The sequence below is a fragment of the Pristis pectinata genome, chromosome 4 (genome assembly GCF_009764475.1).
Source record: "Pristis pectinata isolate sPriPec2 chromosome 4, sPriPec2.1.pri, whole genome shotgun sequence".
Classification (NCBI taxonomy): domain Eukaryota; kingdom Metazoa; phylum Chordata; class Chondrichthyes; order Rhinopristiformes; family Pristidae; genus Pristis; species Pristis pectinata.
The window spans coordinates 54,955,755-55,099,933 of NC_067408.1; the positions used below are offsets into that span (position 1 = coordinate 54,955,755).

At 40.3% G+C, this 144,179-nt stretch overlaps 2 protein-coding genes across 8 annotated transcripts; one reads left to right on the forward strand and one right to left on the reverse strand.

The window, feature by feature from the left end:
• The first annotated feature begins 29,309 nt into the window (after positions 1–29,309).
• On the forward strand, positions 29,310–111,683 carry LOC127569455 (transcription elongation regulator 1-like). 7 transcript variants are annotated; one of them, XM_052014117.1, is made up of 22 exons: positions 29,310–29,501; positions 36,910–37,138; positions 54,009–54,161; positions 57,495–57,735; positions 62,171–62,524; positions 71,269–71,298; positions 71,876–71,938; positions 74,589–74,786; positions 80,381–80,493; positions 81,576–81,664; positions 85,130–85,290; positions 85,924–85,990; positions 86,648–86,783; positions 92,238–92,327; positions 94,111–94,229; positions 97,074–97,224; positions 102,610–102,774; positions 104,730–104,912; positions 105,693–105,872; positions 109,451–109,534; positions 109,622–109,722; positions 111,003–111,683. In XM_052014117.1, the coding sequence occupies exons 1-22, from the start codon at positions 29,353–29,355 to the stop codon at positions 111,202–111,204; spliced, it is 3,258 nt and encodes a 1,085-aa protein (XP_051870077.1). In that variant the 5' UTR covers positions 29,310–29,352; the 3' UTR covers positions 111,205–111,683. The 7 variants fall into 7 exon arrangements, with proteins under 7 accessions (XP_051870077.1, XP_051870081.1, XP_051870079.1 ...); XM_052014121.1 differs by having other exon boundaries at positions 62,282–62,524; XM_052014119.1 differs by having other exon boundaries at positions 29,310–29,468.
• A 2,946-nt stretch (positions 111,684–114,629) lies between these two features.
• Positions 114,630–115,910, reverse strand: gpr151 (G protein-coupled receptor 151). Its single transcript, XM_052014434.1, has one exon. It carries the CDS (start codon positions 115,908–115,910, stop codon positions 114,630–114,632), a length of 1,281 nt encoding a protein of 426 aa, XP_051870394.1.
• Between the last annotated feature and the right edge of the window lie 28,269 nt (positions 115,911–144,179).

The window sequence follows — 144,179 nt, forward strand, 5'->3', positions numbered from 1 at the left end:
GAGGGAGGAGGCAGAGGCTGGTCGATGATAGGTGGAGCCAGGTGAGGTGGGGGTGATGGGCAGATGGAGACAAGTGGAGGGAGGGAGGAGTTAACAGACAGAGACTGGGAAACAGATAAGAAGAAAAACCAATGGGCAGATAGAGCTAGGTGGAGAGAAGGGATACGGAGGGTCAGCCAGGGGAGAAGAAACTCAGGTCGATAAGTATGTGGGAGATGGGCAGATGGAAATGGGAAAGGGGAACAAAGGAAGAGAGAACCTGGGTGTACAAGCAGAAGTGGGAAAGGAACACCAGGCAAGAGGCTTATCTGAAACTGGAAAGTTCAATGTTCACATTGTAGGCTACCCAAGCAGAATATGAGGCGCTGTTGTTCTTGTTCGGGTTTGGCCCCACCCTAGCAGTGGAGAAAGCTGAGAACAGACAAGTTTTTGTGGGAATGTGAAGGGGAGTTGAAGTGACATGCAATTGGAACCTGGATATTGCGGACAGAGCTCCACAAAACTGCCACCTAGCCTATACTTGATCTCGCCATTGTAGAGCAGGCCACATTAAGAGCACTGAATGCAACCGATGAGGTTGAAGGAGATGCCCATGAATCTCTGCCTCACCTGGAAGGGCTGCTGATGTCCTTGGATGGTGGTGAGTAAGGTGGTGTAGGGACAGATGTTGCACCTCCTATGGTTGCAGGGGAAAGTGCTGGGGATGTGGAGAAGTGGGTGGGGAGGGAAGAGCGGACCAGGGAGTCATGGAGAGAATGGTCCCTGCAGAAAGTAGAAAGGGGAGAGAGGGGAAGATGTGACTGGTGTGGGATCCCATTGCAGCTGGTGGAAATGGTGAAGGATGATACGTAGGATGCGGAGACTTGTGGGATGCAGGGTCACAACCCGAAATGCTGGCTGTCCTTTGCATCCACAGATGTTACTTAACCCACTGAGTTCCTCCAGAAGTTGATTTATTGATCTAGGTTGCAGCATCTGCAGTCTCTTCTGTCTCTACTGTAATGTCATGGTTGTCAGACTTGAATTGTGACTGTATGTGTGAAGTGAAGGTGTGAATTTCTGAGACGGGTAAGGCAGTGAAAAGTCTCAGAGGCCATATGGTGAGAGGGCTGTCATGGTGACGGTTTTGAGGTCTGAGTGGCGTAAGTTGTGCAGTGGGGGGAGCATAAGGGATATGTATTTCAAAGTCACAGAGCACTTAATTTAATATACAGGCTGTCGCCAGGTTACGAATGCCCAATTTATGGACACCCCTACATGTGAATGAGCTCCCATAACATGATTAAATTCAAAAGTCTAATGTACATACGTACGTTTGATTCTACAAAAGGCAGAACTAGTTTCCTTTCTCTCTCTCCACTTCCAGTAATTGTTCTTTCTTATCAATCTTATGTGCTTTTGATGCCATTCATTACAATACTGTGGAATATAGTTACCGTATTGAGTGATATTTGTGTATTTTCTGACTTATGGACAAAATTGACCAATGAACATCTGTAAGAATGGAGCCTGGTTGTTACCTGGGATGGTCTGTATCTTGTAAGACCATAAAGTTCATTGTAATTCTACTTGCAGTCCAAGGAGACTTACTCATAGAGTCAAAGAGTCACAGACCAGTACAGCATGGATGCAGGCCCTTTGGCCCAGCCAGTCCATGCCAACCACGGTGCCCACCCACTCTATAGTTTCTATGGCCACACCTCATGTTACTTGAACTTGATTTTGGCTCTGGGGGCCTTCCTGAAACCTTCGTACGACTACATGACTCTGGTGCTCAAGTTCAACGATCAAAAATATTTAGGCCAGAACCTGAAAAGTGGGAGGTATACTCGAAAGATCGAAGAATTGAGGGTTATGGGGAACTGGCACAATAGAGGAGTTGACAATTAGCCATGATGATATTGAATGGTGGGGCAGGCTTGAGGGGCTTGGTGGCCTACTCCTGCTCCTATATTCTTGTGTTCTTCTTCCAGGCCTCTTTTAAGTTACATCAACACTTAGGAATCCATTTTCTGTTGTGCTGTGGCATACTGGAGAATGCCCTTCAAGAACAAAAATTCTGACATCATGTACCACAAGAATGTCTGTTGTTTGCATGATATCGAGCCGCTAATGGCCAGGACCTGCGTATTTAGTGTTTAAAGGCAGAATAGTGCACTTGAACCACCCTTTGTCATTTTCCACTCTGATAGTAAATTGGACAGAGCATCTGGCCTACACTGGCATGTATAAGCACAGATTAACTGTGCAACCCAAGTATAACACTCCTATTTTGGTGCAATCCACCATCTATTCAAATAGTTGCCAACTTTCTCCCTCTTTCTCCTTCATTTTGCTGAAGTCGTTAGCTCACGTAGTCATTGTGACATTGGCTACCATGCCTGTGTGTCTATTCTTTATGAGTGCGGCTATATCATGGAATCATACAACAAAGAAGAGGCCATTCAACTCCAGTTCACTGAAAAAGCTATCAATTAGTTCCACACTCCTTGCCTTTCCTTTTCAAGTATATATCCGCTTTTTTTTTGAAAATTCCTTAAAAATTTTCTCACACAGAGGGTGTTGCTTGTCTGGAATGAGCTGTCAGAGAAGGTGGTAGAAGCAGATACAATCACAAACCTTAAAACGCATTTGGACATCTACTAGGATTGGGAAGGCATAGATGAATATGAGGCAAATAGGATTAGTGTAGATAGGCATCACAGTCGGCATGGACGAGATGGACCAAAAGTGTCTGCTACTGTGCAGTATGAATCCATGATCCTAAATTTGCATTCACCAATCCTTAAAGGAATGCATTCCAGATTTTAATAATTTATTTTGTAAAAATTATTCTCCCATGTCTCCTTGATTTGTTTTTTGCCAATTGTCTAAAACTTGTGTCTTCTGATTACCAACCCACTGGCGAGCATAAACTGTTTCCACCTATCTGCATCAAAAGCTACACAGAATATTTGAGATCTCTATATTACCAGTTAATCCTTGTTTACTCCAACAACAATTGCACAATAGATGTCAAGTATTGCCAGCTTGTTTGATCATGGAGAAGACTGAATCTGAGTCTGACCCAGTACTTAATTGATCATCTGGACTGGACAATCTCAATGTAACTGTACAGTGTAATGAATTGACCTGTACGATTGGTTTGTAAGACAAGCTTTTCACTGTACCTCTGTACAAGTGACAGTAATAAGCCAATACCAATACAATGTTATGTTGCAGGTCAAGCTCACGAGGAAATCATTCAAGATTTCTCAACACGGTTTCATCTGGTACTACAATTCAGCAAACCACATACTGAATGTTCTTTTGTCCCAGGAATCCCTTGCTAATAGTAAAACAGAATAAGGTAGAAATTTATTCTAAACATGCATATATAATAACAATATACATTACACTCTGCTGCTGAAATCCAGTTTTATTGGTTTTTCAGAAATGGGATACAAAACACAGCCTAAATACTGTACTAAAACCTGTCCCGTACCTCTCCTTTAAAGTTTCCCCCTCTCACTTTAAATGCACGTCCGCTAGTATTTGACATTTCTACCCTGGGAAAAAGATTCTGACCATCTACCATATCTATGCCTCTCATAATCTTATAAACCTCTGTCAGATCTCCCCTCAGCCTCCAACACTCCAGAACAAACAATCCAAGTTTGTTCAACCTCTTTATATCTCATACTCTCTCTTCCAGGCAGCATCCTGGTACACCTCTTATGCACCCTTTCTAAAGCCTCCACATCCTTCCTGTAATGGGGTGGACAGAATTGCACACAATACTACAAGTGTGGCCTAACCAAAGTTTTATATAGCTGCAACATGACTTACTGAGTCTTCTACTTAGTGCCCCCACCAATGAAGACAAGCATGCCATATGCCTTCTTGACCACCCTATCTTACTTGCATGGACACTTTCAGTGAGCTATGGACTTGGACCCGAATATCCTTCTGCACATCAATACTGTTAATGATCTTACCAGTACCTGCATACTTTCCTCTTGCAGTAGACCTCCCAAAGTGTAACACCTCACACTTGCCCAGATTAAACTCTAACTGCCATTTCTCCAACCACATCTGTAACTGATCTACATTCTGCTGTATTCTTTGATAGTCCTTTACATTTTCCACAACAATGTCCACAACTCCACCAATCTTTATGTTGTCCGCAAACTTACGAACCCATCCATCTACATTTTCATCCAAGTCATTTATATACATCACAAACAACAGAGGCCCCAGCACAGATCCCTGCAGAACACCACTGGTCATGGACCTCCAGCCAGAATAACACCCTTCCAATACTAACTCTGTCTTCTATAGGCAAACCAATTCTGAATCCAAACTACCAAGTCATTGTAGATCCCATGCATCTTAACCACCTGGATCAGCCTACCATGAGGGACCTTGTCAAATGCCTTTCTAAAATCCATATAGACAACATCCACTGCCCTACCCTCGTCAATCAATCTGCATTGTGAGCATACAGAGGCTCTGCATAAGCGGTGGAAGAACACACCACCTCACAAACTACCCATTTGCCCACCCAATCAGCCACCACCTGCCTCATCTGTGGAAGAGTCTATGGTTTCCACATTGGCCTCATCATCCACCTAAGAAGTGGAAGTACGTCATCCTTGTTCCCTAAGGATTTTCTAAGAAGAATATGCACAGGTTTTCAACACCGCAGATGGGGCCCAGATCATCTGCTGTGTTACTCAGCCACTTCCTAATATCATGTGGAGTGAAGCAAATTGGCTGGGGACTGTTGCTTGTTGGAAAGATCTCCTGAGGATACTGAATAGAATCATACTCTCAGTATTTTTGGCTGAAGAATTGCTGAGGACTTGTATCCTTACCGCAACAAATGTTTATCTTTGTAATTCTCTGCAACTGTAACGTTATATTCTGCATCCAAAATTCTGTTATTGCTTTTCCCTTGTACTCCCTTGATGTACTGATATACTGATGTGATGAGTAACTGATCTGTATAAATAGTACATGTGACAATAATAAACCAATTTACCTATTTAATTTATTGGCACCATTAAACTATGGGTAACCATTGATTGTTTATTGTCATGTGTTTTCGTTTTGAAAATGTTAATTATTGATTGCATTACTTTTTAATTTCCGGTAACTGGAAAATTCAGTTTCAGCAGCTGTTCTCAATTATTATAATTTTTTCACCAGTAGATGGAGATCAAGAAACAGCAAGACATGGATGTCTGATTCTGCACCATCTAATACTGAAGAGTTATTATACCTGCAAGGAAAGCAATCAGTCATTACCTAACGGAAGTCTTAACCAGAAAGATTGAAGAGAGCATTTGGTTTTCAAACAAATGTGGGTAGAAGACTGTATGTAGGATGTGAACAAAATTTTGATATGCCAAACAACCAACCAGAGCATGAAATTGGAAAATTAACTTTCAGGGTTCCAACACAGGCAACAGTTTTCCATTTTGACATAAATCACAGTTTCTTCTTTCTGTCCTTATCAATATGCATTTGTGTGCCACCTTCAAAGTGTGAAAACACAATTATGTGAATGACTGAATATGTCAACCAATTATGGGAATCGCCAAAGAGATAAATCTTGGTATTGTTATTAATGAATATGGATATTGACATCATGAATGATGTCTTCAGAGGACAATATATAGTTGAAGAAGAGGAAGTGACCAAGAATAGAATCTTGGGCACCCTTGCATGAAAAGTATGGAGTTGGGAAGAGAAAATATTGCAAGAGATGGGACAGGTGTGGATGGAGCCAGTCAAGTGCTCCAGCACAGAAGTGCAGAATAGAGAAGGGAAGGATTCAGGAAACTTGGAGAGGAAAAGGAGACTAAAGGTAGGGAGATACTTCTTGAGAATGAAATGAATGAAAGAACAAGGAAATAATGATGATATTTTGTAAAAAGAAATGTATAGAAACCATGCCTTGAAATCATTTCTCACAATGCTGCAAAAGAAATAGGTTTAATTCAGCATAGAACAAAATTGCAACCATAACAATTTTAAGGTGGCACGCAAATGCATTCCCAGCTGGATTTTGTTAGCACTAGAAACCTGGTTCTGGATAAATAATGTCCACAATAATTCATGGGCAGGCACGGTAGTGTAGCAGTTAGTGTAACACTATTACAGCGCCAGCGACCCAGGTTTAATTCTTACCACTGTCTGTAAGGAGTTTGTACATTCTTCCCGTGACTGCGTGGGTTTCCTCCAGGTGCTCCGGTTTCCTCCTACGTTCCAAAGACGTACAGGTTAAGAAGTTATGGGCATGCTATGTTGGCATCGGAAGCGTAGTGACACTTGCGGGCTGCCCCCAGAACACTCTACACAAAAAGATGCATTTCACTGTGTGTTTCGATGTGACTAATAAAGATATTTGATCTGATCTGATCTGACATTCAATTTACCTCTACAGTGATATTTTCCACCCAACCAGCCTGAAAGAAAATTACAGTTCTTCTGTACTCACAGAATATCCTTTCTCTTGAAATAAAGCCTCACTACTTATAACACACACTTATGTTACAACTTCAACAACTTTTCTGTACTTTAAACTGAAGTCCAATGAATATTTGTTTACACCTAACACCTCCCTTGCTGAATGACATGGAGAAGGGTGGCACAAATCAGAGACATCAGAGGCAGCAACAGAGGCTATGTGGGAAGAGGCATAAATTAACTCATCACCTAACACCGATGCACCCAGAGTTTACAGTAATCCACACTCAACTGCTTTGAGGAGAAGTGTTTATACAAGCTCGGCTTCACCAAGATTGTTTCTATTGAGATCTAAGATCTCTGTTACCTGAAATGGCTCACGCAAGTGCCTGGTCTCCTTTGCCCATTGAGGCCAAGGTCAATCCATGCCACTGCTGCTAATCTATGCCACACCCTAGTCTAATACCCACTGGGGCACAAAGGATGTCACCCAAGTTCCTACTCAAAGACACATTCAGGTAACACAAGCAACCATAAGAGAGTATGGGAATTACTACAATTGCAGGACTCCACAAAGTCTAGCCATTTATAGACTGCACTCATGTTGTACTGCTTCCAGAATCATCCCTTGCAATCTCCCATCAGGAGTATCTGGAGGGTTTCTGTGGCTGCCTTGAATATGCTTCCTGTGGGTAATGTTTTCCATCAGCCAGTCTAAGTCACTCTCTCTGAGATACTGGAAACATTATCTCTCTCCATTCCTCTCCTTTCCTATCCTATTGCATTATTGTAGCAGCTACTCTTGATGTAGCAGAACTCTTTAGAGGTTGGAACAGTACTGCTTGTATTCTGCATGTGCCCATTTAAGGGCTGGCTCCTGATATCTTAGCTGTGAGGTTAGTTGCCAGCAGCTGTGAGATATTGCAAGGGATAAAAATGACTGTGCTGAAACTGACACAGTGAATTGTTAAATAGAGAAATGCTACAGTATTGTTTTGGAGGCCTTACTATAGAAGGTTGTAATTTTTACGAAACTTTCAAAAAAACATTGCTGGCTTAACATGCAATGCAGTTTAACTTCAGGTAAAAGTCAGTGATAAATTTCTGGCTGATTAACTCTGTGCTCAGGTCTAATTGCTCAGCACTGACCTCCTCTGGTAGTTTGCTGGTATGTTCACTATTCATCCTTAAAGACTGACAGAGATGGTTAAAACAATTTATTTACTTTCAAAGATGGAGGCCATTCAGCCCATCAGCATCATGCCAGCTCCAAACAGTCCTATTTCCCCTTCTCTGCAGCCCTGCAACTTATTCTCTCTCACATGCCCACCAACTCCCCTTTTTAATTCTTTTGCCACTTAGTCATACCCAGGGGCAACTATTGGCCAAATAACCTACCAACATGTCTTTACAATGCAGAACAAAATCAGAGCACCCAGGAGGAAACCCACACAGACACAGAACTCAATGTAGGCAGCACCCAAATCAGGATCTGAACCAAGGTCCCTGGAGCTGTGCTGCAACAGCACTAACTGCTGCACCACCATACCTAGCTGATGCAGTTAAGTATTAGAAGCATGCTAGCCAAAGATCAGAACTTTTGTGACCAAATCCATTCAGCTTCATTAATTTAAGAGTGAAGAGATTTCCATCTTCCATTAGGGACTGCTCATGATGGATTACAATTGGAAGCCCTGACTTCAGCTGCCTGTATCCTGAACTATTGAATATGTTTCCAAAACCTCCCTGGCTCTCCCTCTTCTCTGCCTTTAAGATGTTTCATAAAACCTTTATCTCTGCCTGATCACTTGTTTACACATATTAATATCTCCTTGTGTGGTTTACTGTCAAAAGTTTTTTGATAATACTTCTGTGAAATATCTTGGGACATTTTACGTTATACAAATACATTGCTATACAAATACATTGTCTTTATTGCAGCTGACTGTGTGAGGACTGAAAGGCACATATACAAACTCATTACTCCGTTGTGCAGTTATATTGTAATGTTCCTGTCATGACCCACGTGACGGACATTGACAATTGGTGGTCGAGTATGGATTTGGGGATTTTTGAAATGGTGGGGTAGTGGGGCTGAAATCCTAAAGAAATTAAGTATGCAATAGTGCCTCCTAGTTATGGTTACTAAGACAAAGGAACTACAATGTGTCAAAGCCAAAGGCATTTTCAGCTGGAATCAGAGATTCCGGTAACACTGAAAATGCATGCCATCGTTAACTCGAATCAGCCAGTAATTATTTTCTAAACAACAGAGCAAAATCATTTTAATTTCTCACAAGGGAAATAATGGAATTGGCTGAGGTACCCAGTTCCTAATTAGTGAGTTAGATAACCTCACCTCCAGTTAGCAGAATTAATTAAAAGAGGACTTTTTGATAGAACTACTAGTCCTCTATATTTTTGCTCTCATTCAGTCTGGAAGCGATTGATATCTAAATAGCAACTGCCAATGATGACTTGATTAAAAACAGGACCTCACTGTGAGGGAAAATGCAAGACTAAGTCTGTCCCCCAACATTCCATGGGGCAGCATCTTCCAGACTCACTAATGCTGGGCAAGAAATTAGGTGTGAACAACAGTGAATCAGACTAGCCTTGCAAACAGATTTGTTTGTCTGACAATCCCTTTTTTTTAGAGATACAAGAGATTGCAGATGCTGGAATCTGGAGCAAAAAACAAACTGCCGGAGGAACTCAGTGGGTCGAGCAGCATCTGCTGGGGGGAAAGGAACGGTTGATGTTTTGGGTCAAGGCCCTGCATCAGGACTGGACTCCCTTCTTTTATTTCCTCATGGTCCTTACAACTGAAAGGGGAAGCACAATAGAGCTGCTGCCTCACATCTCCAGTGACCCAAGATGAATCCTGATTTCTGGCACTGCCTGAGTGGAGTTTGCACATTCTACTTGTGATCCCGTGGGTTTTACCCTGAATACTCTGATTTCCTTCCACATCACAAAGACGTGCTGGTTGGCAGGATAATGGTGTAAGGTGTCCCTCATGTGTAGGTGGGTGGGAATGAATCAAGGGGGAAATGATTTGAACGTGGGGAGAATAAAATGGGATGAGTCTAAATGGATGCTTTTTAGGTTAATGTTTCAGGTCGAAGACCCTTTGTTGGAACTGATCTGTTTTTCTTTCCACAGATGCAGTCTAACATGCTGAGTATTTCCAGCATTTTCTGCTTTGGAGGACCACTCCAATTGTACTTTCACATTTTGTCTTCCATCTGAGGATAATAATTTACGGTTTAATTCCACTAGTGTCAGTGGCCAAGCTTCATGCATAAACTGATGGAACAATTGCCAACAAGATAGTCTACCAAAGAGGGCATCCTGTCTCATACAAAGCCCACATGGTCACACATTCCAAAAAAGATCTCATCTGGCAATTAAGAGGGGAAGCCTGGTTGACTTTACTTCTCTTTGTACTGTAGCTTTCAGGCCAACTTATAGATTTCCCACTGTAATTCTGGGTGAGATCATTTAACTCAGGAAAAATGGCAGATCCGAGTTTGGGAATTTGGCAGTCTGTAAGGTTCAGTATTATATTAGTGCACTTTCTAATTTTAGCACCATGGCAGCCAGTACAGCTAAACTTCAGTATTCATGACAATAAAATATTTACATGGTAATCACAAGAGTGATATCCTTCAGAGTATTGCTTTGCTCTTTGGTGTAACCATTGACTAATAAAAAAATACAATTTTTATGACATTGCTTCAATCCTGTCAACAGAATTAGTTATTCTGAATTGAGGTGTTAGGTTCAAGAACTTTACTGTATGGCACAGGAATGTCATGTTGTGGCTAATGAAGCCAATTATCAACTGATTTGTTTTTACTGGCAATTGAAGAACCCATATTAGCTACATCACAAGGAGAGTTCACTGCCATTCTTTGTACAGTGTTCCAGGAATGTATTTTTAAGTATGGCATCGGTGGCAAAGCATTGTTACTTTTACTGAAGCATCGACTTTGGACAGTAACTCAAACTACTATTGTGTGCCCTAAACATGTAAGATTTGTGACTCAAATAGTTACTAACTGAGCCATGCTGAGACATACCTTCAATGAAAAGCAAATGTTTTGTTTAATCCAAAAGCCATGCTGGATCTTGAGTGATATTGCTTTCTTCAGGTTTGGATGGAATATATCATCTTGTTATCCACTGAGTAAATTAATATCTTGTCATCTTTATGTATTTCAAAACCGATGGTATATCTCTGGGCATGACTGTGTCTCTGCATTTTGTATTGCAGGTCAGGTTGCATCTGTGGAAAGAGAAACAGAATTAACATTATCAGAACTGATTCTGATGAAGGGTCTTCAGTTTGAAATATTAACTTTCCACATATGCAGCCTGACCTACTGAGTATTACCAGCATTTTCTGTTTTTATTTTAGATTGCCAGCATCTGCAGTTTTTTCTTATTTTCACTTGTGTTGAACAGTGATAGCTTTAAACATTTATGCTATGAAGTTGGACATTGCAGCACCTTGTTTGACTCCTGTGGGTACCAATTCAACTGGAATATTGTACAAAATGTGCACTTTGCTTATTTTTAACCTGCGTATGCCACCTGCTACATGTTTGAGTAAATCTTTTGTATTCCAAAACACTTCAGATCCATGGATTGCTGTGGAGGACCTGCTATCCATTACAGGGAGTGGGAGGGTCTCCATATTCATAGTCATTTGTATGCTCCACAACCCAGCTCTAGTTAGGCCACAACAGTTGTCAGCAGCTGTGCATCACATTGTGGAGGAGAAGAAGGATGAAGAGGAATAGAGGAAACAATAAAGGAAACAAAGGGAAGCCCCCTTCTTGACAGCCCATCAGAGAACAACTAATCAGACTGCGTTTTCAAGAAAGGGAAACCTTTTTGCTCATTCTACTACACTTTCTATTTTATTTTCCTGTGTTACTGAACCTTTCCGTGTCTTTTTGACTGCAATGACATACAACAGCACCAGATCAATATTCCATAGCATATTTATACATCATACCAATAACTAAAACCACAGAAACATCAACTAGTCACTTTTGTATGTTTTCTTGTCGTCCTGTCCTGTGAATGCTGTGGCCTTTACTGGTGGCCTTTTGCAGTGTTCCCCAATGGCTAGTGATATGGCTGATGGAAGGCTGCTGACTTTCAGTGGAAGAGACTGCAAATGGCTTTGCATGTTGACCTCAAGTAGCACTGTTCGTCAAACCTAGATTTAGGACTCTCATGAGCAGCAGCTAGTGGATAGGCAATGTTCACTGGCAGAATGGTAGGAGTGGTACCAGACATTGTCTCTCCCACGATGGCTCTTCAGCAAATCTTATCACATGTTGGCATTCAGATTGGAGGACTGGTACAATGAGCCATATTGGCAGAATTCTGAGCTTCCACTCCAGCAGTATGATTTTGCATATCTTTTGCCTGTACTGCAGTAGAAGCCACTACATTGGCCATTAGATGCTGCATTATGATCGGTGGAGCTGGCTGTTGCTCCCATGATGGAACAGATAATCCCCAGGCTCCCTGTAAAGCGGAAAGCATGGCACTTTTTCATTTCATTGGACCTTTTGCCAGGTACCAAATATTTTGTTGTGTATACTCATATTCTGCAGTTTGTTTCATCAAAGACCTTTTGTAAGTCCTCCGCAGCAGAACTCACATACATTCCTACTCTTAGGGAGATGGCACTGAGATTATTTTGCCTCCTGCCTTTCCAGAGATCATTTGTGCCCATGTCTCAGCTCATGCAGATCCTGCAACTAATCTAACTTCAGCAGTAAGTGTTCAGTATCTGTACTGACAGCTGTGAGTGACAAGAGTCATTGATCTTAAATGTCACCTTTGTTTCTTTCTCCAGGAATTGCAACCTGATCTGCTGAGTACTTAGAACTAAGAATGTTCTTCCTGCACCACTGCAAGACCAGACTTGGCCATCAGGAGACGATGCAGCCACGTCCTTGCCAACTTTTGCCATCACCTCTCTCAAAGCCCAGCTGCACTTCACTGCTGTCAATGAGCTGGAAAACACCTTGGTGCAGATCAGCATTGTAAAGCTAAGACTAAGTTACAGTATCTGTCAACCTTAATATTATGACGTTCAGGGTACAAACACCAGTTACCAAGGAATACAGAAACTGGTTTGAATAGATCATTTGATGTCATGTGGCACAAGCTACTCTTTCCAAAATGTACACACCATCTCATGCCTTATGATGTTATGCCAAATTTGCATATTAGAGACTTACATTTAGTTAAAGGTATACTTAGCTTTATTCAAACTCTTAATTGCAAAGACAATATACAAGTACTGACAGCTTGCACAATATAATACCTATCAATATACAAGGTGATCAGTCTTGTTTAGATGTGTGGCCTCTCGTTGCTGCAAACTCAGTATCTTTCCTTGCAAGTGTTGGACCTCGAGTTTCTCTGTGATCCCAAGTTCTTATGCTGTTCTAGGGTTCAGAAAGAAGTTAAATCCCATTTCCAGGACCCACCTCCCTCCTAAACTCTTTCAATAAGATGGTAACACATTGATAGTCCAGATCAGGTCTGACCCATTTTGTCCAACTTCACCCCATTGTAGATGGCTCATTGGCTGCTATCGTATGACCTCCATTTTCCATTTCACTAACAGTGTAGCATCCTAGATATTGGAATTGAGCTGAAGTGGTACAGAGAGGCATCTAATTGATTGCTTTTTACAGTTCACATGAGAACCTTACTTTCCATATAGGTTTCCTGACCAGGCCCTATCACTTAGCTATTTCTTTGTCTTAACATCAGCCTCTAGTTATCTGTTAGTACCATACTAAGAGCTCTTCTGCCTACCATTGAAACCCTAGATGCCATTTGAAATGACTTACAATGGACCTGTTGTTCCTTATCTCACTACAACCAGCAGGCCAGTGTCTTGAGGCTTCCAATTTATTAGGCCTGTGCGATCTTGGGTCTTAGTAAAGTGAGCTAACTTTACAATGTATTACAGTTGCGTAGTGAGCTGAGAAAACCTTACATTGGGATATCGTCCTTTATCTCATGCTGGTTTGGTTCCATCCTGTAGGAATATTATTTCAGTCTTGATTGCTACCAATGGTTTCTTAAAACAATTCCTGATTCAGAATCCTGTAATCAATCCCAGATATTCACTCCTCTGATTGTCATTATCAATCGCTGTGCTTATACTTTAACATTATCAGAGAACGTCACAGACTATTAACTATCCTTCTATGTGGTAATCATCAAATGTCTGTTCAAGCCATACACACTGTCTATTCTTATGTTCTGTGATGGCTTTCTACCACAGATATTAGTTCATTCTTACCTGAGGTGGATTTCTTATTCTCTCTGCAGTCATGATGAGACTATTTGAATACTTGTTCGCAGTTGGTGATCTCTCTCCCAGGTTCATTTTTTGGGTTCTTTGATGGCTGAGGAGTTGGATCCATGAAGCTAGAGAAATATTTTTAAACATTACACATGGTTTGGAGGCAGGTTAAGGTCACGATTGCTATGAGGCTTTTGATTTGCCTTCTTTTTCTGGCATTTATCTGCACTAGAATGAGACAACTTTCCCAAAAGTTGGTTGCTTCTTCTCTGATGCATTGTTGCCAGAGAGCTTTGTTCTGAGCTATTCTCTCCCATTACAATTCACGCTGATCTTTCTGCCTGTGGCCTCCTTCACTGTTACAGCAAGGCCCAATGCAAGCTCAAGGAACAACACCTCTGTTTCCATCTGGACATGTTGCAGTTTCAGGACACAATATCAAATTCTCCAACTTTAGGTAACTCTTTCTGAACTGGCCATCTCTGTCTGCCATAATTTTGGCTCAGTTTTCCCATTTTTTAATAATCTGGCCTGCTGGGCATGTGCTACAACCTTACCATTAGCAACACATTGTACCAAGCTTAATCTGATCTTAACTGATCCTTAACTGACATGTTAAGTCATCTTATATATTAAGTCATCTGGTCTCACCCTATCAGAGATATTCCCACCCCAACCTCACCTTCACTGTTATCTAAAACTAACCTGTTTTCTCTCCTTCCCAGTTCTGAAGAAAGGTCACAGACTTGAAACATTACTGTTTCTCTTTCTACAGATGCTGCCTGACCAGTTTCAAGATTTTCTATTTTACCTCAGATGTCCTGCATCTGCTGTTATTTGATTTTCATCTACCAATGAATAATGTTAACACTGCATGTTTGATGCTTGTCTTGTGGCTGTCCTTCCCCAATGGTGATTTGGGTATACACAATTGTTTTGGTTGGCATACTTTGGCACATTCCACTTCAACTGATGCAGAATAATCAGGGCTAAACACTGAAGATACTAGTAACCCAGGAGCTGTGCAGCCATTTCCTTATTTATGTTGAGGATTTTCTGAATAAAGTGGCACTACTAGTGTTCCATGTTTTCTGTACATCACCCAACTCTCACAGCTGTAGAGTTGGGATTACCACTGTTCTGTAAACTAAAAGTCTGGCATGTACTCTGATGTTGTGGTTATTGAACACCTAGAGAGACGGTCAGTTGAACATAAATCTGACATGCTGGATTTGTTCTGAATCTCAATGTCTATGATTGCTTTTGGGAGATCTGGCTGCCAAGTTAAGAAAAGTGTTTTTCAGTTCTCAGTCCCTCACTGTCAGTGTTGATCTTCTTTGCTGGGTCTGATGGTTGACCAGGAACAGGCTAGTGGTGAATTTCTAAAAGCAAATAAATTGAAGATGCTTGAAACCTGAAACAAATACAGAAAATGCTGGAAGTATTCAGCAGATTGGGCAGCACATGTGGTGAAAGAAATAGAACTAATTTTTCACGTCGATGATCACTTAAAGACGCTGCGAATATTTCTAGCATTTCTGTTTTTATTAGTGATAAACTTCTGTTTTTCTGGTGTTTAGGTTTAGCCCCAGGATATTGTAAGCTTCAGAAAAGTATTTAAGAGTTGTTTTAGGTCCTCCCTTAAATATATGCAACTACAGCACAATAATGTGTAGATTTTTTTCTAAACATGAGTTTTTTTATTGTTGCACCTAAAGTTTATGCCATTAACATGCAGGCTCCTCCAACTACCTTGATTTTTCTTGACAATGATTGGCCTTTACCCCAAACTTTATAGCAACCAGCACACACGACATGGATAACAAGTGCTGGCCCTCCAGGCTTCTTAGCATTGTTTCATCTGGATTGTTCACTGACCAGCATCCACAACTTATCCAGATTTATGGTGGGACAGAATAACTTACTATTCTTACACCAACCTTTCCATACTAACCAGGAAGATACTTACCAAAGTTGATTCTGTGATGATGCATTCCACCAGCACTGCCATGACCCACTGGATGTTTCCTGCGTTTGCCAATATGGCCATGGCTAATGTGTCCCCTCAACTCTCTGGTTTTTCTAAATCTGGTTGGCATCTTACCAGTGTCACTTTATTTCTAAAATGGAAATGAGAGAGATTTACTATCTTAACACTCTGTGGCAGACTGTCTTTGATGAACATTTACATGGCTGCTGGGAAAATGAAGAGGGTGTGTGCCAAAATACAACCCTGTTTATCGCCTAAGTCACCAAAGCAATAGGCTCGCAGGCAGATCCACTATACTGATGGAGACAGTCATTTGGTCATGGAGGAATTTTATAATGTTTTATAATTTTCCACAAAGCCTCATGACTGATGCAGTCCAAGGCTTTGGTCAGATCAGCGAAGGTCATGAAAGGTCCAGACCATGATCTGTACACAGTCCCTGGATCATGTCAGTGTCGGCTTGTAATGGACTGATGCCAAACTGTGACTCAGGAAGTGCTTCCTCTGCAAAAGAAGGCAGGTGACTCAGAAATATTACAGCAAGAATCCTCACACTGATGGAAAGGTGGGCACAGTCAGCTTCTTAATAGCGGGGATGATGTGGGTTTGCATGGATTTTTCTGTCCGCCACTTTTTAAGGAGCAGTAAAGGGAGCTTGTTTGTCAATGTTTCTCCCCCCATTTTCAATACTGCAGTTGGTATGCTATCAGGACCTGTTGCCTTATTGTTTCATTGCTATTTAGACTTCCTATCAGTGGATAAGCAAATTTCTAGACTGGATGCTGAGGGATAATTGGTGGGGTCATCAGTAACTGCAGATTCTCGATTGCGAAGCTTTTGAAAGTATTCTTTCTCATGTTCTTTGATGGATTTACAGTCTTTAAGAAAGGTATGGCCATCTTTAGATCTCAGCAGTTTGAGGCCACATTATTTTTCTGCTTTGTCCACCCACTGTTTGTTTTAGATTTCTCAGATCCTCCTTTGAAATTTGTTTTGAGTTCATGGGAAGCTTGTCCCACACTCTGCATCTGGTACCACTCCTCAATGATTCACCTTATTCTCAACAACTCCCAGGTACAGAATGTGTCCAGTTGACATTAACTAGGCCAGGACTTGTATTATCCTGTCCTGTCAGCACTATCTTATCTTGCTCCTTACTTGGCCACTTGGATAAAACCCAATTATTGCTCAGAAATTCTAGTGCATGAAATGAGCATGCTATGTAGTGTTGCAGCCAAGCACAAATGGCTGGTGCGTGATCCCATCCCACCTCCACTACAAATCTCAGTTGCAACTGTAAGGACTTTGCACATTTTTATATCCAAGTATGTGCAACCCAGGACTGAGAACAGATAGGAGGGCTCAGGTGATGAATGGGGGAATGAAGGCTATTTGCCTGATTGGGACCAATGGGCCAGGTTGGAGATGGTCTACATGGATCATGGTTTGGGATCAGGTGGCTATCTGGAAGGATTGGTACCTGAGACCCAGTGGTTTATAAGCAGTTAAATGGTCAAATAGGGTTGGGGGGAGATTAGGATCTCCTTCTGGTTCTTCCAGATGTTGGGGATTTCAAGAGGATTTGAGGACTTCCAAGGCTGGGAGGATTGGAGAGGCTCGAGAGTCAGAAATGACATCATTTTGTGATCAGCTGATGTGTAGATCATGTCAGAAGTTCAAGTCTGACTCACACTAAAATAAAATAGCATTATGTGACTGAACTTTCATGCATATTTGTTTTATTGGTCTACTTAAGTACAAGTCACAGCTGGTGCATGGTCTACATGAGTCCTATGATTGCGCACCTTCAGAAAGACTGAGGAATCTTTCACATACTGCATGCATGAAGGCCACATCATAGTGAAAAGACAGAATTTAGTTCTGATAAGGGAAGAATATGTTGTAGATTTTCATTATGAAGGTACAGTATCAGATTTCATTTGCTGTTTAAACTGAGTCAACATGATTGATGTGACACAAAATTTGCGGGTATTAGTTAGTTCTCACCAGATGGCAGGAAGTTCCCATCTCTATAGCCAGAACACCTATACCTACTTCCATTGGTCCTTATTCTGAAACTTTCCATTGGGAAATCTATGAACAACCATCTCTGATCTTCTGCCTGACTTTGTATTCTCCTTTTCTGTTGTGTGTGTCCATTACATGACTATTGGAAACCAGAAGTAAAATGGCAAAGAGGTGCCATTAAAAATCCACTCACTGACATGCAGAATTTCCTAGTGTATTTCCCACACAATTTTCGACCACTGCTCCTTCTTAGCAACTCTCCCAGATAATAATCAGGTCGGTGTTAACTGATTGGATGATTCTTGACTGGTCAAATAGCCTCCTGCACCCACAATCTTCAATAATTCTACAATAATTGTGTTCAAAAAATGAATGCTCACAGAATGGAAACAGGCCCTCTGGCCCAAGTCCACGCAGACCACCAGCCACCCATTGACACTGATCCTACATTAATCTCACATTCCCATCACCTACCCCAGACTCTATTCCTCACCTACACACTAGGGACAATTTACAATGGCCCATTTAACCTACCAATCCATGTCTATGGGACACTGGGGAAAACTGGAACATCTGGAGGAAACCTACGCACTGATTGGGAGAATGATCAAACTCCACACAGACAGTACCCAAGTTCAGGATTGAACCTGGGTCTCTGGCACTGAGGCAGCAACTCTACTTGATGCGGCATTGTGATAAAACTGCTCCAATGGTTATTCTGGAGAAACACACAAAGCGCTGGAGAAGCTCAGCAAGTCAGGCAGCATCGACTGAGGGAGATGGACAGTCCACATTTTGGGTTGAGACCCTTCATCTGAACAAAAGGGTCTTGACCCCAAACGTCAAATGTCTATACAAAAATATTTCCCTGATGCATTAAGGCATCCATGCCTTGGAATTGTCACAAACCAGCAACAAAAGAAACACACTGAGCATGATTCAGTGTTAAAAACTATTTTATTAATCACTACTTATGATAATACGTAAAATAAAAGTAAAAAGAAATGTTAGTATGTTAGAATTCAAAAATGTTAAACCTCGAACGTTATCCCCAAAACTAAACTCGTCGTGTGTGTGTGTGACAAAGTCCAAAACTCCCAGTTCCTGAATGGTTCTTAAAGTTCAGTTCCGCAAGCCATAAGGTGAAACATGAGCAAGGGCTTCTTCAACAACCACCGTTGTTTGAAGATAAGATGTAGATGTAGAAAAACATAGAGAGAGTACATACGAAATCCAAATGTTCCACGATGGAACCCAAACGACACTCCAGTGTTTACTCGGTAGTGACTTCCTCACCCCGAAAAGCATCCGAACCGTGGTCGTCCACACACAAATACCTGTTTCCTTCTACAGGTCAGCAACAAAGTGAACTCCACCGGATTACTTCCAACTTCCATACATGGATTTCAGTGGCAAACACAGTTATTATTTCTCATCCATCGATGGAGAAAACAAGCAGGCTGGTGTCTCTCTCCCTTCTCTCTCTCTCTCTCTCTCTCCTTCTTCTTCTTCTTCAACAACGTCATTACGTCCTTTATCTTCTATTGACGTAAGCACGCCCCACACACACATACACACACACTCTCTATCTTAAAGGGACTTTCACTGAGTCCGTAACACCTCCCACCTAAAAAAAAATTTTCCCAAGAAAATTTTAACCGCGCATACAGTTAGTAATGTTAATAATTATCATGCTACACAACTACAGACTATCAGATTAGTACAGATACATGTTTCCCATTTAACATAGAGAAAGACAATCAGCAATCACATTATCTTTGCCTTTAATGTGAGTTATCATGAGATCAAACTCTTGCAAAATTAAACTCCAGTTTAACAGCCTTCTGTTCTTGTTTTTGACTCGGCTCAGAAACACCAATGGGTTATGATCTGTATACACAGTCAATGGTTTCTGAGCGGTGCAAACATATACACTGAAATGTTGCAAGGCTAAAACAAGCGACAGTAATTCTTTCTCTATGGTGGAATAATTCTTTTGATGCTCATTAAATTTCTTTGAAAAGTAAGCTACAGGATGGTCAATATCATCAAGGTCACCCTTCTGCAACAACACAGCTCCTGCAGCTTCATCACTGGCATCTACTGCTAATGAAAATGGCTTTTCAAAGTCAGGTGTTCTGAGCACAGGATGGTAGCATAAAATGGCTTTCAGCTTCTTAAATGCTTCTTGACAAGAATCTGTCCAAACAAACTTTACTCCCTTCTTCAGAAGATTAGTTAGGGGAAGAGCAATATCAGCAAAATTTTTACAAAATTTTCGATAATATCCAACCATTCCCAAAAATCTTCTAACAGTCCTCGTACCTGTGGGAATAGGGAACTCAGATATTGCTTGAACTTTTGCCTGAACAGGAGCTTGCTTGCCTTGACCTACAACATAACCAAGATACGTCACAGTGGCATGGCCAAATTCACTTTTAGCCAAGTTAACTGTAAGGTTAGCCTTGGAAAGTCTTTCAAACAACCTTTCTAATGCAGAGATGTGATCCTCCCATGTATCATTCCCAGTCACTAAGTCATCAATGTAGGCATCTGTATGTTTTAACCCATGAATCACTGAATTAATCATTCTTTGAAATGTTGCCGGAGCATTTTTCATTCCAAATGGCAAAACATTGTATTCATACAATCCAGAAGGGGTTACAAAGGCTGAAATCTCTCGTCCTCTATCTGTTAATGGAACACACCAGTACCCTTTTAATAGGTCAATCTTTGTAAGAAATTTTGCCTTTCCCACTCTGTCTATGCAATCATCCACCCTAGGAATAGGGTAAGCATCTGACTTTGTTACAGCATTCACTTTCCTGTAATCTGTGCAAAATCTAACAGTTCCATCAGGTTTAGGTACAATAACACAGGGCGAACTCCAATTTGAAGTAGAATGTCTAATAATATCATTTTCCAACATGTACTTTAGTTCCTGATCAACAAGTTTACTTTTTTCCACATTCATTTGATATGGGTGTTGTTTGATTGGTTTTGCATCCCCAACATCAACATCATGGGTAATTATTGATGTTCTGTTTGGAACATCTAGGAACAGATTTTTAAATTTTAAAATTAATTCTCTCATCTGTTGTTTTTGTGAAACTTGTAAATGGTCCAAATTCGTTTCAAGGTTCTCCATGATATTTTGGTTTTTTAGTTTCGATGGAACAATATTTGGTCTAAATTGGCCTTCCTCAACATCAACATCAGGCATTCTAGAAACAACCTTTACATCATCCACCAAGGCCACAACTGAATCCCTCTCATAATAAGGTTTTAGCATGTTTACATGACAGAGTTGTGTTTTCTTGCGTCTATCTGGTGTTTTGATTATATATGTTAGATCAGTCACTCGAGATTCAATAACATAGGGTCCAGAAAAACGAGCTTGCAAGGGATTATTTTGGCTAGGGAAAAATACCAACACCTTTTGCCCAACTGCGAATGTCCTAGGCCGAGCACGTCTATCAAAAGATGTCTTCATTCTTATCTGGCTTGTTTTCAGATTCTCTCTCGCTAGCTGGCAGACTCTCTCCAACCGAGTTTTAAATTTTTGGACATAGTCCAACAGACTCAAGTGAACTTCCTCATTAACCCATTGCTCTCTTAACAACTCCAAAGGTCCTCTCACCCTATGTCCAAACACAAGCTCAAACGGACTAAATCCTATTGACTCCTGGATCGATTCTCTAACGGCAAACAAAAGTAAATGGATACCTTCGTCCCAATCCTTGGTGTTTTCAAAGCAATAAGTCTTCAGCATATTTTTGAGAGTAGAATGAAATCTCTCCAGAGCTCCTTGAGATTCTAAGTGATATGCAGATGATACAATCTGCTTTGCTCCCAGCTCATAGACTATTTGTTGAAAAATTTTTGACATAAAATTACTACCTTGATCAGATTGGATTTCTTTTGGCAAACCAAACAAGGTAAAAAATTTTACAAGAGCCCTTGACACCGTCTTGGCCTTAATATTTCTAAGGGGTATTGCCTCTGGAAATCTAGAAGTGGCACACATGATGGTTAACAAATACTGATTTCTAGTCTTAGACTTTGGTAATGGGCCAACACAGTCCACAATCACCTTTGAAAAGGGCTCACCAAAAGCAGGAATTGGTTTCAACAGAGCCACAGGGGGTTTTTGATTTGGTTTACCTACCATCTGACATGTGTGACAGGTTCGACAAAACATCACCACATCTTTTCTCAAACCAGGCCAATAGAATTGTTTCAAGATCTTCCCTACAGTTTTATTCACACCAAAATGACCACCCAAAGGCATACTATGGGCCAAATTTAAAATCTCATTCCTATAAACTTTTGGAACAACAACCTGATGAATAACTTCCCATTCCTCATTAACAAGAACTTGAGGAGGTCTCCATTTCCTCATTAACACTCCATTTTTGACATAATATCCAATTGGCACTTTTTCAATCTCCTCACATGAGAGTGCTTTTTCTTTCAAATCTGTCAACTCAGGGTCCTTTGTCTGTTCCACCATAAAATCCTTCCTTGACAAAGACAAATCTTTAAATTCAGGCTCACTATAAGGATGTTGATCCTCCAGTGAAGACAGAAAAGTCTCAGATAAGGCATCATAATTTTCTTCCTGTTTAGGACTGTCACAAGGAACCACATCAGACTGCATCGGACTGTCTGTCTTGGCTAATTCTCTAGCTCTAGCTCGAGTCACCGCACATGATGGGTAAACATCTGGATCATCCTCAGACTCATCAATCCTTGGTTTGGTCGTTAACCGTACCACAGGATCACTTTCTCCATTTGCAAGGTCATTTCCCAATAACAAAGAAACTCCTTCCACTGGCAAACTAGGTCTTATCCCTATCTCGACTGGTCCTTCTACGAACTTTGACTTTAAAATCACCCTGTGAAAAGGGACAGACATGGTCTCACCTGTAACGCCTCGTACTAGATTTACCTCACCAGTGTCACTTTCTTCACCAAAATTTAAAACACTGTCCAGCAAGAGAGATTGACTAGCCCCAGTATCTCTAAGAATTTTCACTGGCAAATGGGGTGACTCATCATTCAGTGAAACAAAACCCTCTGATACATAAGAACGGAATTCCTTTCTCACCTCCTCCAACTTTTCCGCTTTTCCCTCTTGCAAGGACTGGTCTTTAACAGCATCTCCTAAACCTTTTTGATTTTTAATTGCCTGAAAGCAAGCATTGGGCCCAGCTTCCTTCTTTTTCTTCAAAAGGGCACAATTAGCTATCACATGGCCAGGTTTCTTACAGTAATAACAAGTACGCTCAACAGGTTTCTCCAGCCCTGGCTTCTTTTCATCCTTCCCTTTTTGATTACCTCCCAATTTAATCTCCGGTTTACCTGGATTGTCTTTGTAACTCTTTTGAAAGGTTTTAGGTTGTTCCCATTTGGATTTATGGGTTAAAGCATAAACATCTGCCAACCTAACAGTTTCTTGTAAAATTTCCACTCCCTTTTCATTTAAATATGTAGTTACCTCCGCTGGAACACATCTTTTAAAGTCTTCCACTAATATCAATTCTTTCAATTTATCAAAATCCCTATCTACATTTTTAGCCATGTACCATCGTTCAAAACATATTCTCTTTCCACTGGCAAATTCCATATAAGTCTGATCTGCAGATTTTCTCAAGTCTCTGAATTTTTGTCTATAAGCCTCAGGGACCAATTCATAGGCCTTCAATATAGCTTGTTTTACCTTGGTATAATCAGCTGCATCCTCAACAGACAAAGCAGAATAAGCTTTTTGAGCTTTACTTTTAATCACACTCTGTACCATAAGAGCCCATCCTTTCCTCGGCCAGTTTGAACTCACAGCAACCTTTTCAAAATGTTGGAAATACTGATCAACCTGATCTTCTTCAAACGGAGGGACTAATCGAACCTCCCTGCTGGCTGAAAAACCATCTTCAGAATCAGATTCCAAACTCCTACGCTTCATTTGTAACTCATGCTGCCTCTGTTTTTCCTTCTCCTCTGCCTCAAACTTTAACCGAATTAGTTCCCGTTCCCGTTCAGCCTCTAACTTCATCTGAGTTAGCTTTTGTTCGGCCTCTAACTTTAACTGGGTTTGATCTCGTTCAGCGTCTGATCTCTTTTCCTCTTGTTCGGCCTCTAATTTCTTCTGTTCTCGTTCAGCCTCTAATCTCTTTTGTTCTCGTTCAGCCTCTATCTTTAACTGCACCTGTGCCTCAGAAATTGCTAGTTCACTGCCAGGAAACTGTTTTAACACTTCCTCTTCAAACACATTCTTTTCCACATAATGGCCAGCTATCAGTCTCTGAATATCTGCCTTTCTCATAAATCACGTTACTGCCTCAAGACGTAGCTCTGCAGCAATTTTCACCAAATCAGACTTCCTCATCCCCTGCAATCCTCCAGGAGAGGGTTTTTTCAAAAATGTATCCATTGTTGCTGGTTTCCACACACACAAGCCAATTAAAAAGAATTTATCAGACCTCCCTCAAAAATCTTTGGATTGAATCCCGAACAAATCTCGTCAATCTGGGGAACGATCCCAGACGACACTCGTTAATCTTTGGATTGGATCCCGGACGAATCTCGTTAACCTTGGGAACGATCCCGGACGAGCCCCCAATTTTGTCACAAACCAGCAACAAAAGAAACACACTGAGCATGATTCAGTGTTAAAAACTATTTTATTAATCACTACTTATGATAATACGTAAAATAAAAGTAAAAAAAAATGTTAGTATGTTAGAATTCAAAAATGTTAAACCTCGAACGTTATCCCCAAAACTAAACTCGTCGTGTGTGTGTGTGACAAAGTCCAAAACTCCCAGTTCCTGAATGGTTCTTAAAGTTCAGTTCCGCAAGCCATAAGGTGAAACATGAGCAAGGGCTTCTTCAACAACCACCGTTGTCTGAAGATAAGATGTAGATGTAGAAAAACATAGAGAGAGTACATACGAAATCCAAATGTTCCACTATGGAACCCAAACGACACTCCAGTGTTTACTCGGTAGTGACTTCCTCACCCCGAAAAGCATCCGAACCGTGGTCGTCCACACACAAATACCTGTTTCCTTCTACAGGTCAGCAACAAAGTGAACTCCACCGGATTACTTCCAACTTCCATACATGGATTTCAGTGGCAAACACAGTTATTATTTCTCATCCATCGATAGAGAAAACAAGCAGGCTGGTGTCTCTCTCCCTTCTCTCTCTCTCTCTCTCCTTCTTCTTCTTCTTCAACAACGTCATTACATCCTTTATCTTCTATTGACGTAAGCACGCCCCACACACACATACACACACACTCTCTATCTTAAAGGGACTTTCACTGAGTCCGTAACAGAATACATATATGTAGGTTTGATGGTTTGGTCTTTTCTAATACTAAGATCAATAAGAGATCTGACATGGGAAAGTGAATGTTTCTTTTAATTACTCCAATTCCTGCCATGACTGTGCCTCAACAGACAAGTCGAAAGAAGAAAAACACAAGAGTTATAAATTCACCTTGCCAGAAGGGCACTTTAGAAACCACTCTTAATAAATCAGACCCTTGTTTTGGATACCAGATCATTTGACCACTCACTAGTAACAAGACAGAAGTGCCAGAAAATTGCAGAGGTAATTATTAAGTGATTATTAATACATCTGAATCACAGAATGCAATGTTAGTCAAAACTGTACATGTTAAATGAATTTCACTCTGCTCTATTCAGCAGTTGGTTTTGTTCATGTATTATCTAAGACTTAGTATGAAGCACTCTGACCTCTGAATGAGAAGGTTGCAAATTCAAGTCCCACTCCAGTGATTTGAACATAAAAGCCAAATTGATACTACCGACATTACTAAAAGAATCCTGCATTGCTGAAGATGCCATTTTTGGATGACACATTAATCTGCTCTCTCAGGTAGGTATAAAATACCCATTGACACTGTTTTGAAGAGCAGTGTAGTTCTGGCCAATATCTATCCACCAATCAACACCATTGAAAATGGACTGTCAGACCTTTAACATATTTTTTTTTGTGGAAGCTTGTTGTCTACAAATTACAACTACAATTGCAGTATGACTGAATTTTAAAAATATTTCATTGGCTAAAGGAGCTTTAAGACATCTTGAGGTTGTGAAAGGCACAATAGAAATACAGCATCTCTTTCAATTAACAACTATTTGTAGGCTGAGCAAGTTGGAGACTCTCAGTTCCTGAATCTTGTGGATTGTTATTTCAAGCATCACCATCATCTTCTCGGACTCTGTTAAATGGGTATTCTTGATCTTTGAGGCTTGATAGTTTCTGTGGGGTTTTCAGTCAAGCTAACTTCCAGTCCTGTTTTCGTTTGTTGCTCATTTAGATGCAGCAGGAGTTACAATATTGAAAACAGGAGCAAGAACCCTTGTTGATTTTTCTGTTTGCTATTCCAGAGCATTTGTGAATTCTTGTGCTGTAATGACTATCTGGAGAAGGTAGGTACAGAGTGCACATTGCACTGGGAATCTTTTGTTCTGCGTAGGTTTCAGCAAAATTCAGGTCTTTGGCTATTATATTCATGTATAAACAAATAGCAAACGGGCTGTCAAATAGCATTTTTGGAAAATGGTGCCTCTTTCAATCAAGTTGATAATTTAATGGAACTAGAAAAAAAGTAAATCCTTAACCATGAGCTTTAATAGCAGAGGAACCAACTCCCCTGGAGGCTTCTGGTCTGAGAGACACTGCAAAACCATCATGTAAAGGTGTGCAGATGTGGTTTTGAACTCTCCTTCCAAGCTGCCACCTACAGCTCGCTGTTTGGCACAGCCCTGGAATGACAAAGTTAACTCAGAAAACCACTAAATACAAGCCTGTTGTGGTTTAGATCATGTGCTGATGATAATGTCCACACAACACTGAGCAAATACAGAGCTGGTGAAATTACTGCTACTGATGAGTACTGTTTCTAAATTCTTTTTCAACCAAGGCCACGCAGATCCAGTATTCACTGCCCATCTCTAATTGCTTTGACAAAGTCTTCACCTTGAACTACTGCACTGCAGTGATACAACCGATGACTTGCAGTGCCATTGTAGCAAGCAAACAAAATAGACTAGTTTTACATTTGGGTAATGGCAGTAGGTCTGCTTCTCCAAAGAATGTAAGTGCATTAGGTTTAGATAACATACCCATGCCAGCATTCTTCTTTAATTCTCAAACTGAAATGTGCAATTTGCCAAGGAGAGCTTTGACCTTTATGTTCTCTTGATCCTTTGTCCAAGTGCTTGGTTTCTCATTTAGTGACAGGAAGATGATACTTATGTACTCTACTTTTCTTGATTATCAAATTAAAATCTAAGGTCAAGTCCATTTTTATTTTGATGATTTGCAATAAAGATGGTAGAATTTGTTAATTCCACATATTTATGTTCATCCTGCACATAACTTGTGCATAACCTCGGAGAAAACAACATTCACCTCAAATCTGAGATGGAGAATCTTGGCACCAAAGCCTGAAAGTCAACAGAGCATATGAAATAAGAATCTCCATTCCACAAGATCGTTATGGATTGGAAGGACCATTTGGTCCACTTTGTTCATCTATAAGCAAAAGCCAAATGTGAGAACCTCATAGTCAATTAGATCAGAACATAAGAAGCCATTTTGCCTTTGGAGGTTGTCCTGCCATTTATCAAGATAACAGCTGATCTATTTCACTGCCATTTTCCTGCACAATTCCCATATCCCTTGATTTCCCTAATATCTAAAAATATATCAATATTTTTGTATAAACAGTACTGAGCCTCTACGGTTCTTTGCAGTTGAGAATTTCAAAGACTTAACATCCTCTGAATGAAGAAGTTTCTCCTGCCTTTCCCTTCTTGTGGCCTACTTCTTACTGAGAGACTGTGACCCTTGATTCTGGACTCCGGAACCAGAGGAAGCATCCACCCTATCACAGCTTATTAACCTGAGAAAAATGTTTATTCCTACTCTTGCTCTCTGCCTCAATGACAAATTCTCAATCCATGACAGTATATTACCCCCAACTTCATGTGCTCTAACCAATCCTCTACATGGGACCTTTTCGAAAGCCTTACTTAAATATATATCACATCCACTTGTCTATTTCATGACCTATTCTACTGACCACATTCTCACAGAACTCCAGTAGATTAGTCAACCTTGATTTTTCTTTCACAAATCCATGTTGTCTCACTCAGTCTTATTAATCTTTCCAAGGTGTTCTGTTACTACATTTTTCACTTATGGAGTCCAGCATTTTACAGGAATCCAGAATAATTCCAGCATTACTGTTAGGCTAAAACATTGCAGGGTTGCTTCACCCTACCATTGGCAACCTTGACTTAAGCTCCTCAGACCACAATGTCTTGAATTCCAACCCTGATGTATCTTTTTTTCTTTCCTTTAATATGCTACTTAAAACCTAAATATTTAGCAAAACTCTTAGTTACTTGCTGAAATATCTTCTTGTTTGTGTTAATATTTGTCTTATTCTGCTCCTGCAGAATATCTTAGAATATTTGACTGAAGGGTGCAATACAAATTTTACCTAATTTGTGTTCCAGATACAGCAGTGGGGTACATTAGAGAAGCTCTAGTTGACTTCACAAATTAATTTCCCAGGTTGCTTGCTGGCAGCACATCTATTATCGGAGGCTCTCAAGGTAGGAATCCTTATTAGTCTACTGCTTCTTGGTATCTATTTGCTCTTTCTCAAGCAACCTGACACATTAAAAATAAATAAGCACAGATGCTTTCTTCTATTCGCCTGATCTTGAATGCAAGAGAGCTGTGTTACACTTTTCAAAGTGAAAGACTTTAAAATAATAACAAAGGAAAGTTAATGAATTAGAACAGATCTGATGAAAGGGCTCAACCTGCAATGTTAACCTTCCTTCTCTGTGCGCATATGCTTCCCGACCTCCTAAGTATTTCCAGCTTTTATTTCGGATTTCTGGTATCTGCAGTTTTTGGAAGTTTAATAAATTTACGTTATAATCACATCAAGTGGGCCACAGCCACCAAAAGTCCTGTTGACGAGAATACATCTCAGTACTGGTGCACATAAGATATGATCAGTCCAGATGGTTGTCTCTCTTCCATGGCCTTGTCCATCACATGGGACAATGTACGACGGTTGGAAGCTTGATTCTACAGGCTGTCTTTGCTTGACTCCGTGTTAACTATAACCATCTGAAACGGGGGGAGAGTTTTCTTTTGTTTGATGATAACCTCCTCAGAAAAGACATCCCCACAGCAGCAGCGCGAATGAGGGGGGGAGGGGAAAGTGGAGCTCCTCGGAAGTTGAATAGCGTCACTTCCTGTCTCGCACTGCAACCAAACGTGATAGCCGTAATCGCTTTACTGACGTCATCAGAGTGGCAAGCAGCTGGACCGCTGAGCTGCGAGCCTGGCGTCCAAACAGCCAATGGAACGTCGGTGATGGGGCGGGACGCTTCAGTAGGGTAGGTTGCGTGGAGCGGTCGGCGGCAGCGGAAGGTTTTTTCTGCCCTACCCTCCCCCATTGCTCTCCATGATGGCCGACGTGGGGTTGTTGATGCAGGATGGCCTGTTACACCCGAGCCAGGCGCAGGCGGACGGAGCTGGCGAGCAGCCTAAACCCAACAGCGATACCTCCAACCAGGCCCGGTACGTGGATATGAATAGGCTTGGGATCCTGAGGTATAAATAACGCCATTTGCCCCAAACCTCCCCCTCCCCCTCCTTCCCCAGTGAGAGAGCGGTCTGACCGGGCCTCGGGCCGCCACCTGCACAGAAGGGTGGGGAAGTCTGTTCACCCACACCCTGGCAGGAGGCAGCAGGGACCTTTTCCCTCCGGTCTCAGTGACCATTCAAATCCTCCTAAAGGGAAATAAACCGCTGGGAGCTTTGCTAACTTTGCAAGGAGGGCATGACGAGTAACTTCGCACGAGTGGTGTCCGAGGCATAGTAACTGCCACAGTTAATTAATCACATTGCACTTACTTTGTTCAAACTCATCTTTCTTTAAAAAGTTTTAAGGCCAGTTCATCTTGTAGGGATTCTGTTATATGTCTGTTTTTGTTGTTTTAAAATGCTTTTCTGAAAGCATGGATTCTGATAGATGACCTTCTTGGAGCTTGCCAGTCACCCAATGCTGCCTTGTACAGTTGGGCTATTTGATTGGAATGCTTCAAAACTTTTTATTGTTTAGACTGATTTGTGGTTTTCCTTGTTGTTCCAGAATGGTGAGTATCCTGTGGTGGCAATTGTGTAAAGTTCATTGGATAAGGATAGAGTGGATATTCTTGTTCTTTTCTGCTGAGTTTGTAGTAGAAAGATAGGGTGTAAGTCAGATGGTGTATATTTCACATACCTCTCAGTTGTTAGGTCAAGTTACCAAAAAGTATTTACGTTAAAGAGTGTTGGTAAAAAAAATTCACAAAATATTTACGTTTAGAGTGTTGGTAAAAAAACATTTTCAAAAATTTTATTGAGCTGATGAGCACATTTTCAGTATCATTTTTGTGGGAAAAATATAATTTGACCACTCTTGGATTTTTTTTAAATTTGGAGATTGAGGTATCACTTGCTGCCTTCTTTCATGTTTGATTGAAATCTTGTTACAGAGTTGAAGTGCCACATCTCCAAAGATGAAAAGTTCATGTTACTTGAGGAGTTATAAATTAGTAAATCTATGAAAGTAATCAGCAGGGAAATTTTCTTCTTAAAAGTTTGGTATTATTTTATCTATTTTACAACTGTGGACTATTTCAAATTTTTAATATCCAAATAATTAGCAAAATATCAGTACCTGGTATGAGATAAATGACTTGGTAATTTGTTTTAGTGATGGTTTTATGGTGAAATTCAGTTAATTCCACTGCTTTGCTTCGGTGTTATGCAGTCTCTTATGTTTCTCTGACATTAACGTCTTAGTTGAAGGACCGCTGTCTGACAGTGAACAATGCCCTGAATTTTGAAGTAGCTTTGAAAGGGAAGGAGCATCCAATGAACAAAACTGCCAGTTTGACCAGTGAAGAAGGTTATTTCCGATGATTTGAGATCAGAATCAGATTTATCATCACTAACTTATGACGTGAAATTTGATGTTTTGCAGCAGCAGTATAATGCAAAGGCATAAAGTTCCTATAAATTACAGAAATAAATAGTGCCAAAAAAGTAATAATGAGGTAGTGTTCAAAAGAAATATTGAAGCAAGTAGTGTCAATGAATATTGTACTTAACGAGGATGCTTTTAAATTATAGACATTTCAATGCAGACATTTCAAAGTATGCCTTCAATAAAATAGTAATTGTGATTTGAAATTATTTTCTTCTAATGATCCAGTGAGTCTCTTTTCAGAACTGAAGTTGAGATCTTGGTCTTAAGGCTGAGTCTTAATCTGAGCTCTTCACTGAATAAAGAATTATAGAAAGCTGAATATAACTTGCCCCCAGACAACAGGACTTGGAACAAAAAAGGCCCTTCTCCATTCTCATCAGTACTTGGGGTTTCTAAAACAGCATTGAAGCTATGAGGCTGCACGAATTATATTTTTTTATCGCAGGATTGAGGCATTGCTTGCTAAGTCTATATTTATCAACCATACTATACCCTGAGCTGAGTGCTTAGCCAGGGATATTAGAACTGTTGCTGTTATCTGGGGTTACATGTAGACCAGACTAGATAAGGATGGTAGATTTCCCTCCCTTAAGAATTTGAGTGAGCTCGATGTGATTTGACAATAATCTAGTAGTTTTAAAGTCACATTGACAATCATTTTAGTTCAGATTTATTTCATACCTTGAATTTGAATCCTCCAGCTGCTGTAGTAGGCTTTGAACATATATCTCTGGATTAATAGTCTAGATTTGTGAGTGCTAGTCTTGTAGTTTAACCTCCATGCTACCATCAACTCACATCGATATTGTTGGTGTGGATGATCTATCATCAGAATGGTTCCTGTGGTTTCTGAGATGTTAATGTGCAGAATGTTGTATTTCCACAAGGGAACATCAAATTTCTCCAGAGTATTTTTCACTGATCTTTTAACTTTTGGAGTGCATTTTGTTCTCTCCAAGATATGAAATAATCAAAAGCTGATGTATTTGTTCAGTACTAAGTGAGTGCTGCACTGTTTGGAGGTGTTGGCTTTTCACAGGAGTCATTTATCTCTTTTTTTTTTGGGATCTTTTAGTTTCCAAACTGGCGGCCACATTTCCCAAATTGACACTGCTAGTAAAGGTACTGGATTAGTTGTAAAGTGCTGTTGAACATTGAGGCTGTGAATCGAAGTAATAAATGCAAATTCTTTATCCATCAATCAGGTTAATTCTCCCTTGCAGTATTGAGAGAGCATTGTCACAATTGCTGTCTTTCAGAGGAGATTTTTAAGCAAAGCCTCATCTGCTGTCAAAAATGGGTTTAAAGTATCTGAATCAGAATCAAACTTATTATCACTGACTTGCAGGACATGAAATTTGTTGTTTTGCAGCAGCAATACAGTGCAAAGGCATAAAATGACTACAAATTACAAAAACAAATAGTGCAAGACAAAAGGAATAAGGTAGTATTCATGGACCATTCAGAAATCTGATGGCAGATGGGAAGAAGCTGTTTTTGATTCATCGAGTTTGGGTCTTCAGGCTCCTGCACCTCCTCCCCAATAGTAGTAATAAGAAGAGGGTATGTCCCAGATGCTGAGGGTTCCTTAGTGATGGATGCTGCCTTTTTTGAGGCACCACCTCTTGAAGATGTCCCCAGTGGTGGGGAGGTTTGTGCCTGTGATGTTATTCTGTTGTACTTGGTCAATACTTTTACCTCCATCAGCACTACTAAAGCTGATTATCAGATCATTATCACATTGCTGTTTTGTAGAACCTTGCATGGTACCAATATAGTGATATTTGTTTCCAAAAATCTTCCACTCTACCTTCATTGTATAATTTAGCTGTCCTGCCAACCCATATAAGGTGAGTTTTAAAGTGGAATTGTTCATTTGGAAATTGCAGCAGACCACCAGTGACTGGATAAACTGCAATTGTCTCTGTCATGGCGCAGGGAGAAGAGAAGACTGAAAAGCCATTCTGTGCTGAAACCAATGTTTGAGTTGGTTTACACTTCCATGTTGGATGTGGTTGGCACACTATTTTGTCCAATTAGTTGATTTTACTTTCTGAAATTTGATTAGTTGGGGCCGAAGTGTTGTTTTACCTGCGTGAATGGGGACATCAACTGACATAGAATGCCAATAATCGTCAAAATGTACTGACATCTCCAGATGATTTGACACGAAATGTGCTTGGTTTTGAAGACTAGAAATTTCCAAAGGGCTAAATGTTGCCATCCAAGGCACCAACCTCCAGTCTCCATTAACATTCTGAGCAGTAAGAGTAATATTGCTGCAGATATATAGCTGAAATACATCTTATCTATGTTTAATATAAGGTAACATAACAAAGCTTTTGTTTCGGTCCTTTGTTTTCAGGGTTATGCAAATGTGATCACCACAGGTTTTCCATTGAGTTAATTTGGCATCCAATGGTTCCTCAGAAATAATGATTTGATTCTCTTCCTGATCCTTAGTTACCTTTTCCCTCTTTCCCAAGTGATAAATTATTTGATCTTAGCTGTTGCAGCAGCACTTTTGAACCCTATGCTTTAAGTAAAGGAATCAGATCTTCTGCTGTTCCTAATAGCTCTCCTGTGACCTCTGACAATGTTGCCTAAGGACAGAATCATGATTGGTTTTGTGATGAGTCTCAAAGCACACTTTGCTTGTTGAACATGGTGACTAACCTGGAACCAGAGGAGAATAATATGACAAAATTGGCGAAATAATCATTAAACTGAAGTTCAAAGATCTTTAAATTTGTTTTTTCTCAGTTATGCTTTGATTGAACTGATATTCCACCCTTATTCCAGGAGTTTTAATTGTTGGGTCTTTTCCCAAAAACAGCTTGTGTATTCTGTGACTGAAACAGCAGAATCAGTAGTGTAGTGGTTAAGGTACAAGATGAGGAAGCAAAGGCCTCAAGTTCAAATGGCAGACTTCATAGTTGAATTCAATGACTTGGGTCTTTTTGAAGGGAAAGGCTAATTGCACACAAAGCTACCTGACTCTCATTTAAAAACTCAGCTGGTTACAGTAATGGACTTCCAGCAAAATAACACAATACCTTTTACTTGGTCTGGCCTTCACACATACTGTGGTCTCAACTGTACAAAGTGAAATGCAGCAAATGATGGAAATGTCAAATAAAAACAGAAAAGATTGGAAATATTCAAGGTCAGGTAGCAGCTTCAGGGAGGGAGAAACAGAATTAATGTTTCTGATTGAAGAATTTTTCTCTCTTGGGTATGTGGTTGATCCTTGATGTCCTTGAAGCTAATAGAAATCGGTAGGTAGTCCAGCCTTGTTCCCATCAAAGATGTCTGAGATCAATCAAAAAAAGTTAACTCTACTTCAAGTATACTGCTCTGATTAAGAGATCAGTCATCACTTGAATTTTTGTCATTTTTCCTCTTTAGAAACTTATTGTGTCTTTTATTCTTGTTTTCCACTCATTCCTTATATCAGTGTCATTATGAAGAACACGTATCAAGTTGACAGAAATGTTTAAAATCCTAAAAACTTTATGCACGACATTTCTTTAATCCTGTATTATTTTCCTATTACTTGCAATACTTGGTACTAAGTACAAGGTTTCAAAGCCACTGAAGTAAACCACAATGGCCAAGCCTATTTTGCCAGAAAATTGTTTTCAATAGTGATATGCTACCTTGAGAAGTTTCTGCACTCAGCAGTATTGAAACTTTGTGTGAATTAGTTCCAAAGTAAAAATTGTTAAACAGTACAACTTTTGAAGTGAAATTGTTTGGTGTGCAGATGTACAGGCAGAAATCAGGAAGGTCCAGAATTGATTAGCATTCACATTGGCTTGAGTTGATCTCCAGTCCAATAGGTGTATGGGTACTGTGATGGAAAACTGGGGGAAGTCCTGATAACTGATGCTTCTGATTGCCTGTTCACTGGCTCCACTGGGAAAAGTGAAATAGTGTGTATCCATGCACGAGAATTAATCTGTGCCATGAATCTCTCCCTGATCAAATTATTTTGCTGGCAGTTAGTGCAAGAAGCTCTGTGTGAATGGCATTAATGCCATAGGGCTGATGCTGCCCTTGGAAAATTCAGCAAGTCAGTACAGTAAGTGCTTTAATACAGAACTGACAGTCCTTTCAGAAATATTGAAGTGACTTTTTTTGAAGGTTGGCTGATAATGAGTGTATTGTTCCTAACATAGCATCTTTTAACATGATGCAAGTGTAAATTTGATTGAAAGCCTGCTTGGATTAAATTGCCTCATGCATTGTGAAGTAGTAATACCTGATGTGCTTTTGAACTCTTTCCCATTTGGTTTTTCTAGTTTATGTTCTCCTGCATAATGTGGTGACCTGAGGATGACATATAGAGCAGTTGTGCTTACAAGGAAACACAACTAATTATGAGTCTTGGTCATCTCGAGGCTAAGAGTGGTTAGCCGATACATGCTTCAGAGCCCCTGAAGTATTTCTCCTTGAGCATTTAGCAGAATGTTCCATTTGTGAGTATTGATAAATACACTCCATTCCATGGTTTTAACAAGCAAATGGGTTCCAAGTTCATTCTCACATGTTGTAATGTGCACTGACAAATGGAGCTAGGTGCAAGGGCTAAAGTAGAATAACTGGTTTGAATCAACTGTGTATTCCCAGTTTCTATGTTGACAGGACAATAGCTTGGTATTGAATGAGTTAGGAGACTTGATGTTAGTTGGAGATTAGTACATTGTGAAAGTCTGTGGAAGAACATAGTTGGTATGTTAATCTCCAGATAATATGGCAGTTAATTGATTCAAATTGAAATCTTGTTTCTTGTTTTCCTAATCTGAAATCCCAAAAGTTTTTAACTTCAGATTTGGTTGAGTTTTATTTTCTTGTATTTTATGTGATGTTCAAATATCCGATGTCCCTAATTTGATTCTATTTGCTTGGTGTAAAATTTTCAGTGGTGTGTGGCAGCACCCCTCATCCCCCACCCAAGCTTACCCCTGCAGAAAAGTATAGGAAAATCAAAGTACAAAAATGTTTACAAGCAGGAGTTAATTCCAAGAAATTACTTATTTGCTATTGATGAATTCTTGGTCTTGATTTTGAAACGTGGGAAATTGGAAATCCTGGAGAAAATTGGTGCATTTGAGACAGGGATATAACTAAGTAAGCTATTGCATCTTTGTTCATTGTTTCCTTTTTACTTTGCAGACTGCAGAAAGTCTCCATGTCCCACCCCCCCCCCCCAACTTTGTTATCATACCATTTAATCTAGTGCATTCCATTTATTTGTTACTGTCATACTGAGTTTACATGGCAAACAAATGCTCATTTTTTTTTAGTGTGAATGGTTTTGTTCTACACAGTAGTGAAGATTACTTATAGGTAAAACTTGACTGTCGCTCTCCCTGTCTTGTGTTTAAAATTTCTGAGAGATTTTCAGGTAACTTGTTTTTAAGGTTCATGAATCGAATTCTGTTGTGCATAGAAAGAATATTGTTTTATTTTCTCTTTATTTAGGTCCATGTAAGGTTTCTGGAATTGATTCTGTTCATAGTATCCATCAAAGTGAAGGAACAGCAAATGTGTTTCTATGTACAGCAAGACTTCCCTAAGATTACAATGAATGTATGCGCTGAAAAGCTTTTCCACATTCAAAAATAGTGTATGTTTGCTACATGGTTCCAAGATTCCAGTTTTTGATAATTAATTTCTGCTCAGTTAGTTCTGAGGGATATCTAACTGCTGGCTTTTGTGTAAAATATCAAAGTTGTTATCCACAAACTGTCTGCTGAATAATGTGGCCATTGGATGAAAAACAGATCAGAAGCTGATAATCACTGCTGAGACATAGGAATGAATACCAGTTATTTAATGTCAAGCTAGGAGGTTGGCTTATGCATATGGAAGGAGTGCAGAAAAAGAACAAATAATGTGAAAATGTCAATAATAAATGATGGATTTAAAGATGATACTGCAGTGGTCATATATCTATTCATATTTTATCTCTTCGGATAGGATGGCACATCAGCAGGCATTACGATTTCGTGGCCCTGCTCCTCCAACAAACGCAATGCTGCGGGGACCACCACCTCTTCACGTGCGTCCACCACCTCCGCCATTTGCCATGATGAGAGGACCACCACCGCGTCCTCCGTTTGGACGACCACCATTTGATCCCAGTATGCCACCAATTCCACCACCCCCAGGAGGAATGCCACCACCTATGGCGCCACCACATATGCAGGTAGGTACAAAAGGAAGAAGCAATTACAAGCATTTTCTTTCCACTTTGTCTTGTGGCTCAGTTGTCTTTTCACTTTCTTGTATTTTACTTGGACATTTGATCTTTTAGGTCATGCTTAGAGGCATCATAGATGTTTTTATTTTAGGTCAGTCATTTGACATTTTTGGAACCAGTTATCCCAGTGAGTACATTGCAGTTAATATCTTTAGATCAAGGTAACTTCACTCCAGATTGCTGTTTGGTGATCTCTGCTGAAAGCTGATGGTTTGAATGTAAGATGTAGAAGGAGTCAGGTTGGCTGTGTCAGCAACCATGAAATATGGCTACTTCTACAATGGCTTATGCATGAAGAACTAGCCACGTGGTGAGGTACCATAAGGTAAAATAGTCACTCAAAATCTCACTTCTGCTTAAGTTAATAACTTGAAAGAAAAGAAAATGGGAATTTTTCTTTTGTGCTAGCTGGTCCCCTTAGAAAACACACATCCAGCCTGAGTCGTGAACTGCCTCAATGATCAACTAGTATCCTGTTTCCCTCATGAGCTTTATGGATGTTTTTTGGTCTTTTTGTCATTCATTGTGTATTGTGTGCATCAGGTACATTCTGCAACATGTAGTTTGAACTGCCTGCCTTTTGTAAAGTTCGATATCTGTGATAAAGGAGGAGAGAGTGAAAGTTTTCAGGATTGGATTTCAATAAAGTATTAAACCTACTTAAGTTTGTCCTAGAAGAAGTCAAGCCCAGAGGAGCAGAGTTGACGACATAGTAATGTTTTTATTCTTTTTAATTGAAGAAATACTCAGGTCCAGTTTTTGAAGTTTTGTTTTTTTTTTGGTTTATTATCAATTTTTTTTTGATTTGGGGGTTCTTTAATGTAATTAAATATCATTTCTTTTCGATCTTTCCTTTTGTATTTGTTCACTTAATAAGAGAATGGGAGGGTCTAGATTACTTTTTTTTTACTCCTTGTGATTTTTTTATATATAAATAAGCTGTTATGATTGCTATCCTGATCTCTCTGTATAATTACTAATGTTATATTTTATTTTATACTTAATTTGAGAATTAATAAAAAGATTGAAAAGAAAGATGTCAAGCTGTTTGATTGTTATTGGATTTGCATTGGTCAGGCAAGTGGAGAGTATAATGTTGATAGAAGCAATTAAATACTCTAGCTAGTTATTGCCTGTCACTTGTGTTGTTTGAATATTAGTTATCACTTCTCAGCTCGTGCAAGAATGCTGTCCACTTCTTCACATGCTCCTTTAATGTCCAAGTATCCAGCAAATTATTTACTCTCCAAGCTGGTTACTTCCCCTTTTATACCCATCAACCCACTTTCTTAACTGAAGTATTGCCAAAGAAGAAAATGCCAGTGCACAAATGTGTTTGCCATCCTGCTTCAGAAATGGTTGAGTTGTACACAGCACAGTTGGTCTTTCTTTCTTGCCAAAACTCTACAAGGTTCTAAATAATTTATTTCTACTTTTTCCAATTTGTTATATTGTGAAGACTGAATATTCAATGTTGGCCTCCTCTGTATTAGGAAAACCAGATGCATGTTGGGTGTCCACTTTGTAGAACTCACGAGTTCAGTATATGTGGTTGATCCTGTGCTGCTAGTTACCTGTACTTTAATTTCCCATCCCACACCAATTAGGACCTGTAATCTGTCTTTGGCCACTGATGCAAGACCAACGCAGCTTAAAGTAAGCTTGAGAAACAGATGTCATAAATGGTCATCCATACTCTTCTAAAATCAACATTGAATGCGACAATTTTACATTGGCCATTCTGTCGTTCAGTTTTATTTTTCTCTTCTGATAATTTCAGATTTCATAGAAACATACAGCACAGAAATTTGTCCTTTGGCCTACCACGTCAATGCTGACCATCAAGCACCCATCTATACTAATACCGTTTACCAGCACTTGGTCCATAGCCTTCTGTGCCTTGCTCATTCAAATGCTTGTCCAGATACCTTTTAAATGTTGTGAGGGTCCCTACCTCTGCCACTTTCTCGGGCAGTGCATTCTCCTGGATGGGAAAAGGAATCCTCAGATCCATTCTTACCCACTTATTCCTCAACTTAAACCTCTGCCCTCTTGTTTTAGAAATCCATTATGGGGAAAGGTTTCTCACTTACCAACTTCATGTATGTTGCGTGTAATTTTGTCTACAGTTTGTATACCTTTTATCCATTTCTGTTTTAATAACTCCCCCCAAGATCTTTTTGTTATTTAGCCACCTTCATTTAGCCTGCACCCTTAAAACTTGTTGAAACTCTGCCGGTCTCCACCCTTTCAGAGACATTCCTCTTGACTCCTTTGACCCTTGCCCCCCTTTAGTGCAACTTGAATCTTAGTTAATTTTTCCTGGTTATGATGAAAGGTCATTGAACTGGAATGTTTACTGTTTCTTTCCATAGGTGCTGCTGATCTGCCAAGAGTTTTGCTTTTAAGTTTCTTTTTTTTTACATCTTCATGATGTAAGAAACCAAATAGTAACTTTTATAATTGTTATCTAAACAAATGTGCCCACCAAAGGTTGCCAGTAACTTAAGTGGAGGTGGATCAAAGGGTTTATTTAAGCCAAGACCTTTTTTGCATGCTCAGGTGAAGGAAAAAGATAATGTGGCACTATTTGATGATCAGAGACTTGTTTCTTTGCTCAGTTAACCAGGAGTAAACTGACCATTCATTCATTTACTGTCAGAATATTAGGAATATAATTTTCTCTTCTATATGAAAACAGTTTTCCTTTCATTAATTATTTTACAAGCAATGTGAGCACAGATGACATATGAACATATAGAATCCACATAATGAACACAACAAAGACTGACTTAAACATACTACTTTACATGAACACTTCCTGAGGATGTGCTGCATCTTACCATGTACCCAACCCAGGCAGAACATAAAAGAAGTAGGCCATTTAATCCTCTAGCTTCTGCTGTTATTCAGTGTGTTTCGAGCTGTTCTTCAACCTATCTCTGTATGTCCAGCATTTTCCCGTATTCCTTTGTACTATCTGTGTAATATCAATCTACCAATGGGTAGGTATGATATGAATAGTTGTCATATCAATTACCATTTGTGGAAGAGAGTTCTGAATTTTTATCTCCATCTACTTATTGAGGACTTCGTTCACTAAAGGCCTACTCTAAGTTTCAGATTATGAGCTTGAGACCAAGACTGCCCAACCAGTGAAAACAGTTGTTTTGTGCTGACTCTATTCTTTCCCCCAAAAATTTAAAACCTGTCAGTTACCTTTTGGGTTGAAATTCTAGGGAGCATAATCCTGGTTTTTGTATTTTCTATAAGTAATTTATCCCTTTTTGCCCCAGGTTTTATTCTCATAAATCTGCTATTTCCCCATGCTCCAGGGCCAGTATATCTTTTGGGTGTGATGCCCAGAGAGCTCATCAGAATATTTCAGATGTGGTCCTGACTAGAGCATTAAACATTTGTAGAATAACTTCCATTCTCTTGTTTCCCAGCTCTTCAGATATCAAGGCCAGCATTCCATTAATCTTATTAATTAGTTTGGGTATCAGTCCTTGGCGTTTAAATTGGTCTGTGTCCAAAGATTTAATGCATTTCCTTGGATTTTGAATGTTTCAGTTTTTTACCAACATACATTTTACTTTATTTCTGTCCATTTTTGGACCAAAATTTGTTAACATTTTCCTTTATTAAAATTCTATTGTCATAGTTTTCCCATTTGTTTCATGTTTGTGCTCAGTTCTGGTCGCCTCACTACAGGAAGGATGTGGAAGCCATAGAGAGGGTGCAGAGGAGATTTACAAGGATGCTGCCCGGAATGCAGAGCATGCCTTATGAAAGCAGGTTGAGGGAACTTGGCCTTTTCTCCTTGGAGAGACTGAGGATGAGGGGGGACCTGATCGAGGTGTATAGGATGATGAGAGTTATTGATAGGTAGATAGTCAGAGGCTTTTCCCAGGGCTGAATTGGTGGTCACAAGAGGACATAGGTTTAAGTGCTGGGGAGTAGATATAGAGGAGATGTCAGGGGTAAGTTTTTTACTCAGAGAGTGGTGAGTGCATGGAATGGGCTGCCAGAAACGGTGGTGGAGGCTGATACGATAGGGTCTTTCAAGAGACTGTTAGATAGGTACATGGAGCTGAGTAAAATAGAGGGCTATGGGTAAGCCTAGTAATTTCTAGGGTAGGGACATGTTCGGCACAGCTTTGTGGGCCGAAGGGCCTGAATTGTGCTGTAGTTTTTCTATGTTCTATATATTTTTGCATTACTAACATTCTCTACAATAATATCATTCTGCTATGAGTTTACATTGTTTTGTCAGGAAAATTTGAATGACTGGCTACCTTTCAGCAAAATTAGTGACAGCACTTAGTTGTAATTACTGTTTTTTCCCTCATTTCTAATATTACAAATAGCAGATGGCAACACTTGAAGGAATTGTAGTGTAAGCAGATGGTTCAAATCTTACATTGACTGCTTGATTTGTTTGTACTTTTTAAACTACCACAGTAAACAAGAAGATTTATAGGTTTAAAAGTAAGAGGTTTCAAGAGGATCTGAGGGGGACGTTTTTCACCCAGAGAGTGGTGAGTGCCTGAAATGCACTACCTGGGAGAAATATGGAAGCAGAGTTGCTGTCAGCATCCAAGAAGTGTTTCGATGAGCACTTGGCCTGAGCATCGAAGGCTACGGGCCATGTGCTGGAAGATGGGATTAATACAGATGGGTACTCACTGGTCATTGTGGACATGGTGGGCTGAATGGCTTGTTTCCATGCCGTATGACTCAATGGGGATGGCAATTAAAATGTGAATGTGTGGAAGCTGCACCAGAATGGCAAATTGCAGTATTGTTGTGTTCTGCTATGATAGTTTATTCTGAATATACTTCAAAGAAAGATTCTAGGCTCTTTCAAATAACCAGTAGTTAATGATTCAGCCAAATGTTTTAGGGTAGTAGGTTTGCCTGTTGACTATTTGGAGAAGGTGCATATTATATCAGACTTCTGTTGTGTCATAAAATCTCAATCAAGATCACACTATTGCTGCTGTGCATAAGAAGTGGGATATGTTCTCCAGGGAAGGAATTGGTCAGTTTTTTTTTCCCCTCCCTTTGTTTATAGAATCATAGAACAATACAGGCCCTTCAGCCCACAATGTTATGCTGACCTTTAAATCTCGCCTAAGACTATCTAACACCTTCCTCCCACATATCCCTCTATTTTAAATTCCTCCATATGCTTATCTAGTAACGTCTTGAATTTGACCAATGTACCTGCCTCCACCACCACCCCAGGCAGTGCATTCCATGCCCCAACCACTCTCTGGGTTTAAAAAAAACCTCCCTCTGATATCTCCCTTGAACTTCCCACCCATTACTTTAAAGCCATGCCCTCTTTGTATTGAGCATTGGTGCCCTGGGAAAGAGGTGCTCGGCTGTCTATCTATTCCTCTTAATATTTTGTATATCTCTATCATGTCTCTTCTCATCCTCCTCCTCGTCCAAAGAGGAAGCCCTAGCTCCCTTAGTCTCTCCTCATAATGCATGCTCTCTCTAAACCAGCAGCATCTTGGTAAATCTCCTCTGCACCCTTTCCAACGCTTCCACATCCTTCCTATAAATGAGGTGACCAGAACTGGACACAATACTCTAAGTGTGGTGTAACCAGAGTTTTGTAGAGCTGCATCATTACCTCGCGGCTCTTAAACTCGATCCCACGACTTATGAAAGCTAACATCCCATAAGCTTTCTTAACTAACCCTATCCACCTGTGAGGCAACTTGTCAGTGATCTGTGGATATGAACCCCCAGATCCCTCTGCTCATCCACACTACCAGGGAATACTGCCATTAACTTTGTACTCACCTTGGAGTTTGTCCTTCCAAAGTGTACCCACCTCACACTTCTCCAGATTGAAACTCCATCTGCCACTGCTCAGCTCTGCATCCTATCAAAGTCCCTCTGCAATCTTTGACAGTCCTCCACACTATCCACAACACCACCAACCTTTGTGTCATCTGCAAACTTGCCAAGCCACCCTTCTACCCCTCATCCAAGTCAATTAATAAAAATCACGAAAAGTAGAGGTCCTAGAACCGATCCTTGTGGGACACTGCTAGTCACAGCCCTCCAATCTGAATGCACTCCCTCGATCACAACCCTCTGCTTTCTACAGGCAAGCCAATTCTGAATCCACACAGCCAAGCATCCCTGGATCCCATATCCTCTGACCTTCTGAAGAAGCCTACCATGAGGAACCTTGTCAAATGCCTTTCTAAAATCCATGTCGAGCACATCCACTGCACTACCCTCGTGAGATCTGCCTGGTCACCTCCTCAAAGAACCTATCAGGCTTGTGAGACCATGATCTGCCCTTCACAAAGCTATGCTGGCTGTCCCCTGATCAGATCATGATTCTCTAAATGCTCGTTAGATCCTATCTCTTAGAATCCTTTCCAAACAGCTTGCCCACTACAGATGTAAGGCTCACTGTCTATAATTCCCTTGACTATCCCTACTACCTTTTTTGAATAAGTGGCAACATTTGCCACCCTCCAATCCTCTGGTACCATTCCTGTGGACACGAGGACTCAAGGATCCTAGCCAACGGTTCAGTAATCTCCTCCCTGCCTTTTTGGATGTGACATTTCTGGTTGTCAAGTACTGACTGAATGTAACCTTAGTTGTAAGAGCAGAAGTAAAGCCATCTGGTCACTGGAATCTACTCACCAATGGAGCAATGCTGTTCTCAACTCCACTTTCTTACTTTGTTCCCCATAACCCTTGGTTCTCCTGAAGACTAAAAATCTATCTTTGTATTTAAACTATTCAGTAATGGGGGCGGAGAAGAAAAATCAATTGGGTAAAGTGCCAAGGCACAGCCAGTTTTGATGGGACACTATCCCACCATCAGAGGATTAATGTCAAGAGGCAGTACACCGTAAAGAGAAAAACCCTTAACAGTGTTGAAGAGCGGAGAGACGTTCCATGGCTCATTGAAAGTGGCTACACAGGTAGATAGGGTGGGTAAGAAGGCTTATGGAATGCTTGCTTTCATTAATTGAGGTGTTGAGTATAGGAGTCAAGAAGTTATGATGCATCGCGATACAACTCTGGTTAGGCTGCATTTAGAGTATTGCGTGCAGTTCTGGTCACCTCATTATAGGAAGGATGTTGAGGCTTTCGAGAAGGTGCAGAGAAGGTTTATGAGGATGCTGCCTGGATTAGAGGGCATGTGCTATCAGGAGAGGCTGGACAAATTTGGGCTCTTTTCTCTGGAGCAGTGGAGGCTGAGGGGTGATCTGTTGGAAGTGTATAAAATTATGAGGAGCATGGATAAGGTGGAGAAGCAATATCTTTTTCCTATTATTGAGTGATCTAATACCATAGGGCATGAATTTAAGGTGAGGGGGGGTAGGTTCAGAAGAGACATGAGGGTTAAGTTTTTTACTGAGAGAGTGGTGGATGGCTGGAATGTGTTGCCTGATAGTGTGGTGGAGTCAAATCATTGGCAGCTTTTAAGAGGGGCTGGATGGGCACATGAATGAGAGGAAAATGGAGGATATGGGCATCCTGTAGGTAGGAGGGATTAGCCATGTCGGCACAACATTGTGGGCCGAAGGGCCTGTTCTGTGCTGTACTGTTCTACGTTCAGAGGATGCTATGAGGGGAGAAGAGTAAAATTTAAAGATTTTTTACTCAAGTGAACTGTGACAAAGTTGTGATTAACATCTAATTTATTATTTCTATTTTTAATCATGCTTCTTCATCTTTATCTCAGTATTCCTTTTTATTCCATGTGACAAAGTTTTGTCTTGCTGTCAAGCTTGTAGGATTCTCTCATCTGCTTAGAAATAGTACTTCGCTTTTTTTTGAAGCTGCCTCATTACATCTGACTGAAAAAGTTTAAATCGTATTGGGGTGTAATTTTTATTCAGCTGGAAAGAATGCAAGATGGAAATAATTTTGGTATGTAGCTAAGTAAGTTATTTTTGCTGCTTCTGCAGAAGTTGGGATCAAGCTAGAAATTTGAAAGATGTATGGGAAGCAATGGAACATGTTGAAAGAGAACTTTCCATGATATTTGACAGAAACCATTCAGACTGAAAATGAAAACTTGTGTGGCTTTGCCTGCCCCTAACTTCTGCAGTGTGTTGTTATCAATGTAGCAAAGCAAAAGTATATGACTAAAACCGATGTGTGGAATGTATGTGGAAAAGGGGCTATACACAATTTGAATTATTATTGACTGGTTTGTCCAGTTAAAATTTCTGTGCCTGGAAGTTTGGGTAAATCTGTTATAAATGTGCTCACCTATTCAGTGAATAAATCCCAAATTGGAACACACAACTCTTCATATTGACAGTTTAAGACTTGCGCAAATTAATGAGGATGTGGACTTAAATTTCAGACTCTGCCTCTGATCTTGAAGTTGTACATGCAAACTTTTCACACTGTAGTTAAATCATCACTGTGTAGTTCAATTCTGCATTTAATCTTGCAAACTTGCAAAACTTGTACTTGCACTGCATTGTTCCAGTCAATTTAATCCTTTGTATTCAAAAATCACCCCCCCACAATGCAAAAATCTACCTGTTTTAATTGCATTCAAAGTAACATCCATGAGCTTATGGTTCAATTCAAATACTGTGATGCACGAATGCTAGATTGTTGTCAGATTTGATTCCTTCATTGATATTCTAGATTTTCTTCATTTTTAAAAGGTTTCCTTAATGTTTCTGAGAATCAAATCTATAAACATGTTTATTTCTTCTCCTATGAGTACACATTTATGAGTTTTATGATCTGCAGTGCCATCTGAATTGCATCAGTCACAATCAGATTTATTATTGATTTATATGACGTGAAATTTGTTTTGCAGCAGCAGTATAGTGCAAAGATAAAAATTATTATGAATTACAAGAATAAATAGTGCAAAAGAAAAGGAATAATGAGGTAGTGTTCATGGACCATTCAGAAATCTGATGTTAAGGGGAAGCAACTTTTTCTGAATTGAGTGTAGGTCTTCAGGCTCCTGTACCATCTTCCCAGTGGTAGTAATGAGAAGAGAGCATGTCCTGGATGGTGAGGGTCATTCATGATAGATGCCACATTCTTGAATGTTGATGTGGATTCTTTTCTGGTGTTAGTTATTTGACAATGGAGACATCAGAATGAAATTCAATCTGTGATTATCAACATGATCTGATTGTCAAGGATGAGACTGGACCAAGGGTATTTACTTGAGATGTTTTCTTTTTCTCTTTGGTATGAGATGACGTACTAGATAAGATTACAGGTCACCCCCAGATTACAGCAGAGTTCCGTTACTGGGGCAGAAGATGCCTGCAGGCCCAGAGCAGCAGGCAAATCCATACCGCCAGTCTCCCAAGTGCTCGTTTATATAAAAGACTGCACATAATCGGGTGTTCATAACCTGGGGCGGATCTGTGGTTAAAACAGCACAAATTACAAATCGCAAGGAACCTTAAGGCATGAAGAGTGCAATGTTATAAATTGTCATACAGTCTTGTTCTCTGATATGTGGATGCTGACCTTTGGATGGGCTTGATGTTTTGTTTGCAGTTACCAACTTATTGGACCTTTAGGTGGAATGGAACATAAGCTTTTTCTGAAAATGGTTTTCCTTTAGACAGAGAATTGAGTTGTTTTTAAAGGCAGCAACAAGTAATTCCAGCTCTTCGTCAAACAAACTTTTGCAAAATAATTGTTTTTCCACCTGCTGTTCAGTTTTGATTGTAAATATCCCTTCCTTCCAAAAACATTATGCGAAGAAAAGTACAAGGTTTGTGGTCCACATCCAATTCTCTTCCCCCTTCCCCCAAGACAATTCCTGCTCTTGAGAAATAGTCTGCAGTGTTGCACTGTGTAGGGGTGCTATAAGATGTAGTGTATTGGGGCAGTTCCTACCACTTGCAATCCAGTAAACAGCAAATTGCATGCAAGATGGTTAATGCTCTTGCTGGAATTTCAGGAAAGCATTTGGAACATTTCCAGGATTTCTCCAAAGTAGGTGGTGTGTTTGTTGCAGCAGTGCCTCGTGGAATATGGAATTGTACAAGACTGAATGAACTGTGTGGAACTCATTTGTAGCATTATTAAATTTAACACTTGTTCGTGTGATCTGGGTGGTGGGTGGGGGGGGGGAACTGTTGCTTTTGTGTACTGAAAACACCATTTCAAGTTACACACGATGCTAACTGGTGATTGGTCCCAACTCTGCCTACAGAATGGTTTTTGGAGTCACATATATCAGAATAGTAAACACACTTGGAAGTAGTTGCTTGGATGCCAACAGTTATGGGACGCCCTGAGAGAAATAATAAATACTAAATTGACTGTCTTAATAATTTTTGTTGTATTCAGAGTGCAATTAGTCATTAAACCTTCTGAGCTCATGGAAGCTTAGCATATTTACACAACAGTGTTGGAGCATTGTTTTGCAAACCCATGTAAAACATGTTCTTGTGATCATTGAGAAGAAACTTCATGATTGAGAAGCTGAAAAAGCACCACAGTAAAATAAATCTGAAAGGTGGAATTGGTGAACAGATAGAGTGGCACAGCTAGTAGAGCTGCTGCCTTGCAGTGCTAGAAACCCGTGTTCGCCTTGGGTGCTGTCTCTATGGAATTTGCACATTCTCCTTGTGACTGTGTGGGTTTCCTCTGGATCCTCTGGTTTCTTCCCATATCCAAAAATGTGTGTATTGGTCGGCTAATTGGCCACTGTAAATTGCCTCTAGTGTGTAGGTGGGGGAGTTGGTTGGAATGTGGGGACATTACAAAAAAAATGGGATTAGCGCAGGATTAGTGTAAATGTGTGAACCTGGTGGGATGTAGGGCTTGTTTCCATGTTGTACCTCTCGAGATTTGTTTATAGATGAAATTATCAATTATCATTTTTTTGAGTAATGAAAGCAACATATGAGCAATAGTATGAAACAGTGCTACTGTGACATGATCAAAGAAGGGGTGAAGATACATTGGTGAACTGGGCAAGTTTTTTTTTGTCGCTTTGAGGATGGAGAATAAATTTTAGTGCTTCATCTGAATGGCTAATTTGGTTTGAAAAATGTGAAGGCACTCGATCTGCGTTCGAGGGGAGAAGTGCAGACAAGTCAGATGCTTGTAACTTCAGGTGGGTGTTCATTGAGAAAGGAAGGCTGCAACTAGAACAAATGTACAGTGCTGTTGAAACCAGACTTCATCGAAAGTGCTTACTAAAAACAAAAATTTTATTTGAGACTGGTCAACACCGTCTTGGCCACAAGTGCAGTGAAGCGAGTTTAACGTGTCCTATGCAAATGCAACTGGCTCAGAAAGATTTGTATACTCTGTAATTAGCAACTGGCTCAGAAAGATTTGTATACTCTTCAATTTGCAAAGTAAAAAAAAATGCTTGTTAAAAGAAATTGAAACCTCTTATTTTAGCCAGAAATTGGCATGGGCTGTGGCATTTTTAAAGAACTGTTTGACCAAAAGTTTATGGCCTGGTGTACCTGTGAAGGTTTGCCAGAAATGGTGAATAATGCCCTTTCCTGTCCTCAAAAGTGCTTTCCCAAGAGAAGCTGTTAAGATTTTTTGTCAGATCTCTACTATCTAATGTGACTTCTATAATTCAACATGTGAACCTGGCATTGATTGTATACATTAAAAGAAATGATCAATTTGGACCATTAGAGAAGCACGTTAGTGAGGTAGACAGATCATGGAAGAAGCTGACCTTTGTTTATTCAGTCCATGAAGTGACCCGAAAACCTGTTGTATTGGTCAGATCATGCAGCAAAATCTTTCCTGAGGTAAGCAGTGAAACCTGCTTGAAAAGAGGAAGAATATTCAGCAATAGGCCTGGCAGAAATTTGTTCAGCAATCAAATGGAGGTAGAAATATTGATGTGGGAACTATTCAAGAGTGTCTGGACATTGATTGTAGTGAACTTGTGTATGAGCTGCTTTTTGACTGTGTGACTGTTTGACAATGTGTACATGGGCAGGCTACCAAGTCAAGTAAGTGCAATGAGGAAGACCTAATTCTGCACTATTGCAATTCTCAGTAAGGAACTGCACTGTAAATTGAGACGTTGCTTGATTGCATAGCACATCAAGATACCATATCACCAAAGGGTAAATATTACTTGATCAATCAATACCTTTTCAATTTTTCGAGGAGGTGCTAGAGAGAATTGGCATTGTTGCAAAAGTAATTTATCTAAAATTTCTAAAGGCTTTCGGGAAGGTATCCGTAATAGATTAATAGGATGAGAGAATGCTGAATTCGGGGCCAAGTAGCAGAACAGATCGTCAGCTAGCTGCAGGACACAATCGCAAGAGTGGAAGTGAAAGTTCACTATTTACATTAGAAGGGGATGGGTCATGGTATTCAACTAAGATAATTTGGGAACATTTCCAAGTATGATGCCAGAAGTGCAAGGGTGTACATATCAGAATGGAGTGGGTATCTTTTCCTGAGAAAAGGAGGCTGTGGTGTGATCTGATAAATGTTTTAAAAATGATGGAAGGCTTTGACATATAACGTGCATACAGACAGAATGTTTCCACATGGGCAAGAATATATCTGGAGTGCATAAATTTAAGATGATCAAATGAAATCAAATGGTCAATTTCAGAATAATTTCTACCCAGATTGTTAAGGAATTACTATGACGGGGTGCTTGGTGATGCATTTAAGGGAAGGAAATAGTGTTCAGCTGATAGTTTGAGATGAGGAAAGATGGTAGAAGGCTCAAGTGGAACATAAACATTTGCATTGGCTGAATGGGCCATTTCTGTGCCTTGTATCTTATACTGTACATTGCAGAGAGACAATTGCACCACTAGTTTAAAGAGTATTGCTTTATTAAGCAAGGAAAAGCTGCAGTAATCAGCTGCTTGTAATATAGTTGGGTTTTTAGTCAAGAACTGCAAAGCTTTAAAAGTTAAGCAATTCTTGTAACTTTAAGAATAAGGCAAGTAAATCCCGGAATTTCTCATGTCCTGTGAATCTATGATCAAAAGCAAATACTTCATACAGGACACTACTTCTACCCAGTGTGCAGCTTGTGAGTTTTATAATCCTCTGTTCAGATTTGCTGATGTCATTATCCTAGTGTTGAGCCAAGAAAATTGATCTGCTGAAAATGCCACATGTGCCTCTGTCTATGATGGTTGGCTGAGCAAAAACTGCTTAAATTTATATAATGTTTAATGTGACAAAATGACATGAGGTACTTTGCAGTGGTGTTATGCAACAAGATTTGTCATTGAGCCACATTAGGTATTATTCGGATAGTTGAAGGTTATAAGCACCTTAAAGGAGTATAGTGGTGCAAGAGGTGAAGTTAAGGGAGGGAATTCTGGAGCTTCGAGTTAAGGCAGTTGATGGCACATACAGTAGCTTGTGGTAGAGTGAAAATAATGACTTTTTAATAATGAAGCAGAGTTTGAGAACATCACAATCTGAAGTGCTCTTTTTCCCAGTGCATAGATAAAGACATCCTCTTCTTTCACGAGTTGCACGTTTGAGACTTTGAGAATGAAACATTTGCTGATTTTGTGTTCTTCATTTTTCTTTCTCTTGTCACTCTCTGAACTCTGCAACCCCCCCACCCACCCCTTTCATAAAATGAAGTATACCAACAGTATTATCCAGCACAATCTGGTCATCGGCATTGTGGTACCTCAACACAATTCATCACCCTTCAGTAATTAAGTTCCTCACAGCAGAGCTATCCAGCACATGGTGGTACCTCCCCATGGTGAGCTGAGTTCCATTACCTGTAATCCTTCCTGTTCATTCCCTCCTTTGCATTATGCTTACTGTGGTTACTTGTATTTATCAAGAAGTAATAATGTATCCACCCATTATGACATAAAATAAACTTTTCAAGGTGAGAATTGAAAGGGTTGATACAAAATGTAAAAGCTGCCACTAAATGAGGAGATCAGTGAGAAAAAGGATGAAATGGGAACATTTTGATAAAGAAATAAATGTTCCTTCATCTCTGACACCAAAATGCAGAAAAATGTTAATGGAGAAAAATGTTGATGCAGTTGTCTGCAAGATCATAGACTGAGATATTACACTACGTAAATCTAAATTGGATCATCGTGACAATATTTTCTACAAATGATTTCCTCTTCGATATTTTGAGAGTGCCCGAATCTCTTGGCCAAAGCTCATTGAAGCGATAAAACATTCTTGTATGTTAACAATTGGGTGCATTTTCTGACAGCTAGCTTTACCACTCCAAACTCCATCAAGGAGTAAAATTGACAGGGTGTATAGGTTCAGCAGAAATCAGCACATCATGAAGCAGTGGAAGAATAGTGAAGTTAGTGACAGACATGACATGCCTCCAGATTAAGTATATAATGCAGATGAAATGGGCCTATTCTGGCAATGTTTGCCTGCTCTTGCAAGCGGTGGTGAATAGAGTGCTGCTGAGTTTAAGCAAAGCCAAGTTGAGGGATCGTTTCAACATGGGCTCATGCTACAGGTACTGAATTGAGACCTTGAATGATCTTCAATGTCCTTAAGCTTTCAAAGGATTGAAGTATTTGGCACTGGAATAATTAAAAACCTCAAAACAATGTATATTGAACCAAGGTATTTTTCATTATTGGTTCCATCACACATTTGTGCTTGCTATTAAAGAACATTTTAGAAAAATTGGACAAAAGCAAACAAAGATAACAAATGCACACTCCAGATGGACACTTGTGCCAATCAGAGTTAGTTTCTGCGAATATGTTTACCATCATTTTGCCTCCTAACAACATATTTGAAGCAACCAATGGACCAACATACCATTATAAACATTAAGTATTTTTACAGTAAATGTTTTCTAAGGAAGTTAAATCATGGTGGCACTATTTGAAATTCAATAATAAATGATATTTCATGAAGAGCTTGGAATAAGTTATGATCCATTGTGATTGCTGAAGTATCTTCTGAGTATAAAAATTTTGAAGACTTGAATATCAAGCACAGCAGAAATTGTTACCATGGTAAAGAATGTTCCCTTCATAAACTGAGTATGACATCTCAGTGAATGATATAGAAGGGTTGAAATAGGCGAACAAGTTTATGGTGCACATATTATAAGTGATGCAGAAATATAAACAGAAATAAATTCCAGGAGGTTGCATGAAAGTGAGAGTCTGAAGAAGAAATTTGTGCAGGGGTAAAATAATATATCTTCATTAGTCATATGTACATTGAAACACACAGTGAAGTGCATCTTTTGCGTAGTGTTCTGGGGGCAGCCCGTAAGTGTCGCCACGTTTCTGCGCCAACATGTGCCCACAACATCCTTGCCCATACGTCTTTTGGAATGTGGGAGGAAACCACAGCACCCAGAGGAAACCCATGCAGACATGGGGAGAACATACAAACTAATTACAGACAGCAGCTGGAATTGAACCCGGGTTGCCTGTGCTGTAATAGCGTTATGCTAACCACTACACTACTGTGCCTGCCCATACATACCGTGCCTGCCCAACTTCGTGGTTTTTCAGCATTTGATACAATCCTCAAATTTAAAGAAATAGGGCCTCGGTATTCAGCATTGGAAGTTGCGCACTAGCATATTCTGCACTTGACTTTTTTGCATAGAAGTTGCATAAGCAGGCTGATATCCAAGACTTGGGTGGTGGAGCTGCTACGACTTGTTGTTGAGTTAAAGATGGCAGTCTTAAAGAAGTGCAGCTAGTTCCTGAGTAAATGCAACAAGATATGGAAGAAATACAAGTTATATTTCCTCATCTGCATTCAAGATTTGATTACCTGGTATTTTGTGTTATCTGCCAGATAACAGGGCTCTTTGTCCTTTCCTTTTTGGTTTGTTATAGTAAATTCCAAATAAAATAGTGAGCTAAATCACATTCAACTAAAGAAATGGCCCAGCCCAGTAACATTTTTATTAGTGCCTGATGGTATACAGCAGTACCTTCAGCAGTTAACATGTATTGATACAGTTATTGTGTAAAGGGACATTTTTTGTCCAATATTTGAAAGCGGTTGACTTGTTTCCAAGCCATTCAATTCATATACAAAGATCGATTGTGACTTTTTAAAGTGTTTTTGATTGATAGATGTGGTGATACATTTTTTAAAATTTCCTTTCTTCCAGTAGAACTTAAATGGATTTTGAAAATACACCTTAGTAAATTAAAGGATAGTTTTTTTTTTCAGTTCCTTTTCCAAGTGTGTTAACAGTTCACTTCTGTGCTAAAAACTAAGGTAGGGATCTGGTTTCAGGTCTTTTTTTAGTTTGATTCTTGATGTTTGGAAGGAAATGTTAAGTCTGTGTGTATTACTGTTCCATTTACATTTGCTGCTGTTGGCTTTTCTGTTTGGTACCAGTATTAATCTCTTTATCGCTTAAGCATCCACCCAGTAGTGCTTGTTCTGTTATGTTCCAACTTCATGAGGGCACAGTTGTATCCACAGCCAAATGTGTTGTCCCAAAGCTTTGGCTTGGATTCTGGGATTGGTATCATTACAGAGATATTGGAGAGATAAAGGCATGTTCTGGTTTATTGGGACTGAAGGCTCCCTTAGTGATACATTAAGCAGGTAACTCCAGTGAAGGATGTTTAAAGGTTATTTGTCATATAATTGCAGGAATTTGCTCATTTTTGTCACATTTTATTCCCTGAAATTTTTGACATAAAATTTGTTTAAATAGTTGTAGATCAGATAATTCAAAGCCTGTGCTGTATCTTCAACAAACACATGGATTGAATCTTTTTTGTTGTGGTTTAGTGACAGCAGGGTTCTTTTTTGTTTTCTCAGAACTTGCCTTGGGTTCTGTTTCATGTCTTTTAATTTTTTTTTCCAGAGACCACCTTTCATACCTCCTCCTATGGCCAGCATGCCCCCACCACCAGGAATGATGTTTCCGCCAGGGATGCCCCCGGTTTCTGCTCCTACAGCTCCTGGGTTGCCAAACAATGAAGAGATTTGGGTGGAAAACAAAACCCCAGAAGGAAAGGTAAGTTTAAGGAGAATTCTCGTTTCATTACATACATAACTGAATTTGTCCTTTATGGAAGTAACAGAACGTGATAGTTGAGGTATCATTTTGAAATGATTGTCATGACCCTTTTGCATTTGTTCCCCAGAGAAAAGGAATGATAAAACATTGATATTTCATTGCAAATGCCTGTCTCCGTTGTTGCATGCTCTGTTGTGATAACTGGTATGCGAGACAGTAATGATACAACATCTATCTGCTATTTTTGCTGAGCACAAAACTAGACTGCATAATACATTCATGTTTAGAACAGGGAAAAACGTGCAAAGACTTGTTCTGATCAAATACAATCAGTTTGATAAAATGAGCTCTTGGACCTTGCTGCTTGGTTATTTTATGATTACACCTGTGGCTTTTATATGAGATTGCCATGAGCCTTTGCAGTTGGCTTGAAAATGGCATATTAAAACAATATGTTCAAAGCACTCAGCAGTTCTAGCAGCACCTGTTGAAAGCAAACCTGAGTTATTGTTTTGCGTTGAAGACCTTTTATAAGAACTGTGAAAGATAAAGCTGGTTTAGGTTGCGAGGAGGCTGGGGAGGGGTGGATAGGACAGAGGGAATGTCTCTGATAGGGCAAGTCCAGGGTTGCAGTGATGATGAGCTGTTGATGATGGTATTTCATTGAGAGCAGTTAGAACACTAAACAAATGTAGAAGTTGTTTGAGTTGTATTAAATGTCCAGCAGGTCAGGCTTTGCTAGTCAGAAAGAGACAAAAGCTAAGTCATTTTACCAAATAATGACTACTTGGCAGAGCACTGCATTAAGTCCACAGAGTTGACTCTGAGCTTCCAGTTGCTTGTCATTTTAATTCTCCATTCCATTCTTCCCATTTATATTTCTATCTTGTTAAATGGTGCGTATGAATTTTGTCAGCACATATTTGAAAGAGACTTAAAGTTTCCTTTTGGAGAGTGAACTTTAAAATCACAGTATTACATTGAGCTTGTTTTGGAAATGCGATATCTACAAATTAACTGAAACATGTAACTAAATTTTACACATGATTCCCTCTAACCCACAAAGATCAAAAACTGACATGTTCTCTTGGTTCTGAGGGAAAAGTCTTTGAAATGGTTGCAAGTCTGCCTCCTGTAGGGAATAAGGGATTCATCACTTTTCATTCTCAAACAAGAACTGAATTTTCCATTGCTGAGGTAATCATAGTAAGTATAAAACAAGAAATAATGTCTGTGATTAACTATTGTTCAATAAAATATTGCACTGCAAGAGTAGTAGTCAATGCATATGCCATGGAAGTTTTCAAAATTATGCATTTATTATCTATATATAGTTGGTTGATGTAAAAATTACATGCTGCATCTACATGCTGATATCAGAGGTTTGTCATAATTGTTTATAAAGGACATTATTTTTCTGTGTGATCTGTATGGAAGATCATTACAAATGACTGTTTCAAAAAGTTATGTCTTCATAAAAGATTCGAAGCACCTTTCAGTCAGTTCTTGAAATCCTGAGCATGAGAAGCTTTATTACAGAGAAATGGCTATCCAGATAATTTATATCTAGATAATTTGTATCCAAGTAATTGGTCAGATTACTTGATGCTGTAAATATTGATGTCGCCATGGCGACAAGTGGTATGTTTTCCAATTCATTTCCAAGTAGTGCCTTGTCAGTGATGAGGCATTCCAAGTGATGAGTGAGCCTGCATGTTATCTGGCTGGTCTGGTCAAATTTCTGGTGGCAAAATATCGTCCAAAAGCACTGTAGGTGGTGCAGCTGGTTCACAGCTCCAGTGATCCAGGTTCATTTCTGACCTTGAGTGCTGTCTGTGTGGAATTATCATGATCTTGCATGATTCCTCTTGCATCCTAGAGATGCAATGGTTGTTAGCTTAAGTGACTGGTATTCATAGGTTTATGTCAGAGAATAGGTTATAGGCAAATAAGTGGGGAAATGGTGTTGAACAGATTTCTCTGGGAGCTGGCATGGACTCAATGGGCTGAAAGGTCTCCTTTGTCAGAAGTAAAATACAATGAAACCCTGAGAAGCCAGTATGCTTGTGACTTTGGTGCCTGATTGGTAAATTTTCTGGACTGTTGGATAACCCAACACATCTTCAATCTTCATCTTAGATCACATCTTAGAATTTCATCTTCTAACTGTATTATAATAAATACTGTGTAAACAGGTAAATTTAAATAGAGTGGAAGAACCTTGGCCCTGTGAGTGGGAAAGGAGTGTGGGAACCATGGCCTCATGAGTGGGAAGGGAGTGTGGGAACCATGGCCTCATGAGTGGGAAGGGAGTGTGGGAACCATGGCCTCATGAGCAGGAAGAGAGTTCAGGAAGCAGGGCACCCAGTCAGTGGAATGGAGTGTGGGAACCAGGGCATCCATGAGTGGGAGGGGAGTGCCAGAACCAGGATACCCAATCAGGAGTTAGGAAAGCGTTACCTGGTGAGCCAGATGCCGAACCACCAGGATTTCCAAATGATTGGATAGCAGATTATCAGAATTTTAGTGAGGGTAACCTTCAGGATTTGCTAAGGGATTCTGCTGTGGTTGGATTGCTGTGGTTGGATTGTTCAGTATTATGGAAGGGTGGTTGATTTTTATTTTTGGAGATAGTCATAAATTGGCACTTAGGCTGACAAATAATAGGTATCACTTCTGCTACCAAATTGGGATATTATCCACATCCGTCTGTCTGTTGGCATTGACTGTTTTGATGTCCAGTGTTTTGTGCATCAGCTGAATACATGAATAGTCACAAATAACTCAACTGCTGGATCTTATAACAAAGGGTAAGATATTTGATTAACCAGCTGAAGGTATTTGGACGGATGATGCACCACTGAGGACTTCTTGCATTGACGTTCAAGTGGGATAACAACCACGATCATTTTCTGTGTCCAGTATGACTGCGGCTTTTCTGGATTAAATTCTTTTCAGATTTTGTTAAAGCATAGTGTACATAAAATCAGTTTGTTCCATAAAAAGCTCAATGATCCCACAATCCTGTGGTTTGAGCAAAATTCTGCAGTTGTATCACATCTACTTAATATTGGTGAGCAATTGGGCAACCAATGAGAATAATTCAATGAAAATCTCCATCCACAGATAAATCCTGATTAACCATAGGCACTGTCCTCAATGTACTGATTAGAATCATAGAGCAGACACACTGATATAAGCCTAAACAATAATTAATCCTCAAGTTCATGTGGGAAAAATACCCTCCTTTGACTGCTGCTTGTATGTTTTTTTAAATACGTTGACATCCTTTTTGCATTTTGTATTGAAGACCTTTTCTTTCTTGCTTAGGTATACTATTACAATGCTCGAACACGAGAGTCTGCCTGGTCAAAGCCAGAGGGTGTAAAGATAATTCAACAATCAGAACTGACACCAGTCATGGCCTCGCAAGTGATCACTACAACATCAACACCTATAGGTAGTACGGCAGCCCCATCTGTCTCAACACCCACTTCATCTGTTCAGTCTACAGCACCAGTCTCTTCCAGTACACCAGCTTCAGTTGTTACGGTCTCAGCAGCAGGTCCAGGTGAGTAATCCAGGAACAAATGGCATGCAGAAATCATGAACACTCATTTTAGTTCAGCAAATAACTGATAAGTATTAAATTTATTGGTGCTTGGGATTTTATATTCTGCAGATATATTTTTCAATCTCATGGGCAAATTTTGAAATTCAATTCATGCCCTTTCAAGAGAAAATGTTCACTTAATATTTATGAGCAGTTTGGAATATTGGTAAAATGAATATTTGATCAATAATATGGATCTTAAATATGAAAGAGGAAAAAATGTTGAATTAATGCATCCTGCCTAATGTTTTTTGCATGATTATTGATCTCATGAATCACAGAGTTAAGCAACATTGAAACAGGCCCTTGCCATTATGTCCATGTCGACCATTAAGTACCTCTATACCAAGCCCATTTACCAGCCACTTTTTCCTTGGTCATTCAAATGCTTATGTAAATAGTATTTAAATGTTGTGACAGTACCTGCCTCCACCAACCATTCAGGCAATGTGTTTCAGATTCCAACCAGCCTCTGGGTAATGGAAATTCTTCCTTGGATCCTCCTCAAATTTCTTATCCATTAGCCTAAACCTATCTGCTTGCTCACTGACATTTCATCCACTTGTCAGGCATCATTCCTTAGGATTTGGTCTAGCACTTTCCCATCCCTTGTTGGCTAATCTACAGGCTGGCATGAAAAGTTCTCCTCGATCCATTTAAAAAAAATTAACCACACCTCATCTTTTTACCGTAATGCAATCCCAGTTAATATTGAGGATATTGAAATCCCCTACTACTAAAACCCTATTCCTCATGCACTTCTCTGTGATCTGACTACATATCTGCTTGGCTGTCTCCCACTGACTGCTGGGAGGCCTGTAGTATAATCCCAGCAAAATGATTATTTTTCTTTATTCCTAACCTCTTTTTTCGAATAATTCTTGCCTTTCCAAGTAGAAGTTAATCTTGTCACTCTGAATTTTTTCTTATAATTTCACTGTTGTTGAAGTTAGACTCTCAGGCGTATAATTACCTGGTTTACTCCTGCTATCTTCCTTGAATAAAGGTACCACATTTTCTGTCCTCCAGTCAACTGGCACTGAAGAAATATTTATACCTGGTGAGGGCCCTAGCAATCTCCTCCTTTGCTTCCCTTAGCTGCTTGGAATACATCTCATCAGGCCCTGGGGATTTATTCACCTTTAATCCCACCTAAAACATCTGTTACTTCCTTTTTAATGACAACATGTTCTAGAATTTCACCTTCCCCTATCTGAATTGCGCTGAAGAATGGGGAGCTTTGCCATCTTGACCAAAATTTATCCTTGAACCAAATCATTGAAAAAGCTTATTCTATCATTATCATTTGATCTAATGCAGCACAATCCATCCCCACAATTCTTGCCCCCCCCAAATCACCCACCATTGCTGTGGAATTTATTCAATTTATTCTCTCTTACAAGCCCACCAACTTCCCTTGATGCTTTTGCCACCCACTTACACCAAGGGGTAATTCATAGTGTCCAATTAATTTCCCAGCATGTCTTCAGGATGTGGGAGCAAACCAGAACACCCCCAGTAGGTGTGTACTCCCCACAGTCAACACCTGGGGTCAGAATTGAATCCTGGAGCTGTGAGGCAGCAGCCAAAGTGGCAGCCACCACCACCACCCCAAGGGCAATTTTGGAAGGACAATAAATCCTTGTCTTGATAGTGACATCTGCACCCCATGAAAAATGTTGACTGCATATTTTGCTTTGCAATGTTGCTAGCATTTCAAAAGTGTTTTATTTGTTAACTGTTTTGGAACATCGAGAGGTTCTACAAGGCATTTTATAAATGCAAATAACTTCTTCAAACTTACTCACCTTAAAACCCATGCAGTAACTGAGATCTATGGAACTTCCACTGTTGACTGCATTAATCCTGGCAATTGATCTATGTGTGTGTGGGGAAACTGTTGGTTGATCTATGGTGTTGTGCAAAGATGGGACAAGATTAAGTGCATTTTTAAAGTGAGATGGCTGTGCAGTAACCAAACCCATATATGTGAAGGGGCAATGCAGTCCTTTTTTTTGAGGTTAGGCAGAATATTTCATCGTAAATATTGATATGGAAATTCATATTGATGCTTATTGACAAGAAGAGCAAGCAAGCATCTTAGTTCTTTTAAAAGTTACCAAGTTTTTGAAGCAAGGATGATTTTTAAATCTTAAAGTAAGTTATGGGATAATGGATGTGAGGGAATGTACTTGTCGGAATACAGTGGTGCACAGAAGATGTACGCCTGCACAGAATGTTTTCATTTAGCAGGAGTGTCGTAGACCAAAGTTTCTACCACCATTTGTGCGTGAAACAATTTGATGGTCTGGCAAATGGTGCAGCGTTTCATAATTGTAATGAGAAACTATCACAAGTTTGGTGCAGTTCAAATTAATGGATTTTTTGTTTCTATTTACTGTTAGTAGCGTGAATTGACCTAATATATGCAATAGTGAGGGAGTACTTTGTTTTGATCAATCCTCCTCTACTGTGGATCCATTTCATGGGTTTCAGATGGCATCATCCATGAATATTTCACCAAGTAGTTATTCCTCATGTTTAAATTTTAATAATTGTTAACAAGTAAATGAAAAGAATGGATATCTTGTCTTCTTAATCACACTTTTCCAGCCAAATGATATTGAGACCAATTATAGAAACCCATCAGCATCACTGACAGGGATTGACTAATTTATTAGTGATTAGCTTTGAATCCTCCTGTTCTTAGATTTCATGCAACTCGCCTGGTCTGCAGGAAATAGCTATTGTTTCAATGCTTAGGTAAAAAATATCATAACGTTTGGACATGACTCCCACTAATTTTCATTGTGCAATAATTGTGCTGTATGCCCTTTTAAGGCATTTACTTTTCAAAAATGTGGTTCATTTTGATTTTGTCTCTATTGTTTGATCAGTCTGAAACCTGTGGATATTGTGAAATTATTAAGTGGTAATTAGTACGTGTGAGGTGAATGGCTTCAGGCTTCAGATTTTAAGCTGCTTGTAAGAATTTTTGTTTCCACGTAGGACATCATCCATCTTACAGATCAGATGAATCAATGTACAAAATACTAGTGTAAACAGTGCACAGAACATTTGGAGTATTGTATGCAGTTCTGGTCACCACACTGTAGGAAGAATGTGATTGTACTGGAGAGAGTGCAGAGGAGATTCACCAGGATGTTGCCTTGACTGAAGGACTTTAATTATGGGGTGAGATTGGATTAGCTGGGTTTGATTTGCCTCGAGTGAAGGAGGCCGAGGAGTGACCTGAGAGTGGTGTATAAAAATTGTAAGAGTCATGGGGTAGATGGACAGAATCTAAGAAGAGGGTATAGGCTTGAAGTTTTAAAGGGAATGTGAGGGAAAAGTTTTTTTTACACAGTGGTGCAATCAGATATAATCACTACTTTTAAGAAGCATTTTGACAGGCACTTAGAGACCAAGGACGCAAGGATACAGACCTAATGAAGGTAAATAGGATTTGTATAGATGGGCGAAAAGGTCAGCATGGATGTGATGGGCCAAAGGGCACGTTTCTGTAGGGTGCAATTCTGACTCTATGTGGAGGCACTAAGAAATATGTATTGTCCACCCCTAATTGCCTTTCAGAAGGTGGCAGTCAACAGCTATTGTCCTTGTGGTGAATGAACAATACTGTTGGATAAGGAGTCCTAGGATTTATACCCAGTATCAATGAAGGAGCAGCAACATATTTCCAAGAAAGAATAGTGTACAATGTAAGGAACTGCAGGTCACATTTCTGCTGAGCACCTGCTTGCTCTGTCCTTAGGGGTAGAGGTTGCAAGTTTAGGATATGCAGTTCGAATGACCTAGGCAAATAACTAGAGTGATTTTTTTTTCCCCACAGATGGTATGCACTGCAGCCACGAGTGAATGGAGTGAGTGTTTGGGGTGGTGGTTAGCTGCCGTTGTCCCAACTCTTTCTTAATATTGTAGGGTAATGGAAATCTTTTAATCTCAGATTTAAAGATTTAACATGTTTATAGTTTAGTAGTTTCAGAGACAAACACTAGTATTGACTTTTTAAATTGAACTGTCAAGTGCTAATGTTTACTGGAAGGTGGCAAAGTAGATCTTCACTACAACAAATTTTACCTTTTGCAATCAATCCTCTACCCATCCAGCTTCATTTTTATTCCTTCGGCACGATACAGCATTCTCATACATTGCAAAACATACAGAGTAACCATGACATGATTATTGCGGTACAGTCTGTGGTTTTATGAAACAAAACCTGAAAGCCATACCTACTGAAATGGTTTATTCAAAGATGGTTGCCATTCCTAGAAAATATTTTGCTTGTATTAGAGAAGTTGAGGTTTTCATAGCCTGTTTAGTGTGATATATTTTTCCAACAGCTGCTTTTGTTTCATTTGCAATGGTACAGATCATATGCGATTAAGCACACCAACTTATTCAGCATTAAAAGGGTTTGGAAAAAGTATGAGGAGTGTGTCAAGTGACGGTGCCAGCTTTACTTTTCCACTGGTATCTGCAGCTCCCGATCAGCCTCCTCCTGCTGCCTCTGTGGCTACCCCAACGCCGCCCGTCTCTGTAGCCGTGACTACCAGTGCGACACAGCAGTCCGTACCTCAGTCTATGCAACAGGCCATGCCCCCACCTGTACCGCAGCCCGTGCCGCATTCAGTGCCTCAACCAGCCGCAGCAATCCCAGCCTTTCCTCCAGTGATGGTGCCGCCATTCCGTGTGCCATTGCCTGGCATGCCAATTCCATTGCCAGGTAAGATACGATTTCTCTAACAGTAATGTTATTCATGTTCATTTGTTCATTCTCCCTGGTGGCCACTTTTTATGTTGGTATCTGCTTCTTGAAACTTGGATTTTGTGTGCTCTATTTCGGTTGTAATCTTTGTGTATGTCCTGGCTTTCTGCAGTAACAGGTCAGTAAAGCTAACCCTTTGGCATTTAAAATAATTAATCTAGCAGTTAAGTTTATTACAGTGTATACATATAATTTAAGAATGTTTGAACATGAGCATTTCCTGATGCAACTTAGTGAACTAATAAAAACACTTTAAATTGACATCAAGCAGAAGAGCTAGAAATACAACTTCCCTGGTCCCTAGGAAAAAAGGTCAGGGGCATAGAAAACATACAGAATAACCCGTTTTCTGTCTGATGGAGAACTGAAATGTGCTGCTGTGCTTAAAAGGGGGGAGTTGTGTCTGGATGTTAAGCTTCTGACTTCCAAAGTTATTGTCCATCACGTAAATATAAATGCCTTTGCAGTGAGTGAGCGAACACCTTCCCATGATAGTCCTAGTAGAATTCAGATGAAGAGAAGATTGTAGCGAGAATTCTTTATTACCCCCCTCCCACCCATACTGCATAGAGGATTATCTTCTGATGCAAAGTAGGCCATCTCTCTGTGCATACTTTGTTACTTATTTTGTTCAGGAATTCATAATAGATGTATGTGATGTTTATAAATCATTCAGCTATTAAAAGTTGGTCTCTTCAATTGATTGGAAAACAGCCATGAGAAAATAGTAACTTTTGTTTAAATGGTGTCAAGGATAACTATTTAGCTGGTGTGTTTACCTTGTTTTGCAGTGAAAATTGCATTGGCTTCAATGGTACTTCTACTTGTCAAACTTCATTTGTTTTCACTATTTATTACAAATTTTAAAGCTGCATTTATTTTTAACAACAATCATGTTGGGTTTAGCAATTAAAGTTTCAGCTGGGTTCTCACATGAGTGGTGCAAGTTTTGCAAACTTGCTTGAGAGCCTGATGGGTGAGAATTCCCAGTGCAGAAATTTTAAATGTTTAATGCTGCTTGTATATTTGGTATTAGAAATTTTGTTTTAACTTTTGGATGAAGAGCTGTTTCTTCAAATTGCGACAAAGAGTATGAGTTGTACCTGAAAATGATATGGAAGGTCTGATTAGTCCCTACAAGAGACATGTGAACTTAATACGTTGGTCCAGTTTTGGCCTGCAGCATCCATTGGTTTGGCCCATTGAAAGGAAAGCCTGAGGAATTTTGCAAGGTAGAAAAGGCCCTTTTTCTGCAATATTGTACTGACATATAAAGTGAAGTTGGGGAGAAGATTGCTCAGTGCCAGGGTGTTTGAGTGGAGGATGAGGACAGAAAGTTTGGATGGGTATCAGGTGGATGATCAGGAGAGGGCTTGTTGAAGATATAAATGGGGTGGGGGGAAATAGGTCGGGCAGATAACAGCTGTGGGGGTTGTGGGACAGGTGATTTAGATGTAGGGAGTGGAACCTGGGTGGTGCTCCGACAAAGAGGGGGGGCAGAGAGGAATGATCAGTAATTATGGATGTTAAAGGTGGCATTTGCTTGGTGTGAGAAGAACTCAGATACCCATAAAAGCTAATGAGGCAAGGTTGAACTTGTGAATTACCATCAAAGTAGACCTGCACCTTGTGATGCAGAACTGTGTAAAGCTTTCCGGCCTTCATGGAGTCAATGCATGGTCAAATTTTGTTCAGATGATACTATTTGTGATCTTTGATTTTGACTCCTTTCAGATGTGAAGATTTGGATTATGTTGAGATTGACTGTGTGACCTTTGGCTGGTGAGAGGTTGGAAATGAGAAGGGATTATTCCTCATTTTACACTAAATTCTGAACAGTTAATGTAACTTGGGTTATTTTGAAAATGAATTTATATTCCCTTTGTTGGTATAGGTAATATATAATGACAGAGAAGGTGAAATATAACTCCTTTATTCAAAAAGGGGGAGAGAAGTTGGTTTGGCCAGTTAGCTTGGCATCTGTCATTGAGAAAACGCTCAAAGATTTTCTTAAAGATGTTTCAGCAGGGCAGTAAGAAAAATTCCAAGATAATCAGGCTGTCAGAATGGTTTTGTGCAAGGCAAATCAGGTTTAACCAATTTCTTGGGATTCTTTTGAAGCAGCGACCCATGCTGTGACTAAAGGGGAACTGGTGGATGTTCAGACCCTTGATAAGGTGCAACATCAGTTGCAGAAAACAGAAGGTCATGGTGTAGAAGGTAACATATTGGCATGATTTGTAGATTGGCTGACTAAAAGGAGACAGAGTCTGACCATCAATGGATATTTTTTCATTTGGCAAGATGTGCTAAATATTAAGTCTTCAACTTTTTACAATTTATAGTCTCTATAAATGACTTAGACCAAGGCACTGAAGATACTGTTGCTAAGTTTATTGCTGATGCAATTTAATGTAATTTACTGAATTGTGAAAAGGGCATAGGAAGCCACAAAGGGATTGCTTACAAGTCCCACAAAAGTGAGTGGGCAAGGGTCTGGCAAATGGAATTTCATGTGGGAAAAAATGTGTAACTGTCCAACTTGGGCAATAAATGCATATTAAGTGCCAAAGGTTTGCAGGTGTCTGGGATGCAGAGGGATTTGGGTGTTCTTGTGCATGATTTGCAAAAGACAATGCAGTTACAATATATCATTAGAATAGTTAATAATGTTATCGTTTGTTAAGTGCAAAAGTAGTGAATTTATGCTTCAGTTACATATGGCCTTGGTAAAACCACATCTGGAATATTGTGTACTGTGTTGGTCTCCTTATGTAAGGAAAGATGTTATTGCGTTGGAAGCAGTTCAACAGTTTATTAGACGAATAGCTCTTGTGTATGTTGGAATTTGGAAGATTCAGAAGACTTGATTGAAATGCATGAAATCCTGAGGGGTCTTGCCACTGTGTACATGGTGAGGATGTTGCCTCTTATTGGAGAATCTAGAACTAGAGATCACAATTTAAAAAATGGATTTGACTGCTTAGGTTGTAGTGAAGCCAAATTTTTTCTTTCAGATGGTTGTCTTTTGAATTCTTCTTCAGAGCAGTGGAAGCAGAGATTCTGATTAGATTACAATGTGGTGTAAGTTTATGGTGGGTAGATGGGAATTCAGAGTTGGTTAGATAAGCCATGATCTTGTTAAATGGCAGAGTAGTCTTGATTGGTTGAATGGTCTATTCCTGCTCCTAATTCATATACCTGTATGCGAGTTTGAAGAGTGAATCGGTGGTGAAGGGATCAGATTATTTGCTTTCTTTAAAAATGTCGCTAACATTTTTTTCCAATTGTTAGTGTTTGTGCAGTGATGTCTAGAGACTTGAAGTGGAGAGGAAATGTTTCTGACAGCCGTCAAGTATGATGGCTTGTGAAAATTTTATACATGTAAAATGATTGGAATGCACTTGGTAATTAAACATCAACTATAATGTAAGGAAAATCCTGCAAAGGGAACTATATGGGCAATTGGATTAACTAATTAAGCTCATTTATTTAAAGTTAACTTTCAACATCAGAGCAGTGAATCTGGTTATGTCACTTAAACTGGATGTGTTACAGTACTGACTGCTTCTTGTTCTTCTTTTGTCTGCTATTTTGGGTGCTCCAGTTTCCTCCTACATACCAAGGACTTGAGGGTTGGTAGATTCAGTGGCCACTTTATTTTCCTCCTTAGAATTGGTGGGGTGTTAATGGGAATGCGGAGATTAGTGTAGGGTTGGTGTAAATGGGTGTTTGTTGGTTAGTGCAGTCTCAGTGGGCTGGAGGGCCCATTTCTATGCTGTATGGCTCTGATTAGTTTTCATGTCTTAACCTTGTCTTGAGTTTACTAGTCTCTCCTCTTCCTTACTTCTCATGGCAGTTTTTTTCTAATCCTATCAGATATTTCCACCCCAACCACCACCTCAGTGCTTGTCAACCCCCCAGAACAGCTGTTATTTTCTGAATTCCCCAAACAAGAGTCATAATCTAATGGCACTGAGTAGCCCTGAAATCAGAACCAGAATTTTAGCTTAGTTCTTCATCATATGGTACATTTGCCCCATACAAGTTGTTTGAAGGAAATCTGTGTGCAAAAATATGTGGTATTGAAATTACCTCCAGGTGGTAGGTTTTATACAAAGCAGTTGTTCAAATTTTCTGTGACATGAGATTCACCTTTATCTAATTTATCCTTTTTTGCTTTTGCGATAAAGGGATGTGTGAATGACTGGTTAATGGACCCTTTCAGGAAAAAACTTGTTATGGGATCTAAAATATTTTCAGACTTCCAAATTATACCCCGAACACTTGTACCAACGAAGATTTACAATTTCGCAGAAAAATGCGTACAGATGCTTATTAGCATTCTTATTGTGGTAGCGAAGAGCAGTTGTACCATAGGCACTGACAAGCACCATTCTAACATGTTTGAAGGTTACTCCAGTTTTACAATTTTAGAACTTGGCATAATAAAGAAGATAGTATGCTCTTGCAGGCTCCTCAGCTTCAGTTTATTCTTGGCACTTGCAGCCATATAAAACAAGATTAGTTACACCGGCTAATTCTACAGATTCTGAAGACAAATAGGACAAAATAATTTAAAAGCTGAAACTTCTTCCCAATGTTAAATGCTATGCTTAATTAGTTGTACTGTCCATTGAGCATTATGCTATTGTATCATTCAACTGTCAGTAGGTTTTCCAGATTCTGCCATTTTTCCCTCTGTTCTCATCTCTAAAGCTGGGTTTTGTTATCAACTCTCAGTGGGGTCAGGGGGTGGTGAAGGTAAGAACTCATCTTTCACAGGCAATTTAACAAGGTCATGTGACTACATCTGTGTTGTTGGCAAGCCCAAGCAAGGGTGAAATATGAACCAAGAAATAAATAAACCTTCAGATTTATACTTATTAAGTGATCAACAATCTGTGCTCCACATGAGATTACCCAACTCTAAATGAACCTCTCTTCAGATAATGGTAAATGATACACAATATTCTAACTCATGAAACAGGATACTTGAAAGAGTGCTGCAGGGTGGAACTGTATGCTATACACTGGTGGGTTTTCAACACAATGTGTCTGACCTGCTTTGGTCATAAAATCATACATAGTGTAAGGGGTCAGATCATGTATTATGCCTGTGCTGATGACTCAATGAATCACAATACTCCTGTTTTTTTTTCACCCCATGGCAATTTTTTGTTGTCAAGTATAAATTCAGTTCCATTTTGACATATGAATCTGCTCATCCCATCTTTTTGAGCAAAATTTGCAGACTGTAACAATTGTGCATTTTTAAAAATTTGCTAATTCTCTTGCCTGTAGTAATTTAGGCAATCTCCAGAACCGATCTTTGGGAAATAGTCTGATGATACTTCAGTTAGATTTATCATCGTCTCACTTTTTCCTAAATTTGCCCAGACTTGAGTGGGTGAATGCTGGAACTTGCTTTACATCTAAATAGTGAGCACTGATTGCATTCCTGTTATCAGTGCATTAGTGTATTTGGTGGACACATGAGCAGTAGTGCAGAAATTCTGGGGAAATGTGGAATGTCAGAACTAATGGCCCATGTCATAAACTAGATGTCTGAGTTGTTCTGTTACAGATATGCCTCTAAAATTGCATAACTCCAAGGGAAATATTGGGCAACCCATGGCAGAAGACTTGTTTTGGAATGCTGATGTAACAGAAATAAATGCTGTGAATTTGGAGAGTTCATTTTCTAAGATGAAATTGCTGAATGAGTGCGGCAGATAGGAATAGGGAGAATGGACATCAATCTGCAGTTGAATCTTGATTAGAATTCTGTTCTGTTGGGATAATCTATCATGAAGGATGTAATAACAGAACACCTCCAAAATAATAGGAATGAGTAAAGTCAGCATAGATTTATGGGGGGGAAATCTGATTTGATAATAGGCTGTTGTTCTTTGAGATTACAATTACTAGCATAGATAAGAGCGAACTAGTGCCCATGGTGCATCTGAATTTTCAGAAGACTTCACAAGGACATTAGTCAACCAGGTGAGATCACACAGATTAGGGGTAATATACTGAAATGGACTGAGATTTAGTTATTGGATAGAAAGCAATGAGTGGGAATAAATTAATCATTGTAAGCTTGGCAGGCAATGGCGAGTGGGGTACCAGAGAGAGTGGTGCAATCTGTCAACAAGTTATATCAATAATTTGGGTGAGGGGACCGAATGTCATATTTTCAACTTTGCTGATGAAACCAAACTAAGGGTGATTGCAAATGTGGAGAAGTATGCAAAGAAGCTTCAGGTGGATGTGGACAAACTGAGTGCGTGGACGAGAACATTGACAATGTGGAGAAATGTCAAGTCTTCCACTTAGTGCTCGAGACAATAAAGCAAAGCATTTTTCAAATTGTGAGAAATTGGGTAGCGATGATATTCAGAGGAATTTAAATATGATTGTAGAATACTCACTGAAAGTCATCTTGCAGGTGCAGCAATTGACCAAGAGAGCGAATGGTATGTTAACCCTTAACTTAAGAGAATTTAATTGCAGGACTAAGGAAATCTTACAGGAAATCTTGGTGAGATGGCACCTGGAGTATTGTGTACAGTTTTGGGGATCCTTGGCTCGGACAGGATGTGTTTCCTTTCAGAGGGAGTGCAAGGGATATTCACTGGACTGGCGTTGGGAGTGGTGGGTTGCGTAGGAGGAGAGATCAAGTAGACCGGGACTGTATTCTTTGGCGTTCAGAAGAAGTAGAGGGGATCTGATCAAAATGTATCAAATGTGTAAAGGGCTTGATTGGCAGGGTCTGGGGAGCGTATTTCCTCCATGACTGCCGTCTCGAACCAGGGTTCATATACAGATGGCACCCTGCTTTTTAAGAAAATTGAGAAAATGTGCCTTTATTAATTCATAGAAAATGCTTTAATCAGAAGCACTGATAAGAAATTACAACCATCGAAAGATGTTTTTCTTGAGACAATTGCACTGAGCAGAGTGCAAAACTGTTTCAGCTGGGAGTTTTTTTCTTAATGACCCAGCAAGTGTCAAACATGAGTAATATTTGTCTTGTATATGTTTCTTCCAAATGCTGCTGTTGTAAAAAAAACTTCAGTGCCTGCTTTTGCCCACACCTTCATTCCTGAGGATGCTCAGCTTTGCTTCTAACTGAGTTGGGGGAAAGCAGATTAGCTACAGAGGTCTCGAGCACTTCTTCATAGGAAGGTTTTAACATCTATTTCATTTAACAGCAAAAGAGTTAAATGATCAATTTTTGCATTTTTAAAAAAAAATTATGCTCTAAACTGAGCGCTAATGCCCCCTATAAGGGCATAGGTAAGACTCGGATCCATGATTTCAAGGAGCTAGATAGCTTAATCCATTTCATTTGAAAGGGTTGTTGAAGTTAAGAGAATGGTTTTCATAATGGATATGTAGTTTCTTCATCTTGATGTGTATAAAATTCCTCATAAGAGACTGTCAGCTAAAGACGAAGCTCATGGAGTTGAAAGAAATCTGTTGGCCTGGTTATGAGATTGGATGAGCATCAAGAGACAATAATGCAGAAAAACTCAGATTGGCAGAATCTAGCCTGTGGGACTCTGCAAGAATCCATGTTAGGGCTGCAACTGTTCACTTTGTTTATAAAGGGCAAATAAAAGGATTAAAAAGCCAATTACTCATGCCAGGCTTGCATAATAAGACTGCAGATGGAAGTGTTATATTGAAAAGATATTCAAAGAGCTTATGGACAATGTAGATTTAAATATGGACGTGTGGGAATACTCACTTTGGACCCAAAATGGTATAGAGTGTAATACTCTCTGAATGATAACAAAGAAGCACTGGAGATCTTAAGAGATGTGGGGGTCCTGAGCTTAATGAGAAAATTCCACTTCCTTCAATTGTTAAAATTCAAAGGAGTGCTTCTATTTACATACTGCAAGTTGTGCCAGTTGTACTAATGCAGTTGACTCTCATGGCTCAGCTCGTTAAGGCAGTGACAGTTCACAGTATCAGAACCCAAACTATGTCTGCTGATGCCATCAATTACATTCATGGAAAAGTGCTACAATTGGCATTACATTCCATGGTGAAGGAGGGCGGCAATTTCTCTTCCTGATTCCAACTGTTGCTGGAATTTGGATTTAGCATCAGAAAATTGTGCAAAATTTTGGCTCTGTTTAATTGAACGATGTGAAGCACCCGCTATCTAAGAAACATGGATGATGTCCAAAACAACTGGCATGGCATCCAATTGAACTTTAGCCCAAGACAACCTAGTGACTTGGAAAAAGTAGACAAAGTGAAAAATTGGTTTGGTCGGTATGCGTAATTTTAAAAAAGTCTGATCTTAGCAACTCCTGATAATAGGATTGATTTTAAGTAGACTGAGTTCCCCAGTTTATAAGGAAAAATATTGCATTTTAATAAGCATTTTGGCTAAAGACCAATTTTGAAGTAATTAATAACTATATTTGGCAAGATTTTGATGTAAATTTTTGGTGGAATCAGTATCAGTGAAGGATAAATTTATTCCAGCTTAGTTTAAAGCTGCATTATACTTTGACTTAAATTTTGTTTTCATTGTTTTCTTTTGGAAAATGTGCATATATTCTTACTGAAATAGGTTTGGTATGTGCACTACTTGATGTTCAGTAATTCATACTTTCTGTACATTATCTGAAAGATTCAGTTATTAGATCCTGAGGATGTACCTGTGTCAATTCTTGCAGGTTTACAAGTACAGTCTACTCCACTTACCTGTAAGTGCATACCTCAGTTAAATGTTTATTTTTTGTTTTTTTTAAAAAAACAAACCAAAGTTTCCCTTGTTTCATCAGGAGACTTTGGTATTAATGTTTGATAGTCACAACAATTTTCATATAAATGCATCTTCCCATAGAGCTGCATAAAATATAGTTAAATTACTCTAGTTTTCACTGATCTGTTACTCTGTATAGTTCAGGCAATGCAAATGTCTTGATGCTTTCCTAATGTTACTGTATGACAAGGTATTTATTTTTTTTAAATAAAGTGTCATGATGTACACAAGTTCGTTCCTTTTAAATGTTTACCCAGGATAAGTGTGTACGTATCATGGGAATGCACCGTACCATTAAATCCCCTCGAATGCCAATTTACATTTACACTTCAAACAATGACAGTGAAAGAAATAAGCTGATGTGCACACGTTTTCTCTGCAATGTTGTACTGTATTTTTCCCAAGTAGTAACCTTAGTGAGGAATTGGAACATGTTTTTACTATAATGCAGCTTTAAAGTCATTACAGCAGCTGACGCCTATCTTTTCTCCAACATGCTTGCTTATCCATTCTTACAGGTGTAGCAATGATGCAAATAGTCAGCTGCCCGTATGTAAAGACAGTCACTACCGCCAAGAATGGTAATATTTTAACTTGGTCCTTTCTGTCTTATTAGTGGCATGATATTTGAATGTTATGACTTTATTTTAACTGTCCAACTAAATACTCATCCCAAACCTCTGGCTTTATTTTAAGTTAGATAGCATTATACAAATGTTCCATCAATAAAAGAATCACTTGGGGTCCTTTTAGCATCAGCTTGGAAAATGCCATGCTCTGCAAAATATTGCTTTGGGTTGGGTTGTGGAGGGTGGGGTAGGGGTGGTGCAAAATTAAATGTAGTTCACCAATATTTTTGCTTGTATTGATTTGTGTTCATTTGTTAGTGCTTGAGTAAAGCCTCCCTTCATCCACTTTGTTGTGCTTCCTCTGTTAACCAGTGCTTGTGTGTATAAATCCATTTCTTTATGGTAACTAGTTTGCATGCATACCTTTAATTGTTGCCACATAACCTGTCTTTGTAATTTGTTCTGCAGTTTCTTATAAATCTGTTTCTTTTTGTTTTGTTGGTTTTGTTAATATAATTTAAATAGTATAAAATAATTCCACTTTGAAAGAAAGGAGAACTCTGCCATTATAATAATTGTGGTTACAAGGAGTAGGGGAAATTATTTCCAGTGTTGCATCCAACTGTGAACAAGCATTTGACGTTAGAAGTTAAAAGTATCTGAATGTCAAGGTGCTATTCTGCCATCATACTGACTAGTTCCATGCATATATAATGAGCAAGGATCTGTTGTACTCCTCTTTTGTGGTTGGTAAAATCCTAAACGGTGGGCATATCTCCAGACAAATGATATAATTTCTCTAGCCTTGTGTCTTTGTGGCCCCATCTGTTGGATGGTTTTCAAGCACACTTCAGCGGAGAAATAGAATACTGTAGTCCACAAAGGTTTTAATGTAGCATTGAGGAACAGAAAAGTTGTTTCACATGTCCCCAAACCTATCATTTTGTGTTAGACATTTCAGCACATGCTGGCTTTGAAAATTCATCAAAGCAGCAGATCTTGTTCCTTGAGTATCCAGAATATGGTTTGTAAGGATATCGTTCATGACCATAAAAGCCTAGAGTATTATAATTGTGAGTAAAAGATGGCTTGCAGCAAGACTGAGATGAGAGAATATTTGATTTTTCATTGCATTAGAACAATGAAACTTCATGCATAAGCCATTGAGATAATTTATGTTGATTGTCACATGGGAAGAAAATAAAATCCAAGTGGCAGCAGTTTCAATACTAAGCACTGAACTACACCATATCTTCAGTTCAGCGGTTTAAAAAATTTGAGGATATCTTTTTAAAAAAAAGAGGGAAAATGAGAGCTCATTATCTTTCAATAGGATTGGGAATTGACCTTTTATTTCCCCAAAGAGATGCAATTGAATTTATTTGAGATAATGTCCTATCTAGCTTTACAATTATTCTGCAATGAAGGTTTCTTTCTTGAATGTGCAATGTTCACTTCTCTTTTGTGCTTAGGCACTTTCTGAATTGCATTCAGGAACCAAATGTGCTGCTGACTGGGCAGTGTTAAGTCGTTTTGAAAATCCGCATGTACAAAATGGTAATCTGGGTAAAAGTGAAAATTAAAAACGTAAACAATAAAACTGTTATCTTTCATTCCTTCAACAGTAAGCTTAAATGCTATAAAGAAAATACTGGTGAAATTAACATTTGAAGCATCATACAATCATGCAATACTATTTGAATTCCGATATTCATCTGCTTTTCTCCATTGATGAACAAAAAATCCTTAAAATAAACCACAAATTAAAATGAAGGCAGAGGTCTCATTTTAATAAATAGAAAACTCTTCGTATTTTGCTTAAACCATTCATTTAGAATTCTCTTCATACAGAGTAAATTATGATTAAGTTATTATGTTCATTGTTTGTGGTGGGTGGGGTTTCCCTTGGAAGCAAATGGAAGTTTGTGTAAAGTTGTATTGTATGAATGTTTAATTAAGTGTAGGCTAGGGCACAAGCTTGTTTCAAACTTGCAGGAAGCAGCTGAACAGAAATTGTTTTTATTTGTTTGACTGCTTGCTTCCAAGTTGTGTATAGGGATTCTGATTTGTTATTTCATTCTGCATGTTTCATCTTGCAAGTGGCAGAATGAATTTAAAGGTGGTTTTAGCATTTTTGCATATTACTGCAACTTGGAGTATTAAGAAGAAAAGAATCGATTTTTAAAAAAAACTGAAGGGTAGCACTGGAAATTCTAGGAAGGGTATCAAAGATATCAATTCCGTATGAAAGAAGTTTCAACAATTTTCTTTTGACAAAATAGATTTTACTTCAAACTAATTGATTTTACAACAGTATTGTCAATAGGAACACCAACTTAGAAATAAGCAAATCCACTCAAACCATTTGAAGATGGTGGTTGTCCCGACAGTGTGCTCTCATTAAAGATAAAGGGATTTGAAGCCATTTTCAAACAAAAATATTAGCAACAGGAGGTATGGTGAACAGTGAAGACAACTTTTGAAAGCTTAGAAACAATATCTTTAGCTAAGCAGGTTTAGCTTTTGAGATGGGTCATCAAAGCAGCTTCTAGTATAATAAATTTCATTCATAAAGTAGCAAGATTGAATATTGTTTTCTTTTTGTACAGAATAAAAATGTAACCATTATGGTGTAACTTCAACATTCTGTTCTCCTTTTCAGGTATGTTGCCAGGAATGGCCCCACCTATGGTGCCGATGTTGCCTCCACAGGTTACAATAGCTTCCTCTGCTGCCCTTCCCGGAGGTATTCCAGGATCTGAATGGACAGAATATAAAACTGGTGATGGAAAAACATATTATTATAACAACAGGACTTTAGAATCTACATGGGAGAAACCGCAGGAACTCAAAGAGAAAGGTAAGTATTCATTCCTTTCCAAAAGGAAGGCTTAATACCTTGTGATAGTTATTGATTTACCTCCATTATCCACCCCTCTATTAAGCTTGAGTTCCAACTGAAGTACAGTTCTGTGATTACTGGGTCATCACCAGCACCTATGGGAGATAGTTATAATGTCAGAGAAGTTAATGAGCTTTGACAAGCTACTTGCCCACTTGGTATATTGTAGCTATCCCTGAATCTCACCTGCATCCATACATATCCAGCCTGGTGGTGATAATTCTATTCCCCTTCTCCTATCACCACTTGAATCAGCTATTACACAACCACTTACTGCCTGTGAGATCAGACTAAGAACAACAACTTATATTTGTATTGTGCGACTTGTGTTTGTGTTGTATTGTAATACGACAAACATTTCCAGGTGATAAGGAACATTAACAAACTTGGCACTGAACCCATATTTAGGACAGTTAGGGTTCGGTATAAGAAGTGTCCTAAAGGAAGACAGTAGTGGAAAACTGGAGAGGATTAGGGTAGGAGTTGTGTGGCCTTGTGAGCTGAAGGCTCTAAAGTAAAATAGTGTGTGCATTGGAGACAAGCTGGTATCTCATAATGTTAAGGCAAGAGGAGATTATATACATAGGGAAGGATGAGAGTGGATGGATTGCAAACCCAGGATAAGAATGTTAAAATTGTATTGTTGCTTAAGTGGAAGCTGGTACAGGCTAGCAAGCATGTAAGTAATGGTTAGAAGCAGAGAGAAATCAGAGAAGGTGAGGACCATTTAGGCCTGCTGCAGCATTCTGGACGATCATGGCTGGTACCGTGTATTCTCCCCATATTTTTGATCTTTTTATAATTAAGGATAATATCTACCTATTTAATGAGTTGGATTTCATTTTTTACAGTGGTATAGAATTCCACAATTCACCAACCCTGAGTGAAGAAATTTCTCCTGATCTCAGTTCTAAATGGCACATCCTATATCCTGAGGCTGTGATCCCTAGTTCTACTCTCCCTGCACATAATCCTTATATGTAGATTATCAGGCCCAAGGGATTTGTCGTCTTTTGGACCCATTAATTTCCCTAGCATTAATTTTTTTTAAACCAATGATGACTTCCTTCAGTTCCTCCTCCTTACTGGACCCTTGCTTCTCTTAGATATTGGGAGGTTATTTGTGTTGTCCACTGTGAAGTATGTGTTTAAAAGTTCTGCCTTTTTTGTTCCCAATTATAATTTCCCCATTTTCTGACTGTCCAGGAACCTACGTTTGTCTTCACTAACCTTACTTTTACAATCAGATTTTATGTTCCCTTCAGGCTTACTCTCACCCACCAACTTCCCGCTTTTAATATCTTTGTCCATCTTTGCTGAATTCTAAACGGCTCCTAATCCTCTGGTCTGCTGCCTTTCCTGAAGCAGGGTCCTGGTCCAAAACATCAACAATTTCTTTCCTCAACCTGCTGAGATCCTCCAGCAGATTTTTTTTTTTCTCTGCTGCTCCTTTTCCTGGCCATTTCAAATTTCCTATGCTTGAGTCTTATCAGACTTATTTCTCTGTCAGGTAAGAATGAATAATTGTTGTAATTCATGTAGACATAATGCTGATTAGGGCAAACGACAGATGAGAGATTCTGGGAGGTGGGTATGTGTTAGACTGGCATTTTTGAGAGTTTTAACAGAAGAGCTGAGGCAAGGGAAGACCAACGATAGAACATATCACTTGCTGATCCCTACACTATAATATTACATAATGTGGTGCTTTTATTCACTGGGCAATTAAAGGTTGGGATGTGGGATGGTGCTGGTTGACTTTGAGCTCAAAATAAAGAGATAATTGGATCATCAAGCAATTTCACTGAAATAAATCTGTCCATCTCAAATAGTGTTTATTGATAGAATGCAGAGCTGGGCTGAGAAGTGGCAAATGGAGTTCAACCCGGATAAGTGTGAAGTGATGCACTTCGGGAGATTGAATTTGAAGGCAGAATACAAGGTTAATGGCAGAACTCTTAGCAGCGTGGGGGAACAGAGGGATCTTGGGGTCCACGTCCATAGTTCTCTCAAGGTTGTCACACAGGTCGATAGGGTTGTTAAAAAGGCATATGGAGTGTTGCCCTTCATTAGTCGGGGTATTGAGTTCAAGAGCTGCGAGGTGATGTTGCAGCTCAGAAGAACTCTGATCAGGCCACACTTGGAGTATTGTGTTCAGTTCTGGTCGCCTCATTATAGGAAGGCTGTGGAAGCTTTAGAGAGGGTGCAGAGGAGATTTACCAGGTTGTTGCCTAGATTGGAGAGCATATCTTATGAGGATAGGTTGAGTGAGCTGGGGTATTTCTCTTTGGAGAGAAGGAGGATGAGAGGTGACTTGATAGGGGTGCACAAGATGATAAGAAGCATAGATCGAGTGGACAGTCAGAGACTTTTTCCCAGTGCGACAATGGCTAACACGAGGGGACATAATTTTAAGGTGATTGGAGGAAGGTATAAGGGGGATGTTAGGGATAAGTTCTTTTACGCAGTGAGTGGTGGGTGCGTGGAACGCACTGCCTGCAGAGGTTGTGGGGGCAGATACATTAGGGACATTTAAGAGGCTCTTAGACACATGAATGATAGAAAAATAGGGGGCTATGTGAGAGGGAAGGGTGAGGTAGATCTTAGAGCAGGATAAACTGTCGGTACAACATTGTGGGCCGAAGGGCCTGTACTGTGCTGTTATGTTCTATGTTAATGTGAACTTCTTCAGTCATGCTTATCATTGGCACATAATTAGTTATTTCAATTTTCGTTTCTTCTTGAACCGATCACTGTAGGTTTCTTGTTAAGTGAAAGGATAGCTAGCATCATTGTGTCTATAGTGTAGAATAAGGTCATTGAAGTACAGCACAGAAACAGGTATTCAGCCCACCACATTCATGCTGATCATCAAGTACCTATCTGTACCACTTACCAGCATTTGTTCTGTAGCCTTCTGTGCCTTAGTGATCCAAGTACATGTCTATATACTAAAATTCTGTGAGAGTACCTGCCTCCACTACCCATTCAGGCAGTGTACTTCACATTCCAGCCACACTCTGGGTGGAAAAAGTTAATCCTCAGATCTCCTCTAAATTTCTTACCCCCTTATACTAAACTTATGCCCCCTGATTTTTAGATACTTATGCTATGGGAGAGAGATATCTATTGCCTATCTTATCTGTGAGCCTCATAACTTTGCACGCCTCCATTCAAGTCTGTCATTGGCTTCTGCTGCTCTAAGGAAAATTGTCATAACTGAATGCTCCATCCAAGCTAACGTTCTGGTGAATCTCCTCTGCATCCTCGCTAGTGCAATCACATGAATCCAGTAATGTAGCAACCAGAAATACATAGAGTACTCCAGCTGTGGCATAACCAACGTTTTATATAGTTGTACCATAACCTCCCTGCTCTTGTACTCTTTGCCCTGGCTACTGGAGGTAAATATTCTGTTTGTCTACTTCTGTCTTTTCTACCTATGCTACCACCTTCAGAGATCCTTGGACACAAAGGTCTCTCTATTCTTCAATACTTCCAAGGACCCTACCATTCATTTTATATGTCCTACCCTCATTAGTCCTTCTGAAGTGTATCACCTCCCACATCAGGATTGAATTCCATCTGCCATTGCTGTACCCATTTTATCAACAGGCCAATATCATCCTGTAGCCTTCAACTATCCTCTTCCAATTTTCATGTCATCTGCAAACTTAATTAACAATTTGGACGTGAATGCAGGAGATATAATGTAAATAACAAGCTGCAAGATGTCCACAAGGTCACATGATTAGTACTATTCTAAACTAACTTGATTTGAAGTTGGTTCAAAGTTTTGCACAATCTGGATTACGTGCAGTTATTTGTAAGGATGATTTAATGTTGCTTGCTTCCAGTTGCAGTCTCACTCGATATGCAGCTGGATCTGCAACAAACAACAGTGTTTAATTTTTAAAAAGTTCAGAAGTAAAATAATGCAAAATGCTGGAAATCTGAAATAACAACAGGAAATTTGTGGCAGGTTAGGCAGCATCAAGTTAATGTTTCAAATCAGTGATCTTTCGTTAGAACTAGTAAATGTAAGTAATAAAGTGACTTGAATTTAACACTTTTAGGCAATGCCTTCCAAATCATCATATCTTAACCAATTAAAATAAAAGCTCTTTCTCATACTTTTAGTTCTTCTATTCATTTTGCATCTTTATTCTTGGGTTAGTTTCTCCTTACCCTTTATAAATTATCAACAGCCTTTATAAATTTATCACATATGTAATGAGCAAATTTGAAATGAAGAAACAATTTAGTCTGACTTTGACTAGTTAGTCTTGCCAGTTAAGGTAGAGCTCAATTTAAAAAGTGACCTACTTAATGGGATAACTAAGTTGCAGTCATAAACCTTTGTATTTTGGAAGAAATTGCTTCAGTTCCTTGTTCAGTTACTCGTGCTAAAGTTAAAATTGTTATAGGGCAAGAAACAGTGACTATAGAGTCAGTGTAGAAGCATAAGTTGATCTGTACAGTTACAAGATATGATGGATAAGTAGAACTGGTTGCTGAATGAAATTATGGAGATCCAGTAACATGTTCTATAGCTTTCCTTCATTTGATTTATTCTTCAGTTTAAAAATGACTGGATCCACTAACTTTGTCAGTTTGGAGAAAAAGTTGTCTGAAACGACATCAAACTCCTGGACATGCTGCACACTTTAAAGGAGCCTTGCTGAGGTTGATAGAAACTTTAAAAAAAGACTTTTTAATGTGTGTATTAATTTGTCGGTTGGAACGTTCTTTTAATTGGGAGGTAGTAATTCGCACTGTAATTCTTACTGATCACACACAATTACCACTCCAGGAGGTTCTTTCTCTAAATAGAGATGCGCCTTTTCACTTTGAGTAAGGAGAATCAACAGAACATGAGCCAATGGAAATGAAAGAGGAAGAGTTAAAAGAAGAGTTCCTTCTTTCCTGAAGGTATCATTTTCCTGCTAAGATTAAGTTCCTTGAGCTCCAGCTCTGAGCTGAGGTGTGGGCTTATTTTGTAAGAGCTGGAATATTCAAACACAACCAAACCTGGTTCTGTTTATGTTGAGCACTTTTGTATGTATATACTTGAGTAAGGACTTACTAAGTAAGCAGGAGAACTGGAACTTGGTTGATGCTTTTCCCCCCTCCCTATTTAGGATCATAGGGCAACTGAACTCTTGGACTACTGCAAAAACTTAACTGCTCAGTAATAACTTGGTGTTCCAATGTAAGGCTTTAAATAGAGTACTACACTACGAAGTGTGGATTGAACCCATGATATTTTGACCTTTTGTGGTCATTCCTAAACTGGGTGGTAGCTTCAGCTGCTAGGTTTTGGAGCCATTATTGTGGTACACTAATAGTTAGACATATTATAGTACCTCTACTGTTGCTCACTCAAGCAGAGTGTAGCTTTCAATGTTTCATCTGGAGCCAGATGTATTTTCGTTTTCAGCTTTGCATTTCAAATGAAGAAAATAAAATTAGTTTTATGTTTAAATGAGCAGAATTGCATGGTCCAAGAACATTTGCAAAAATGCTGAATGCTTTTATTTTATTCTGTATAGTGGAGAAAGAAGTGGAGAAGCCAAAAGAGCTGAACAAAGAGCCAGCAGAACCTGAACCAATGGAAATGGAAGTAGAAGAGCCTAAAGAAGAACCTCCAAAAGAGAAGAAAGAGGTTTGTGGGAAGGCTGTGCAAACAGTTGCTTGACTCCATTCAAGGGACGTGGGGGATGTTTATCTATTTAGAACACAAGGCTCTTTGTACTTTATTTTTCATCCTCTACTTCTCTAACTGATGGAATGGGAGGACATTGTAGCATTAGTTCTTTGTCCCTCATTGGGATGAGCTCACTCAGAACAGATTCGAATTTGAACCTGGTCAGCTCTGCTCTGGATAAAAATCATGCAAATACTGGGTTCTATCTTCAGTTATCTGTATTAGATGTACCATAGGTTATAAAATAGTGTAATATTTATGATTGTGGATTGTAATCCAGAGTTCAAATCTTATCACAGTAATGTGAGAATTCAAATTTTATTTGAAGAATTGGGGAAGTGGAAGTGAATATGGAGCTGCCAGATTGTGATTTGACTCTCAACTTTAACCAACCTACTGTTTATTGGCAATTGATTGCAAATACTGAATTGCCAGTGATGCCCATTTCTTAAGAATTAAAAGATACTTTTCTTTAGCATTTCTAATGGTGCTCTCATATAATTCTTTATGGTGTAATTTGTAAGTTATTGTCCTTATCTAAAACATTTAAAAAAAAAATGTACAATATATCATCTTGAGTCATTCCTCAGATCACTTGCATTCTATTGTGTCACAAAGCATGTTTTCCCCCTACAGAATATTGATTACGAGGGAGATCAATATTGCTTAAAGTATTTTGAAATTAGAATGGGCATACTGCAAGAAAGGCATTCATCATTGTCTATTTAACTCCATGTATTTATGTTTTTAGCATACAGCTTTGTCCTTACAGAATTTCGTCGTGCTAGTGATTTGCAAGCAATTGCATTGAGCACTTCAACCACATTATAAAAAAAAATTAGGGGTTCGAATAGTTTGGTTATATTTTCAGCTTGCGATAGATGCAAGTTGGTAAGTATACTCACTTTAATTTTGCATCATGCAGCAAGACTCCATGATGCACACTTGAGCTGCACAATAAGATAAAGAGCTTGGATATGTCGTGCAGCATTGATCAATAAATGTTTATAACACAGCAGTCTGTGCTCTAATTTCTTTAGGAGCCAAAGGAAGAGATATTGACTGAAGAAGAGAAAGCTGCACAAAAAGCTAAACCTGTGGCTACCACCCCTGTCCCTGGCACACCGTGGTATGTTTATAAATATGTTTAAGTTTTTCATCTTTCAAATAATGGAGTTTAAAACTATGCTATAGTAAATGAATTTCTGAATTGATTTAAGTTGCAAAGTCAAATGATATCCTTGCTAGTGACACTGACATTGCAACTTTAGAAAAAATGTTTGTGCTTTCAGTCTGTTGGTCATTACGTGGGCAGGATCTGTTTTCACCTTATTAATCAATTTTGAAATTCATTCATTATTGCATAGTTTTGAAACTCAGCCCTTGAAGTAGAAAAAAAGTAATTTAACCTTTTGTGCCACCAGTTTCCTTCTGAATGAGAATTGGATTGTTTGTTGGTAATCTGTTCATGAAAGATAACTATTAAGTGCAAAACACCTGTACAGCACTTAATACAGAGGAATATTTTGCTGGCCTCCATTTACTCAGTTTCTTCTTCTGTATTGGGTGCGAGGTTTTCTTTGGTTAAAGCAATTGTTTGCATTAGCGTTGTGAGGTGCCCAATGGAGATTTCTCAAAAGATTCACGAAGATTCCATTCAACTCTTCCATTTCTACTGTCATTTGAGGCAGAGAATTATGGAGACTTGAGTCAATATATTGCTATGCCTTTTAGTTTTGTTCTGAAAGGCAATCTAACTTGAAATAAAGGAAGCCGTTATTGTAGGCACTCAGTTTATTGTGTAAATATCCTTCAGTGTTTTTCTGAGGATCTTCAGCTGTAATTGTAATTGGGTTTCTGGAAGATGCCAGTTACTTTAAGATACGATATGGTTAGTAAACATGAAACAATCCCAGTGCACTGAATTCACATGCAAAATCAGAGCTCAAAATCCTAAAGAAAAGGGCTGGGGAGTATGATTCAGTCTTTTAAGAAAGTGATGTCCTGAAATATATTGATATTACAAAAGAGGAAGTGTTGGTGGTCCTGAGATGCATAAAGTTGGATAAATCTCCAGGCTTAATCTTGTGGATCCTAGACATTGTGGGAAGCAAGGGGTGAAATTGCTGGAACCCTGGCCAAAGACTTTTGTATTTTCCTTAGCTATGGGTGAGGTACCAGAAGACTGAAGGGTGGCTAATGTTGTACCTTTATTTCAGAAGGGCTGCAAAAACAAACCAGGGAACTATAGGCTAGTGAGCCTAACATCAGTGGTAGGTATGTTGCTGGAGGGGATTCTGAGAGACAGGATCCATCTACATTTGGAAGGGCAAAGTATGATTAGGAATTGTCAGCATGGCTTTGTGCATGGGAAATCATGTCTCATGAACTTAATTGAGTTTTTGAAGAGATACCCAAGAGGATTGATGAGGCAGGGCAGTAGACATCGTCATCATGGACTTTAGCAAGTCCTTTGACGACGTCCTGCATGGTAAGCTAGTCTGGAAGGTTAAGACGTGGGATCCAGGGTGAGCTAGCCAGTTGGGTGCAAAATTGGCTTGGTGGTAGGAGGCAGAGGGTGGTAATGGATGGTCATTTTACAGATTGGAAGCCTGTGACCAGTGGTGTGCTGGGTCCTTTGTTTGTCATACATGTTAAAGAGTTGGGTGAGAATGTCATGGCATCATTAGTAAATTTGCAGATGACGCTAAAATTGGTGGTGGTGTGGACAATGATGAAGGTTGTCTAAGATTGCAACAAGATCTAGACCAACTGGGAAAGTGGGCCAAGGAATGGCAGATGGAATTTAGCTCTGACAAATGTGAAGTAATGCATTTTGGGAAGTTGAACAAGGGTATGACTTGCACAGTAAATGGCAGGGCCCTGGGGAGCGTTATAGAACAGAGATATAGGGTTTAAAGTACATAGATCCCTGAAAGTGGCAACACAGGTGGTGAAGAAGGCATGTCTTCATTGGATGGAGCATTGAGTACAAGAGCTAGGACGTCATGATTCTGCTGTTTAGGACATTGGTGAGATCACACCTGGAATATTGTGTGCAGTTCCGGTCGCCGTACTAGGGCGGATGTGATTAAACTGGAGAGGGTGCAGAAAAGATTCATTCAGATGTTGCCAGGACTATAAGGCGTGAGTTATGAGGAGAGACTGGATAGGCTGGGACTATTTTCCCTGGAGTGAAGGAAGCTGAGGGGTAACTTTAGAGATTTATAAAATCATTAGGAGCATTGATACGGTGGATGTTAGTCTTTTTCCGAGGTAGGGAGTCCAAATCTAGAGGGTAAAGGTTTACGGTGAGAGGGGAAAGATTTAACAGGGACCCAAGGGACAAGTTTTTCCACAGAAGGTGGTGGGTATATGAGAAAGTGGTAGAGGTGGGTACAGTTACAAAGTTTAAAAGATATGGTGCGTTCATGGATAGGAAAGGTAAATTGGATGAGCTCAGGAAGGTACCTTGGTCAGCATGGATGAATTGCGATGAAGGACCTGTTTCCGTGCTGTATAACTCTATGACATCTGGTTTCCTGCAATAAATGTTAACAATATGGTTCCAACAGTTTAATTTGCAGTTTCTTAACCTGCTGAAAATATCACATAAGAAATAGCAGGAAAAAAAAGCTAAAGTTATAAAGATGATCAGTAAAGGGGCAGTTTTTTCCTCCCAATTAAGTGTGAAGCACAAGCTGACACATGGTTTAAATCAAATTTGGACTTAGTTTCTTTTGTATGTTTGAGATGCACTGTTTATTAGTTGAAGACTAGTGTCATGTTTTGTCTTTCAAAATTTAAAGCAGATGAAACACAGTTGAATACTAGATTCTCTGCTTCATGAATTGGTGAATCTATCTCTCTTGGTGCTCATCGGAGCAGGGAAAATAGGAGGGAAAACTGACAACATAGCAAGGTATTGAGTGAGGCAGCAGTGCCGTATTGCTGCCCACTGTTAAATTCAGTACTCAAGGATTGTGAAGACATATGGCTGTGCTTCCAGTAGGTGGTGCTAGGCCATTTTATTTACAAAATATGACATGCTGCTGGCTTGAAAATTATTGCATTCTTATTGAGGATTCTATTCTCAACCACCCTACAACCCACCAAGGGGAGTTCTGTTCAACTTGGTCTTGCTGTTGCAATATCCTTCCCTCATCTTGAGGTTTTGGTTTCTCCCTACCGCATTGTATTTTGCCTTTCTTTATTTCATTCATGTCACTGCTCATCCTGAACTGCACATCACCAATTGACCCAAGACATTCTCTACTTTGCTGCTTCACTGTGTTGCAGTAATCTTTGCCATGTCTTAGATTCCAACTTTGTTCCCAAGCACTTCAAAACTTTGGACTTCAAAACTTCGTAACTACTTAATTCTGGTTTTTTTTTGGTCAACTTTAAAATTTTCATGCTCTTAAACCACAATTTTTTTTGATCTGATCCTAAATTGCCTCACTTTCTCAGCTTTTGATTTCTTGTCATCTTGGTCTTTGTCCCAGTTTGTCAGTTTTATAAAAGGGCTGATCTGGCCAAAGATGGACTAGAGTGATGGTCAGGTCCTTAATGAAATATTTTATTTTTATTTCAGGTGTGTTGTGTGGACTGGCGATGAACGAGTGTTTTATTATAACCCAACAACCCGTCTGTCAATGTGGGATAGGCCAGATGAACTGGTAGGAAGAGCTGACGTTGACAAAATTATCCAGGAACCTCCTCACAAAAAATCTTCTGACAATGAGAAGAAATTTGGTGAGAGATTCTAGTTATTGCTGTAAGGATTACTACAGCATTATATCTGATGTTGTGGCAGTCTTTATTTCCAATCCTTGATGATTAGACTAGCAATGTAAGTGTTCCTCAAAGTCAGAGAGCTTGAAGATATAATTGCAAGAAATTGGATAACTTAAGATGTGTTTTTTAATCAAATCCAGTTATTCTAAAATGACAACATGTAGTGGAGAGAATGTCCTCTGTAGAACAAGGTCACTGTTTTCTGTGAATTGGGTGACCTGGATTTTATTAAATGGTCCCTGCTTACCATTCTAGAAAGTAAGCATCCTGGCTTGATTGGTCCAAAATGTTGATCTCAATTGATTATTACATTTTAATATTAAAACAAAGCAGGATTTTTAACAGCCATTTAGTAAGTTGACTCTTTTCTACCACTCCCATTTGTAGTTGGTTTTGCTTTTTAACATGTCAATTCATGTAAAAGGGCAAAATTGCACCAGTTTTTCTGAGCAGTGGTATTTACTAATGGCATTGAATTTACTTCAAGTTTAACCCAAGGAAATATTTGAAATTAAATTTTGAACAAAAAATTGTTGTGTAAATTATAAAGGTGAGTTTTGTTCAATTTTAAACATTGCCTTTTTTATTTAGTGAGAGAAGAATCTGAGCCTCTGGAGGATGAATATGATGATGAACCAATTAAAGCAAAGAAGCGAAAGTAAGTAAAGCTTCAGAAATAAGCTTGCCTCTTGATGTATTTACCAAAGATTTTTCTTCTGTTCCTCAATACATATTATTAGAGTACAGTGTATTTCGTTGTTTGAATGTATCTTATACATTTCTAAGCATCCAATCGTAAGGACGTAAATCGGAGTAGGAGTAGGCCTTTCAGTTCATCAAGCCTGCTCTGCCATTCAACAAAATCATGGCTGATTTTGCCCCTGTCTTGTCCCTTTTCCATGTCCCCTGATTCCTTTAATATCTTGCAAACTATCTATCTCTGTTTTGAGTGCAATCATTAACTGAGCCTTCATAGCAATCTGAAGTTGAGAATTCCTCAGATTCACCACTACTAAGTGATGAAATCTCCTCTCATTTCAATTTGAAATGGTCTACTCTCCTTTTAAGACCTAGACCCCTTTGTTCTGGATTCCTGGGCGGGGTAAAATTTGCAACACCAGCCTTTTCCCTTCTTGATATCACTAATTCAAGTAAATGCAGTAGTATCAGCTCTCCTCCAGTACCTCACTGAAATGAGCACATTTCAGCCTTCACTGGTTCTGTCTCTTTCCAATATTTTATCACCTTTGACCTACAAGAATTGTTTTTGCTTTGGTGGGGTGGTAAAGTGAGTTTTATAATTTAAATATTACAGGAAGGATGACCTTAAAGATCCGGAGTCTGAGAAGGAGGCAGCTATGGAAGCTGAGATCAAAGCAGCACGTGAGAGGGCCATAGTTCCACTGGAGTCTCGCATGAAACAATTCAGGGATATGCTGCTTGAGAGAGGGGTAAGGACCTATGTGGAATCTCCATTTTTGTGCAAATCTTGGCAAATAAAGAATATTAAGCTTTGGATTGACATGCCCTTTGTGATTGCTAATTAGTGGTGAAACCTAATCTCTTTTTTTGAATATCTTGTATGCTGAGATCCTATCAGGTGCCAAGTGACATCTGGGCTGCTTGTCTCATGAGCCTGTTATTGTGTTATATCTTGAGAGTTTTGGGATAATTATGCCATGGGAGCTTGGGCAGCACTGGGGTAACCTTATTTAAAGTTCCTCAATGCAAAGGTAGAGATTTCCATCTCAGTGTCCACTTCTGTCTAGTGTGAAATCCCACGTACTCCAAAGTAAGTCTCATTGAACATGGGTTTAATTTTTTTTGGTATATTCATTTATGGGATGTGGATTTAAGAAGAAAGACTGATGTCTAGTGCCCATCCCTTGTTGCTTTTGAACGGAGTAGCTAACTCAACTCGACTATTTCGGAGCGCATGTAAGATTCAACCTCTTTGGATTTGCAGTCATATTAAGTTTAGATCTGGTAAAAAAAAATGGGAGATTTCCTTCCCTAAAGGACAATGATGAATTTTCTTTGGCAAATGAAGTAGTTTAGCTGTTTATTCCAATTGTATTTATTGAGATACATGTTGTGGCTATTTAAATCTTTTTTTGCCCTTTTTGTGTTAACAATAACTCAGTCTTCTGTTTTATACAAACTGTTGATGAACTGTTTATTTCGGCCGTCACACCAATTTATGTCTATCCAAGATAAGTATTGTTTATGGTTTTATGACTGAATTTATTCCTTCTGCAAAATATGCCTTTCTCCTTGGGGCTGATGAGCTGTCAGCTCTGATTGCAAATTAACTGTTTGATTTGGTTTTCTTACAAGGCATACCTTAGGAATCACCCAGAATTTTTACCCAAGGTCGCTTTCCAGTTCCAATCAGGTCAGGATGTAATCCTGCAATTTTATGCACTGCCATGCAAATTAGAGCTAGAACATTGCAAGCATCCAAATGGTGGAAACAGAGTCTGAAGGTATTGTGCGGCCTTTGAAGAAATTCTGACAGTCATTTAGTTCTTGTGGTGGAATGACTTAAGGTGGATGGGTATCAAAGCCTAGCTAAATGGGTGGATAGATCTAAATTCTGCAGGCAAAGTGATAGACAACTGGACTGTAAAAATTGTTCAAATTCTTTCAAAGCCACTGCTTTGCAGAATGTGCAGCTGTTGTTTCAATTGCCAGTCACTATTTATATATCAGTGGCACTGGTCTCTTTAGCAAATTGGCTTGACAGCTTTTTTTAAATTCATTAATGGGTGCAGCATATCATTTGATTTTCCGAACAAATATAAAACCAAAAAACTCCACATAAATCAAAAAGTAGATGCTGGAAATCTGAAATTAAAACAGAAAATGCTGTAAATACTCAGCAGGTCAGGCAGCAATTCTGAAGACAAACAATTCAGTTAACTGATCTTTTGTCAGTACTAGGGAACCATAGAAAGCAAACGTACTTTCAGTTGCAAAGACAGGTGAGGATTGGAGAGAACACTGGAAATGTTAGTGAAAGGGCAGTGACCAAGAGAAACTCAATATCACAAGTGGTGGTGTCGGAAGACAGGGTGGCAGAGGCATTTTAATCTGCCTGGAGAAAATAAAAGTAGAAGGAGATGAAAGAAAACAGGAGGAGAGAGAGGGCTAGACCTGTAAGATACAGGTTGGAGAAGTGAAACTCAGTTGATGGCAAAAATATGAAATAACAGAACACTGGAAATACTCAGGCAGCATCTGTGAAGAGAGAAACAGTTAATCTTCGAAGTCCACAACTTCTCATCAGAACTGTATGGTTCTCTTGGCAGCTAGAAAGGCTGGTTGCCTTAATTTGTTAAATTCATTATTTAGTCCTGAGTGCTGGGTGTGTCTGGTTGGAAGATGAGATGATGTTGACCAAAAATAAGTATTGGAAATACTCAGCAGGTCAGGCTGCATCTGTGGGAAGAGGAACAAAGTTGACTTTTCAGGGTGAAGAGCTTCATCAGAGCTGTTGAACTTCATAGCAAAAGTTTGAGACCAAAAACACAGGTCAGAGTGGGATGGAGAATTCTAAGTGACAGGCAATGGGAAGCTCAGGGTCACCCTTGTCGATGGAATGTAGGCATTCTACAGAGTGATCACCCAATTTGCTTTTGGTTTCTTCAATGTAAGGAGATCATGTCATGAGCACCAAATGCATTCTTCTAAATTGCAAGGGCTACAGATGAATTCCTACTTGGAAGGAGTGTTTGAGTCCACAGGTGAAAAGTGAAGAGGTAAAATGGCAAGTGTTGCATCTCCTGCAGTTGCACTGGAAGGTGTTGTGAGAAGGGGAGTGGGTGTGGTAAAGATAGACAAGCAATGTTTATGGAGATAACAGTTCCATCAGAATACTGAAGGTGTTCAGGCTGCGGGGTGTGGAGATGTTTGGTGACATCACAATAAACATCGCAATCACATACAGTATAGAGGCAGGGGAAGTGGAAAGTGAGGACAAGGGGAAACATCCTTGGTCTGGGAGGAGAGGGAGCTGCAGGCAGAAGAATAGGAAATGGAACAGACGTGGTTGAAAGCCTCTGTGAACCATAGTATTGTTTGCTAACTTATCCTGTGAGATGGGGGTAGAAAAGGTAAGAAGGGGAAGAGTTAAAGTTGGACAGTGTGAAAGTGATTGCATGGTAGAAGTTGAAACTTGAGTTCTATATGAGATTAGGAAGCTGTGCAGGTATGGTCATCAGAGCAATGGGGGAAAAGGTGAGGGAGGTCCTGAGTAGAAGTAAACCAAAAACTCTGTTCTATATCTTCCACAAAGGGACGGGCATACTTTTCCCACAGCTTTGCAATCACCCCTACACAGAGACTTGTTAATGTTCACCCTTTTTTTCCAGTCTTGTTCCTGGAGGCTTTACTTGTGTGAAAGACTCGTATATAAGTGTACCTTTTGTTATCTTGGTGAAGGGAGGATGTATGTGGCATGAAGTAGACCTCATTTTGCTTTTGGACGTGTTATTGAACAACCGAGTGTCTCTTGTCCATTCCCACAGATGCAGCAAGTTCATAGCTTTGAAGGAGTTAGTGTCAGATGATTAGCTTCAAATCAAAGCAAGGGTGAAATGGCACTGGTCCTTGCACTTGTAGAAGTGAGAGGAGTCTGTGTCTATAATGTCATGGTGACGTTTTCATGCCCATACTCAGCATGTGATTTCCCTAATGAGACGAGCTCTTTTCCTGCTCTATAGAGGGTGTATGTCATTTGAAGAAAGATGTTGACCCTGGGAGGTAGGTAATTTAAATTAATTACCCTCCCTGCTGCTTTCTTTCCCTTTCCTCCTCCCTCATAAATGCAGTCATATTAATGGGAATACCCTTTTCAAAAGTATTTAATATAAGCAACTAGAGGCCTTGCATTGTTTACGGCACTGCAGTTTAATCCTCTTCTTGCCTAGTACCATTGCTTAACTGTAGGAACATTGCTAACAATGGGCAGCTAAGTGACCGTCATATAATCATTATTTAGCCTAGTGTTGAAGCCATTTTAACCCTCCGAATGTTATCCCCATCTGAGATTGCGACACCTTTGTGACTGAATTTGGGATTAGTACAAAGGTATTCCAAGTGATTAAGACTCAGCTAACCTACCTTGGAAGGCCAACCTTCCAACGTTCAAGCTTCAGGCTTATCTGTCTGATCACTCGTTTCATTTCTGATTTACCCTTTTTGAATCTGAAGGTCTAGCTACTGCTTTAACAGCAAAATCTGTTGGTGTCAGAAAAGATAATGCCGTTTGTAAGGTAATAATTACCAACAATTATACAGCTTTTAGGCCACCTGTAACCATTTTTGGGTAAAGCCATATTTTGCTTTTAAGCTACCTGAACCAATTTTTTGGGGTAAAGCCATATGTGGCAGCCAAGTTTATTGGGTTCAAGTCTCAAAGTTGTATCCTCGACGGACCATGTCTTGCCTTTTCCGATAGGATTGTAAAGGGAGATTAGACTCCATCCAACATTTTAATCTTCTCAAGGGACCCATATTGATGTTTCGCCCTCAACTAAAACTAAAATTTCATCCTGGAATCTATTTAATAAGAGGCAACTGATCTGATAAATTTGTTCGTCTTTATGCCCTTTGTGCCTTTTGCTCTGTGTATAAATAAATTTTATGCAGCTATGCCAGTAATCAGTAAAAAGACTTACTTTTCGTTGGATGTTAACTGAAGTTTTCCTCTATAGTCTGTACTTCACGTGTCAGTATTTCAAAGTTTAGCATCATCTTTTCTCCCAGTTATCCTGCTCAGCTGTCACTATGCATGCACATTCTTAAAATATTTTTTAAAGTGGTGTTTTCTTTCTTTTTAAAGCAAGACACAACGTATTTCCTTCCTATTTCATGAGTTGCGCACCTAATGCCACATTTTTCAATTTAATCTATTAACTCCTCTCCACTGACATGTTTCATTATTTTTCTAACATCTTGCATTTATTGGGTTTCATGTTATGACTTGAACTTCACATACTTATACATCTGAAAAAAATAACAAATTTATTTATGTCATGGAATCTAAATTAATAGTGGTTGCAATCAAAAGATTAAACTTCAAGGCTTTGGTTTTGTAGGAACTCCTGCTGTGGTCATCTTAAATGTCACCCGGTGGTGGATCTTTTAATGAGAAACTAGTTGACTGATATCTTAATTGTTTAGTGGAATTCAAGGCTAATTAGTGGAAAAATTGTCAGCATCCCACTGTTTCTTGTCATTTCTAATAGAGATGGGTGGTGTGGTAATTTCAGGCGAAATAGTGGGGATGGATCAATGGATCTTTAGATGGATTTGCTTGTTTGATCACCAAAAGGAAATGAAACCAACATTCACTCCCAGTCAGTTTTCCCCTGACTGTTCAGTACAATAATGTCCTGCAATCCTCTGGTGCTTCATTCATCTTAGCCTTGAAGGTGAGCATTCATATGTTACTTTACCGTAGAGGTCATCATTGACACTCTGACACTTGACCTGGGTGGACATGACCATAACTTTTGGCAGTGCTACGGGGACAAAGAGCAAAAGCCATTGCTATTTCTTTTTTCAGGCATTCACCCTGACATTACCATGAGTCATAGAAAAACCCAATTATATGGAGCAAAATCAATTAATGTAAACAAAATTAAACTTGGAGAATGGTGATTGGTACGTGCTTTGTTGGAACATGTAAATACTTCAACAGGTATCTCCTTTTCTTGCTATACCTGGGCATTCAGTGGAGCTTGATGATGTTATGGATTTAAATAGCAGTAGAAATGTATTGGAATTTGTATTAGAATTTAGGTTTGTTTACAAGCAACAACTTCTTTGCTAATCTCCAGCACTTAAGCAGATTTGGATGGATTCAGCTCAGTTGCTCTTTGCGTTTTCTCTCTTTTTAGGTCTCTGCATTTTCTACATGGGAAAAGGAACTTCACAAGATTGTTTTTGATCCAAGATACCTCCTCCTCAATCCAAAGGAGAGAAAACAGGTAAAGAAGAACTCCACTGCTTGGGTTAGAAGAAATTATCTGCACATAGATCCCATTAAAATGCTGGGGCAGAAAAATATCAGTGAATTGGTAATCTTCCCTTGCATTCTGCTCCATTTCCTTAAAAGGCTGGGCTGGATTTTGCTGTGGTTCAATTTACCAAGTATTGGTATTCCTCTAAAACCTTGATGGTAGATCACATCTGATGTGTAACAGGTGGAGCAGAGTGGGTTGCAAGCACCATCTAGGTGTCAGGCACCATTTCCTTGAGGCTTCCACCCCTATCTCTGATGACCTTTGAGAGTTGACCAGTTAGAGCCATTAGAAATGGCTTTAATTAAAAAAAAAAGAATTTTCAAAAATGTTAAATATAGATTTATTTAAAGAACTAACAAATAGTTAAAGATCATCAAAATAAAGTACAAGTAAAGCACATGCCATTTCCATCATGACAGCAACCTTTTTTCAAAGGCAAGAAAACTGCTGGAGGAACCCAGCGGGTCAGGCAGCATCTGTGGAGGGAAATGGACTGTTGATGTTTCAGGTCGAGACCCTTCATCTGGACTGAAAGATTGAGGGGAGATGGCCAGTATAAAGAGGTGATAGGAAAGGGTGGAGCAAGAGTTGGCCAGCAGTAGGTGGATTCAGGTTGTTGGTGGGGGGGGGGGGTGTGCGTATTAGGCAGATGGAGGAGGGAAGACTGGAAATAGTGACGGAGGCTGGGAGGTGAGAGGTGGAGGCAGAGGAGAGAAAAAGAGAAACTGCTGCCATTGGCAGAATGGTGAAGAACGAGTAAAACACAGATTCAAGATATTTGGCAAAAGAACCAAGGTGACAGGAAAACCTTCTGTACGCAGTGAGTAGTCATCTGGAAGTTGCTGTCTGACGGGCAAAAGCAGTTTCAAATTTTTCTGGTTAGGTAATTGAAGGAGGAAACATGGGTGACAGGGCTATAGGGAATTTGCTTGGGATTGGGAATGAGTGTTAGTGCTCTTGAAGAGTACCAGTGCTCTGAGTTGATAACTTTCTTCTATGCTGTGATGATTAATGATTCTCTGAGAATGTTATTTAATAAGTGGGTGAAATGGGAAGGTTTCAAATTCTTAGCGGTTGCAAACCTATGGTCTTCACTTAAGGTTACTCATTCATCACTTCTTTGCTTATGCTCTGATTGCATCAAACTACTTTCTACACTTCTATTGGTCACACTTTCAGCTCCCCAAGCTCTGAAATTGCTTCCCTAAACTCTCCCTCTAAACCTCAACTACACTTTCCTTAAGGATGTTTTGTTACATGAAAGGCATTATATGAATACAACTTGTTGTAGGTTTTATCTCATCGCAACAACTAATGGTTTAATCTTTGACCTCAGTACTTTGAGATGGAGAGAGAACCATTATCCATGGTTTATGATCCTCTACCGTCCAGTGAAGTATTTTGAGATGCTATACTACTGTAAAGGTGCCATGAGAATCCAAATTGTATTTGATCTCGGCACAGGCTGCTAAAAGTGGAAATATTCAATTTCAAAATGCTCATAATACTCAAACTTAACAATTATATGTGGAGAGATCGCCTAGTGTTATAATCCAGGTTCAGTTGCATTGTATTCATATATCTAAAATCTGCTCACTATGGGGCAACAAGTTTTATTTAGTCTGAAGGTACTGAATTTCCAACTACCTTTAGCATGAGGAAGAGGAAATAGGCGTCCATCCCAGCTTTTTAATTAGTATTAGTTCAAATTAAATTTCTTAAATTTCATGCATTTGTGATACGACAGGTTTTTGATCAGTATGTGAAAACAAGAGCTGAAGAAGAGCGAAAAGAAAAGAAAAACAAGCTCCAGCAATCAAAGGAGGATTTCAAAAAATTACTGGAGGATGCAAAGTTAACTCCCAGGTAAGTGTCTTGTTCATTCACAGGATGTGAGTGTTGCTGCTAGTGCTGACACTTAATGTTCATTCCTAATTGGTCTTGTCAGACCTCTGAGTTGGCCATATTGGTGCAGGTCTGGAGCTTTACCAAGATCAGGTCAGTTAAGGACAACAGGTTTCCTTTCCTTAAAAACAAACTGGAAAACAGACAAAGTTATCTCATTGTTGGCCTTCAAGTGATATGTTTAACTTAAAATCATACTTCAATTAGCCTAAGGGCTCTGGAAATCATGCCCCTAAGAAATTTGCAGATTACTTTTTAAGTACTGGCTCTAATTTTTGTTTGGTAATTAAAAAAGGGTTTAACCATCCTTAGCTGCTTTCCCCAATCTATTCATTGCTATTGCTATCAAACAAAGTTCTGGCCCTATCAGTTCCCTTCATGAGGTGGACTTGGATGGCCCAAATAATGGATTTGCTGCAGACCTGTCATTTCACCTCTCTTTCTCTCTCTCCTCCCCCCCCCCCCCCCCCCCCCCCCAGAACCTGCTTAGTACTGTTCACTTTGCTATGCCTGTAGCTGAACGATTTGATTTGTAATGGGAAAAATGTTGCTGGTAAGAGAAATCAAGTTTGAGACTTTGCCACAGGCCCATCAAAATATAGAAGTCCCAAACTTGGTTTCAGATTCCAGCAGGCCTGTCTTATCGATGAGTTCCACCCATTGACTCCAAATGGAGTCCAACAGTATAATGCAAATTTCTGACATCCTTCATTCTGACAAATCTGCTCACAGATCCTATGCCAGGTTGGATATTGTGCTTTTATTCTTTTACTTTTTTTTTCCAGATTGTTAGTGTTTAATTTTTTTAATGTTCACTTTATTTTCAGTTGTGTTTGAATGCTCCTAATTGTCAGGGATGTCAGAAGCATTCCCCGAGTTTGAGAGTTTTGACAGACAAGGCAGGGCATTGCTGTTACACAGGCTGGGTGTGTTTTGATTGAGCCAGATTGACCTGAGTGACCTAATTACATTGTGCAAGATTTGTTGTTTTGCTGGGTCTCATCAATTGGGTCCAGGAAGCTGTCAGTGAGCACATTTGGTCTTCCGGATCCAAACAGGTTATATGCAGGGCATTAGGGAATCTGGGTAGTGACTGCAAGCTGCTGAAAAGTCCTGGTCCTCAAATGGGGGCCCTATTTTGGAGTGTGTTGGCAGCTCATTGATAGATGTGCCCTTCTTAGGCAGCCTTTGGGATCAAGGGTGACTTGCATCCAGTTTGTTTTTTATGGGAACTGCAGACTCTTCCATGGATGGGGCAGGTGTTGGCTGACAAGCTGGGTGGTAGATAGTTTGTGTGCATTCCTTCTGCACTTTATGCAGGGTTAGTGTGTGCATGGCCACGAGGTTCCTAATATCATCCCCAAATGCTCTTTCTCCAATTTGATGGGCCAGTGATTCCTAGATCAGGGGGAATGTTGTATTTCTTCAAGGAAGTTTTGAATGCATCCTTCAACCTTTTCTGTCTGCCTGCTAATCTGTTCTCGTGACGGAGCTCGGAATAGCTGCCTACTCACTGGGGAGAGAATCTTTCTAAAGTCAGGTGGCTTTGGATCAGCTCCCATGAGGAATTCTGCCTGCTACTGTATTATCTGGTTTTCATAAAATGCCAGCAATCTGTCACTGATGCCAGCAGAGCAATTGTGGGTGCAAGTACCCACAAAATGGTCATTACCAGGCCTTTACTCTATGCCTCTATACAATATATTTCCGCAGATAGGAGAAAGTGTCCTCTGAAAGGAAAATTATTTCCGTAAACTCACCATTTCCCCATAGCTCCTGTTTGGTTGTTGAGTGGTACCATAAAATATGCTAATATGTGCTTTCATTTACCAGTATTCTGACATTCTAGTAGATCACATAACCTTTTGGTAAGTAATAACAGTTTTCCATGGAGACTGTTGAGATTTCTTCATATTGCAGGTGCATGTTCTGAAATAGAAGAAGGATTTTGAATTATCATCTCTTGATGAATAACCTTTAGATCATTAGGATAGAAAGTAATTAGAACTTGGTAATAAGCTTGATTCAAAAAAGGTTGCAGTTTCTAAATGATACTGTCTTGTGAATTGAAGTTTAAATTGTATGATGTCTGTAGGTGAGATAAAAAGATGTGCGTCAAGTAGTCAGATCTGACAGGCAAAGAACTGGTGTGGCTCTCAGTAGTGCATTGGGAAAAGACCTCTCTTGGTAGCTGTGGTGCTGAGTCCTGTAGTCCAAGAGATCTAAGTTCTAGTTCATAGTTTATTGCAATGTGAGCATTTCCATCCAAGGCAGCATTTGTGCTACTGCATTTGGCCTTGGTACTTTGGGAAGCGGAGGGGGAAACTGGCCAGATTTCATATCCTTGTCACTTGATCTTTGGCAAGATATCTGGTCACTGTGGATATTTAAATCCAATAGAGAATATTGTGCCAGTGTAGACAATAAGCTTTATTGTAGAGTGATAGCAAGACCTTTCACTTGTAAATCAGTTTTATCAAATAAAACATTAAAGGCACATGACAGGAGCATTATCGAATACAAACATAATCTTGGAATTTAAGCTTCATCAATTTAAAAATAAAACTCAATAAACATTCAGGACATGTCTGAACACTGACCCCAGAAGGTTTTAAATGCAAAAGTGTTGGTATTGGAAATAGATATACAAAGCATTAAAACATGCAGAGCTAAAGTACCAAACAGTTAACATGAAGCTACAGCTATTTTCTCATTTGTAAATGTAACCTGTTCCTTATTGATGTAGTACACTCATTCCAAGCCTCATGGTATCTAAGTTCTTTATGGGCAATTTATTTTTCCTAGATCCACGTTCAGTGACTTTGCTTCCAAATTTGGCAAAGACTCCCGATTCAAGGCCATTGAAAAGATGAAGGATCGGGAAAGCATGTTTATCGAGTTTATTACCAGCATGCGGAAGCGCGAGAAAGAAGACTCAAAGAGTCGTACAGAGAAGGTAAGGTGGTTGTAGTTCCAGTGGTGTGAGTGGTGGGAGTGCGATTGTAAGGGATGCCAGACCCTCCCAGCAGAAACCAAGCAAACTGAAAACTTCATTTTTAATGAGTGCTTATATATTTCAGACTGCACTTTTATGTTTGGGCTTCCTGGCAGCTTTTGAGGAAAAAAATCTAGTGTGTAAATGAGCATGCATCAAAAATAAAGGTCGTGTATTAAAAATTAATGAGATTTGAATGTCATGTGGCTGTGGTGTCAAGAGCCCTGGGGATGTGGCTTCCACTGCGAGGCAGCTTGGCAGGGAGGTGGCATCAATAACATTAGGATAGCAACACATTGTAGCCTTCCCAGAAGTCCCTGTGTGTTGTGCGAATGAGTTTTTTCAGCCTCTGAAGCCTAATCATTTATGACATTTACAAACAAGAGTATGTTAACTGCTATTCATGTAAATTTTATCCATAAAATATATAAGAAACTGAAAAATAAATGTTAACATTTTATTACATTTACTTTAAAACCTTGACTGAAGTTACTTATAATGGTTATGCTTTTCAGAGGGTAATTTGTTAACTGGTTTTGAAAATAGTAAATAATTTTGCTTAATTTAAATTTGATTACTGAATTGTAGAGTAATTTTTACATGTAAATGTTTTTATTTGAAAATTGCATGTTTATTTTCAAAATTTGTCTTTAAAATTGTAACTTGTTGATTTTTTGCATTTTGATGTTTTCTAAAGCCCTTTGTAACCATTTTATGTATTCTGTTTCATAACGAGAATAGTCTTTACAGTTTTGTGCTGTGCGGCCTATCAATCAGTTCAGTCTGACAGCTGTCAATCACTGACAAAGTATTATGGGAATCCCTAGTGAGGAAAGAATTGGTGTTTCTCTGTGTGGTGACTTTAGCCTCCCGCAGCTCTGGTACTTTACATTTTTTTGGTTCTTTTCCTTGTGAAGTGCAAGTTGTGCCCAGAAATGTGTTAAGACAAAACAATCAAAAAGTGATCTGGATAGAGCCAGATCGTGTTCATTCTTTTACTTTTTTGTTCTATTGCTAACTCTTGTAAAGTAAAGATATTTTAATGTGTTTTGATTTATATTCCTGTTGAAATTTAACAAGTTACAAAATTAATGGTATAGGAACATGTTGTGAAGCTTTCTGAGTCTCTATGTGCCTTACTGCACAGCAATAGAATAGATGCTTGGATTACAAACATAAATGGCTTTGTTTCGAGCATGTGCTACTTCATTCCAACTTTCTCCCTTCCCTTAATATTCCAAAAATGTATTGATTTTTGTTTTGGATAAACTCAGCAACTGACCCTCCACTGGCCCCTTTAGCACAGAATTCCAAAGATTCCCTGCCCTCTGGATTTAGTCATTTCTTTTACTTTTGGTCCTGAATGGCCAACAAGTTAATTTGAGACTCTGGCCACAGGTTCTAGGCGCTCTAGCTAGGGCCATATTTGTTCCTGCATCCACTCTTTCATCCCCTGTAGAGGCTTGGTAATCAGTATATTCCACGCCACAAGAGGACATAGGTTTAAGGTGCTGGGGAGTAGGTATAGAGAAGATGACGGGTAAGTTTTTTACTCGGAGAGTGGTGAGTGTGTGGTATGGGCTGCCGGCAACAGTGGTGGAGGTGGATACGATAGGGTCTTAAGAGACTTTAGGATAGGTACATGGAGCTGAGAAAAATAGAGGACTATGGGTAAGCCTCGGAATGTTGAAGGTTAGGGACATGTTCGGCACAGCGTTGTTGGCTGAAGGGCCTGAATTGTGCTGTAGGTTTTCTGTTTCTATAACCTTTCATTCTGGAGAATATAAGCCAAAATAAAATAAAAACCGCAGGTGAGGGAACTCTGAAATAAAAGCGGAAAGTGCTAGAAACACTCAGCAGGTTAGGAAGCATCCTTGGAGAGAGAAAAACAGAGTTAACATTTCAGGTCGAAGGAGGCGATTAAGTAGCTAGGCCTATACTTTGGCCTATCGGCAGAAGTATCAGCCCAGCTACTTAATCTCCTCAAAGGACAACCCTGCCCTTTACCCAGTAATTAATCTAGTGCATTCTCTGTATATCTTTCCTAACTAGGGAGACTAAACCTGCAATACAAAATACCAGGTACTTTCTCTAATTATAGTAAAGTATCTTTAATCTCGTATTCAAATCATCTTTCAATAAACTGTTTGCCACTTTAATTGTTTGCATATACCTGTGCATTTTAAGGACACGCAGACCCCTCTGAACACCAACACCTATCAATTTCACGCCATTAAAAAAAATTGTGCTTTTCTATTTTTTCTATCTAACTGGATGACTTCATTTTTTTCCAATTCTACCTTGTCATAGTTAATTCGCTTAACCTGTCTATATCCCTTTGGAGTGCCTCTGCCTCTTCCTCACATCTTCCTTTTGGTCACCCTTTTAAAGGAAAGATGTGGTTAAACTAGAAAGTGTGCAGAAAAGATTTACGAGGATGTTGCCAGGACTAGAAGGGCCTGAGTCAAAGGCAGAGATTGGCCAGGCTAGGTCTTTATTCCTTGAAACATAGGAGAATGAGGGGTGACCTTATAGAATTGTTTAAAATTATGAAAGGAATAGATAAGGTGGATGGTAGCAGTCTTTTCCCCAGGGTAGGGTAGCCCAAAACTAAGAGGCATAGATTTAGGGTGAGAGGAGAAAGATTTAAAAGGGACCTGAGGGGCAACTTTTTCACGCAGTGTGCGTTAAATAAATGGAATGAGCTGCCAGAAGAAGTGGTTGAGGCAGGTACAATAGTATCATTCAAGAAGCACTTGGATAGGTACATTGAGTGGCGGAGCTTAGAGGGATATGGGCTGAACACAGGAAATTGGGACTAGCTGGGTTGGCACCGTGGTCAGCATGGACTCAATGGGACGAAGGGCCTGTATCCGTGCTGTATTGCTCTATAACTCTCATTGCCACAATTAGTATCATTGGCAAACCTGGATATATTACCTATGGTCCCCTCATCCAAGTTATTGATTTACATTGCAAACACAAAGCCTTGGCACTGATCACCTTGAGTCACAGCTTTCCCACCAAAAATGAACCATTTATTCCAACTGTGTTCGGTTCATTATCCATACTTCCATCTAACCGTATATATTCCCCCCAGTCTTCTCACTTTTTGTTTTCTTTACTCATATAAATTGAAGACCTCCTGAAAGTCCAAATACATCACCTCCACTGGTTACCATGTTACAACCTCACATAAAACTCCAACAGAATTGTCAAATATAATTTCTCTTTCACAAATCAATATTGAGTGCCCAATCCTATTAGTATTTTCTAGGCACCCTGTAATCCACTTTCTCAATAATAGATTCTGTCATTTTCCCTTCTTCTGTTGCAGCCTGGATTGAGATAGGGCTGCAGAGGTCACTTACTATTCATACTACTCATCACTAGTCAATTAACCTGTAAAATGGTGGGTGTTTTATGGGATTGGGCCAGGGTTGGAATACTGCAATGTGCTATGCTTGGATTCCATAACAAAAATACAGCCACTTGGATCAGATAAACAGTGCCCATTGTACAGCATCCAAAAAAGTCCGTACCTTTGTGATAAAAGGCAGAAAGTTGAGGTGGCATGGGAAATGTGTAAAATATGCCTCACTTGTCTTGAAAGGGATGTAGCAATACATTCTCCTTCATCTCTGACTTGGTGCTGAGTGGTGAATTCCCATTATGGTTAAGTATAGAGGCTTTAGCAATGATTTTCAATATAACTAATTCAATAAATAGCCTAATGTTCCTCTTAACTTCAGATAAGCACTTTTCCTGAAACTATTTCTCTTAAGATCTTAGAAAATGGCCTGGACTTTATTAAATAGCCAGCATTATTTGTGCAGAGCCTCTGCAGGTTGTGAACGTTTTGACAATGGGAAGTGTTGGGTGCCAAACAATATTTCCTTCACTAGCATATGTAGCCCTTCATTTGAATAAAATATTTGCAAGGAAGCACTGCTGTACCATTGTGAATTGAATGGTGTGATAATATCTCAGCTTGTTTGCCTATTCAATTTTCGGTCTATTATTTTTAAAGTACAGTAGCAACTTTGGTTTTAAGGTGCCATTTTGAAGCAATTTTAAAATTTAGCACAGAAATCCTATAAGGATAATCCTTAAGATCCTAAGTATGCAGTAAGTGTCCAATTGAACTCCACACCTACTTAGTGCATTTTTAAAATGTTTTTATGGAATAAATGCTGAATAAAATGGGAATTTAATTAAATTTGTAAATTTTTAGCCTTGAGAAATTAATCATACTATAGACTCAGCAAGCTTCACTCAACTGTCTACCAATTGTACACTTGATTTAAGTCACTAATATTTTCCTTGCTTGTTTTATGTAACCAAAATTATGTAGTCTGCATTAAATTTGATGTTTATTGATTTAATTTTGCATTGAAAGCCCTTTAAAATTAATTGCAGCGTTCAAAGTATCTAAAGCATAGATTGGTTTCAAATGGTTAGTTTGCATTACTTTTTGGGAAAAAAATCCAGCTGTTGCGGATTTATATAAAATGCCTGTAATTTGCTTTTATTTTGTGATTACCATCAGCCATATAGTACAATAAGTTGTCCAAAGCTATTATTTAAAATGATCCTTAATTGATTATTTGGCCCATTTTTCTGGAGGTGGATTATATGTAGATGGGGTCCAATGAGAAAACTGATTTAATTTACAAACTGGTTAAACTTAATTTGAAATTTGGTCTGGGTCTTTGTACTCCACCTCTTAAAACTGGATGCTCACTGGTTTGGCAGCTTGACATTCCTGTCTGCCTGGTATTGTCCTTTTGTGTGAGCTGTTGTCATTAGCTGCCACCTGAAGCACTTTCTTGAGCTGTAGAATAATTGGCCCAGCACTGGACACAGCAACTCTAGATTCTAGTGTTGCACTGATTTGCCTTGTGTCATACATGTTTGCTCAAACTGAAGGAGGCTGCATGTGGTGTTAGTGACTCCAGTTTCTCTTTGAGGTAGGTCTATGAAGTGAAGGCATCCAGGATATTAAAAAAAACGAAGTGTAAAATTATTGAACTAGTGTTATCACAATCCCATAGGAAATTTTTAAACCAAAAAACCTGATGATTTTGTCAAATTCCAATGTGTATCCAGCGTCCCTCCCCAAATAAAGCAGAAGTAGGTATAATTCAAAAGAAAAACTTATCTTACTATTCATGCCTGAAGGCATATTTTATTAGTTTCAGTATAGAGTGTATATTCACTTCAGTGTGAGGTAAGTCAGCAAGGTAGTGTTACTAAAATTTCAAAATCACAAAACTGCTTCCTGACTAGATGTCTTTTTCATTTCTACCCCATTCACTCCATAACCTACTACTGAAAACTGAGCAGATAAAGGGCAACTTTTTCGATATGCTATCTGAGCACCATCTGGACAGTCAATTACGCTGGAGCAAAGTAAAGGAGAAATTTGAGAGTGACTCGCGGTATAAAGCCGTCGATAGTTCTGGATTAAGGGAGGATTTCTTTAAACAGTACATGGAGAAACTGGCCAAGGTAAGCTTCTGTGGATTGAAATTTTTTATATTTTTTTATTTATTTACAGTGTGGTAACAGGCCCTTCCGGCCCAACGAGTCTGCACCGCCCATTTTAAACCCAAATTAACCTACCCGTATGTCTTTGCAATGTGGGAGGAAACCGGAGCACCTGGAGGAAACCCACGCAGACACGGGAGAACGTACAAACTCCTTACAGACAGCAATGGGAATCGAAACCCGATCGCTGGCGCTGTAATAGCGTCGCGCTAACCGCTACGTTACCGTGCCAAACATTGCTTTCAAATGCCTCAGTGAGTAGGTCTCAGGTGTTTCAATGAACCATGTAGAGAGTGGTTGTTTCGGGACTCGCCAGTGCAGGTTAAGCAGCTATAGTTGGCTACTATTCCAGTGGCCAATGGCAGCAAAGTATTGTGCTCATGGTGGCTTTGCAGCAATTCCTTGGCATGAAGTGGGCAAAATGTTAAAAGCCTCCGAAAACTCCTAAGAATGATCACTTGGCAGAGGTCTGGGTGAATCACTGGGACCTATACCTCGTCATGGCCCTTGCTCCTTATTTGTCTACCTGCACGGCACTCTCTCGCTCTGTAGCTACAATGCTATATTCTGCATTCTGTTTACCTTTTCACTACTAAAGTGTACTTGTGTATAGAATGTTCTGTCTGGATGGCACACGAACAATAAGCTTTTCACTGTATCTCGGTAACAATACCAAAACCAATGCCAATTTATAATTCAAAAGTCCCGAGGTGTTTTTAAAAAAAATTGCTCTTAAGAACAGGGAAAAAGCACACAAGCAGGCAAAACCTTTTTAAGTATTGCATTTTTTTTAGTTATAGGTGCATTTTTATATATTAATAGATGATTTTGGAGGCTGATAGTTGGCTATCGAGGCTTCTGCTGGGGTGTTCTGCCCCCTCACTGGGTTTTGGGTGAGTTGATAGAGCTTTTAGGAGCTACAAGGACAAAAGATGTCCCGGTGACTGGTTAGACTGCTTGGAGCAGGTGTTAACATATGAGTGCCTGCCCTTAGCTGCTTATTCCATATTCGTGTGACATAGAAGCAGCTTCACAGCATGCTTCAAGTTTGCACATCCTGTACCCGTCAAAACCAGCAGGGAGGCAAAAGAAAATGTAGTGATGACAGAGTGAAGAAGTGTGTTATTGGACTAATAATATAGAGAAAGAGAACTTAAATGCCAGCAAAGCAATTTAAGAATTTGATTATTTCTTTGAAGAAGTTTGAGAAGTGGAAATGAGAAGTGACTATGAAGCTACAGGATTGCCCTAAGACTGGCTTATTAATGCCTTAACTGCCATGGCCTATAAGTAACCCCAATCCCAGATTGAGGGTGGCTCTTGATTTGATGTGGTCTGATAGCCACTCATTTTTCTTCAAAACTGCCATGGATTCAAGAAGACAATGCTGCCACCACCCCAGCAAGTGGGAGAAAGTTCTTGCCCATCCAAAGATACACACGTCTGGAGAAATAATTTTTTTTGGGGGGGTGGGGGGGGGGGGGAGAAAGAAACTGCTTCCAAGTAGTGTGTTGTGTCTTTGTCTGCAAGTTCATGCCTTGGCCACATTATCCATCCAGCAATGCCCCAACAGAATTTTAACTCTGCTGGAGAGTTAACAGGCCTGTCACTGCTGGCAATAGATGAGCAATTTTCAGAAATATGCTACAAAGATTGGCCAGAAAGATTTGAACATGTAAAGCCCTTTGATTACTGGTTTAACCCCTGTGCTAACTAACCTTCAATCTTAGCTGTTGACTGCATTGTCTTGCCTTACCTACTCTTTTCCAGCTTAAATGAGTCCTTCACAATTAGTCTTGCCATAAATTAAAATTTCTTAATTAGAGGTACTACAATACACGTCAGTGTATTTTTTGTGAAAATGGAACTACTTTAAAAGCACTCCGTAAATCTGCCATCTTTTCTTTGCCTCACAGCACATAGACTCTGATAAGGAGAAAGAGCTGGAGCGCCAGGCAAGAATAGAAGCAAGTTTGCGAGAGCGGGAGAGAGAAGTTCTGAAAGCTCGCTCAGAGCAGACCAAGGAAATTGACAGAGAGCGTGAGCAGCACAAGCGAGAAGAAGCCATTCAGAATTTCAAAGCCCTGTTGTCCGATATGGTAATAAGCATATGTGTTCAGAATCCAAAGCATAAGCTTGCTCATTTTCATATGAAGAAATTTGTGTTGGACTTATTTTCAAAGTACTGCTAAATGATTTAATTTCTTGGCTGATTTATTGTTACTTAGGGTGAGTTTATGTTTAGTACTTCCCTTTGCAATTAAATGGAGTCAATTTTAACTACGCTTATCTATTGCTCTCATCAGATGCTAACGTAGAGGCTTAAATTTCCATCGGAATGGAAAATTCTGAAGCTAAAGTGAACTGTGTTGAGACTTGCAGTATTTTGAATTTATTTCCTATCTCAGCTTCCAGTAAATTGAGTTTTCTTTTTTTAATTTTCACATTTTGTAATAATTCATTAAATGCTACAAAATCTATTTGAGAGTTTGTTGGGAGCTAGGTGCCTGGCAAGCTTTAATCCCATCACTCTAGAAACATATCACATTTGCTCATTAGCCTATTTGTACTGTCTGATTCAAAATTGCTCACTGATAAATTACTTTATAATTCTATAATCTTTGGTGAAACGTTTTTTGCTTTGCTTCCCTTCCTGCTGAATTTCTAATCTTTATCTGCTGAATAACACCAGTGAAAGATTCCATCAGCATTGTCATTCCCTTTAGAAACTTCTGGGTCACCACATTGTATCATCTTGATTTTTTTTCCTCATGTCACAAATTCTACTTGTACTTTTTTTTAAAGATGCAACTTAGCTATTTGTCTTCCTGCTCCTTTCCTAGTTTTTAAAATTTCTTTTCGTGCTGTGTGTTCTGCAGGTCCGTTCTTCGGATGTTACATGGTCAGATACCAGGAGATCCCTCAGGAAAGACCACCGCTGGGAGTCTGCTTCGTTACTGGAAAGAGAAGAGAAAGAAAAATTGTTCAGTGAACATATAGAGGCCCTTACAAAAAAGAAGAGAGAGCATTTTAGGCAGCTTCTGGATGAGACTTCAGCGGTGAGTGTGACTGGTTCATAGTTAGTTATGTGTCAACAAGAAGCTGGGAGGGGACCTGATAGAGGTGTACAAAATTGAGAGGCATAGATAGGGTAGACAGCAAGGAACTTTTGCCCATGATAGGGATGTCTAAGACCTGAGGGCATAGGTATATGGTGAGGAATAAGAGGCTTGGAATGGATCTGAGGAAGAATCTTTTTCACCCAGGGGGTGGTTGCAGTCTGGAGTACACTGCCTGAAAAGGTGGTTGGGACAGGTTCTCCCACAACATTTGAGACACATCTGGGCAAATGTTTGAATCATCAAGGCATAGTAGGCTATGGATCAAGTGTTGATAAATGGGATTAGTATAGATGGATATGTGATGGTCATCACAGACATGGTGAACTGAAGGGCCTGTTTCGCTTTTGTATGACTCCATGACCTTGACAAGAAGAAACCTGTCTAGAGTTTGCAGTACAATTGTCTACAGAATGTTCCTTGTGGGGAATGAATGAGAGCGTATTCTCACAAATTTATAAGTTTTATGCATAAAGGAAATGGATTTTAAAGAGAGATTTCCCCTCTTCTAATGCAAATTTATTTGGAGCTTTATTGTAAAACATAGACATATTATGCACTACTTTACAGTTATGATGCCTGTTGTGACATTAAGAAGTGCTTATCATTTCTACACTAATTGTGGAACACTTTCACATGAGAAGATAAGCCTATTATTGGGTGAAGAAAAGGAGTAGGTTACAAAGCAAGCTTGCCTGCCTACTTCTGTCTCCTACCTTAAAATCATAGCTTGTTTTATTCTTGAATTGTTCGCAATCCTGGCAAAGCTCACATTTATTGACCATTTCCAGTTACCTTTGAAAAGGCAGTTGTGAGTTGTTGCCCTCAACCATTCCAGCTATTGACCAAGGTAACGATGCTATCAAAGGAACTTTAAGTAGTTGCTACAGTATGTACCATTTGCATTTTGTCGGGGGTACAAACTTCAGTCACGTTGTGTCGACATAGATTTAAGATGGCAGAGGGGATGTAGGGAAATAGAACTATTGAGAATGCTTAGAGAACTGGCATGAACTCAATTAGTCGAATACCTTACTGTGTTGTAAGGATTAATGGAAAATGTAAATGAGAAATAACAGGTCAATGCTTTATCCTGGATGATGTTGAACTTTCATAGTCATCCAGGCAAGTGTAGACTATTCCATCATATTCCTTATGTAAGGGTTTTCATGAATGGGAGTGGGTCATTTGCTGTATCATAGTTTATCTGACTCTATTTAGAAGCTGCTGAGCAATTGTGTTTCATTAATAGTTTTGCGACTTATGAACTTGGGTCTTGCTGCATGTGGCACAGTCCACTCCATTATCTGAGAAGTCATGAATGGAGCTAAACATGGAGCAGTCATCAATGACTGACCCACTTCTGACATGAAGGTTATTAACTAACAGCCAAAGATGAACCGACAGCACTGCACTCTAGAACTCCTGCAGTAATGTCCTGGGCTTGAGATTAAACCACTATAAGGCATGCTCATATAGAGTTTTAGTTTTCGGGCACAGTGACAGCCAGTCAGTTCATTACATCTGTGCCCACTCTCTTACCCTATTGTTCAAAACACAGTAACAATGGAGATGTGGGTCCCAAATATGGTCCCACTTGCCTTTAGAATGCCCTTTAATTTTTGTGGTTTTGACGTATTGGAACTGAGTCTCCCTGATTTCAACAGCTGTGGTGATAATATTTTTCTTGATATCAGAACTGCCTGCTGATAATTTTGGCAAAGCAAATTGCAGACCCAGAGACAGTCTGGTTATAAACCTCAATGCAGGGACAAAATTTATTGGTTTATTATTATTGTCACTTGTACCGAGATACAGTGGAAAAACTTGTCTTGCATACCGATCGTACAGATCAATTCATTACACAGTGCATTGAGGTAGTACAGGGTAAGAACAATAACGGAATACAGGGTAAAGTGTCACAGCTACAGGGAAGTGCATTGCAGGTAGACAATAAGGTGCAAGGTCAAACAAGGTAGATTTTGATGTCAGGAGTCCATCTCATCATATAAGGGTTCAGTATTGATGTGTAACCAAAATATAAAGAACTGTTTTGGTTGAATGACTTAGCATTTATAAGGGTCACCTTTACACAAGTACCTCATTTTGCACTCAGGATGCATTTCCAGGAATGAGAGCACTAGAGAAATTAATATTAAGAAGGGGTCATTGAGGAACAGAGTTGACGACATAATATTGCTCTATTTCTATTGAGAAATTTTAGTCCAGTTTTTTTTGGGTTTTTTAAATTTTTTTTTCTTTAGCTTAGTTTGGTTTGATATACTTATAATTTTTCTTATTGTTTTGGGGATTTTTTTCCTTTATCTTATAATAAATCTTTTTCTTTCATATTATATTCATTCACTAACAGATCATTGGATCTACAGTTTTTTTATACTTTATTGTTCTTTATAATTATCCATGTCATGATTGTTCTCCTGATCTCTTTGTATTACATGTGTAAACATTGATATATTTGTATTAATTTGAAAACTAATAAAAAGATTGAAAAAGAAATAAGGGGTCATTATAGAATACTTCACGAGCAGTGCTACTGGAGACTAGACCTCCACTAGCAGTGAATGAGACAGTTAAAGTGATCTCATTACCACATAGCTGGATCTGGATCGAGCCATGTATGCAGGGTTGTCTGTAAGGGGTGGTCTTAGTCAGGCTGGGGCGAGTGGTGAGATGTGGAGGTCTGAGCTGCACCCGCCAGATGCCATAGTCACTCTCATCACCACCTATTGGAAGTGACAAAGCTGCTGTCTCCCCTTTGGTTACACAACTCTCCCTGGCCCAGAACTTTTTCTGTGCTAATAAAGTAAGTGACCAGCAATGACAGAAATTTCCTAGCAAGGAGGGAAGGAGGCAGCAGCTCCATCACATCCATGGGACAGTTGGACATGATGGGAGAGATTGCAGGACTCAGATTATCAGTCAACATATGGAACAGCCATCGGCAGACCCCATCAACAGCCCCCACTTAATGTACTGGACAAGTAGCAGCCTTGATACCTGTATCTCAGTGCTGATCAGCTGCACTGTCTGTCCCAGCTCCCCCAACTCCAGCCTTGTGCACATTCTCTGTGGTTTATTCACACCAACCCATGTGGCGATAAGATCACCATATTATTGCCATGTCAGCACCAGTGGCAGGGAGGGGTTCATGCTTAGGTTCCCAGCATCACACCATGCAGCTCCAGCAGATGTTTTTTAAAAGTAGAGGGTAAAAACCAGATTCCAGGACCAAGAGCATTACAGTGTATGGTGGATTAGCACTAAGTGTGATACCAATGCAATTAGCTGATATTTGGGGTTTAGGGAAGCTTAATTTGAAGGAAAACAGACTGCATTTCCAAGTACTCTTGCAGCACCACCAAAAATTTCCTAAACAAACAGCACAGTGAAAAGGTGCAAATCTGAAATACAAATATGGCAGCATTATGACAGATCAATGCCCATTCTGTGAGCTTCCTGTAAGTTTGTTAATAACACTTGATCTTTTTTTAATGTAGATCACTCTCACCTCTACATGGAAGGAAGTGAAAAAGGTAATCAAAGAGGATCCTCGCTGCATCAAATTCTCCTCTAGTGACAGGGTAATTGACATGTCTACCAAACTTTCAAAATGTTCACTCTTTCATCCAAATACAGGCCTGTACTTACTTGCTTATGCTCTCTTTAAGAAAAAGCAAAGGGAATTTGAAGAATATATTCGAGATAAATACATCACAGCCAAAGCAGACTTCAGAACACTGTTGAAAGAGACCAAATTTATTACTTACAGGTGAGTAATCTCGGCTGACTCCTAGTCGAAAAGGAAACTTTCACAGTGGGGAGGTTGAGGGATGAAATTTAAGAGCTTTGTTGAATTATGGAACTGATGATGGAGTGTAGAGTATGGGAAATGCAGAGACCTTGGAGGGTTACAGTGCCAGAGAAATATAAAGTTAGGGTGGGGGGATGCTGGAGACATTAAAATGCTTGTTTTAGAATTTTAAGTTAATTAATAAATGTGCACCACCAAGTAACAGGGTGAATGAGGTTTGGTACAGGCAAGAAACATCTAGGCAAGTACTTGAATCACTTAAGGATAGAAAGCTGTGGACCTAATGAGGCTAAGTGGGAGCAGTGTAAGTAGGTACAAAGGGTAGCATGGACATTGTGCCATACGATTCTGGGGCAGCAGAGTTGTGAACTTCTGTTAATGGAGAATGAGGGGCTGGTTGTGAAGTGATAAAATAGTTTTGTCTGATGGTAGCAAAAGCATGGCTGAGGATATTGGCAGTAGGTGGGATAAGGCAAGGTTAGATAGGATTACTGTTAAAAGTGAAAGTGGATAGTCATTCCAATGGGATTGGAAACTGCTCGTTATTAAATGCTGAAGTTGGAAAGAATCTTGGGTAGCGGTCAGGGAGAGGAGATGGACTAAGTGCCTTGGCAATTTCAAAGAGGATAGCTTTGGTCTTTGTTGGATTGAAGCAACTTGCAGCCTTTCCAGGACCAGATGATAGGAAGAACAGCCTGGCTACAGTGAAATAGTAGAGGAGTTGAGAGGTGGTTGTGATAACTTAGAGCAGGTGGTGGACACAGTGTATGTGAAATTTTTTTCTGATAGTGCTTGCGTTATGACATCGGGGAGTAAAGTTGGTAAGAGAATCAATGATTGGACCTTCTCTCACTGCCAGTTAATAGATCAGGGTGCAGCTGAGAATGTTTCCACTGAGATGGAGAATGGGTTTTGGGGAAGGATGATCTGGTCATGTGAAACATGTAAGGGTTTGAGAAACCAGAACAGGATACAGTGTTCAAGATGAGGAGGCAGCAAATAAACAGCAACACATGACTGGCATCTAGCTTAAGAAGATCTCCAGCACTGGGTAAAAATAACCACAGCACAACTGAAAAATTTGGTGTCAATTTAGTAACCACTGTGTTTTCACTGTTTTGAAAATTAGAATTGTCTGTGATGCAAACCACATTTATTGTCTGGATGTTTGTTTATTAGTAGTTTACACTGTCTGCTACAAATCAAAATTGTTATGGGCTTTACTTTTCTCCCCCCAGATCAAAGAAATTATTGCATGAGTCAGATCAGCATTTGAAAGACATCGAAAGGATCCTTCAGAATGACAAACGATACTTAGTGTTAGAGTGTGTGCCAGAGGAGAGACGCAAGCTCATTATGGCCTACATCGATGACCTCGATCGGCGAGGCCCTCCCCCACCTCCTACTGCATCAGAGCCAACCAGGCGATCAGCCAAGTAACACCAAAAAAAATTCCACTGAGCATGAGTAGGCTCCCCATCAACTGAGACTTGTGCATGAGCCATCTGCCAGACTTTATCAACGTGTGTGCAGTATTAATGTGTCTGCTTTGTCCAGTTTTGTATATAGTATGGACACATTTGTACCAGCTTGTCATCATGTTGAAGTGGAAGCTTTGACTCATCATTCAGTTGTGTAAAATAAGAACTTTTTTTTAAAAGAGAAAAGTACAGCTGATGTAGTACCTGCAGCATGGTCATTAGTCCAACCAAATGGCTGTGCAACAAAACTCTTGTAAAAAAAAAACTAGCATTTAGTTACCAGTAATTTTCAAAGTCAGTCACTGATCTCAAAAGGGGTTTGTTTGTAACATTTAAGCTTTTACTTGTGTTTAAATGTAAGTTTCCAAAGTGACTTTATTAACTAAGGTGTTGGAAATGTTGCCTAGTTGAAATGTTTACTGCAATAAACCATCTTTTTTCTAAGTTTTGGAATGCATTTTGCTTTGTGTTGATTTAAGTTATTTTAAGCAAGGTTGAAAGTATTGAAAATCATAGATTAGAGTGATTTTAACTTTCCAGTGATTCAGCGAAGGGCAGCATTGTGGTGCAGCTAGTGGAGCTACTGCCTGAGCTCCAGAGACTTGGGTTCATTCCTGACCTCTGGTGCTGTCTATGTGGAGTTTGTACATTCTCCATGTGACCTCTGGGTGCTCCAGTTTCCTCCCACATTCCAAAGAGGGGCAGGTTGGTAGGTTAATTGGCTGCTGTAAGTTGCCTCTAGTGTAGCTGGCTGGTGGAATTGACGGGAATGTGTGGAGAAGAGGTTACAAGAGAAATTAGTAGGGGATGGCACTGCTCTTGAGCCAACGTAGAAGGATGCTATTTGGTCTTGGAGTCCATGTTGTCAAGAAATATGGTAAGAAAGTATATTCAGTTTATCATTTGTACATCCCTCAAGTTAATCACACAATCAGAATTTTAGGGGCTACTCAACCTGAAGATTGAAGTAACCATTGACTCTTGACCTGAATACCCATGTGTCATTGTGACTTGACAAGTGTAGCACTTAAAGTCCCCAGGTCCTAAGTCTCATTGATATAACCAACCACATGGTTGGCACAGACGAGGTGGGCTGAAAGGCCTGTTTCTGTGCTGTATGATCGATTGCTGGGTAGCAGAAGTCAAATGCTTGGTCCTGTAGGCAATGACATCTAGAAGCAAATTGACACTGCAGATGCCATTGCGTACTTGCATGTCTGTCAAATGGAGTTCAGAGCTGAACTCTGCATTTGTCTTCATTTGCTTATATCTGTATTTGTCTGCAAAAACAAAATTTCCAACTGCTTACTTATTCTTGAATTCTTTCTGAGCAGCTGTAGCAGATTTCTCGGTTTTCAAAGTGATCGTTAATAGTGAAAAAAAGTAAAAAGCTGCGGAAGCAGTACAGAACATGTGAAACGTGTGCTGTGGCCAATATCCAAATACTCCAGGACCAAAGAGGGGAAATTCTTTCAAGGAGGAAAAAGGCTAATAACTGTAACAAGGTGATAAGACTGAACGTTATACACCTATGTTGTGCACAGCTAATTGGAACAGGGTAATCCTCTTTACAAACTTTATAAAGTGTTTTTTCTCGATTTAACGTTGTGATGATTTTTTAAAATGTAAAATGACAGCATCAATATTGCGCCCTGGCTACCTCCACACCTGAAATTGTAGTCAATAATTTATATTGTTTTCGCTATAAACGCACGATTAATACAAAGAATAGTCTACACTCTTCTAAAAATGCCATTAATTAGCATCAGTGCGATTACTTGTTTAAAGCTGAGAATTATTTTATGAACTTTATCGACACGTTCACCGACAATTAGCCTGTGCCTGAGGAGTTCTGCGACCCCTTCCCCTCCGTCCATTCCCTACAATCCACGGCTGCCGTGGATTTGCTCTGTTCCAAAAGCCCTCTGGATCATTTCCATATTTTACAGCAGTGCCACTGAAGCGATTGTTTTACAATTTACATTGAAATGCTGCTCCAAGTGGATTGCCAAACCTGCCAATTAGAGCTCACCACCGACTCAGTGGAAATCTGACGCGAGTTGTGGTCGCTCACAGAATATCCTCAATGCCACTGCCTGTATAAAAATGTTATGTGAGACGTTCCGAAGGACGACGCACAAATCCGCAACTCGCACCTGGTTTTCCAATCGCACTTTCGTGTGATGGTTTAAAGCATAAGCACTTTGTGCACAGTTGCAGGGTTTTAGTTAATAGACCTTCACACAATTGGCTTCGATGTTTGAGCAATGTGAAAGTATTGATTTTCCAGCAGGCAATTCACTCGTACACAATACCATATGGAACTATTTATTCTGCATCCACATAGCAACAAGTAATGTATGACATTCCATGATTGTAAACATGGAGCGAGGCAAAACAGTTAACATTTAAACATTGATTGCTTCATATTCAACAATATTGCGTTTCAACAAATCATCGCCTGTTACAATGCACGTGGAAATAATTATGCAGACAAACTGAATTTGAGTTGCACTATGTCACTGGCGTTGATGAGTAAACAGACGCGCCTTCAATGCACTAGGTCCATGAAGGTGACAAAACTCCAAGGTCAAGACGTTTCAGGCACTGGCTAACATACAAACTGATGTTATATTTACCACTGAGAAGGTTAAGAGAAAAAGACGGGTTTCTAAAACCACTGATGCTCGCACATACCCACCACAGTCGCACGCTCGCCTTTTGCTCATTGCTGGCGAAATACTCCAGTCTTTATTACATAAACCACAGCTAGATATTTAACAGCAACGCGCGAGATCTTGTGTAATGGGTAAAGGCACAACCTTAAAGCGTCGAAATCCAATTCAAAGTAGACACAAGAAGACCAAGAGGTGATGATCCAATTGAAGATTAAGTTGGTAAAGAAGTAATTGCAGTTGAAGAGCTTGGACAATACAGATGGACACGATTAACACACGAACCCCTTATGTAAAACTCCCGATTTTCTTATACCATGACTATGTAGGAATAGATCACTCAGCCTTAGCCATTCAATAATGTCACGGTTGGTTTGCTTCAAATGCTTCACTCAGAGACGTAATTTGCTGGACAATCCTACCCCCTACATCGAGGAACAGCTCCAACCCCACACAGAAATGTTTCCTTAGCTCAAAATAAGTTCATTTAACCAGAGCAGCAGTCCTGGAAAACCCAACTCGCCAAACCCATTTGGCCAATTAATTTCGAAGTTAGTCACAGTTTTGCTCCTTTTAGAATTTCATTTCAACATTCACCCTTCCCCATCCCACCTGTGAGAAAATCTGGACTCCTGGTAAATATAGTTAATGTATGGTTTTAATCCTAACCCACCTTCAGCCCAAACCTGCTACTGCCCACGCTCCCTGTTCACATCTTTCTACCCCTCTCAGGGAGTGGAGGGTCTGATCCGCTCTGATGTTCCCAGGGGACGGGGTCTTCTTCTACAGTGGCCACTGCGTTTTGTCTGTCATGCCAAAACTGTTCCATGTCGGACAGGACGATGTTAGCCGTTTTACTCGTGGGGCTCTCTGCTTTTTCTTGAGCGGGGTCACTGTCCGGGACTTGGACAGCTTTCTCCTCCTGGCACTGATGGCGGTTTGTCGGGACACTCTGCGACCTGGTCTCCTGGGGTTGGCTACCTGAGAGGCTGGGAGATGTTCGCGGCTTGCTGGAGATCAGCCTTTTCCACAGACTCATGAAACCTTCTTTGAACTCTTCAGACATCGAGACGAAGATAAACGGGTTGACCGGAGAGATACTGAACACCAGGACTTGAGAGAACAGGATGAAAGCTGCGGGTGGCGAGGGATCGTCCTTCTGGACGTGTCGAATCCAAAGCCACACCACCCATTCCGGGGCGCACATGGCGGCGAAGGCCAGACTGACTCCGAATAGCATAGCGGTCAGTCGCCGCCCTCTGATCTGATTCCGCAGGTTCTGGTTTTTGGCTCCTCGTCGTTTGCATCTCCTAAAAGCCTTCCAGTGATAAGTGAAGGTACAGGTCACAGGAAGACAGTAAACCAACGCAGGGTACAACTTTGCAAAAACTGCCAGAAAATTGGACGCATGTTCCGGCCAGTCAAGAATGCACATCGTCACCTCGGCTTCACGACTGATAGCTGCAAAGAGCCAGTGCGGCACCGCGAGGATAAACGCCATCGCCCAGATGGAGATGATGACCACTGCCACTCTCTGATGCTTGATTTGGACCTGTTTGGACGGATGTGACACGTACATGAAACAAGCTTTGGCCAGCACGGCTAAGGTGAAACTTTTTGCAGTCAGGCAGCTCTGGAAAAACCAATCCACTGTCTTGCAGATGAACCAACCGAGAGTCCAGAATGGCCTGGAGTAAGCAACAGCCCTGAAGGGGACGCAGAACAACATCATCAGGAGGTCGGCCGCGCTCAAGTTGAGTATTAATGAATTTATCATCGAAGTGCGGCCCTTTCTTGCATTTGTGATCAAGACGGCAATAACCAGGAAATTTCCAGCAAAACCGACCAAACAGATAGCGGCAAAAATAAGCGGGGTCACAATATTCAGCTGTTTGGTCTCGGTATTTTGATATCCTCCGTCCAGCTGGGTGACATCATTGGTCGTATTGGGGGCGTTGAAATCGTTCATTTCAACTGGAAGTTTCTCCATTGGGATTATACCGGCATACACGGCTTTCTTTTGCTACTTATCTCCGGAGATCCTCAGTACTGCCGTGTGAAAACGCAGCTCAGCCAACCAGACTGGCAAACGGCTGCAATGAAAACTGTTGGCGAAAGATTTGCAAGAACCAGTTTCAGCACCTCGGACAGCATCAATTTGCAAGTCTAATAAATACACCACAGCTGAGGGGGGAGGGCAATTACAACGCACTTGAAGGCCCACCTCTTCATAAATCATGCATATCGTTTCAGATTAAGGCATTACAATTTTTAAACAATTAAATCAGAAAATTTTAAGGAATGCTATAAATTAATATTTTAATTTACGTCTGATTTATTTTCTGTTTGTCAATTGCGGTCACCAGTTTATTTTCCTCCTGATCGGGATTAATTCCCAAGTGTCTAACTGGCCCCTGATATCAAGTAATCTTCTGTCTTCACTGTCTATATTACATTATTGTTCAGGCGCTCATTTTGTGTGCCAGGTTCGGATTTATTTTAATGTTAATATTCTGGTTAATTTCAAAACGTAAATCACTTTGCTGTCTTGCTGTCTTCTCTGACTGTTACTTTTGCAGATTGGACATATCGACAGTCCGTTATAACAGAAGCTAGATGACATGTATTTTAGAAGATGTAATTGCAACAGGAAGTATATTAACACTATTGATGGTATTTATGACATTTATTGGTCGTATTGGGGGCGTTGAAATTGTTCATTTGAACTGGAAGTTTCTCCATTGGGATTATACCGGCATACATGTACATCGAAACACTCAGTGAAATGCGTCTTTTTGCATTACTGAGAATGTGCTGGGGGCAGCCTGCAAGTGTCGCCACTCTTCCGGTGCCAACATAGTATGCCTACAGTGCCTAACCCGTACGTCTTTGGAATATGGGAGGAAACCAGACCACCCGGAGGAAACCCACGCAGACACAAGGAGAATGTACAAACTCCTTACAGACAGCGATGGGAATTGAACCTGGGTCAAGGACGCTGCAATAGTGTTACGCTAACCGCTACACTACCATGCCGCCCTAAATTTTGCTTTGCAATAACGAAATTTCTATTGATATGGGGCATCCAAAAGAGTAAAATATTCCAAGCATTTCACTAGAACAGTATTAGATAACATATCAACGATGAGCCAACTATGGACAAGTAAGCAAAAGCTTAATCAAAGGAATTAGGTTGGGGGCTCCTTGAAGGAGGGGTGAGAAGTGGAGAGATCTAGAAAGGTAATTCTTAATCAGTATGACCACCAATGGTGCCGATGTCAACATTCAGAGACTTACGCCATGGCAGAATTTCATGAATCAAAGGACCCAATACAAGAAAAGACCACTCAGCCCATTATGTCGATGCTAATTCATTGAGAGGGCTATCTAATTAGTTCCTCTCTGCCACATTTTCCTCAAAGTTCAGCGATTTTCCCTTTTCAAGTATTTTTATCTACTCCTTTTGGAAACTTATTATTGAATCTGCTTCTACAATTGGACAAATCCGTAGCCTGATGCAGAAAAATATATTTGCAAGTATTTTATAATTCTTTTCGTCATTGCCCTTTCTTCCATTACAAATAGTTTACCCCTTTTTACTGTATCAAAGTAAACTAGATTTTGAACCCTAGATCATGGGGAAGGGAGTGGGTGATTCAGTTTCTCAAGTCTACTTGTCCCATCAGGGCTGATCGGTGACCCAGGTGGGATGAAGGTATGGAATGCATTCATAGAATCATCGAATCACAGCAAAAGGACCTGTGCAAACTTGTACCAGGAGAAGCATCGATTTATAAACATTACCCTAGCTACGTTTTTGCAGACCTCCAGTTTTGTTTCTATTTTGTGTGTATATTGGTTTCCGTTCTGTTAAAATTGAACCTGCTGCATTCAACATTCGAGGTAGTGCACTTGACATCACAGGGACACGTGATTATATATTTTTAAATATTATTTCTTTGTTCAACTCCCCATATTCAACCAAAAGTTCTTGTCAATTATCTTTGTCCTCTGGTCACTGATACTACTGTGGGTGGAAATATTTTCTCACTATCTGTGCTATCAAAAACCTTCGTTACTTTGAATATTTAAACACTTCTTTAACATAAACTCTTAAAACACACAGCAGGTCAGGCAGCATCTGTAAAGAGAAAAATACAGTTAACGTTTCAGATCAATGGTATTTGTTTTGACCAAATTACTCTTCTGTAAGTAAAACTCTCCAGCTTCTTCAGTCTCTACATATAACCAGATTCTATTCCCGTTACCATTCCAACGCATCTCAGCACCTGAATATTGTGGAGGAAAGCTATCATTTGTACATCCAGTTCAAACAGACCATGCAGACTTGTGCCACTGGTAACACCTGTAATATCTGGATCAGCGTTGTCTCTGCCATTGAAGATAAACAATGGGGCATTTCCTGCTTCGGGGGTCCTTGCAATTAATGCTAAGAGAATTCACTCATTTAAGAGCATAGACCTATAGGAGCAAAATCATTGAATGGTCAACATTTACAACATTGTGTCCACATTAGCCAAAACTGAAGCACTTAGGTAATTCCCACTTCCCTGCTCTTAGTCAATTTCCTTGAGGCTTGTAGCTCCTCAAGTGCTCATCCACGTTCACTATGCATGCCAGTTCTCTTTATCAATGCCATTGGTTCCCATTAATGTCTTTAAAACTAAGATTGAATTACCCACGAGTCTTAAAGTTCAGGGAAAACAACTCTAATATGTGTAATCCAGATATCATTATATGGTGCAAGCTAATATCATTCCCAAGGCGTGGTGTGGTCAATTGCTCACAATACTTCGGGGAACTCTAACCGCCAATAGCATTCGAGTCCTCTGGATATAAAGGGCAAGTTTCCATTCGCTTTTTGATATTCACTGCACGTGCCGTTGAGATTTTGATGATCAGTGCTTATAGATCTTTGTTTCTTCTCAGAGTGTTTCCAACTTTTTCACCGTTTAACTCCAAAGTTAATGTCCAATGTTGGTGAGCATCAGTAATGAAATTCACTTAATATTTTAATATCGCTTTGTAACTTAATGCTTGCATCTTACTTTTCCAAGTTACCTTTCTGTGTTCTGAGTAGAACAAGCCCAGCATTTCTCCACACGGTCGATGTACCTCACTGGTAAATCCCGAACTTTGGACATCACGCTTCGAAGAAGTTGGTGAAACAATCTAGAATGCAAAACTGTCCTGCGTTTCAACATTGCATCCTCAGTCCCGCCCCCCCCCCCCTTTAATCAGCAGAGAATGATGGCCTGTCTTTTAGAGCTGAACAATTCTCAAACAATATAAACAAGGTAGGTACTCCCACACTAGGCGAGAGGAATGCAATTCATTTCCGATGAGTTGGTTCCGTCTGATAGAAAAAGCAAACAAAATGTCTGTGTATGTTCGAGAGTGTTATTGTAGTGAGTTGTCTGTTTTGAAACAGTGATTTGTAATGTAAAGATATGCTTTCTGCACTATTTCTAAAGAGCGTTGTGTTAGGATGATGGTTCTGAGGGAGTCTGGATCCATGGAAGCGCCCCGTGTCGGTTTCTGAAATAAAGTCAAAGAGAAATGCTTTATAGATGTTTGGGACAGAGACATAGAGAAAAGCAGATTTTAAAAAAGTTTTCCAAACATACTCCAATCTAGAGCATAGTAGGATTTCGGGTAAATTTTGGTTGAATTTGCATTCTGAGTTGATGAGTAACTGCTAATGTTAGCGGGTTTCTCCTGAGTGTACACACATTAGTGTGAGATAGCTGAGATCTGATTGCCTCATTCAGGAGTACTGTGTGAAATGAGGGCTGAGTAATCGCGGAAGGTCGATATATGGTGTGCATAATTTGGGTTATTACCAGGGTATTCGGCTCCTGATTGAGAAGATTGCATCTAATTGAACTTATTTCTATACTGACACATATTCAAACGCCTAATTTCATGTTCCATTAAGGAGTAATTACAAACAGACTACAGAGGATTAAGAACGTTTTGTTTATAATAGTTACACTTGCTTTATCATTGTTGAGATAATTGAAAATAGATTCCTAATTGTACTTTCAAAGCTTAGAAATGAACTCAATCAAAACTTAAAAATCATGGGCTGTAATAAGCTGTAATAAACCCTTTTGATTGCTCCTACCTTGCCAAACACGCACCTTCTCCTTTCTGTAAGCTTAAATTCATCCAAAACTCTGACTGCACCAAGTCCCTGCCCATGCTTACTGAGCCACATTTGCCCCTCCCACTTTGACAATGTCACCAATGTCACCATTTTACTGAAATTTTATATAACATGGTTAGACTCCAGATGGAGTTTTGTATCCAATTCTGGACATCATAATTTCAGAAGGCTTCAGTAACTGGATGTCCAAAATTGGCAGTGGGGACTTACTGGTGATGTACCAGAGATAAAGCACATGAATCGGTGTTGTTCTGCTCAGAGGACAGAAAGATAACTTGGAAAAGTTGGATGCAAGTGGTATATTGCAAAGGGATATTGAAGGATTAAGTGAATGAGCTAAGTGAATCCACCTGTGAGTTAAATGATGAAAAAGCTTGAAACATGTGCATAAGAAGCAGAGATCTATGATCATTGATCATCAAAGTATTATGGACTGGCAAAGAGCTAATGGAATGCTTGCCTTGATATCCAGTATATTACTACTATACAGAGAAGTACTAGTTAACAGGCTGTGTCTGACTGGGATTGAATCCCATTTATATTATTAACTTTATGTATGAACTTTGGGCTACTTAAAGTACAGACAACAGTGTCAATGAGTTAAAGCTTTCTGGACCTCTTTAATTGCTGTATGTTGCTATGGGTCAACTCATCTTCTGTAGTTATAGTTTTCTCTTGGGCATGTTAGGTACTTGGCTGAGCAAAGAACAGGTAAAGGCATTGCCATATTTGATGTAGTATAAGTTAGATATAGAATTAACACCCCATCTCCTTTGACCAATCACCATTGGGTACAGTGATCAAATGTTAATAATTCTAGCAAACAAAAGTGCCTCTATTGTTACTTCTGACCTTCTTACTATCACTGCTGGTACACACAGCCTTTCAACTAAAAGTATTTAATCTAGTAATTTAGTTCTGGATTGCATTTATTCTCACTTGAACACTTCACATCATGGAGTTTAGAACATTGTAACTCCAAGAATATTTGTGGTGTTATATTTCCAGGGAATTTTTAAAAAAATTTTATTTACAGCGTGGTAACAGGCCCTTCCGGCCCAACGAGTCCGCGCCGCCCATTTTAAACCCAAATTACCCTATCTGTACGTCTTTGCAATGTGGGAGGAAACCAGAGCACCTGGAGGAAACCCACGCAGACACAGGAGAATGTACAAACTCAGACAGCGACGGGAATTGAACCCCGATCTCTGGCGCTGTAATAGTGTCGCGCTAACCGCTACACTACTGTGCTGCCCCAAATATCAAAACCATGGACGAAATGGAGAAAAATTTCACTGATATTCAGTGGGAGAAAAGATTTTGTACTGGAGAGAGACTAGAAAAGCTGAAGTGAAGGTTCCCAATTTAAAAATAGTTATTGTAAAAGTATTTCTACTCACATGCAAAAATGCCTGAAACATGACATTAGTGGTGTTGAGACCTATGCTGTTGATGGAGACACAAGAGACTGCAGATGCTAGAGTCTCCCACAGCTACTTGGGCCACATACGTTTCCATCCTGTCTCTTGTAAGGATGCCATTCTTTTCTCCCAGTTTCTCTGTGTCTACTGCATCTGCTCTCAACTTGAGGTTTCTATTCCAGGATGAAATGTCCTCCTTTTTCAGGAAGCATGGCTTCCTTTCTGCTGTCGTTGATGGAGCCCAACCTTGCATCTCCTCTGTTGCTCGTACTTCTGCTCTCACTTTGCCTCCCCCAGACAGAACAGAGATAGAGTTCCCCAAGTCCTCACCTTTCACCCCATGAGCCTCTGCATCCTTTGGCATTTCCACCAGCTGCAATGAGATCCCACCACCGGCCACATCTTCTCCTCCCCACCCCTTTCTGCCTTCTGCAGGAACCACTCCCTCTGTGACTCCCTGGTCCACTCATCCCTCCACACCTATCCCTACCTGACCCCTGGCACTTTCCTCTGTCCTCGTGGTAGGTGTAAAACTTGTCCTTACACCTCCTCCATCACCACCATCCAGGGACCTAAAGAGCCTTTCCAGGTGAGGCAAAGATTCACATGCATCTCCTCCAACCTCGTCTACTGCATTAAGTGCTCCTGATGTGGCCTCCTCTACATTGATGAGACCAAGTACTGACTGGGTGGCTGTTTTACAGAGCACCTATGCTCAGTCCGCAATGGCCATCCCGAGCTCCCAGTTGCAGACCATTTCAACTTGCCTTCCCATTCCCACAATAACCTGTCCATCCTTCTCTACTGCCAGGATGAAGCCCAATGCAAACTGGAGGAAGATCACCTTATATTCCTCCTTGGTAGTCTACATCCCAAAGGCATGAATATTGAGTTTCCCAATTTTAGATAACACTTCTTCCTCCCTCCCTCTGGTCCTCTTTTTTTTTGTCGTGTTTCCCACCACCCCCTCCCCAGCCCCCTGCACCCATCTTCATGTCCCTCCCCCTCCTGGTTCCATCTACCCACTTCACACAGAAGTATCTCCCCCACTCTCATTGGTTCCAACCATCATCCACCTCTCCCTTAATGGTTCTCATTCTCACCTCCTTTACTTATCCAAATCCAACACTGGTGGCGTTTTGTGTTCCTGCTTATCTCCCTCCAGCAGCTGATCCTATCTTCACACTTCACCTGTCACTGTCTTGCAATTCCATACCTGCTCTGTCCTACCTGGCACTACCTGCCTGTCATCTTACACCCCTCCTCAATCCACCAATCGCTTCAAGATCCTTTCTCACCACTCCCCTTCTCCTCTTTTTGCTGGTCATTTCGCCTCTCCACTCTCACTGCTGAGGCAGGTTTTCTACCCGAAACATCAACAATTCCTTTCCTCCCACAGATGCTGCTTGACTGCTGAGTTCCTCCAGTAGATTGTTTGTTAATCGTATGCTGTTGATGTTCTGTGGACAATTTCCAATTAATATAGCAAGCAAAATTCAACTCTTCTAGGAACTTACCTTGTTGTATTTCATTGTAACATGTCAAAGTCCAAAATATCAGTATTTATGAAGTAAAAAATTTCACCCACTAATCTTTTGAAACAATTCTTAAATATGAGCATCCAGAGTCGAACCAAGAAGAATAAATTCAATATCAGAATACATACAGTAAGCAAAATAAAGAAAGATGAGGAATTGCATCAGAGGAAAAAAGGGAAATAAATAAATCGGTTGATATGAAAGAACATTTCCAAGAACAATTAATTCTGAAGGACTGAAGATCTACTTTTGCAATAGTTTATTTTCAGTGTCACAAGGGTGTTTTGCAATAATTAAGACTTTTCATGTTGCTGAAGAGGGATTGTAAGGTTGAAATAGGTAAGCCCTGACTTTATGTGTCTTCAAAACACAAGAATTCATGTTATTCATTGTACCAACACTATGATGCTGGAGGAACTCAGCAGGCCAGGCAGCATCCATTGGAGAAAAGCAGGCGGTTAACGTTTCGGGCCAGGGCCCTTCTTCAGGACTGAAGATAGGAAAAGGGGAAGCCCAATATATAGGAGGGAAAAGCAGAGCAGTGATAGGTGGACAAAAGAGGGGAAGCAGGGTGGGCACAAGGTGGTGATAGGATTCCTCTAGCATCATAGTGTTTTTCATCTAGATTCCAGCATCTGCAGTCCTTTGTTTCTCTATTTTTGTTTCTTTGTTTCTCTATTCATTGCACCACTCTGAGAGCAAGTTCTGAATTTGCATATTTAAACGTCCATTTGAGTTTGCCCAAAGATGGCAGTCAATTTTTACATGTGTCATTTACCTAACCAGTAATTTGGAATTTGGAGAAGTGATTGTTCAACCAAATAATGAGATGGTTTGAGAACCAGCACCTAATACATGAAAATATAACGACAGGAAGTGCTGGGGATAGTTAGCTGGTCAGGCAGCATTTGTAGAGTTCATGTTTCAGGTCAAAGACCTCCAGTATATAAAATTATTTGACTACCACCTCCCCTCACCTTCCCAACCTGAATCCAAATTCTTCCAAGCAATATTTGGTATGAATTGAGGAGGGAAAGAATGAGGTGCTTATCACAAAATAATTTCTTTATCTTTAAGCTAGATTTTTTGAAACTCACCAAACAGCAGCATATTTCATGCCACTAAGCACTCGATTTTGATTCCAAATGCTCGGTGACTGTCAAAGCCAACACTCTCAAGTCTGGGTGAACTGATTGGAATGCTGAGCCAAGTATTGTATATGATTTTCTGACCATTTTAACTGAAGGTCAGGAAGTTGCCGATGGGATGCTGGAATTTTGACTTTTCTGCACCCTCTTCTCTCCACCAGGAACACAAATTTGGGATTTTAGTCTGTAAGTTAAGTAATATAAAAATGATTTAACTCTCAAGAATTCAGAAGAACTTGAGATGGAAGCTATTGATACCTTGCCATTTTCAGTATCCAGACATGTGACAAAGTGCTTTGAAAACATATAACAAAATGCTTGTATTCAATGCTAATAATGGGAGTTATGCAATGCATTGACTAGACCACTATTAACAATGATCAATTTTATTTTCGCATCCATTAATAGAAATATTTATTGAGACCAACAAGGTTACCCAATGAGGGATATGGGCCAAACCCTGGCAAATGGGACTACTTAGATAGGAATCTTGGTCGGCGTGGACTAGTTGGGCCAAAGGGTCTGTTTCCGTGCTATATGACTCTGTGACTCTACGTGGCAATGAGTTCTGGGGGAAAACCTACAAAATTTTAAATCAGAGTTTATGGTTTCTCAGTGTTGTAGATTCCCAGCTTAAATTGAATCCAAGTATACAGAAGCAGTAAATATAAATGGCAATACTGAAAAAGTGCATAATTAAAGAAGTATCTGGAAAAACCTATTGAGTAAACAAAGGAACCTCTGAGTTATTGGATGCAATGCAATGTGGAGGATGTGTTCCAGTAGACTGAATATCATTAATCTTTACATTTTATTACAAAGGAAATCCAGCTGCTTGCAACTGGGTTTTGAATCAACACACAAGATACTGGAGGAACTCAATGTGACCCATCTATGGAGGAAAATGGACAGTCAACGTTTCGGGTCAAGCCCCTTCATGACTGCTGTTATTTGACCTGCCTGATGACTCTGGTTTTCCTCTGGGAGTTCAGAAACGGGATTCTTTTGCTTATACATTCCAAGAAATGAAACCATTTTGTAGATATTTTGAACTGTTGCATATTAGTGTTCTCATTATAGAGATTATTATTGCTGTATATTATGTGAAATGCTTGGTTCTGCCCCATGTCCTGATTACTGATGTACCAATGCAAGCTTTTATTATTAATTATAACATTTTACCACAAGGTGGTGCAATAAGTCATTATTTCCTGAAGAAAGTAACGTTGGTAAATGAAAGTATTGCAAAAATTAACAAGGTTGAGAGCTGTTAGATCCTCAGAACCTGCCCTAAGGGTTTAAATGTGATGGCAATGCAGATCAGGAATGCACGAGTCATCCTCTACCAAAATTCCATAGCTTCTAGAACAATTGTCAAAGATTAAAAGGCAGTAGATGTAACCCCACTATTTAAGAAAGGAGGGAGAGAGAAGACAGGGAGGTATAGACCAGTTATCCTGATATCAGTGATAGGGACATTGTTGGAATCTATTATTAAGCAAGTGGTGACAGCTTGCTCAGAAAATATTAATAAGATTGGGCAGAGCCACCAGCTTGACAAATCTCTTTCTGAGGTTTTAACCAGCAGTTTTAAAACCAGAGGTTTTAAGAGCAAAACCAGTGGATGTGGTGTATTTGAACTCTCAGGAGGCCTTCAATAAGGTGGATTCAAAACTAAATAAAACAAGGTTAGAGCGCAGGGGATTGGGGGAGTGCACTGGTATGGACTGAGGAGACAAACAAAGGGTAGGAATAATTGGATCACTTCCGGGTCGGGAGCCTGTAACTAATGGGATGTCACAGGTGTTAGCACTGGGTCTTCACTGTTCACCACCTCTACCAATGATTTGGATGAGGGATCATGTTCAATGCATCCAAGTCTGCTGATGATCTAACGGTGGGAGGCAGTGTGGGTTGTGAGCAGGACGCAGAGAGGATTCGAGGGGACATAGATAGGTTATATGACTGGGCAAAGACATGGTAGATAGAACATAATGTAGAAAAGAAAGTAGAAAACAGTATATTTCAAATCATGAAATAACAAAAATGGTGAGAGATTGGAAAGTGTTGGCATTCAGAGAACGTCCTTGTACATGAAGAACTAAATGTCAGCAAGGAGTTAGGAAGGTAAAACAATATGTTGGCCTTTATGCAAGACGATTTGAGTACAAGAGTAAAGACACCTTACTGAAATTATTCAGGCCTCTTGTGAGACTGCACCTGAAATATTGTGTGCAGTTTGGTCGCCTCATCTAAGGAAATGATATACTCACAAAAGGACAGCAATAAAGGTTCACCAGATTGGGATTGGGTGGTTTGTCCTACATGGAGAGATTAAGCAGACTGGGTTATGCCTTATTCAGAAGAATGAAAAGAGATCTCATTAAAACTTGCAAAGTTCTAATGGGGCTTGACAGATGAAGGACAACGATGATCCTGTAGGCTGGGTTATCCAGAACCAAGCGTCATAATCTCAAAATAAGGTGTTGGACATTCAGGAATCAAATGAGAAGAAAATTCTTCACCCAGAGAGCATCTAACCTTTGGAATTCTTGATCCAAGAGTATGTTGTAAATTCAGTCACTGAGTGTATTCAAGACAGAAATTGATAGGTTTTGAATATTAAGGGAATCAAGGGGTATGGGGATAGAGCTGGTAATTGGTTCATTGTTCTCACATGTACCAAGATGTGAAAAGCTTTTGTTTGATGACATCCAGACAGATCCTTTCATATATACTGTAAGTACATCAAGGTAGTACAAAAGGAAACAAAACAGAATGCGGAATATCATGCTGCAGTTACAGAGAAAGTGCAGTGCAGGTTGTGGTGCTGAGGTAGAAGGTCAGCCATGACCTTATTGAGTCGCAGAGCAGGCATGAGGGGCAGAATGGCCTTCTCTTGCTTTTATTTCTTGTGTCCTTATGCTCTTGGATATTCTGTGAAAACACAACCTTTTTTATGATTTGTTGTGTCTTGTGGGTGGAACATGAAAGAGGTTGCAGATAAATAGTGGCACTCTGATCCCAGCTGAAGACTGTTTATAGGTATACATTTATCTTACCATTTGAACATGAGAAAAGAAACCCATTTATAGAGTTATATCATGACTGTGGGGCATTATGTCTTTGGATGAAGAATTACTACATGGAGTATTCTAACAGCCTTGTGGTTAGAATCCAGATTTAAACTTGGGTGTGTAATTACTTGTATAAGGGCAGTTATTGAACTTCTTAAACCATTGCATTATGTGTGAATATCTTTAATAATATTTGAGCAACTTGACAATGAATCATGAAAAGGGGTGTCTTTCTGTATCTGATTAATTAATTGTCTTTTTGGTAGAGCTGAACATGTTGTGTTACATGTGTTCTGATGAAAAGCAAAATATTCTAAGTACCTTAATCAGATTTTGCATCATTGGAACCCCTTAAATAAATGGACAGACCCCTGGTTAACAGTTCCACAAAATTGATGATTGTTAGGAAGCAGCCCTAAAGGCCCTCTGATGTTTAGAATAAAAGTGAGTGTGTGTGTGTATTCCCCACGTATTCTTGGATCTTGCACAGTTGTTAACCAATATGTTCACAAAGGCAAAACTAAAATGAATATAATTGTATGGGTTTTGCAATGCATTCAGCAGCTGCCAAACATTTATCCCAAGAACAATTAATTTTTATTTTTAAAAATATAGTCTCTTGTTCTCTTTTTTCACTCTTTTTCTTTCTCTCAACATGTAGGACTGCCTAGAAATAATTAAATGAGAAGTAGAAACAAGAAATAAGCCAATATTGGAAATTCATGGAATCTGAACATTAAGGAGAGGATAATGTTAAACATTTCTTTGTATCACTCTTGATATTAGTCTGCCTTCTACATTTATTGTTGGATTTTTTAAAAGTTATCAGTGTTCTTTTTCAATTATCATAGCCTTGCTTTCTGTCACATTTTCTCTATTACCCACAGATACAATGTGCTCTTGTAAAGTCTATTATGGATATTCTGTGACCATAGTCTTTTAGAATTAGCTGTATCTGAAAGAATCAGATGTTCACCCTGACCTATCAATCTATTCTGGTTAGTGCAAACCACTAGTAATCTGTTGTGATTTGAGGTGTCACTTGTCTCAGCACAATGTGTGTTATATGAGCCATCTCTCTTTTGCTCAATCATAATGCTCAAGGAAAACATAAGTCCTTTATACTTCAGATGTTAAATCAATCAGTGTATCAAGTATACATAAAAGGAGCAATTAGGTTCTTTACTTGTGAACATTTCATCAGTATTGTGAACAAGGTGGATGAGCTGAGAGCTTGGATTGATACTTGGAGCTATGATGTGGTGGCCATTACGGAGACTTGGATGGCTCTGGGGCTGGAATGGTTGATTCAAGTGCCGGGTTTTAGATGTTTCAGGAAGGGAGGCAAAAGAGGTGTGGGAGTGCCACTGTTGATCAGAGATAGTGTCACGGCTGCAGAAAAGGTGGAAGTTGTGGAGGGATTGTCTACGGAGTCTCTGTGGGTGCAGGTTAGGAACAGGAAGGGGTCAATAACTCTACTGGGTGTTTTTTATAGGCCGCCCAATAGTGACAGGGTTATTGAGGAGCAGATAGGGAAGCAGATCCTAGAAAGGTGTGAGAATAACAGAGTTGTTGTGATGGGGGATTTTAATTTCCCAAACATCGACTGGCATCTCCAGACAGTGAGGGGATTAGATGGGGTGGAATTTGTTAGGTGTGTTCAGGAAGGGTTCTTGACACAGTATGTAGATAGACCTACAAGAGGAGAGGCTGTGCTTGATTTGATATTGGGAAATGAACCTGGTCAGGTGTCAGATCTCTCAGTGGGTGAACATTTTGGTGATAGTGATCATAATTCTATCTCCTTTACATTAGCACTGGAGAGAGATAGGAACAGACAGACTAGAAAGGTGTTTACTTGGAGTAAAGGGAATTATGAGGCTCTCAGGCAGGAAATTGGAAGATTAAATTGGGAACGGATGTTCTCTGGGAAAAGTACGGAAGATATGTGGCAAATATTCAGGGGATATTTGTGTGGAGTTCTGCATAGACATGTTCTGATGAGACGGGGTGTCACGAGAGGATACAGGAACCGTGGTGTACGAAGGCTATAATAAATCTAGTCAAAAGGAAAAGAAAAGCATACTAAAGGTACAGAGAGCTAGGTAATGTCAGAGATCTGGAAGAGTACAAGGCTAAAAGGAAGGAACTTAAGAAAGAGGTTAGGACAGCCAGAAGGGGACATGAGAAGGCCTTGGTGGGCAGGATTAAGGAAAACCCCAAGGTGTTCTACAAGTATGTGAAGAGTAAGAAGATGAGATGTGAAAGGATAGGGCCTATCAAGTGCAGCAGTGAGGAAGTGTGTATGGATCCGGAAGAAATAGCGGAGGTACTTAATGAATACTTTACATCAGTATTCACTATGGAAAAGGATCTAGAGGATTGTAGTGGCCTGAAAAGCTTGAGCATGTAGATATTAGAAAAGAGGTGGTGCTGAAACTTTTGGAAAGCATCAAGTTAGATAAGTTGCCGGGACCGGATGAGATGTACCCCAGGTTGTTGTGGGAGGCAAGGGAGGAGATTGCGAAGACTCTGACAATGATCTTTGTGTCGTCGATGGAGACGGGAGAGGTTCCGGAAGATTGGAGGGTTGCGGATGTTGTTCCCTTATTCAAGAAGGGGAGTAGGGAGAGCCCAGGGAATTATAGACCAGTGAGTCTTACTTCAGTGGTTGGTAAGCTGATGGGGAAGATCCTGAGAGGCAGGACTTATGAACCTTTGGAGAGGTATAATATGATTAGGAATAGCCAGCATGGCTTTGTCAAGGGCAGGTCCTGCCTTACGAGCCTGATTGAATTTTTTGAGGATGTGACTAAACACATCGATGAAGGGAGAGCAGTAAATGTAGTGTATATGGATTTCAGCAAGGTGTTTGATAAGGTAGCCCATGCGAGGCTTATGGAGAAGGTGAGGAGACATGGGATCCAAGGGGACATTGCAGTGTGGATCCAGAACTGGCTGGCCCACAGAAGGCAAAGAGTGGTTGTTGAAGGGTCGTATTCTGAGTGGAGGTCGGTGACCAGTGGTGTACCTCAGGGGTCTGTACTTGGACCCTTACTCTTTGTGATTTTTATATAAAACCTGGATGAGGAAGTGAAGGGGTGGGTTAGTAAGTTTGCGGATGACACGAAGGTTGGGGGTGTTGTGGATAGTTTGGAGGGCTGTCAGAGGTTACAGAGGGACATAGATAGGATGCAAAGTTGGGCTGAGAAGTGGCAGATGCAGTTCAACCTAGATAAGTGTGAAGTGGTTCATTTTGGTAGATCAAATATGTTGGCGGAATATAGTATTAATGGTAGGACTCTTGGCAGTGTGGAGGATCAGAGGGATCTTGGGGTCCGAGTCCACAGGACACTTAAAGTGGCTGCACAGGTTGACTCTGTAGTTAAGAAGGCATATGGTGTATTGTCCTTCTTCAATAGGGGAATTGAATTTAGGAGCCAAGAGGTATTGTTGCAGCTATATAGGACCCTGGTCAGACCCCACTTGGAGTATTGTGCTCAGTTCTGGTCGCCTCACTACAGGAAAGATGTGGAAGCCATAGAGAGGGTTCAGAGGAGATTTACAAGGATGTTGCCTGGAATGCAGAGCAGGCCTTATGAAAGCAGGCTGAGCGAACTTGGCCTTTTCTCCTTGGAGAGATGGAGGATGAGGGGGGACCTGATAGAGCTGCGTAAGATGATGAGAGGTATTGATTGGGTAGATAGTCAGAGGCTTTTCCCCAGGGCTGAAATGGTGGCCACAAGAGGACATAGGTTTAAGGTGCTGGGGAGTAGATATAGAGGAGATGTCAGGGGTAAGTTTTTTACTCAGAAGGTGGTGAGTGCGTGGAATGGGCTGCCGGAAACGGTGGTGGAGGCGGATACGATAGGGTCTTTCAAGAGACTGTTAGGTACATGGGGCTGAATAAAATAGAGGGCTATGGGTAAGCCTAGTAATTTCTAGAGTAGGGACATGTTCGGCACAGCTTTGTGGGCTGAAGGGCCTGAATTGTGCTGTAGTTTTTCTATGTTTCTATGAGCCACTTTGATGTCTTTCATGATAATTCTGTTCAGGTTCCCTACAATCAAGTGATTGATAGTAGTTATAACTTTATTATCCCTGTTTTCTGTACGGCCTTTTCCCCGGTTTGCACCTGTGACACATGTAAAGTTAACATTTTTTACAATTGGTTTACACTAGTTGTTTAAAGGAATTTTACTCCATCTGCTCGTCTTTGCCTGCTTGGCTCAGTAGGTAGCCCTCTTGCCTTTGAGTTAGAAGCTTGTGGGACCCTCTTCAAAATTTCAGCACTCAATCTAGGCTGACTTTTCAGTGCTGAACTAGGGAAGCACTTCACTGTCCAAGACTGAGTGAGGAATTAAATCTGGATGCTGCTTTTTGTTTGGTGGATGTTGGAGATCCCAATGGCCCGACTTAGAGCAGTATGTATTCCTGGGGGCCCTAGATGGCATCTCCCCTCAATCAATGCAATCAAAACCAATGATTCTCATTGTTTCTCATGGGATTGTGCTTCATAGTAAACAATTGTTGTGTTTATCATCAGTGAATACTCAATGCAACACAGAAGGAGGCCATTCAGCCCATGCGGTCCATGCTGCCTTCCAGCAATGCAATCCCATAAGTTCCATTCCCCTTCTTATTTCCCTGTACCCCCCTCAACTTATTCCTTCTCATATGCCTGTCAACTCTCTTCTGATTCTTTTGCAACCCACCTACACTGACGGGTAATTTACAGGAGCTGGGTAACTCTGGACACCATACATCTCTGGTATGTGGAGGTCCACTCACCATTGGAGAAGTTCAAGTCAAATGATATCGTGTCTGTTCTTTCAAGAGCCCGCATGTCACAGGTTCCACAGTGATGCAGCTGGCAGAGCTGCTGCCTCGCAATTCCAGTGACCCGGGTTTGATCCTGACCTCAGGTCCTGTCTGTGTGGAGTTTGCGTGTTCTCCCTGTAACTGAGTGGGTTTCCCCTGGGTGCTCCAGTTTCCTCCCACATCCCAAAGATGAGCAGGTTGGTAGGTTAAATGGCCACTGTAAATTGCCCCTAGTGTGTAGGTGTGTGGTAGAATCCGGGCACAGAGGGAGAGGGGATGGAGGTGGCAGGGAGTTGTTGGAAATGTGAGGAGAATAAAATGGGATTAATGTAGGATTAGTATAAATGGGTGGTTGATGGTTAGCACGGACTCAGTGGGCTGAAGGGCCTGTTTCAGAGCTGTGTGGTTCTATGACTATTTTGAAGCACACCAAAAGGCTTTCCACCTGTGGTCGCAGCCACTATTTATTCCTTTATATTCGTTCATGGGGTTCAGATGTTGCTGGCAAGACCAGGATTTATTGTCCTTCCCTAATTGCCCTTGAGGACAAGGTGGTGAGCTGTCACTGTAGGTGGCACGGTGTTATAGTAATTAGTGCTGCTTCCTCACAGTTCCCAAGACCCAGGTTCAATCCCAACCTCCGGTGCTGTCTGTGTGGAGTTTATATGTTCTCTGGTGACCACATGGATTTCCCCTGGATGCTCCAGTTTCCTTCCACATCCCAAATATGTGCTGGTTGGTCACTGTATATTACCACTTAGTGCAAGTAAATGGCAAAATAATCTAAAGGGGAGTGAATGAACAAGAGAGAGAGCCATAGTTGCAGGACTACAGGGAAATAAGGAGAGAGGAATAGGATTGCTCTGCTAGGTGCTAGTATGGACCTGATAGGCCAAAAGGCGTCCTTTGTTAAATAAATAAATCTTGAACTGCTGCATCATCAGGACACAAGAGACTACAGATGCTGGAATCTGGAGTGACACACAAAAAGCTGGAAGAACTCAACGGGTCAGGCAGCATCTATGAAGGAAAATGGACAGTTGACATTGTCCAGGTGAAGGGTCTCTACCTGAAACATCAGCTGTCCATTTCCCTCCATAGATGCTGCCTGACCTGCTGAGTTCTACCAGCTTTTTGTGTGTCACTGCATCAGTGAGTCTCACAATGAGGTTGGGAAGGGAGCTTGAGGATTTAGATGAAAGAATGGTGATGTATTTCCAAGTCACAATATTGTGTGGTGTGGAGGGAGAACTGTGGTTGATGTTTCTGGGTGCCTGCTACTCTTGAACCCTTAGACGTTGGCTTGGGAGGTCCTGCTGTAGTGACTTTGGTGAGTAACTGCTGTAATTCTGTTGATGATACACACTGCCTTATGCTGCACAGATGGCAGAGGGAGAGAACCCTCAGGTGGTGGATGGGGTGTCACTCAAACAGGGTGCTTTGTCCTGAATTGAGTGCAGATTCCTGAGTGTTGTGGGAGCTGCACTCATCCAGCCAAGTGAATTCCTCTAGTTCTCAATCACATTGCTGTAAAACATTAGCAAACTACTGGTTGTCAGACTCTTCCTACAAAATGTGCACAAACTGGCTGTTGTAGCTCCTGCTTTACAACAATAACTGCACTGCCAGTTTGTGCACATTTTGTAGAAAGACTCTAACAACCAGTATTTTACTCATGTTTTACAGCAATGTGAATGAGAGCTGGATAAGTTCACTTGCCTGGATGAGTGCAGTTCCCACTACATACACTGTAGAACACAGTGGGGTGTTCAGAGATCATGATACCTTCGAGGCACCTTATAAATGTAGACATTTCCTCCTTTTACATAACTGGCTATAAGTTTTGTGACTTTAAATGTCAACAAGTTATTAACAATGTTAAAGGCTATTTAGCCATACCCCTTCCTAGTGGTAGATAATCCCACCAGCAAGCATGTTTGTTTTCTCTCTCATCTCTGTGGTGGATTGCTGAGGCCAATCTAAAGAACACCCCAACCACCAATATTAACAGGAAAAGGAGCAGGGGCTTTATTTAACACGTGTGATGGGCCAGAAACATTTTTGTTTCCTTTTTAGTTATACAGTTTGCCTCATTACTAAGCAATTGATTCATCATCTTACCAGCAGCAAGCCTGAAACCCTTTCAGGACAGAATACCTGCCACATACCACCCTGAGACACAACTTGCCAAATCAAGCATCTTTTGAAAGAGGAAGAAGGTTTTAAAAATGTTTTACCTATTTTTTTTGTTCTGTGCATTTATCAGCTTGGGTGGATTGTATTTCACTATTTTTATCGGAGTTTTCATGTTTTCTTTTTAACACATTTCATTGTTCCATTTATAACTCTTCACTAAGTAAAGCAGTCCATGCCTGCATCCCATGAGACCAAGACAATGGACGATAAGTGACAAGTAACATTGGTGCCACAGAATTGTCAGGCAATGAGCATCTCAACAAGAGAGAGTCAAATCACTTAACCATAATACTCAATGGCATTACCAGCACTGACCCTCACCCTCAGTGGTCTGCAATGTTTGAAGCAGGAGTGGTTACTGGGGGGGATAACATCTGGATCCCGAGGGGCTGATGCCACTGAGAAACCCCTAACAACTGCTCCTAATTTTTGCCGGCACATTCAGAGGAAAATACCATTGAATCAGTGAGCGGCAGGCAGGAGGGAACAGTGGGTGAATGCAATAGTTCAATGGGAGTTCCAGGAGGAAGTTGCAATTCCAAACCAGTTTTCTTGATTGGACCAGCACATCTGACAGTGCAGTCCTTGGCAACTGGCCACCCAGCTCTTCCACTCTGTCCTGACTGAGGAGAGAGAGCTATTATCAAGCTGTGGCAGAGCAGAGTGAGAGGATTCTCAGCAGGAGCTAAAGAAGTTTGTCAGGTTCCCCTTGACCCTCACTAATTTTTAATTGATGCACCATAGAAGGTATCCTATCCAGATCCATCACGGCTTGGTATAGCAACTGCTCTGCCCATGACCGCAAGAAACTGCAGAGTTGTGGACACAGCTCAGCACGTCATGAGAACCAGCCTCCCCTCCATTGACTTTGTCTACACTTCCTGCTGCCTCAGGAAAGCGGCCAACATAATCAAGGACCCAGTCATTCTCTCTTCTCACCTCTTCCATCGGGCAGAAGATTCAAAAGCTTGAAAGCACATACCACCAGACTCAAGGACAATTTCTATCCTCCTGTAATCAGATTCTTGAACAGATCTCTCTTACACTTAAAGACAAATTATTGATCTCCCAATCTACCTCGGTGTGGCCCTTGCACGTTATTTGTCTACCTGCACTGCACTCTCTCTGTAGCTGCAACACTATATTCTGCATTGTGTTTTCTTTTTACTACCTCAATTACTTACATATGGCATGATCTGCCTGGATGGCACGCAAACAAAATATTTTTCACTATATCTCAATATGCATGACAATAATAAACCAATTCCATAATTTCTGATTTTCTATGGTTCATAATAATGCCTTCAACAGTTTGCGGCTTTGGGATTCACTCCTTAAATTATTCTGCCTCTCTTGCTTCTTCTAAAACACAATGCCATTACCATCGTTGAGTCCCACACTATCTGTGTCCTGGGAGATATCATAGGTCAGAAACTCAACTGGACCAGCAGTATAAATACTATGTCTGTAACATCAGGTCAGAGTGTGGGTACCACGCAAGTGACTCACATTCTGGCACCCGAGACCTTTTCTCTATCTACAGGCATAAGTCAAGAGGGTGATGAAATAAACTCTACTTGCCTGGATGAGTGCAGCACTTAACGAGCTCAAGACCATCAAGACAAAGTGGTTTGCTTGATTGGCACCTCATCTATCACCCTAAACATTCATTCCCTCCACCACAGTGTGTACCATCCACAGTTACTCACTTAAGCTATACTGACAGGACTCTCCAAACCTGCAACCAAAAAGGGACAACGACTTCAGGTTCATGAGAGCTCCACCACCTACAGGTTCCCCTCCAAGTCACGGCCATTCAGAACTGAAATAAATCACCAGACTTTTCCTGATCAATGGTCTAAATCCTGGAACTCCCTCCTCAACAGCACCTTGGGAGAACCTTCACCAGGACTGTGGCAGTTCAAGCAAGTGGCTCACCCCCACCTTCCCATGGGCAATTAGTGATGGGTAATAAATGATAAAAAGAGGGTGGATGTAGAAGGAGAGTATTTGACCTGGAGGTCGGTGACTAGTGGTGTTCCACAGGGATCTGTTCTGGGACCCCAGCTCTTTGTGATTTTTATAAATGTCTTAGATGAAGAAGTGGAAGAGTGGGTCAGTAAGTTTGCAGATGACACAAAGGTTGGTGGTGTAGTAGATAGTGCAGAAGGTTGTCGTAGGTTGCAATGCGATTTAGACAGGATGCAGAGCTGGGCGGAGAAGTAGCAGATGGAGTTCAATCTGGAGAAGTGTGAACTGATACACAAGATCAAACTTGAAGACAGAGTACATGGTTAATGGCAGGATTCTTAGCAGTGAGGAGGAACTGAAAGATCTTGGGGTCCAAGTACATAGATCCCTCAAAGTTGCCGCGCAAGTTGATAGGGTGGTTAAGAAGGCACATGGTGTGCTGGCCTTCATTAGCCGGGGGATTGAGTTCAAGAGCCTAGAGGTAATGTTGCAGCTCTATAAGACTCTGGTTAGACCATACTTGGAATATTGTGTTCAGTTTTGGCCACCACATTATAGGAAGGATGTGGAAGCTTTGGACAGGGTGCAGAGGAGATTTACAAGGATACTGCCTGGATTGGAGAGCATGTCTTATGAGGAGAGGTTGAGCAAGTTAGGGCTTTTCTCTTTGGAGCAATGGAGGATGAGAGGTGACTTGATAGAGGTATATAAGGTTATGAGAGGCATAGACAGAGTAGACAGCCAGCACCTTTTCCCCAGTAATAGCCAATACTAGACATCATCAGTTAAGGTGCATGGAGAAAAGTTCAGGAGAGATGTCAGAGGTAGGTTTTTTTCACACAGAGAGTGTTGAGTGTCTGGAATGCACTGCTGGGGGTGGTGGTAGGGGCTGATACAACAGGGTCATTTAACAGACTCGTAGCTGGGAACATGGATGAAAGAAAAATAGAGGGTTATGGGAAGTGAAGTCGAGAGGGGGATAGATTGAATGGGGATAAGGTTTATATAGTCAGCACAACATCATGGGCCCAAGGGCCCGTACTGTGCTGTACTGTTCTATGTTCAGCACAGTAGTATAGTGGTTAACATAACACTATTACAGTGCAGGTTCAATTCCAGCTGCTGTCTGTAAGGACTTTGTGTGTTTTCCGTGTCTGCGTGGGTTTCCTCTGGGTGCTCCGGTTTCCTCCCACAGTCCAACGATGTACAAGTTAGGAAGTTGTGGGCATCAGAAGCATGGCAACACTTGCGGGCTGCCCCCAGAACACTCTACGCAAAAAGATGCATTTCACTGTGTGTTTCAATATACATGTGACTAATAAAGAAATCTTATTTACTAAATCCAGATTCTGAAAAAAATTTTAAATGCTACTTCTTGAACAAACTATTGTTTGTATGTCATATCACTCTGGTTCTGTGCCAAACGACATTTGACATTTCACTGCAGTGTTCTATAAATACAAATATCAGAGGGTCATGCAGCAGCTATATAAAATTAATATTTCAGATCATGGAGTAATATAGCATGGAAACAGGCCCTTTGGCCCAACTCATCTATGCTGACCAAGGTTCCCACCAAAGCTAGTCCCATTTGTTTGTATGTATGGAGTGCCTTGGGATTTTCCTTAATCCTACTCACTAATGACTTCTTTAAATTATTTTTGTTATTTTGAGCTATTTTAGAGATTTTGAAAAGCAGTAAATGACCTTTCAGCAGAATCTGTCTTGATTGTAATAATCTCCATCCAATAATCTGGGTTTTCTAACTTTTCATCTGGACAGTTGCATTATTAACCTACCATTGAGGTTCAGGCATGCTGAGGGAATTAGCGTGCTAGAGTAACACCACAGTTCCTCACCCTGCAAGGTGGGGCCTGTGACCGGTGGAAGTTTGGAGTGTCCTGTGAAGACTACGTCACAGTGCTGAGCAAAGAGCAAGCTCGCAGAGAACCCAAATGCAGCACGCCAGTGCAAGACTGGAGTCAGGATGCTTCCTCAGAACCAAACACAGGCAGCAGCTGGAAGGAATCTTGCCTCAGGGATCTGAGGTGGAGTCCCAACACAAAAACTGGATATCATGAGAAGAACAGTGAAACCAGGACTGCTCTAGAGCTGGCAAATCTAAGCAGCCAGTATACAACCTATACCCAAAGGTTGACCAATACTCTGGCAACTAGTTCTAGAGAAATCCGGGTACTTATGTTAGGCCCCTGATGGGGCTCAGGTGTGTGTTGTTATGCAATTAGTCATGCAGGGAATCCATGTGCTGCCCAACAAGGCATCATCAATGGAGCCGAATCGAGCCAGTACTCGGAACCATGACAGACTATGAACCATGATCAAAATACACAATGGCTTGAAGTAATCAGGAGCAGGATGGTATCTCCATGTACTGTTTTTTTCATGTGCTAAGATTAGCCCATACTTTATGGTATCCGAGACTTACACATGTGAGTGTTCTATTAGAAAAAAAAAGTATCTTCTTTCAAGATGTCAAAATTGGTTGCTAACCCAACTACACAAACTCCATTTAAACACAATCACACCAAACCTGAAGAGCCCAGGGGCATGATAGCAACACACACAGCATTATGGGTAGAACGTTGAAGTAATAGGTCTCGATATCAATCAACTGCCCTTCCCACGTGAGTTCCCACATCCCCACCACACTCCCAGAAGAAGTAATGTCAGTCTCAGCCAAGTCATCAAGCACAAAAAAGACCTCCCGTGGGATGAGATAAGGTGGTTAGCTGATGGAAGGGGCTGGAACCTCAGCAGGAGTTTCAAGTCAGACTGCACTTGAATAATCTTCCTTTCCCCCACCCCCATTCCCACTACCGCTGGCTCCCAAGCTTGGCTGCCTATAAAAGTATCATCAGCAAAAGCTGTCATCATGTTCAATCCATCCACAGAGAGGGGAGCCCAGACTATTGTAGGGCAGCTGGTAGGAAGCAATAGGGAATATTCCTAGTCCCTTAAAACCAGCACGGTCCGCTTCAGTCATGCTTTTCAATTATTTTGGTATTGTTCAGTTTTTGAGGACTTGCGTGTGAGAAACTCTAACAAACTTGCACGCTGCAATAGGCCTTAAAAGAGCTAGCAGCACATAACCAAACAAGAAGACTGACAATCAGGCTCTGGAACCAATGTCTTGTTGGGTATACAAGGTACAAGCTGTCATGCTCAGTTCTGGCAGCTCACAGTACTGGAGATGGGCAAGGTCTTAGTCAAAGGCGTGAGTATGAAGTCAGCCACTGATTTTGACACTGCTGGTAGTTATGCTGCTGTTGCTTGGCAAGAGCCACTGGTCTTAGCATAGTGTGGATCACTTTGGGCTGTTACAGAAAAGCAAAGCAAATGGAAAGGAGAGGAGAAAGAGAGTGTGCACAGAGAAAAGGAGAATGAGAGCAGGTAGAGAGAGGAGAAAGAGAGTGAGTAGAGAGGGAAGGAGAAAGAGAACAAACAGAGTGGGAGGAGAATTAGAGAGAGTGAAGAGGAATGGGAGTGAGCAGAGAGGGGAGGAGAGGAGAAAGAGCGGGAGAGCAAAGGAGCGAAGAAAAGAGTAAACAAAGAGACAAGAATGAGCAAGCAGAAACGAGAACAACAGGAGTGAGCGGAGAAGAGGAGAAAAGGAATGAGCAACAAAGTAGCAGAATATGAGTGAGTAAGGAGAGAAGAAAGATAAAGCAAGGGAGAGAGAGCTAGAGTGAGGGAGAGAGAGGGAAGGAGAGAGAAAGAGAGGGAGAGGGAGCGAGAGAGAGAGAGAGAGAGAGAGAGAGAGAGAGAGAGAGCAAGTAACATAATTAGAAAAATTGGGACAAAGAAGTCAGTCGGCAGTTCCTGATGAGCCAACAGGACTAGATCTGATGCCAATGCTCCTTAGCTACATCTTAAATGTTATCTTGGAACATGCAGGAGCTCAGGTGGTGCATATTAACTACAGCATAGCCCAACTGCAAGGGAGAGAAAGATTGGGGATTGGGGGTTGGGGGAGGGGGGAATGCCTGTGGCTTTAGGGAACCTTGGAACCTTCAAGATGCTGGAGGAATTCAGCAGATGAGGCAGCGTCTGTGGAGGGAAATGGACAGTTGATGTTTTGGGTCAGAACCTGTCATCTGGACCAGTCTTGACCTGAAACATTGGCTGTCTGTTTCCCTCCACAGATGCTGCCTGACTCGCTGAGTTCCTCCAGCATCTTGTCTGTTGCTCCAGATTCCAGCATCTGCAGCCTTGTGTCTTGTGTCTCCAGCCTTGCAACCTTGTTCCACATTCCTTCACGCCTTTAGTTATTACATTTCCATAAAAACTAGCCATTAAATTTTTATTAGTGTTTGGCATCCCGAACCTTTGGAGTTCTAGGTTTCCAGTATCCTTTGCAGGGGGAGTGTGTTTCTTGATTTCATTCCAAAGTGACCTGGATCTAGTTTTAGCAATGTACCCTTTGCTGTTCTGGATTCCCTCACCAGAGAACCAGAACAGATACAGAAATTCCCTGTTGCAGCCAAGAGTGGCAAATGGAAATAAGCTGAAGAGAGCCCAGTGAGTGAAAGGACACGTCACATTTCTCCTGTGCCTGGTTATTTTCCCTCACTTATCAACTTTCTGCAGTGGGCTGCAATGTAAAACTGCATAATCGTAACCTACTACCAATAAAGGTGCCTCTGTTACACTTCAAGTATACCCAAAGTTCAAAGTACAAGCTGATTATGTTATACCTTTTAAGGTTATGAGATACCTTTTAAATTTACTGAGGGAGTTTTTCCTCTGAAGTTTGAATGAATTTGAGTTTTCCAAGACAAAAATATTGCAAGCCAGTATTACACTGGCACCATGTGGCTGAGACTAGACATTGCAAGCAGTTTCTCAGGGTTTTCCCAGGGCAGTGCCTGGGAAAGTTCTAGTACCCTGCTCAGGATTCTCCCTACCCAGAAATACAATTGCTTCATTCTTCCTATTGCGTTGGCTTCTTTTAGAGGTAATGACACAAATTTACAGGTGCTTTCTCATTGACTCCATGATCAGGGAGCTCACCTCCCTCAAGGGCCCTGTGGGGCATTAATTTGAACTACAGTGCATCCAAGGCAAGGTGACTTGAGTCCTGGGGACAGCAGCAGATCTGAGGGACTCCCACTGTCCCACATTGGAAAGAGTGAAGGGGAAGTGGGATTGGACCAGTTGGGATATTAAAGGGTGCAGGAAGGATGTACAGTCTGTGATTTAAGATGGGTTTGTTAATAAAGGTTTTAGGGAAAGAGAGAAGACTGCGATTAGACTGGGTGGGATATAAAAGGGTGTGGGAAGGAAAGGGGACTGTAATTTAAACTGGCTCCACAAATAAAGGCTTTGTGGAGACTGGGGTGAACCTGGTGCTGGAAGTGTGGCAACACTTGCGGGCTGCCCCCTGAACACTCTACGCAAAAGATGCATTTCACTGTGTTTCGATGTACATGTGACTAAAAAAGATCTTATATTAAAATTCAAGGAGTGTGAAAGAAAGCTAGATACTGGCTGAGATATTGAAGGGTGGGGGGAGACTGAGATTAGACTGGATGGGATATTAAAGGGTGTAGGAAGGAGAGGAGACTGGAATTTAAACTGGGTTTACAAATAAAAGCTTTAGGGAGACTCATTTGGATAATAAAGGGTGTGGGGAGTGAAGGGGTGTGGGATAAGATTGGGAGGGATATTAAAGATTTCAGGAATATAAAAAGAGATAAGTTGCGTTGAGAATGCGTGGGATATTAAGGTGCAGGAAGAAGTGGAAATTGGGAGGGATAATTAAAGAGAACGAGTGGGTAAGGCTGGTGAGACTGTGGTTAAACCCAACAAGTCACTACTGAGGGGAATGAGGAACCAAAGTGCTACAGAGGACATTGTCATTTTCTGAGTCTCTTCAAGACATGTTATGGTGCTGGTCAGCCGTGACCCTCTGGACATGCTATGCTGAATGACTGCCGGAGGAGTGAGGGCTGGAAGTGGTAGTGAGTGAGACAGGGGCAGCATTGGTGACAGAAACCATGTGATCCATCACCCACCCCACCTCATTGCCCTGTTCAGCGGCTTCGCTGATTCCTCTGATTACGAACTGCAGTGACCAGTGACAGGGAGAAACCTTCGTGCTGCCCAGCACACCATGGCCCAACCACTCAGCACTGGTACAGGCACTTGGCCAGGATGTAATGTGAGTACTGCTCCCACCTCACTAGCAGGCACGGTAGTGTAGTGGTTAGCGTAACGCTATTACAGTGCCAGTGACCCAGGTTCAATTCCCGCCGCTGTCTGTAAGGAGTTTGTACGTTCTCCCCGTGTCTGTGTGGGTTTCCTCCAGGTGCTCCGGTTTCCTTCCACATTCCAAAGATGTACAGGTTAGGAAGCTGTTGGCGTGCTATATTGGCGCTGGAAGCGTGGCGACACTTGCGGGCTGCCCCCAGAACTCTCTACACAAAAGATGTACTGTATTTCACTGTGTGTTTTAATGTACATGTGACTAATAAAGATATCCATAGAACCATAGAACCATAGAACCGTACAGCACAAAACAGGCCCTTTGGCCCACCATGTTGTGCCATCCATCAAACCACCCTCACACTACCTAACCCCTTCCTCCCGCATATCCCCCCATCCCACACTCCTCCATATGCCTATCCAACAAGCTCTTGAACCTGTGCAATGTATCTGACTCCACCACCACCCCAGGCAGTGCATTCCATGCACCGACCACTCTCTGGGTGAAAAACCTCCCTCTGACATCTCCCCTGAACCTCCCACCCATAACCTTAAAGCCATGACCTCTCGTCTTGAGCATTGGTGCCCTGGGAAGGAGGCGCTGACTGTCTACTCTATCTATTCCTCTCAATATTTTATATACCTCTATCATGTCTCCTCTCATCCTCCTCCTTTCCAGTGAATAAAGCCCTAGCACCTTAAGCCTCTCCTCATATTCAATACTCTCCAATCCAGGCAGCATCCTGGTAAATCTCCTCTGCACCCTCTCCAATGCCTGCACATCCTTCCTATAATGAGGCAACCAGAACTGAACACAGTACTCTAAGTGTGGCCTGACTAGAGTTTTGTAAAGCTGCATCATCACCTCGCGGCTCTTAAACTCAGTCCCGCGACTTATGAAAGCCAACATCCCATTGGCCTTCTTAACTGCTCTTTCCACCTGTGAGGCAACTTTCAACGAACTGTGAATATGAACCCCTAGATCCCTCTGCTCCTCCACACTGCCAAGTACCTTGCCATTCACCCAGTACTCTGCCCTGGAGTTTGTCCTTCCATAGTGTACCACCTCACACTTCTCCAGATTGAACTCCATCTGCCACTTGTCAGCCCAGCTCTGCATCCTATCAATATCCCTCTGTAAGCTCCGACAGCCCTCCACACTATCCACAACACCACCTATCTTAGTGTTGTCCACAAACTTACTAACCCAGCCCTCCACCCCCTCATCTAAGTCATCTATAAATATCACAAAAAGTAGAGGTCCCAGAACTGATCCCTGCGGGACACCACTAGTCACTGCCTTCCAATCCGAGGGCACTCCTTCCACCACAACCCTCTGCTTTCTACATGCAAGCCAATTCCTAATCCACACAGCCAAGCTTCCTTGGATCCCTTGGCCTCTGACCTTCTGAAGAAGCCTACCATGAGGAACCTTATCGAACGCCTTACTAAAATCCATGTAAACCACATCCACCACACTGCCCTCATCAATCTTCCTGGTCACCTCCTCAAAGAACTCTATCAGGCTTGTGAGGTAAGATCTTCCCTTCACAAAGCCATGCTGGCTGTCTCTAATCAGTCCATGATTCTCAAGGTGTTCATAAATCCTATCCCTTAGAATCCTTTCTAACAGCTTACCCACCACAGACGTGAGACTCACCGGTCTATAATT

Coding starts and splice junctions, on each gene's coding strand:
- LOC127569455 (XM_052014117.1), top strand. CDS start 29,353: ATGATGGCCGACGTGGGGTTGTTGATGCAGGATGGCCTGTTACACCCG. Junction 105,873..109,450: donor TTCTGGATGAGACTTCAGCG/GTGAGTGTGACT, acceptor TTTTTAATGTAG/ATCACTCTCACCTCTACATG. Junction 109,535..109,621: donor AATTCTCCTCTAGTGACAGG/GTAATTGACATG, acceptor GCTCTCTTTAAG/AAAAAGCAAAGGGAATTTGA.
- gpr151 (XM_052014434.1), bottom strand. CDS start 115,910: ATGGAGAAACTTCCAGTTGAAATGAACGATTTCAACGCCCCCAATACG.